This window comes from Centropristis striata, chromosome 16 (assembly GCF_030273125.1).
Source record: "Centropristis striata isolate RG_2023a ecotype Rhode Island chromosome 16, C.striata_1.0, whole genome shotgun sequence".
In the NCBI taxonomy this organism is placed as follows: domain Eukaryota; kingdom Metazoa; phylum Chordata; class Actinopteri; order Perciformes; family Serranidae; genus Centropristis; species Centropristis striata.
In genome coordinates, this window is record NC_081532.1 from 16,357,053 (window position 1) to 16,501,231 (window position 144,179).

Here is a 144,179-nt window from a genome sequence, read left to right on the forward strand (position 1 = left end):
AGATAACCCTGATTTTGCTGTGCAGTTTTTTTTGTTTTGTTGGGGTTGTATTCGAAAATAAATGTAAGACACATTTTAAAACATAGTCCTCACATTTAAACTCAAAGAGTACTTTCCTTCAGAGGATTGCTGAAATTTTCAGTGTAATCCTGTAAAATCTGAGGTAATTCTACCATCTCACTCCTGACCAAATTGAAAAGTTGGCAGATAGAGCCAGATGTTTCCCTCAGAAGTTGGAAAGCGAGTGCACATTAGACTTCCATTTGAGTTTGAAACTTAATGGGGGCAACACCACCACAAGTTTGCCTCCCATGTCCCTTCCTTTCACAGCTTGTTCTCTCCACTGACCTCAAACAACCAAATATCTGTCAGGTCAATTTCCTCAGCCCAGTTCTCCGTGTCTCAGTCCATCCCTCTCTCCTTAACCCAGACGAGTTGGCCTCAGCAGCCTGATTAGAGGGGGCAGGTAGAGGAGATTCCTTAAAGAAACTGGGACAAATCCTAAAATTGCTGCGAGCCCGGCCCCAGACGTCTGCATGAGGGAAGACTGCGAGGCCGCAGACTTCACCGTGATTTAGCTCGTGGAAGTGAGACATGCTCCCCGGTGAAGCCAAGGGTGAGAAACAAGAACTCAGTACCTGCACATATTGATCAAAACTAGTGCTTGAAATTGATTTCTGTCAGTCAGGGAGGGATCATGTGAACCTCTCGATGTGCTGACAAGGTTCTAGGAGCAGGTACTCTGCTTTTAGTGTTCTCTCAAAAAGCGCCACTGAGTGCACTCAGACATTCTTCAACACAAACTCATTGTCTTCACTATTCTTGTTGTTGTCACTGAGTTGTTGTGCGTTTTAGTTATGGCAGGCTCATACCCACAGTCTACCTCTGGTGGGTCAGATTATGGAAGAAAATACAACTAAGAGTTGGAGAGGATTATTGTACTGGCTTATTCTGTCTTAATCTGGACAGGACTAGACTGTCTTGTTACAAGATTTCTCTCCTTTGTTAAGGGTCAATTGTAATGCAACAAAGCCACATATCTTCTTTTATACAAGTATTGTTATTTAGCCTCAAAACCTACATTAACCACACTGTATGATCATTCAAAAGTTTGGTCAGAAAAGCAGGTGTGTTTTACTTGTAGCAGCTAATGTGTCATGGTTTCTAGCTGCAAAACGTATATTCCCATACAAGGAAACAGCATTGTAAATTGTGTTTCAAGGGAAACATATTTTCTCCTGGATTAGTTTTTTTTTTTTTTTTTTTCAATTATCACAAATATTTTTCTAATCAAAGTCCATGTAGGGAGGAAGTAGGCATTAATTAACAATTGGACTTTGATCTTAGCCATGTTTCCACTAAAGTTGAAGCAATTTGATGCAAAGTTTTGAAATCTCAAATTTAAGAAAAAGTGAATTAGGGACATTAACATTTACTGGTTTAGAGTGAATAAACAAAGCTGCATTAACTTACTTTTATCAGAAAATGGTAGTGTAATGTATTGCTGTAAGCTAAGCCATCAGTAAACAGTAGAAGAAGAAGATTGTGCACAAGAGAAACAACAACAAAAAAGAGGTTACGTATCGGACAACTTTGACAACTCATGAGAGAAGTTTCAGAGAAGTCTTCAGGAACTGAATTCAATTGGAGTTACTGTAAATGTTTGCTATGTCAGAACTTATTCGGAAAAAAACCTTTCCACCTCCCATTTAGGGCGATATTTTGCGTTGCAATATTATATCAATTCATGGCGGCTAAGTATTGATATTTACCTTTCCAACGGCCGTCAGCCACCAGATTTTCTTTCAATCGACACTGACTCAAGTGACATCACTAGAGGCAATTTATCAGACTTCACACAGCCAAAAAAGACTTTACAGACTGTAAACTATAATGTCTAAAATTGTTGGCGTTTCCCTTTAAGAACAACACTGCACATTAAAAACATTCATGAACTCTTACTGTTTTGGAAGGGAGTCCATTCACAGAGTGAGTTGATTGGATTTTGCAACAACTTCCTGTATACATTATGTATTAATGACTGTAATTTGCGCCTGTTCATTTTCCCCAATGCGGTTATGACAACTAAGTAAGTGAACATATTTTCCCATTACAGCACTTCTTTGCTTATTTGACAGTCTAATTAGCAGTTTGTTGATGTATGTAGATAATTAAGACCCAGACATTAGGGAGTGAGGGAGTTTTGTCTTTATAGTATGAAATTCAGTAGTATATCCTGTGGAGGCCATCCCCAAGATATTTAAAAGAGGGGAGAGAGAATGCTTGTGGTGTGATATGAGCAACCAGCACAGTGTACCGTATTCAAGAGCACTTGCAAGAAAATGTTATTTTTGACAAGTATGGTGTGTGGAGAGTGAAAGAGCACCGGGAGCTTCCTCCCACACACAGCTGCTGTATCGATCTGCTGGACAGCAGCAACAACTCGGCTTTCGGCTCCTAGTTGTGCAGGAAAGATTTTCAGACAGTCTTGTCATGTAGCGGCTCAGCTCCCTTTAATCGCTGTGTTTACATGAGTTAACATGGCTATCAGCCACACACTGTTTTATGTACTTAAGGTACATGAACCTTTGATAACACTTTTTCTGTGGCGACGAATAAACAAGTTGAGATTATTTACTGAGGTGTATGAGCAACTGTAGGTTACTTACCCTATATATTATGATGTTAGTACTCTATGCTTACTGTAAACATTAGCTCATTTGTATGTTACTGTATCAGTAGTGGCAATAATTGTGAGTAAATAGAGAAGATGTTAACAGGCAATGAAACCTGTTTATTATGTCATTAAGAACAACACACCTTAAAGTAATCTTTTTACTATCAAATAAAGATGCTGATGTAGCCTCTCAGTCTGAAAAGTGAAGCCAATGCGTAAGTCCCTTAAACCTGCATTCTTTTTAATGGCCAGCAGGGTGCGACTCCATTGGTTGCAGAAAGAAGTCTGATTGTATAGAAGTCTATAAGAAAATGACCCTACTTCTTACTTAATATGTCACCTCAACATTTTCCCTCATGAGTTTATGGTCTCAAACTTTAGTTTCTTAAGGGTGTGACTACCATGTGATTGACAAGTCGCTAATGTAGCTTCTTTGAATTTTTCAGAGGTCATATTAAGCCAATGTTATAATTGCCAACCGACAACCCAAACAAATTACTATCACCAAAATAGCAGGTGAAGATTTACATTGAGAAGCTAGAATTGATTAAATTTGAGGCTTTCTTTTTTTTTTAAGATTCTTTTTTTGGCATTTTAATGCTTTATTAGATAGTGACAGATAGAAAGGGGGAGACAGAGGGGAAGACATGTGGCAAAGGGACCTCAGGCTCTACCAGTGTGAGCCACCGGGACGCCCCAAATTTGATTAGCCACTTGTTAGCGGTAGTTCTCATGAATGAATTATTTAATGGCTTAGTTGTGTTTGCTCCTGGCCATATACAAAATCATTTTTTATTTCAGGTACTACTACTTACTACTGTATAGATATGGATGTTGTTCTTCTACAGGTAGTAAAACATTTTTTATAATTTTTGATTTTCCGATTTTTTTGTGTTTGCAGTTCTGTTGATTAACTTTGTGTGAGTTAAATTTCCTCAAGTTCTACACGACTCTTTTATAGATACGTCATTCTGTAGTTTAAATGTTAGCTTGGTAAGAAAAATAACATGAAAAAAAAATCTTGAGGCAAAGGCAATGTGTCTCTACAACCATTACACCACCATAACACCATTACTCTCAGTGCTTTCAGTGTCACAGTTGAAAACAGCCAGAGCTATTTGAAACCCCAACCTGTAGACACATCCCAGAGGCAGAGCTCAGAGACCGGGAGGCCCTCACAAGAGTGAGTAATAGTACTGAATTACAGGCACTGTCTGGAAGCCCTGCTGAGGAAAACCACAGTGAGATCTTTGTTGAAGTCCAGCCTGAATAATAGTATCTAATTATCTTTGTATCATACTATTATAATGCTGTAATGGGCACTCATACACCTGCAGCTGTCATCCATTGGGTCCAGGCCACTGGGATGACATCATGCTTGATAAGATTTCAATGAGGAAACACTGGTAGAAATGCAGTCTCATCACCAGACATTAGTCGTGTTTCCATCAACTAATTTCTATGCACATTTTGACGATTTGCATGAGAAACGCTTAATGGAAACACCAATGTTTGATAAAACTTTCAGAAATGTGCATAAAAGCTTTTACGCTCGCTTAAGGTGGTATTCGTCTTCTCAGAAAAATAGTTAATACGCTAAACGACGGAAACGATTTTTCTGTTGTTCTGACATAGCGAACATTTAACTCACATGACTGATCAGCTGTTTCCGAGCTGACATGAAAGAACGATTATAAGTTGCCCAGTTGAATCAAATTCCTGAAGACTTGTCTCAGTTTTCTATTGTGGGTGGCCTAAATTTTTGTCTTTTCTCTCTGGTGTAATCTCGACTTCTTCTACTGTTTACTGACGGATTAGCCTACAGCAGTATGTTACACTGCCATCTTCTGACCAAAGTAGGTTGATGCAGCTTTGTTTATTCGCTCTAAACCAGCTGATGAAAACGTCCCTAATTCGCAATTTTTTTAATGCGTCATTTTAAGATTTTGCTTCAAATTCGCTTTGACTTTAATGGAAACATGGCTATTCATTGTCCCCAGAGGATGAGTCCTCATGACTTTTTGTGATCTGCTGACTTTTTCTCTAGTGCCACCATGAGGTTGACATTTGTGGTTTTGGAGGAAATACTTGGAAATACTATTGGATTGATTTTGACTTTTCATAAAGTGCCATCATCAGGTCAAAATGTTATTTGCCCTTTATGAACAAATGCTTCCACAATCAGCTGTACTTTGTGTGTAGCGTTACATAGCAAGCATAAGAATGCTGATACACGCTGAACATGATAAGTGTTATCCCTGCTACACATCAGCATGTTAGTGTGGTCATTGTCAACATGTTGGCACATTTAGCTCAAGGCAGTGGTGTGAACCAGTGGACTCACAGAATCACTATCATGACTGAAGACTTGGTGGGTTGCAAGGCTACCTTGTGATTGACAAGTCGCTATTGTAGCTGCTTTGAATTTTTCAGGGCTCATATTAAGCCAATATGAAAATTGTTTGTTTTTTCTAAACAACCTACAACCCAAACATATTCTTACTACTATCATAGAAAACAGTTAAAGATTCACATTTGAGAAGGTAGAATTCATCAAATTTGTGGCATTTTGGCAGTGGGTTGAATAAAAGCTAGTAAGATCACAACACATTCAGCTTCACAAGTGTTCAATATGGGCAAAAGTCCTAGCTATCAGCTCCCACAGTCCATGTTGTGTCAGTTTAGAAAAGACTCTAAGCTCTGACCAGTAAATGGACTGTGACAATAAACAGCTAAAGCCTTTGCATCCCAAATTCCCTTCAGACCAGACAGCACTGGGGTTACCTCACTGGCAGTTTTCTGGCAATTTACAGAAAGTCCACTTCAGACCTTAAATTCCCCTTAAGTGGTTTTCACATGTGCATCTAACTGCGTAGGTTTTGTTTCTAAGACTTGTGACACTAGATGACACTCAGAAATGTGTTTTTCTTATGTTTATATCCCCTAAATTGTCTGATCTTGACTATACTGACTTGTATCTGTGTAAAGTTTGTCACTAGAGATGTCTGTGCACTTCCCTACAATTTGAGATTCAAACGTTCACCAGGCAGGCTAGATTAGGTGTGTCACTATTTTTGAAAGCCAATCAAAGTCACAGGCAAAAAACTTATACGAAGCCAAGAACTTCGAGCTCAGAGCGAAAACATGTATGACTGAATCTGCAGATGGTGGCCCTGCCCTCCCAGCAGTCAACCTTTCGGCCCAATTTTATTATGGGAATTATTATGGGAAATTATAGGAAAATCATGTGAAAAAATATTAATTACCATAGGTATTTATTTATTTATTTATTTGTTTGTTTTACAGTATTTTAACATACTTAAAAAACATGTCTGTAAGGAGGCTTTATCGATAACTGAGCTTTTTGGAGTCACATCACACAGTAACTTTGCTTTCCCCACACACAATTTATTCAAGCAGTTTCACTATTAAGCCAGAGTGTTGCATGTAAAGAGCATCTGACAGTCTCAGAGCTTTATCTCTGCTGCCTGCTGACAGAAAGAGTGACACAAAGCTATACAATCAAGCACACAAGATTTGATCATGCTGTGGGCTTTGGAAATGTGGCAAAAGTTGCAGTGATAAGCTAAGCGTCATATTTAACGGGCAGATATGAGTGTTATCAAGATTCTTCTTACTTGCAACAAGTGAACAATATTTACCCAGATATTTATTCAATGGCTCCTATTTTCCCACTTTAGTTCCCTTTTTGACTGCCCTGCCTCTTAAAGGAGCCACTCCACTCTTATAGTGGACGCATTATAATGTAGACTTTTTGTGCTACCTTTTTGTGTTACCTTGTGAAAAACACTTATTGCTTTTTGCATGAAGTTAATAAATTGCTGGTTTACTGCATAGCATGCATGCTCTGTATTGTTTTTGTGCTTTGAATGAATGTTGTGTTTAAAATAAATGTAAAAGTGAGATAATGATTGGAGTTTTTACTATTTTTTCTGATTGAGTTAATCTACATTAACAAAGTCTTATCATAACATGTATTCTTTCCTGTAGCAGCTCAAAACCAGATTATTTACTGCACTTTATAAAGCGATTAAATTCATTTTGAGCAGAATTAAGTTCAGAGTATTGGTCCGGCCATCCGCAGTCCTCGCAGTGTCTCATGTGGCCCCTTGGAAAAATTAATTACCCACCCCTACTCTACATAAACACATAACACATGCTCTATTAGAGGAACCACTTATCACTTTATTGTGGATAAAAACCAAACTAGCCTTCAATCATGTAAATCTTCTCTACACAAGAAACTGAAGCTGTCAGCCTGCTGTCATCAGCTGCTGTTGAAATATTCATTTAGAGGTTCTTGTCCATTAGAAAAACAAAGACTCTGTGTCAGTACCATGTAAAGATTTAAACACACCATCATGTTCACGCTGTGTGATCAAGTCTTAAATGTCTGTAGTGTCTCTTAGTGTATTTTAAACTCGAGCAGCTTGTCCACCACCCACATCCGACTGTTCCCATCCAGTGTCTGTCAGCGTCTAATTTCTGTGTTGTTTGTGTCCTTTCCTGGGAATTTGTCTCAATGTTCCAGCGTATTTAAATGTGTTTCCATAATGTTTGTGCTGTCCCCCGTTCCCTCCATCACAGTGTGGCTCATTGAAACTGCATTGTCTTTCCAGGTGGCGAGCGTAACTGTGGAGTACATGAGCTGATCTGCGTCAGAAAAGGTAGGGGCAGATCAGAGCTCTGGGGGTTGACCTTTGACCCCTCACTCCACCTTTCTCATCAGCATTTATAACTGTTAACCTGTCACCGCTGACACTCCTTGTCCTTGTTTCCACTGTGTTCTGGCTGTGCTGCTTTCACCATGCCGTTTGTTTGAGTCTTGTTTTGTTGTTTGTGCTCACCGCTTGTCTCCATTGTTGTTGTTTTTCAAAACGGTCATACGAAAATATTCAAATTAATACCACATTCTCTCAGAGTAGACTAAGTTAAAGATAAAAGAAATTAAGTAGACACTACAAGTAAAAACATTGTTTTTTTTAATGCACTGGTCAATTTTTGTGGTTTTCTTTAAAAAAAACATCCAAAACAAACATTTAGGTGTATACTTTACTATACTAGTGCAGTGCCCGTAGGAAGTATGTATTCCCTACACTACATGTCACATTACAACGTCTGAAACTCCATAAAATACTTACTTTTCATAAGGTACGCACACCATCCAGCACATACACATTGAACACTGATATTCGCTGGAAACTATTTTAATATTACTGGAAAATCAAAACTTGTAGTGCACTTTAAAACTCAGAAAAATAGGTAGGCTACATAGACTTACAGATGAGATGAGTCAGGCGTGGAAATCAAGAGGGAATTGGGTTACTGACCAGGTGTAGGCCTAAAAAATGTCTTAATGTAAATAACAAACTGGAGAAGTTTCATGGTGATAGCTATAACTTAAAAATTACCCAATTGACCTGTAGTGTCTCTCCTTCAGGCATGAAAGATTTTTTTAGAATAAAGCTGCGAAAATAGAGGATACATATATAGTGAGGTGAAACACCAAGTGGATAAAAATGGATCCAAAACGAGACTAAATCTGGGGTTTGCTTCACTTTAATTGAGCCAAAGAGGCGGGGCCACGTTTGAATGTTGTGTTTACAAACCGATATTGACAATTCTTGCATAATATACCTTTAATCAGGGTATTGTCTTCTTGCCCAGTAAGTATTTATAATTAGCCTCTATATGCTAAATAATTACACTGTAATTTGCAGGCTGTAATGTGAAGTGTTTCTGTTGCATTATTGCGGATTTATATTAATTAGTTGAAAGAAGAATACCTAAATGGATAAACCACTCTCCACTATATTGGTTCTTCTAAAGTTATACTTTAGAACAACATTTACATACAATATATGTTGTACTTCTTGTCAGGACACAAAAGTGTGCTCTAATCTCTACATTCCTGCATGTATTGAAGGTTATGATGGTGCTGTAACGGTAAAGGTTTTTTAATCAGAAGCTTTTAACAAATCAGGCAGGTTAGAATAATCATAATTTTGCATGTTGAGTCAGAGCACTCAGTGCCGTGGCAGCATTCATATTCAGGATGGAGATGACTCTTTTAAAACCAAATAAATGTACAAGTGGATTCAGAGAGTGCTCATCAGCGTGGAGGAGCCCTCTGAATGGTCTGGTTGTGTAAGTGTGTGTGCAATCATTTGGGTTATCCCATTTGTTTTGTGATTGTTGAAGATTCCAGTGTGTGTGTGTCTGTGTGTGTGTGTGTGTGTGTGTGTGTGTGTGTGTGTGTGTGTGTTAGTAGGTACTGAGCCTGGGGCCATTGTATGAACATGTGTGGGCGTGTGTATGGGAGTGCTGGTGAGAGTGCTTATGGAGTGTGTGGGTGTCTTTGTGGTTTTGTGCTTTTTGACATTCAACATGGCAACTGTTTCCATGCGGACAGAACACAACAAAGACAATGATTTAGCACCACCAGCAGACCATCCATCTATTTATTTTACCTGAATCCGGTCGCCCAGATGTCCTTTTACCCAGCAACGTCCTCTTGCTCCTCCTTTGGGATCTCTTAGTGCTCCTAGGCACCGTGGGAGATGTAGTTTTTTGTCCTTGGTGCCTGTGTTGTTGATGGATGACAGCAGCTCTCATTGTCATTGTTGGCATGTCTTTCATTCAAACAAGCTCTTTATTGGCTCTCAGTTGAGCTGTGCAGTGTTTTTAGCCCCTGTGGTTTAATTTAACACGATGATTGTCAGTTCTGGTCGAGGTGACCCGGTCCAAAGAGATAAGACAACCTGCTCCTTCTGTTTGTTGGGGTCAAGATGTCACTTACATGGTGCGCAGTGCAGAAAGCTTTCTCCATTTGTTAAACACAGGGGAGGGTCATTGTGTCCTTGGGCTGTGGCCGGTGATTGGACAGTCTTGTAATTGCCCCATAAATGCACAGTGAGGTTGGTGTGGGGAGTCCACAGGACTTATTTTGCCATCGCCCTGAACCTGGAAAACAATTTTTACCATCTTGTAAAATGTTTTACCACCAAGTGGATGTAAATCAAACTGTTATTTCCTAATATTCTTATTATCATCTATTGTTGTTAGCAGCTTAATAAAAACACCATTATAATGCATTCTAAAGATATAAACTATATTGATTATGCTCCATGCTAAGAAACAAATTTAAAATAATTAGATAAATCTATAAAAAAGAAACAAGTGTACTTGGAAAATACTTCACAATAATTAGTATGACTTATTATTGTTGCTACCCTTTAAAAAGAAAAGGAGGATAAGAATTTTTAAATTATCCATATCACTGCTGTTTTTATACATTTATTTTGTAGTTTATGTAAAGCACTTTGTAATCAACAACAGTGCACAGTAAACAGCAGTGCACTTCAGCACAGAATAGATGTATAATATTGTTTTTTACTAAAACGATTATCCAAATAAATGCAGAATAATTTTCTGTTACAAATGAATTAAATAATCATTGCAGCTCTTGTTAATATCTAATCTAAGCTTAATTTCCCTGCAATAAAAACTGACATCTGTTGTCAAAGAAAAGAGTCGCCATTTTTCATTTTGTCAGGTTGTCCTTCCACCAAAATCTATGAGCAGTTCCTCTTAATATTAAATACAAAACGCACAACAGCTTCCTGCTAACAAAAAGAACAGCATCTGTTGATTTCAGGTCATCATTAAGCAAAACTGTCCAAGCAACAGACATAACATTGTTACAGTATTCATATATTTAAAATTATTCATCATATAATTAGGAGTTCCCCATGATGCCTTTACTCAGTTTACTGTGAGCATCATGATGAGGGAGCAATCTGTCAGTTATCTGGAGTTATTATGGTGGTTGGTTTGGTTCTCATTATAACTCCAAACACTAACTAACTTTAAAGAAACTGTCTTTTATGAAGGTGTGTGGTACGTTCTGTAACTGTTACAAAGTCGCTTTCCCACATTATTGTTCTCTGAGCTTCTTGTGTAACAAAGTCAGCTTTTGTTTAATCTTCCCGTGAGTCATCATTCAGTCCCCCACACATTATCTAAGGGCTATTCACACAGTTTTAATGGATAAAGTAGATTTGGTTAAATCTGTCGTATTAGCCAAAACGGCACAAAATGCACCTGTGTATGCATGTGTGTGTTTTTGGTTGAAGTAGTTGTGTCCAAAGGATGAGAAACTTTTTTTTTCTTATTAATTCATAGTAGAGCCTGACAGATATCTCGGTTTACTGATATTATCAGCCAATATTGGCCGACCAACGGCCTATTGGTATCAGTGTATATTCTGTCCGATATGTGATATATGATATATGATATGTACTTTTTTTAAACAATGTATAAGGCAGAAAATGCTGCTTGGGGTGATTTAAAAATGGTGTTTAATTTTTTTTTCTCAAATTGTCAGCAATTGAATGAAACTGAACATTAATGCCATTATTTAGCTCTTTATTTTATTCCTATTTATTATTTATTTTCTCAGTTGTCATTTATATAATTGGCTGACAGTGTTTGTAATGTTAAACATTGTTTAATAGAGTTTTATGTTTGAGAAAGTAGCTCTCTGGGTACATTTGCAGAGTGGTGAAAAATCGGTGCACAATCCATATAAAAAAAAGGTCTATTTTTATTCCAGCTCCAAAAATTACTATATTGGTTATGGATTAATTTTTCCACTCTAAAATCAGTATCCGCATCGGTCTCAAAAATTCCATATTGATCAGCCTCTAATTCATAGTAAAAAAAAGGTTTTTTATAGTGAGTGTTTAAAATGCTGTAATCATACATTGTACTTGTTATAAAGAGAATTTCCAGTTAGTTCCGCTTGTGTTTGATGTAGAAATATTAATATCTGGGAGGAAACATGTAGGCCTAACATGACGACACCACACAGTTTGTTACTCAGAAGCCTTCATTGGAAACTGCTTGTTAAAGGGCGTAAGATCATTTTAAAGTACTTGGGAATAAAGTCTGAACACAGAGTTTGTTTAGAGAGTAAAAGTCAGGGAGCCAAGAGTAAAGAGAGAAAGTGTCTGTAGATTTCTGCGACATTCTTTTCCCTGTTTCAGCCGGCCGGGGAATTATACAGAGCAGGATCCCGCTCCATCTGTGCTGTGAATAATTCAGTCAGCAGTGAGAAGCTGGTACAGTGTGAGCAGACAGGCAATCCCGCGGGATGTCGCCTCCTGTTCCCACCTCGCCATGTGACCAAACATTGTGAGCTACCAACAATATTCAGGGCTCATTACAGCCCAGGCACATTTACAGACAATTATTCAAACAGTGTGCTATGTTTGTCTTTTTTTTTTTAATATAAAAAGACAAAAAGGAGCTGGAAATAAGAGCACAGCAGATTATGTAACGTTCTTTTCTAGGTGTGAAAGACTGACGGCTGCTATTAATATGTAACAGTTGTATTGTTAAAGAACGTTTAACAGCTGATTTCATAATGGAGAAGTTTGTTTAATATAATTAAGCTTCTGTGTGTGTATGTAAAATAACAACCGGTCTTCCAACCCATAGAACCACATATGTCAAACTCCTCCTTGAGATTTAACCAGTTCAATCCCAAATTTGGTCAGTATCATCTTAAGACCTTTGTGTTTAAAAGTTGTTTACTTTTTCGTTCGTTATTAATGTATGTGGGTGTGGCATGATGGTGAAATATAAGACGTTGTTATAACTTGAGCACACGTTAACGTTGTGAAACGGTCAGCTTGGTTAGATTTGTGCACCAAAACTACTTGGTAAAATTGGTAAAAGATTGTTGCTTAGATGAGACTTTCGACATTTGTTACGTTACTTTTTTTACATTATTTTTTTATATATATATATATACTTTATTTCAGACATGACACAAAACCAAAACCAAAATAAAAAGCACACAAAATTTAAAAAGAAATTCCCCCCACAATGTAATGAAATTCCCAAAAACGAGTAGGATGAAGTTTAACTTATTAACCCCTACCAGTCACATATATTTATATATCTTATGTCTTATTGTTTCCCATTTGCTTCAAACATAGAAGCATTCACATTTAATATATACATTTCTAATCAACCATATATAAATCAGTCAATTTACATTATTCACACATCATTAATTAAACTGCAAAAAATAAATACTTAATATTTCACTTTTGTTTGTAGATAAACGACATAATTACACATTTTGCGAAGAATGTGAAACATTTATGTTTGCCATGTTCATTTAAAATAACTCAACATTGACTTTTAGTTTCAAACAGGACACAAACAGCTGTCTCCTGGGTTAAAGTCCTGTATTTGTTTTAACCACCACATCACTTTCTTGGTTATATTTATAAAGGATCTGTCTCGTGTAAATGTGACATCACGTTCTCATTGTAATCAAAGCGACTCAGGGCATGACCCACCCTACTCTGCCTCTGATTGGTTTACTCTGATTATTGCGTTAAGAACCCTAATTAGGTGAACTATCGTGATGCTTTCAAGAGTTTTAACACAAGACAGATCCTTTCTCACTAAAAACTTTCTCAGCCCTTGTACGATGTGACCCGATGACCTATGGTGCTGCTTTTTAAGGAGGAAAGTCTCAGCTTTTACTACACTTCAGACTAAAAACAAAAGTGCTGGCAGTGAAGTTGTTCACAGTGACACTGTTGGCTGCATCCAGCTAATTGTTGCAGCCTTTATAATGGGCATTATAAATAACAGAAAACATCATCACCATCATTGATCGGAAATTAAGACCTCATCTGAGTACACTTTCCTTCCAAATGAGCTCATTATCTTCCGTCTATACCGAGGCAGTCGTTTGGTTTAATTGAACAAAATGGACATTACATGTAGTGATTTCCGTGTTGTGTGGAGCTTAATTCATCACTGTAAATGAGCTCAGCAGTAATTTGAGGAGTGAACAGTGTCTTCTCTCTAATGGCACTAAAAATATATTGATGCCTTTTTCCTTTGCTTTCATAGTATTTGCTTTAACAGTTCTTATTTATGTGACCCTGTAGTGGTCTGAGGGTTCTCTCAGACCTGTTTGCACTTTTTACTATTGATTATGGTAATGTAAAGTATCTAGAACTCTATATAGGCATGTTATTTTGCTCTTTTAGCATTACAGTTAGCATTTATAAAAAAACATCAACCAGTAGTTTGCAGAAGACCATTTTGACGCTTCAATTTGGGCGTTTGGTCGCCTCCATCTTGGGTTTTTTCAGTCCAAATGACCATATTTAGAGGGTGGAGGTTGGGGAAAGCTTGGTAGGGATGCAGAGCAAACACAATTCCAGTTTCATTTTGTTGAAATATAAGAGGAAAAAGTTTTTACAGAGGAAAGTTTGGAAATCTCTTTTATTACTTAAAAAATACTATTAACAGCCATACATTTTCTTTAGGAATAAAAACTTACATATTTCAGACTATGAATGGTAATAAATAGTTTAACTTTATTTGATCATGTTTAGGCATTTATTCTACTTTTATAATATTATATAATAGTATAAGTGAGCCTTGAGTAGATGCAGTAAAAGTTAGAGCTGCCACTGATGATTGTTTTAATTGTCAAATAGTCTCTTGATTATTTTCTCTGTTAATCATTTGGTCTATAAAATCAGAAAATGGGGAAAAATGTCAATTCCAGCTTCTCAAAATCGAAATTCATGTATTTGAACAGTTTAACATGATCTACAACAGAGAAAAGCAAGAAATTCGCCCACTTTGCATGAAAAATTACTTAAACTATGAATCAATTATCAAAATATTTGCTGATTATTTTCAGTGGATAAATCATTGCAGCTCTACATACATCTTTTTTTCTTTCTACTGCATTCCACAGACCCAATCCCTCTCACCATCACCCTGTGGATGTGGAACAGAATACAGAGCGGTGTTTTCTTTCTCTTTCACAAACTTCTGTGTGATAGTTTGTATGCAGCGTCCAGGACTCATACATAAAATCCTCGGTGCAACCTGCACGTTACACTGTGAATACAAACTTTCTTTGTAACAAACGAAGAGACAGCATTCACCAGTTTGACCCATAATGCACCACACACTGTATTTCTGATCCCTGTTGTCCTTTGTGACCACATGACCACACTCGATGTGGCAATTTTATTTTGAAAAGACACAACCATTGTGGCTAAAGACTTTGTTATGAGTCACCCTCACTCTACAGAAATGACTGTAATAAGGCTGCGTTTACTGCCGCTGGTTATTACCTCAGAGCCTTTAGTGGTGTCTGAATAGCATAAGTGGACGTCACTCCCTAAATTATGGACCGCTATTAAGCTCTGCAAATGATGTGCCAATTTGTTGGACATTAAATTCTACTGAGAGCACAAGACGAGCTGCAGTCAGTTACATGACAGCTGTTTGCACTGATGTTACGCTGCTCTCACACACAGAGACACGTCTCTTTGCACCCCGCTCCAACATGTTCTCAATGTTTCTCACTTGTCATTACACTCGGGAAATAGAGCAAGAATTTCCCTTCAAATTGGCATTTTAGTATCAATAACGTCTTTTAATATGTAACAGCTTGTGAACAGTCAGCGTTCCACTCATCCTCTGTGAGCCTCCCTGATTGCAACATGTTATTCTGCCAGTGTAAAATGTCAAATTAATTCTCCTGAACTCCCCGCAGGAGGTGACAGTCAGTGTCTCAAATTGAAGGCTGATTGCTCCGAAACTTTTGTAGAGGTCTATAGAGTGAAAAATGTTCTCTGTAATTATTGTGGTTTAGCATTTAGGTTTGAAAGGGTGACATTAAATGGTCAGCGGAGGACAGAGATATCGAGCTCATTTGGTTGCTTTGTTGTCACAAAAAGACCGATATGGGATTTTTGAGACAGATGCCGATACTGAATTTAGAGCCGAAAAATGAATCAATAACCAACATTTCAAGCTACTGAAAGTGTTTTTTCACGATTCATAATATAAAGTTATTTAGCGTTGTGTTGCCGTTGCTCAGCAGAGTGTCTGTCACCCGTCAGTCAGTCAAACCCGACCCCCACCTCTTTGTCCGCCTCCGAAACATGTGCACGCATTCACACACTTACACTCCCACTGAATTTACTGAGCTGCCCATCCCACTTCCCTGCTTCAAAACATGATAGAGACATGTGCCTACCTGTCTGTATCAGTCCCGACCCCACATGATCGCTCCGTATGCGTGTGTGCGCCAAACTAAATACAACCGGTCTGGGCCGGTCAGAGGGTGGCATGCTCCAGACCCCCGTATTTTTCCACACCGGCTGACTATTCCATGTCCTAGTGGAAAGCATGTTTACGCCAATTAAAAATGACACAGTAGGATAACAAGCATTGTATAATACAGTATCTCCCGACTGTGAAAAATGTTATATGAGATGTTTGCGCTCATTTACCTCTCAAAATGCATGAGATTGATGCATTTTACTTATAAATGTAAATGTTCACCCCTCACCCCTATGCAAATGTACACAGTGAGCTACTTTAAACATAAATGTTATTTAACATTGTTAAACATTAGACTTACGGACGCAATCACATCAGCCTGATTTTAGCATCTTTGCACTAGCTCCCTGTTCATTTTAGGAATGATTTTAAGATTTTACTGATCACTTTTAAAGCTCATGTAGGTCTGGCTCTTATAACTATCAGAATAATACATTTTCTACGTGGCGCCCTTCTGACTGTCCCAAAGTTGAAACTAAAATCCAGCAATTGCCGTCAGAGCGCCCCGACTTCAGAAAGAGCTGCCCGAGGAGAGATAAGGCGCGCAGACTCATTAACTTCTTTTAAATCACTTTTTAAACCCACTTTTATAGTCTTGGTTTTATGCAATGTTTACCACCTTAGTCTTTTTTTATTCTATTCTGTTCTCTATATAGTCGTCCTTTTACCTTTCAATTCCGTTCTTATTACTTGATTACTTTTCCTTGGTATCTGAGATTGGCTTATAATTGATCCTATGCTGTTCTTTATCTGTATTCCTATACGACTTATATCTGCTCTGTTCTCCTTTCGGTTAACTGCTCTCTGTCAAAGCACTTTGTAAGCTGTTGTTTTTAAAAGGTGCTATAGAAATAAATGTATTATATTTTTATTATAAAAACAATGTATTTCATCGTCAGTCATTTTTTAAATATGAAAATAAAGAGTAATTAGAATAAAATAAATAGCTAAATAAACATAATTACCGTTACAGTTTCAGTCAATTACTGACTATTTAAAATTAAAAATTAAAAAAGAGAATAGCTAACATTTATCTTAATCATGCCAAGCAACGTTTTATGCATTATATATTGTGTAGAGAGAAAAAAGGGGCACATATAGGACAACATATACACAGCTATCGATATGCCAATATCCACGGACAATATCAGTCAACCAATATATATATTATCTGTCAGGCTCTACACGAAAGCATCTCCCACAAGCTGAGACAGGAAGTCTCCCCTGTGATGACAACACAACACCTTCATGAAGGTCAAATATGAGGTGGAAGATCATACAGCTGGAAATAATCTGGTAAAAAAACAACCTCAGATTGTTTCATCAACATCAGTTTTATGAATCCCTTCTGCATATATAAAGATGTTTTTCCAAACCACTCAGTATCTACTCATGTGTGGCGTTTAATGAGATGTGACTTGCTTGTGTGTCTGGAGTCTGGAGTGACGCTGCACCTGAACCTGTTGCTATGGCAACAAACCGGTTGTGTCTCATCAGCGACACTACCTCTCTCTCACTACCTGCTCTGGTTTTCTGTCTCTCCTACCTGCCTCTGCCTCGCTCGTCTGTCTTGAACTGTTGTTTGTGGAAAGTGGGTGACGTGAATTTTTCATAATGTGCATTAAAAACATTTGTCATGCTGTATTTAAACATGAACCAACCACATTAATCTAAATATTAAAAACACTTATTCACATCTCGTATTGACAGAAATATATTCAGTACTTATTATGCAGAATATCCCCACTCAGATTGTTAAATATATACCAAATATTATTGGATTATTATTATTATTGATGCATTTATGTAAGCAGTGTTTTGATTTTGTAAAGATAGGACTCCTTTAACTACTTAAATACTGTTATGAGGTTTAATTAAAAACACAACTTTAGATTGATCATGTTTTCCATGTTAAATCTTGACCTGAAAAAGTAACTAAAGCTGGTAGCTAAATGTAGTGGAGTAAAAAGTACAGTATTTGCCTCAAAATGTAGTGGAGTAGAAGTATAAAGTTACATAAAATGGAAATTCTCAGGTAAAGTACAAATACCTCCGAATTGTACTTAACTAATGTAATTCCAACACTGATTACCACGGAATCTAGATCTTCAGCTCCAGTTTTGCTGTTGCCACTTAATCTTACATGTAGCTTATTTGCTAACTTTTTTTTTGTGTGTGTGTTATCATTAATTAGCAGCAACTTTAACTTGCCTTCCTGTGTCTCAGTATCTCCAGAGGTGCTGGGGTTTCTGACAGCCATCGGCCTCTTCATCATCCTCATGACCCTCCTGTTCTGGTACCTCAACAACAAGTTGGCACTAGAGAACCCAGGGAGCCTTCAGTGCCTTGATGACTTCAGGAAAAAAAAAGAGCTGCAAGGTGAGTTTACACATTTACACCTCTGTAAACGTTTCAGACACATTTCATCATAATTATTTCTACCTGTCAGATAATTTGTCTCTGACATAAACGGCATTTTTACACTTCTAGTAAAGTCTGGAACTGGTTTCAACCAACGCTGCAGTACCCAGTTGGGAACAACACCGACTGGCCACTTTATTAGGTCCACTTAAGAACCTAATGTGATCCAATACAACATCTCCATCCATGCATTCTGCCTTTACAATAATAACAATGCTCAGTTTTGATTTGCACTATCAAAAGAGCTATTAACTCAACTATATCTTCTTTATAGAGGTTGTAGTTTGCACTAGTATTTTTTTTTCCCATGACTGTATATTCTATAGAAAACTGTACAAAGACAACATATACAAACTTTTGTTTTTATTTATGTTTTACACAGCCTCCCAACTGTTTTGGATTCGGGTTGTATATGGGTTGTTTACTTACAGTTTATGGTTGAGGCCAGTTTAATAAAATACTGTTTTTTTTCCTTCTTTAATTGGAATCATTTTAGCATCCTAAAGACATTAAATGAATCAGTCATTTATAAGAATAACTCTAAAATATTAAGCATAATGTTGCATGGTCTTTAGGTTGGGAATTGTACCAGGCATTATAATTAACAAGGAATTGAAGAAAACAATGGTCTAATATTTTTTTCCATGACTGTACATGGCAGTGCCAGAATATTAGAAACACCTGTCAATATAATTCAATCTTTGTGGCAGAGCTGTTGTGTTACATCACATTGTACTGGTGTACCTAATGTAGTGGCCAGTGTTTATGTCAATGTTCGTTGCCATTTGGACTATTTATCCCAGTTTACTCTGTGACCAGAAATGTCCAAAGAAAATGTTGAGATGTCTGTTCCGTTATGAGGACAGGACTGGTATCATGTACTATCTCCACTATTAACCAAAAGTAGTTACATTGCAGAAAAAAAAGAGAAAAACAGATTTTTGTGTAATATATGAAGCTAGAAACGTGTGAAGGGAGTACAGATATCCATCAGGTGCTGAGAATCTCCTGCTTCGCTCTGATTGATCCGATCTCGCCTCAGAAAACAAACATTTTTAAAGTTGTTTGCTTGTCCTTCAGACAGACCTGACAAAGAGTTCAGAGTTTTTACAAATCAGTATCATGATGTCGTTCTTTCGGCATCTCTTCGATCCGTCTATTGTAATTAAATCACAGCAAAATCTGTTTTATTTTGTGGTCATACCACTGCTGGCACTCATCTCAATGCAGTTTCTGGAGAAGTTGATGAAAACAGAAGAGCTCTGTGCACCTCCAGATGATATTACTAATTCAGATATGATGGCATTTTGTTTTTTTTCACATATCTGGGACTTCCACAATAGGCACAGAGTAGAAATAGTGGTTATTTCAGCAATGTTTGGTGACAGAAAGTATAGCGTTGTTGTTTATTTGCAAAAACAGAAAAAAAACATTCTTAAATTGAATAAACTGGCAGTTTGAGTTTGCCTTGGGAAATAAAATACATTTTTTAGAAAAATTTAAAAGACAGAGATATGGTATAAAAAGTTCAATTGATTTTCCCTGGACTGCACCCAAAAAAAAAGAAAGAAAAGGCAAATAAATCAAAACAGAGATATCTAAAGATCTTTTTTTTTTTTTTTTTTTACATTTGCCGTTTAAGGCACTGATTGATAACTGTGTCATGGCCCCTTTCAAGAGTCTCCCCTCATCGTTCAGATATCCAAACCTGACCTCAGCCCAGGCACTGGTCAAGCTCGACATTTGTTTCGTCCAGCCTTTCCTTTATATCACGGACCATGCCCCGGACAGCAGCACGCGGCCTGACCTCTGCATGGGGACATTTTCCACTGGCACTGGCCTTTCTCAACCCATGAGGGGATTACTGTTGCTGACAGATGTAGGCCTGTTTACTTGTCATCCGTCCGCAGGGCTTCAGAACTTAAAAAGGTTGGAGGCCCCGGGGAGCCCACACAGGGAGTTGTCTCTACCCTGAGAAGCCACCTGGTAAACATTCAGTTAAAAACAAAGAGAGGCAGCGGCAAGTCGTGAGGTGTTTGTTCTTGTTTCCTGTTTATCTTATTGCATGGACTTTTTTATGGAAACATGAGACAGTTGTGTTTATTTTTAATAGATTGTGTTACATTATAATACGTTCTAGTGAAAGAAAATGTATCTACTGTCCTTTCTGTGCTGAAACTGGTACTTTTTTTAGACTTACAATGTTTTTGGTAAATGCAGAATCTTTTTATTCTTGAAGTTTTATGATCTGTTTGCAAATACAGTTAGTTTGGAGAGATTTGTTAGACTGCATGGGAAATGCAAAATAATTCTAAAGCTCTGCTGCCCCCTGCTGGAACAAGTGTGAACCTACAGCTGTGGTTTCAGTGGCTGGTCCATGAAAAAGCAAGGATATTGTTGTAACTGTTTGACTGAAATACATGCAAATAATATTCTTCAACTCAGTCCTTAAGAATATTTTGGTTGTACATCACCTACTTTACACATTTCTACGGAAGCATATTGCATTCACTTAAAAAAAAAAAAGTTTTTTCTGAGTGATTTATTTTTTGGTTTATTTTTCGGGGTAATTATTTTCTGGTTTTCGGGGTAATTTTTCCCCCCTAAATGATCAAGGTACTTCGAAATCCCACTAGCCACTACATTGACACCATTGACGAGTGTTTTGAGTTGCTGAGGTTGCTGTGGTTTGCTCATGGGCTCCCTCTCCTTAGCTATACCCATATATTTATAGTATTTATAGTCAGAAAAAGGAAAAAAAAATAGTAAGAAAAATAGAAAAAAAATAGTCAGAAAAACTGAAAAATTATTAGTCCGGAAAACAGAAAAAAATTTTGTCAGAAAAACAGAGAAAAAAAAACGACATTAAAACAGAAATAATTACCCCGAAAAACAAACCAAAAAATAAACTACTAAGAAAAAAATGAGTTGTTTTTTTTTTTCAAGTGAATGCAATACGCTTCTGTACATTTCTTCCTTTTTATATTTTTGTATGTGCATGCGGGTGACCCAATACAATTACAAAAACCTCTCCACATGTTATGGAGCTATTACAAAGAATATAACAACCAAACACTACAGTGCAATGAATGGATGAATGTATTTTATCCTTTTAAGATAAGATAATCTTTATCTTTCTCACTTGAGTGATGAATATAAATGAAACAAGATTAAAAATGAGACAAAAATAAAGATTTAATACAAATAAAATTAGATACCTTTATACACTATATACAAGATTAAATATGACAAAATAAAAATATCATACCAATAAAAATATGTTTATGGTAGTATAAAATGAAAATAAAATAAGACTTTAATAAATTAAATACAGGATAAAACAAGGAAAAAATATAAGTAAAATAAATAGCTATGTACTGCACAGTATATAACAGATAAAATAAAATAAAGTAAAAATAAAATGTCATACAAATAAATTACTTTTAGACCCTTGTATTCAACATAAAATAAGATAAAAAATGAAAATGAAATACAAGATAAAAAAAACAAGTCAAAAATACAAATTAAAAAAATAATTTTCTTCTATTTATTTCTGTTTATAAATGTATACTGTACTTTTTTTCCTATCAAATGTACATGCCAAATCCATAGCCAGTAATAATGAATAAAATAAATAAATAAAAATATAAAACATAATTTATTCAAACCGCTAGGTAAGACAAGTTCATTTGTTTGTCACCTTCAATACACAGAGGCACAACTCATTAGTGACAATGAGATATTACTTATATATCTGTTGCATAACAAGGCACTTTGTTGCATAATGTGTCTGAGCAGAGCTCCATGGAAACATGAGCTTTTCAAAAAATCTTCATGGTATTTATTTCATTATGTTGGAGAATCTGTTACATGACTATATGTTGCTATTGGGGAGCTATTTTCCCATCTTGCATCATCGGTGTTGGGTTGTAACCGTAAAGGTATCTGTTGTAATAAGTCATCCAAAGCAGCTCTCTGTATCTCTGCAGCTTCTGAACCTCACATGACAAATACTGTTTACAGAGCAATGAATCACTTTCTCAGTAAGCCCTGGGATAAAAACACAGCCAGATCTAATTCTCACAGACACTGTGACACCAGCAGACTGATTCAGTCCGTAAACAATATCAAAGGCACTCTGACAACATGTTTTTCTATTGGATTTGGGTGGAGAAATTATACCAATTCTACTAAACAGCTCAAAAATCCAGAGATGATGAACTCAGGATCGTCTTTATCTGCTGTGTGCATGTACGTTTCCAGGACTCATATTTATTCAGCATCCACGAGTCACTTGACAAGGACAAAATAAAAACATCAGACACTTTAGACAATGGATGACATAAAACAAAAAACCATCATGACATGTTGTAATTTCCTCAGTGGATTCAACACTAGAAGGATTATCTAGATAATTTGACGTGTGAGAAATCAAGTCAAATATTTAAATATTTAAATATGAAAACATAGCATGGCAGGGTGAGTGTGCAGATGTCTCTCTAACTGCAGCACATGCACAAAGCTGAACCGTTTACAATGATCCAATCAGCAGCAGCTGCTACAACCAAACCGTCAGTGCAATGAACGGATGAACGGATGTTATCCATTTAAGATAAGATCAATTTTATCTATCCCACTATAGTGATAAATATAAATTAAACAAGATAAAAATGAGACCAAAATATGAATAAAATAAATAGCTATTTACTGCACAATATATACAAGACAGAAATATGGCAAAAATAAAGATTTAAAATATTTAAAATACCTTTCTGCATGATATACAAGATATAAACTAGACATAATAAAAAATAAAATAAAAATGAAATAGCTTCATACACTATATATATAAGATAAAAAATAATAAAATTAAATTAAAATACCTTTATGCACTATATATAAGATAAAATAGGAAAAACAAATTAAATACAAATAAAATAGCTTTATGCACTAAATACAAGATAAAAAACAAGACAGAACATTTTTTTAAACAAATAAAATAGCTTCATACATTATATATAAGATAAAAACAAGACAAAAATTTAAATCAAAAACAAAGACAACACCTTTATGCATTATATACAATATAAAATAACACAAAATTTAAAATGTGAAACGAATAAAATAAAATAGCTTTATGCGATATATACAGGATACAGACAAGACAAAAATGTATGAATAAATGCAAGATAAAAAACAAGGCAAAAATGCAAATGAAAGAAAAGTATTTTTGTTATATTTATTTCTGTTGATAAATATATACTGTCAAATGTATACGTCACAACCATAACCATCGAAATGATAAATATTATAATATTATGTGAGCAAGAAAGCATTTAAACATAATTAGTTTAAACCTCTAGGCAAGGCAAGTTTATTTGTCTGGCACCTTCAATACACAGAGGCAATGTAAAGTGCTTTATGTAAGATGTAGAAATTGCATTGGAAGATTTAAGATCACAGCAAAGCAACAATAAAAAGGAAAATAAAAAACAACAACAAATAAAATAATAAAAAATAATAGAACACATAATGAACTCATAAATGCTCATTACACAGGAGTTCCATTTTCTGTGGTGATCTCTCGTCCTTTTTCCTTTCGAGCACTTTTTAATTGTCAACTTGAGTTTTGCTCTGATTAAATGAATTTCGGATGTTGTACCTGAAATGTTTGTCTCTAACAAAGCTTTTTCTTTGAAGCGTTTCCTGTGAAGTTCAGGCTTGGAGCCAGCAGAGGCTGCCAGTCGACCTGATCTTTCACAGTCTGTCCCACAGTAACCAGGCCAACTCTCTGTACCCCCAAAACAGATAAGGCCTACGCTGACGCCGACCTACAGGGCTCGTCGTCAGACAGCGAGGATGAAGTGATGGGTCAGTATCAGGAAGCGGTCAGCCGCTCCCAGGGCCTCCGGGGAGGAGCCAAGGCGGCGGCGGCGGCGGCTAACACCAAACACGCGGGTGGCTTCAGCTGGGAGAGCCGGCAGAAGTACAGCCCTCTGACTAATGATTATGACGGCTACAGCAGTGAAGCCTCAGCTGACGACGGTAGGCTCTCAATCTGTGAATTGAATTAGAAAAACTAGTATTTTTCCCTGCTTATATAGACAAACTACAGTTTTAAGGTTATTGCTATTCATAAGCACTTTGACTTTTTGTTTATTTTTGCAAAAACCTCCAGAAAGGATCCCTCAACGATGAGATTAACAGATATTTCCCCCTTATCACTGCAGTAAGCTTGAGCCAAATGCACAGACTCTTCTGCACCTTTGAACCAACACACACACACACACACACACACACACTGATACACACTGTCAGTTAATCCAGAGAGGTGATCAAAGCGAAGCTCCCTTCAGCACACTCTCCGTGGGAGGGTTGTGAAACAGTCAACTGTCTGCATAATCTGCACAGCCGCAGCCTCACACTCTTCTTTCTTTCTTTCTTTCTTTTTTTTGATGCATCTCTGTTTCCCATCTGCCCGACTCACCATCACAAGGCGTTTACTGCTGGATGGAAGGCAGGTTTTCTTTTATTTCAGCATAGACCAAGTCACAGGAGAACACCAGCACTGACCTATTTGGATCAGTCTTTTATTTGACGCACACACACACACACACACACACACACACACACACACACTCACACACACACACACTCCATTTGAACTCTGAATGTGAATCTCTCATTCAGTCCGTGTAAGATATTTGACATCATTTAATATGCCGCAGTTATTTCATATATTGGATTCATGTATTCAGGTGGAGTGGTGCCAATGCTTTAGAGGCTGAGTGTATTTTTAAATCTGTTAGTATTTAAAGGAATAATTCCACATTTTGGAAAATATGATTGCTGTGAGTCAGATAAGACAATCAATAACACTTTCATGTCTTCATGCTAAATATTTCAGGGTTGTTTTTTTTAAATTATTAAACAAACAAGAAATAACGTGTTGGATAGAATGAATGTAAGAGCATCGAATTACTTTTGCCAAGTCTAATTGTTGTGGACTTTGTTTTTAAGTATTGTCCTTTAGATTTTTGGGCGTTGTTTATGTATTATCTGCTCTAGCTTTTCCAAATTTTTATACACACATATGGTAAAAAAAATAATGCTCCAAAATTTTGTGAAATTGCATATTTGTGATTGAAACTAGAGCCTGACCGATATGGGATTTTTGAGACCGATGACTACTTTTAGCTGGGATGAAAATAGACCTTTTTTATGTGGATTATGTATCAATTTTTCACCACTCTGCAAAGGTACTCAGAAGGCTACTTTTTCCCAAACAGAAAAACTTTATTAAATAATACTTAACATTGTTAAAAGTTCATACATTATTATATAAACAATGTCAAACATTGTCAGTCAGTTGCTGACTATTAAAAAAAAAAAATCAGCCAACATTTAGCTGCATTGTATAATTTTTAAAAAAGTATATATCGGATTATCAGATATATTGGACAGCATACTGCTACCTATATGCCTTTAATAGGCTGATATCGGCTGATAACATCTGTCAATTTATGTATCTGTCAGGTTCTAGTTAAAGGGTGATTTATCTCGAGGAAGATCCAGGAATCCAGAAGCTTCTACAGAACAGAACAAAACACACAAGAATATTCAGGAAAATATAATACAGTAAGGCACCGAAGTAACTATACAAATATGAAATGGAAAAAAGTAGAATAATAATTAAGACTAAATATTTAAGTAATTTAGTGGATTCAGAACAGGTGAAAAAAGGCTATAATAATAATAATGCCATTAAACTGTGGCCTCAGAAGCTAAACAGAATAAGTAATCTGTCTCAGTTTAATAGAATGACGTGTATTTGTTGACTAACCGGAAGGCTTTCTTGCTCAAGGAATGGCAATTCAGTGTGCCTTCAACCCTTTGTTGACCAGAGAGCGCCATCTAGTGGTCTAGGAAAATAAGGAAAATGACTCTTGAAGCTTCATTTGGCCATCACTAGTAAATGATGCAATATGAAACGGTTATTCTAATGGTGATTAGCATAAATTATGTGCTCTTGCCCTAATTATTAACCACCAAATGAAACATTTGAGCTTCATAGGTTTGTACATATTTCTCCTAGTGTTGCTTGAAATATGATGTGTTAATCAAGACATTTTCCCAGGAATCCTGGGATTGTGTGCTTCTTCTCACAGAACAGTACATTTTCAAGAAAAACAGTAATTCCTATGTTGAACTATTTGTTTTAAAGGAAATAAGGTCCCAAATGTTAAACAAAAAGAGGAAAATAGGTAAATAAAAATAATGATAAGAACTTTGAATGTAAACCTGACTGAACACCTGATCCTTTAAAAAACAAAAACAAATCGCTAATGATATCCTGCAGAACTGTAGCAGACTGTAACACTGTTGTTTTGTTTGGACATGTACAAAGATCTGACATGCTTGTGTTCGACATCCTCAGACAGAAATGAGCCGTGTTTCTGTCTGACAGTGTTTTTCAAAGACAAAAACAATCTAATCTTTGCCAGGGTCCTCGATTGGTGAGTCACGTCTGAACCAGCTTTGTGTTATATAAGACAGTGGGTTCCAAAGCAGAGTGTCTGGCACGATCTATTTAAAGCAATGTTTGAATGTGTAGCTGAGGGATAAACAGCGCATGACATGCTTCTGACTCCATTAGCAAAGATGCAACGCACTGAACAAGGTTGTCGTTATGCAAGTGCTGCAAAGGCTGAATGTCTCCTCATTGCCACTAGATGGTCCCTGTCACCCTCAGTGTGGGCTCGGAGATGCTGTGTACAGACATTTGTGAGGATGATGATGATGATTTTCTGTTAATCCTCTTTTTTTGCTATTTTTACATTTGATTCACTGTGGTCTTGTATTTCACTGTAATATACAAGTCCTGCAGCTCTATGGAAACAGCACAATCATGCCTAGAAGTGTGAACAACTCAAAAATGTCTTTTGTGCAGAATGACACAACTATAATGACATGCATCATTAAAAAGAAAAAATGTGAGGAACAAGTGTGTCAAGCATTTTTACAACCTCTACTTTCAACCTCTCCTGTCCTCTCCTCTCTGCTCTGTGTAAAACAGCCTGCAGTTCTGTATGATGATATTTGTCATGTGAGCTGTCGTCTGAGCATCAATCATGGCTTCACAGTGTCGATGAGGAGTGAAAGATGTTATGTTTTTAACAGGATCTAGTTATTCAAATTGGTTATTTTTTGGTGATTTCGACAGAAATATCACAATTTTAAGCTTTGTTTTGATTTAATTTCTAAAACAAACTTTTGTGACACATTATCCGTTTAAGACTGCCAGAAAGTTCAAATTTCGATAATAATGCCTGTTTTTTCAGTTTGTTTCTGCGATAAACAATGTATATTTGGTGATATTTTAAATGAAACATAAATTTCAATCGTGCGGGATGGTGGGGTTCAGAATGGTTAGAGCAGATGTGATCAAAACTGGAACACAATAGCTTAAATAATCTATTATATTAATTAAATTAAACTGAATCTACACTGTGGTATAGTTCCTCAAAGGCAAAAGTGTTGCAGGTTTGAATCCGGCTTGCAGCTCTTCAGTGTGGGTCCTCTCCTGTGGGAGCACTTCCTACCACAGTCCAGTTCAGATAAGCAGTTAAGTGTATATGCATAATGAGAAATATTACATATTCATAGAGGGAACATTAATATTACACAATAATTCAGATTATTTCCTACTAGATTTGTGCATGTTGCCTGCAAGTTTTTCATAACACCATTTATGTAAATCAACAGTCAGTCAGATTAATTTTTGAACAGCAAAGTTGTTCAGAATGTGATCCTTTTCCAATCCTTTGTGACATACAGTCATAAAAAAAAATGATTAGACCACTCTTGATTTCTCCTTGCTTTCTTCTTCATTTAATGCCTGGTACAACTATTTTCCATGGTTTTCTTGATAATGATTTTGGTTACTATCAAGAAAACCATGGAAAATGTCTAGACATCAGCTCTTGAATTAACTCTTATGAGCTATTTTTGTTTTTATCATGATATTTGTCCAAACAAATGTACCTTTAGTTGTACCAAGCATTAAAATGAACAAGAAATTGATGAAAATAATGGTCTAATATTTTTTCCATTACTGTATATTCTATTGAAAATTGTACAAAGACAACATATACAGACTTTATGTTTTACACAGCCTCCCAACTGTTTTGGATTCGGGTTGTATATGGGTTGTTTACTTACAGTTTATGGTTGAGGCCAGTTTAATGAAACACAGTTTTTTTTCCTTTTTTAATAGGAATCATTTTAGCATCCCAAAGACATTCAATGAATCAGTCATTTACAAGAATAACTCTAAAATATTAAGCAGAATGTTGCCTAGTCTTTAGGTTGGGAACTACTGGTTTAGAAGATTAACCTTCTGAATTTCTGGATTCTGGAGGTGGATCACTGGATTTGAGACATTTTTGCACAAAGTCACCCCGGCTTGTTTTCTGTAGCAGTAACATTATGTAGTCAGTGTTTGTTGTTGGAGAGGCAGGGATTTGAGTCATGTTTGCCCGACAGCAATAATTTAAAATGTACTTGGTTTATTTATATACCAACATTTAAACTATAAAAGGTCTTGTGCTTGTTTTTGTGTGAGTCAAATAGCCCTTAAAGGTTTGAAGGATTATATGGAATATTCAATATTGGAAGCAGATTATTTCTTTCTGTAAAATAAAAAGGAAAGCACTAAGAGACCACATTTATGAAGGGAATTTGAGATACTTGGAGTTTCTCTAAACTTTTTTGGATCATCAGATTATTGTAATCAGTCTACTTGTAACACTAATCCGCCACACTTTGGTGGAAAGAATAGAGGTTTGTTATTTTCTCCCCCATGGCAACACTTTGATGGCTGCAGCTTTCTCTCCCACTAAGCCACCATAAGTCAGCAATGACCATGCAGTCCTGACATCAGGTCGCTCTTTAACTCCAAAACACAAAAACATAATTAGATATGTAGACATAGGTGGATTCCACGTTATAGCTGAGACAGTAGCTACTGTTGTTGAGGCGCCTCTTTATTGTCTCGCGACTCCCACTGCTGCGTGTGTTTGTCTGTGAGTATTCAGAGCTTTATCCTCAGGACATATGTATTATACATGAGGAGGATTGTGCAGAGGCTGCAGAATCAGGCAGGGCGGGTGCCCCGGTGGCACCTCACAGCCTCCCAAAATAGGAAGTGAGCAGTAAGAAAGAAATAATCGGAGGTTTGTCTGGACCAGCCTTCGCTTTCTTCTCTGAGGTTAGCGTGCTGTCATGGCTGCTCCATGAGGACGCTGCAACACCTCACAATACAAATAATTAATGGAATACTCAAATTGCATGCAATATGTCAGTGTTGGTGAAATGATTTAACCAAACAACTTCATAAAGGTATAATCCAAGATGTCACTGCGTTATTATTATTTTTATTGTTATTATCAGGGCCGTGCCTTATTTTAATTTTTTCATTTTTTCATTTTGTTCCTTTCATGAAAATGGACAACAAAATGTGTACAGAGACACACTCTACACTTTCATGATTAGAAAGGAGCAGCAAAAAGAAAACATTTCTTATGTTTGTCTGCCCCCTACTTGAACAATTAAAAAAAAAAAAAAGATGGTCTGACATCACATACAATGGATTACATACATCCTTGTTGCTCAACATTAATGTTAGAAAGCGTATGGAGGGACATTTTCTCAATTAGCTGGTTAACTCTGGTTGGAAGTCATGGGGGGGCTATCAAACCCAGGACCGTGGCTTCGACACCCCGCACTGCCATGGAGAAACTTAAGTTTTGTTAAATTTAGTGTGGATTGGTGGTTGATCGGTTGGCTGGTTAACAAAACTGACGTCTAACGGGTAACGATAACTTTTGGGTTAGGCTTAACTTATAATTACACCATGTCTCATGTAGATTAATGGCGGTTAATAACCAACTTCTTCAAATGTTGCGGTTTTGTTTTGCAAGCTTCTTCTGAAACTGTATTGGGATCCATAATAACACGTCAGTGGGATTTAAAAGCACCATGAACAAGTCCTATGCCGTGTTCCCACTGCAGAGTACGTACAGATCTGCTCGACTCACTTCTGGTACCCGGCCCTTTTCTCCAACTGCCATGACATCATCTTCAACACGGCACTCGTCAAATTCTGCAATCAAATGAAACAAAAAGTAAGCACTTCACCATAGTGCACATAGTGTCTGGTGTCATAAACAGCATACTTTTTGTGGGCTGTCATATTTTAAAATCTGTGTCAAGTGAACGCAAAACAACCCCAGTCACTATTGACAGTAGCTTGGTTATATTCACAATCAGTGTACCAGATAAGGTACCAGGTACAATCCACAACCATTGCTAATGGGAAAACCAAAAAAAGTGAGTCAAATAGAGTCGAATTGAGTTTTAGACAATCACAAGTAGACCAATTTCTTGGAATCAGGGTTGTAATCAAGTCCTGACTCCAACTCTATAATTTACACACAGACATGAGATCGATATCAACCTTCTCATCTTATTCTCTGTCAGAAAGCAAGCACATTTCCCGAGGTTGAGGAAGTTTAGAAATGAAGCCAGATGAGCGAGGGAGCCACATAGCTGAGATCATTTTCAAACAAGTGTGTTTGTGTTTTTCTGTCGTCATACACAGAGGCGTATGTAGCAAATCTACATCTATTTTCACAGCATGTATTTACCGTGTAGCCATGGACAGATCTATAGAAAATACTATTATATTTACTTGTTTGTGTTACAAATATTCATTTGACAGGACATACTACACAAACTGATACTGGTCATTTGTTTAAATCGGTTAAACCCTTTATTCTTTCTTTATCGACAGCTACTGATTGATACTTATGATGTTTCACAGTTGCTTTGTGATTTACTGTCTTGTAAAAACTAGAAGTTGCCAGCAGGGTGAGGGGGGGGGGGGGGGGGGGGGGTCCTTGTAGTCATGGGAAAAGGACAATGAAGTTCTGCTGGGTTCATTTGTCACCTTAGATATTTATACCTGAGTTTCACAGTCAAGATTTCTCAAAGCACAAACTGTTTCTTCACTTAGAGAGGTACAAGAAGGCAAAAACAAGGCGACTGGCAGTACAGAGGGGATGAAACTCTGTGAAGGAAGGGTGGGTTAGACGAGAGGAGGAATGGTAACCATCCCAATTAGCGGGCTGGAGAAAAGAGTAGTGCTTTTACACAGCAGCTTCCATCAAATCAACCGCCCCCGGCACAGCAGGAAAAAAGCTGCTCAAAATGGATTTGCTCCTTTTATCAAGCCCTCCATGACACTTAGTTAAGACTCCTCTGCCTCCATCTTGCCACAGTTATGTGCCACTTTGAGGTGGTGCCTAACTGACATTATTAAGAGTGAAAGTTTCAAGAACTTGGGAGAAAGCTGGAACAATGAGTTGGAGAGGGTTACGTCATCACATCGTTGGCTTTTTCCAAAAGTTATGGAGACAGAAAAAGAAGAGGACTTTTTTCCCCAAGTTATTTTCTTCTTTATCTTTTGTTTTCTTTTTCTTTTTTTTCTTTCCAAGAGACCGGGGTTTAGCGCACTCTTCACCAGTGTCCCAATGGGAGTATTAGCATCGGCTGCTCAATTTTTGTGAATCCAAATTGGACAAGGGAGGCAGATTTGAGAATGCAGCTGACAACACTATTCAAGGTTCTTTACAAGTGCCACAGAGACTCTCAGTATAGCCTCATTCTCTGCCTTCCAGGCAAACTGAATCATTTAGAAAGGTGAGAGGCATGAAATCTGTGGCAGATTAAGAAGTATTCAGTTCAGCCCCTTTAATGGTGCATATCTGATGTTTTATTTAGGTTGTGCATTCAAAAGATTCCTCTCAGAGCACATTATGCTCACAAGGACTGGCAGAATGAGCTCCATTTGTCAGAGTGACATTGAAATATATGATAAAGTGAGCATAACATTGTATGTCTCAATGCTAAAGAATTACATGAATGACCAGAAATAAATGAGCAGTTATATTCCCTCAGTTGATAAAATATAGAATAAAATGTCAGATATGCAGACGTACATACACATTAATGACTGTTTAAGCCTTTAGCAATGGCTGCTTCACCGTAGTAAACTCCACCTTGTCTCCTGTTATCTGACGTTATCGTTATGAATAAATAAAGATATTTGAGAGGGCAACTCAGTAGTCAGCTGCTAAACAAAAATAAAATTAATGCTTATTAGCATATGTTGTTAAATAATGCTTTTCAATACATTTTAAATCAAATCAGGATTGGCTGAAATGCTCCAACATGTCTCACCATTAAATTAAAGCTAATGTGCCTGTTATTGGGTTTACTTAAAATGTATCTTTAAATCTTCAGAACATATATTTTTTTTAGTCTTTTCTCAGCGTGTTCTTGTTTTGTTCATTTCTTAGAAAAGCCCTTTGAATTTGTATAAACTATGCCACACTAATCAAATTGTCTTGCCTTGACGACAGTAACAACTGTGGTTTAGGCGTCCATAGCCGTGCACGCAGCTCTATGATTCTTTTCCTGGGCACAGTGAATGCTTTGAACTAAATAATATGCCTGTGTGACATACCAATGATAAAAGAGAATGGGAAAGTTGTACACTCATATCAATGTTTTGGCAAATTAACTTCTTTAATATGAATAAGAATCCCGCAGATTGCTGAAATGTTGTGTGCAGCTTTACAATTCTGTTTTATTTAATGTCAGCCAGCAGCAAACAAGAAGTTTAGTTTTTTAGTATGACAATCAATCCACTAATTGTTGAGACATTATATTCTCAACCAAAATGGCCCTAGATATTACCAAAGCTGTCTGGGAACTATGAGTGTTAACTAATGGGACATAATAGATATTTCACAAGATAACGGAAAACTTTGACTTGCAGTGGCAAGGGCTCACCAAAGTAAATAGGCTTAATTATCTTGGGAACATGAATGTCTTTACCAAATATTTTGGCTGTCCATCTAAAGAGAAATTTTACTTTTGAGCTAATTAGTTATCCTGACCAACCAACCAATTAACCAAGCTAAAAAAGAGCAAAAAAAACATATAGACATTTTACAGTTTGTACACAATCATAATAAGTATGAAAGGGAGCACACAGAGTTTGGTAACGAAAGTGTGATGGAGTACAATAGCTTGTCAAGCTATGCAAAGGCATTAACTACTTTGAGAAATGGAGACCACATCCATGCAGGTATTAGTGAGTGGGTAGAATGCATCAAAAAGGGGCCCAATATTTAGTAGCTAGGTACACATATTTGATGGAGAAACCTACTGGTGTAACGTTACACTCGTGAAAATTAACTAAATAAATAAACTAGATGTTTACAACTTCATAATCTGTGGTCGCATACCAAGTCAAATTCCATTGGCACAGACTCAGAGTTTTTAGTTTATTGTTTTTTATAATGGGCAACAAATACAAGCATTTTTTATCATGTCAGTAGTGGTAGTCTACACATTAAAGAGCTTGCAGCTACAGAACCTGAGTTTAACAAGTGACCCAGTGAGCCACCAGTTAACACTATCACTCCTTAACCTGAAACACCTCTTTCTCCTAAATGATCACCAACTTCATAATTCTGAAAAGCATATAGCTATTTGAATATCGATTCTGACAAATGAAGATGCAACAAACAGATGATGCTGGTAACAGTTGAACTATAAGTCAGTGTTTGAAGCTTCCTCACTCATTTTGACGGCGCAGCAAAACTACACGTCTACATGCATATTTTTGCTCTAAAAGATTATCTGTGATATGTAAAAATATGCACATCTTTGATCCAACTCTTAACTTCCTTCCAACCAGCCAACTGCATCCAGAGGATGAGACGAACGCCACCGCTGGATGAGCTTCAACCACCTCCTTATCAGGATGAAAATGGCTCTCCAAGGATGTCCTGCACGCTCTCTGACCTGGGAGACGCCAAGTGTGATCTGTCATATACCAGCGGCAGTCCCCACCTGTCCTTTGGCAAATGCCCAAGTGAGTGCAGCGACGGCCACGAGACTGAGAGTTACCTCAACAAGGGCTACGAGGAGGATGTACCCAGTGACAGCACAGCTGTCCTCAGCCCAGAGGTAAGCAACTGTGATGCAAGATATGACTGGAAATGTATATTGAGGTTTTTGTTGCACATTGAACTTCTCTTTCTTTCAAAATTATTTTTATTGGATTTTCCTTGGATGCATAATTATATCAGCTGTCAGAGCACACATCAGTTTATCCAATACATCCATAGATTAGGCAAGTACAAAATAAATGAAAACACCAAAGTTATAGTCAAAAAATACAAAAACGCACATTGAACTTCTCATTGGTGTCTTTAGGACATGTCAGCGCGTGGATCAGCAGCTCGGCTCCCTAAAGGTTATGAACCAGATCCAGTTGCGAAATTTGGCACTCTGGATGTGGTGTTTGACTACGACTCAGAGGACCAGCAGCTGGCGATCACCATCACGGCAGTGTCGGATCTCCCTGCTCTCAAACGCACAGGCAACATCTCCTGGCAGGTCCACCTGGTGCTGCTGCCCACCAAGAAGCAGCGAGCCAAGACCGGCATCCAGAGGGGTCCGTGCCCAATCTTCACCGAGACCTTCAGATTTAGTCACGTGGAGTCAGAGATGATCAGCAATTATGCCATCCGATTCCGCCTTTATAGTATGAGGCGGATGAAGAAGGAGAAGGTGCTGGGGGAAAAGGTGTTCTACCTCACCAAGCTCAACCTTCAGGGCAAAATGTCTGTGCCGGTCATATTAGACCCATGCTGCGCTCTCCCGGTAAGCAGGATCAAAGCAAGAGTTAATTGCTCCTCTACGTTGATTGATCTTTCATGTGTTAGAAGTAGCTGGTAAGGTCTTTATATTCTCTAAAGCTGGGAGATATAACCTTTTTTTCTGAAATGGTATTCAGTTTAACTTGTTGGTTTAATGCGTCTGAGGGATAGATGGTGGAGTAACACTGCCTCCAATTCACATGAGGGAATAGAACATTTAGATTTAGATGTGGTGGTTTGTTTTCCTTTTCCTAGAATTTAAAATGTTACATCAATTTAAATACATTTCAGACTACAAAGAGGAAAAATGATCTAAAAAAAAGCAAATCACAAGGTTCTATTAACATATTCAACAAGGGATTTTTCATATATTAGTTTAGTTTCCTTTTGTTGTTTCTCACAATACAGTTTTTTAAAGAGTAACATATAGTGTTGATGAAGTAAAGGTAAACATTGACAGGGATTAGCATCTTTTTCAACACTTAGTATTGCCAGGGTTTAGCTATGAATGGATTACTCAACAGGTCTACCCGGCACAGGCCCAGAGTCCAAAAGTGTCAGGGGCCCCTCTGGCCTTTACCTACAAAATGTCACTCAAAGAGACATGTCCCAACCAGGAAGAGACTCAGACGGACCACAAAGAAACATAAAACCACTACTGTAAAGACTATATAGAGACAAAAAACATGACAAAGCAACGACAAAGAATCTTAAAATAACTACAGAGAGACACAAAATATCTACAAAGAGAAAAAACTGACAATCATGGACAGAAAAATATCTACAAAGGGACCATAATAATTACAACATGACACAAAACAACTACAAAGACACAAAAGATGATGGCAAAAGGTGGCAAAACAACCAGACAAAAAAATACCTACAAAAAGACCAAAACAATTTCAAAGTGGCATGAAACAACTACAAAGAGACACAAAACAAAAGCACATTACTACTACAACTAATATAAAGACTATAAATTGACAAAAGACAATCAACTACAAAGAAAATCTACAGAGACACAAAATGTCAACAAATACGACAACAAACATGGACAAAAAAAGATCTACAAAAGAACCATAATAATTACTACATTACACAAAACAACTACAAAGAGACACAGAACTAGGAAACTTAGATACTATAAAGACTATAAGACTCTAAAACACCGCAATCAACTACGAAGAAGCTCAAAATAATACAAAAAGGACCACAGTAATTGCAACATGACACAAAACAACTGCAAAGAGACACAAAACCACAGATAAATGAGTACTGACGACAAAGAGACACTAAACAACAACACAAATAGGTTAAATAATTATAAAGTCTTTGTGTCTTTAATGTAGTAGAGGTGGTGGGGCCTTTTGCATCTTTGTGCCCAGGGGCCCTCAGTCTCATAATCCGGGATCAGTGATCATTCGATTGCTAGACATAGAAATATTACAATGCATTTGTACATTTGTTTTTCGCAAACACATTTATGATATTGCACTAGAAAGGAGAGCACTGAGTGTGATTTCTGTCAGACAGACACCAGTGAACAATTCTCTGAATGTCTGCAAACATTTTCAGGGTGGTGAATCCCAGGTCAGCCTCTCAGATATGACATGCAGTGAAAGCGCCTCATCATTCCAGTCTGTCAGTCAGACTTCCACACCAGAGATCCTCGTGGGCCTGGTGTACAACGCTACGACAGGACGCCTCTCTGTGGAGATCATCAAAGGCATCCACTTTAAAAACCTGGCTGCCAACAAGCCACCCAGTAAGTACTCTAAAACGTTCTGTTTGAGTGATTGCCAAAAGAGCAGTAAGGAGTGTAAACAATTTTTTTCGACCTACATATTTCAGATGAGAAAAAAAAGGACAAGTTGAGCCTGTGCATAGGGATATGTATCATGTGATAATTTCTATAATTATGATTCCTAAAAATCTACAGTAATCTGCTTCTTCAGCAACTTTAAAGAGTATGAATCATTAATGGCACTTGCACACTTCTAGAAAATGAGAATCTTGAATCAGAGGAATAAGTGCTATTCTCTTTCATTTCTCCAAATAACACTGAGCCCAAGAAAAACTATGCACAGCTTGAAACTTCTCCAAATAGATAGAGATAGTAAGATCTATCTCAGCTCCACCAGCTTCTCCTCGGTTTGATCCCTGGTTCTCCCTCATTTACTGGTCAGTCTCAAGGGGTCCGAGCAGCAAGTTCAAACAAAAACTGCCTCTTGTTGAACTTTGTGCGATGTTGTTGGCCTTCTGCCCCTGTTTTATCTTTCCTCGCATCTTCTGTTATGTCTGCACCTGAAATTCTCTCACCCTACTACCTTTTTGACATCTTGGTCCGTTGTTTTTTCTTACTGCTGTCCAACCCTTGTTGTCAGATGGGCTGTTCTGTTGTCTAAAACACTTGATAGGTGGACAGGTTTATATTATCAGAGGTAAGTTTCTGTCCCTGGTACAATCGATGTTAAATGCTTGACTTTTTTATACTATCTTCATGGATACAGGCATTCAAACACAAAGCATTTTCTATTGTTTAACATTGGTAATTTAGTCTTTTTTTGCCATGATAAGATTTGTAAAACATTTTTCCCAAGAAATAGTTTGAAAAACTAATGATATGAAGACATAATTGTGGCAACCAAGAAATTTAAAAGCACAAAACCCATCGCTAAAAAGTGATTCTTCTGCTTGATTATGAATCCCACTGCATTTCTGGTAAGACCCACCTTGTGTAGCAGCTTGAATGGTTAGACATTGACTCCAAGGCTAGGGTCGCCCATTGGTTAGGGGATATGACTGAAACAAATCAGGTACGATTACCTCATACGAGCATGGACACCTGGCCAATCAAGTGCTGGAATGCTATGCAAGGAAAATCCTTGCCAAGAAATCCTGTGGGATTCATACCACTTGCAACACCAAGTGAAGGGTAAATGGACTACACTTGTATAGAACTTTTCTAGTCTTAGCGACCACTCAAAGCACTTGTAACACTACAGACGGCGCTCATACACACATCCACTCACTGGTAGTCGAGGCTACCCTACATGGTGCCACCTGCCACCATCAGGAATTTACAGGTGCATCACAATAAATTAGAATATCATAGAAAAGTTTAGTTATGTCAGTAATTCAATTAAAAAAGAAGTGGAAATAACACATTTTATAGATCCATTACACACAGAATTAATCATTTAATGTCTTAATTTATTTAATTTCTTCTAATTATAATGATTATGGCTAAAACTATGTATAAAATAATTTTGTAGGAAAAAGAACAACAGAATCCACACTAGAAGACCTAAAATTAATTGTCTCAAAAAACTTGAGTATTACAAAAGACCTATTTTAAAAAGTATGTTTAATATGGAAATGTTGGCCTCATCAGAATTTGGGGTTCAGTATCTTGCCCAAGGATACTTTGACATGCAGGATCAGGGATCAAACCACCGATCATCAGATCAGTGAGCTCTACCAACTGAGCCACAGCCAATGTGAGCAACACTGAAAAATAATTTGTGATTTGCCCTGTGATTTGGTTCTTCTCTTTTTAATTGTGTCATGAAAATTGTCGGACAGATAAACCAAAAAACACTCAAACTGAGCCAAAAACATGACCTCCTCCACGGAAATAACTATTGCAATAACTTCATATTTACATTTATATTGTTACTCCTTCACACCCTTTTTAAAATTCCAACATGTATCCATGAAGATAGCTGCTTGTTGTAAACCCTGTTCCCTTCGTTTTTGAATGACTATGTGTTGTGCATGCAGCCGTGCTACAGCTCTCACTACCTGTGTCGTGTCTTGTGTCGGTACCAGTGATGCCTGCAAGTCTTTCATGTTTTCACTCAGAAGTAACACTTTTCATGCTAACTCAATCCGGTTTGCTTGTTGGCTGGTGGCCAGCTCGAAGGAAACGCTGTGCGTCATCCACTGCTGCCTTTATTCAGACAGTACACTTTGGCATGCTTTGGGTGTAATTTTACATTTTTTCAGTTCTGCTTACAGCATATAAAACAGAAACAGGACTTCTGTGACCGAGCCGAGCATAAATATTCATCTAATAGACACACTGTACTGTCCTCCCATTAACTGCTGTGTTCCTCGTATTTATGAATGTCTGTAACTAATGACTAGCTGCCAGATTGTGATATTGTTTGTGCTTTCCTGAATAGCATATCCACATAGTGTATACAAATTGCATTTAGAAAATAGTCACATCTGGTAACACTGAAAAAAGTCTTTGTGCAAAATCCTTATGAAGGCCTTGATTGACTTTGTGCGTCTCACAAAGTGGAAAGAGCGCGGTGAATGATGCAGAGCAATTTCAGAGCTCCTTTTCTATAATTTCAAAACAGTACCAAGCCGACAAGTCAAGTTAATCATCAGTCGCAGCCCCTCTCATTCAGCAACAATACCAAAGAGCCATGCATCACCGCTACTGACCACTTAAGACATCCACAGCTCTACAGAGCCCATTCAGCAGCAGTCAAAAAAGAAATCAAGGCTATTTTTTTCACTCTGCTTTTATGTCAAAGAGAGCAACTGAATGTGTGATTCAAGGCGGTGAGCTAGGCGTTGGAAGGCAGCTGGCACTCGACAGCATGAAAGCCTCGGCAATTCATTCCTTATACTCCCTCTTAGACAGGAACATAATACACAGCATTATTACGGAGTATGGTTGTAGACGAGGGGCGAAACACTCTCAAAGACCCATTGTGATTGCCAGTCTTGCCTCGTTTACTTTCCGCTGGATTTGTGGCTTCAGTTTATATCATGATTCCTGCATGGAAATGAGGACTGAAAAAGGAAACGGTGAAAGCTGAATCACTTGATAATGCCAGTGTTTTTCCTTTTCTCCTCTTTGCGGCGTAATGAATGAGATTTATTGGGAATGTTTTTTTGGAATATGCACTGATTTACAATAAAATAGAAAGGAATCAGCTGTGGAGAGATTATCAGTAACATAACTGCTCTGTACTAGAGGAAAATTTCTTGAATATTTTTTTATGTTTAACATAGATTAGTATTATACACAAGATTATCTCTGTTTCACTATAAAGGTCTTGAGCTACGCTAAAAAAAATCCCATTGGACCACGATAAGTGATCATTATTCCAAAATTTTTTTGACTGAAAATACACACAGGAGTTGTCGGAGTCCATTGATGGCCAGTCTTTAGATTAGATTCAGTCTTACTACTTTCTCGCCTTTATTAACATTTTACTCAGTTAAACCAATGATAATCCTACATCATAATGTATGACTTCGTTTAACATTAGCTTCTAATTCAGCTGATATTTTATTTTATCTTAACAGCTCTTCTGTGAACTAAATTAAATAAACTAAAGTAAGATGTGTAACGTTACTGTTGGACATCCAGTTCTGTTCTATTTAACATGAAAATGTATCAGAAGAACTGAGTGAATTGTGAAGAGTCTGTTTGATAAGTTAATTTACATTTCTTTAATGACTGACGAGTCAAAGTGTTTCGTACTGTCAGAGAACAACCTCTGTTAAGATATGAGCTCCTTCTAAAAGATCATTTATGGTTTCTTACAACTCAAAAACAGACAGCGCTCATTCGGCAAGCTTGATTTAACATAATTTTAGCCCTATGTCAAGTGAATAAGTTTGAAGTGTAGATGCTCATCCACCTTAACAACGTAGTTTACACATTTTTATAATTGCTGATTTATTGAATCAAATTTCTTAAAGCATAACTCAGTAATATAGAAAAAGTAGTTTATGCCACTTTTTTTGAAAATTCATTAATATCTTGTGTATTTTGACTTGCTTTTTGAAATACCTTATGTGTTGTGCTGTGAAAATGCTGTGGCTAGGGAATGCTTAGGTTTAAGCACAGAAATCACTTGGTTAGGGTTATGGAAAGATTGTGGTTTGGGCTAAAATGATCACTTTCAGAGAATAGGCCATTGGAGTTATAGGTTTTTGTTTTCAGTATCAAGGGGCCCTCTGACAAATGGGCTTTCGGTCAAATAGGAAATACTTAGGCTATCAGAACAATGGCATGGCAACATTTATTTTCCTGCATCATCTTAAAGGTTAATACCATTATTAACAGTTATGCACCAGTCACTTAATACATACTTTTTTGCAGCAGGCAGTGTTGGAAAAAGTATATACATCCCTTACTTAAGTAAAAGTATTAATACACTGTGAAATTGCTCCACTACAGGTAAAAATTCTCCATTCAAAACTTACTTAAGTAAAAGTACAAAAGTATCAGCATCAAAATGTACTTGAAGTATCAAAAGTAAAAGTACTTGTTATGCAGAATGTCACCCACTCAGATTGTATATATTCCAAATATATTATTGATTCATTTATGTAAGCAGCCTTTTAATTTTCTCAACTACTTAATATATTGTTATGAGGTTTAATTTTAAAAAATGTCTAATCACTTTAAATGTATTATGTTTTTCATTTTAATAGACCTGAAAAGTAACTAAAGCTGGCAGCTAAATGTAGTGGAGTAAAAGGTCTAGTGTAGTATAAAGTTACATAAAACGGAAATACTCAAGTAAAGTATGCATATCTCCAAATTGCACTGAAGCACAGTACTTGAGTAAATGTACTTAGTTACATTCCACCACTGGCAGCAGGCATGCATCACGTTTTGGGACACTGCCGTGGGCTCTAAAAGTCTGTGCACATGTTATGTCATGACACTGTCAATGTCAGAGAAAATAATAATAGCAGCTCCTGGAGGGCTTTCCTGATGAGGAACATTAATTTTAGCTCCATCATCTGTTTTAGAAAAGGATCCTCATCCTCTAAGCAGTGGCAGACATACTGCTAACTCTTTCTAGTCCATTTTTATCTTCAACATTATTCCCTACTTCAGGTTAGACATACAGTAGTTGCATAGCAACAAGACAGAAGTAACACTCCTTGCACCCTTTGAGTTCTCGCTCTCTGTTATCAGGAACACTCACAGCTGTGTTTCGTGTTTGATCAAGAGAAAAAAAATGTATCCTATGTGGTCATGAGCTTATACATCAACTGCAGTGACATTACAAGAACAAATGCTTTGTGCAGAAAATGGGTCACACTTTGCTGCAGAGGAAGCAGCTGCAGCAGGTAGTAATGCTTTAATTCAAAGAGAATACACTGGAGAAACATAAGGAGTTTGCACAAATGATCCAGGGCTCAAGTCAGGTGCTGTGCATTTAAAAATACTTCTAAAGAGTGGCATTATTTCCCCTTTAATCTTCTCCTTCACCTGTTTCCTGCTCAGATACATATGTTAAGCTGACCTTACTGAACTCCATGGGCCACGAGATGTCCAAGTGTAAGACATCCATCTGTCGAGGTCAGCCCAACCCGACCTACAAAGAGACGTTTATCTTCCAGGTAGCTCTTTTCCAGCTGTCGGACGTCACGCTCATCCTCTCCGTCTACAACAAGCGCAGCATGAAGCGTAAGGAGATGATTGGCTGGATTTCACTCGGCCTCAACAGCTCCGGAGAGGAGGAGCTCACCCACTGGACTCAGATGAAAGAGTCTAAAGGACAGCAGGTTTGCCGCTGGCACAGTTTGTTGGAGTCTTAACAGTAAGTGAAGAGAGAAAAACTGCACGGAGAATCCCAGACGGGCGAGGAATGGATTCAGTTGGGATAGAGCAATGTGACAGAAGTCCAGGGAACCAGGGAGATGAAGGAAAACACACAGTCTAACTGGGCACAGAATAAGCATTTACATGTAAAATCACTGACAGCCGTTGATTAGTTGAGTGGCTGTAATGGGTTTAAATGGATGGCCTTGTAATGACCATTAAGTTTCTGTAGATGGCACTCTGTTTTTGGATGTAGAACTAGTTGAGCTGGGACCTGTTCCAAGAAGCAGTGTCTGGATCAAGTTGTTGAGTAAATTATTATCAGATAATTTAGTGCATCCACACATCCAGCTCAAACAACTGATGTCAAGATTATCTTAATTTTCGTGTTGTATCTCTGTGTACAACATAAATCATTTTTAATTTAGAAGACAGAACATGGATTTACAAATTAGTAGTAAATTCATTTCAGTTTCATTTATATTGCCCCAAATCCCAAACTTGCCTCAGAAGGCTTTACAGCTTAGGACACCTCTTGTCCTGTGACCTTCACTTTAGGTAATGAAAAACTCCTGAAAAGGGTGGAAGTAGTTAGTTATTTACTGTTTTGTCATGATCTTTGCTCCACTATTGTTAAAGGCCTTAAATACTTATATTCCCAGTCAGTTACCTACAGTGTGATTCCACTGAGAGAAACCTATGTTTGGGTTCTTGCTGAGTTGGAAAAGGTGACGTCAGATTTAACATGCACCAGTCAGGCAACATTTGAATCAAAATCTGATGACAGTTGTGGGATTGTTGGCTTATGCTACCACTATGTCAAACAAACCACACCCACAGCTTTTGAGAGGCTAACTGTTAACAAATACTAACTAAAAAGTTATTATTTTTCTAAACTTTAACTTTGACTGTTGCTTTGTCATTCATTAAAGGAACACATCACCCTTAAAATAACCATTTATATATCAGCTACTCACCCTTTGTTACATTGAATTTGTGAAAAAAAACTTGTTTTTCTCACATCCCCCCACAGTGGACCACAGTAAAACTATATGAAAACATACATTTTTAAACTTTCATACAGATTGTGCAATATAATACAGCTCAGTACACCCCCCCCCCTTTTTTTTCTTTTTTTTCCCTAAAAATTGGTATTTAAATGCAAGAAAAGATTTCTTCAACAATTAAAGTTAACATGAGGTGAGTAGGCTAACTGATATACACTGTTGCCAATAAAGTTGGAAAAAGTTTGATTTCAGACACAATCTTCTGTTAAATGTGGTTTCACTTTCATTCTGATATGTTTGGAAGACATAGATTAATAAAGTTTTGAGAAAATATACTGTTTATCTGTCAAGAACAAATCACATTGTCACATTAATTTTAATGGAAAGCGGTCAAAAATATTTTATTCCAACTTTATGAGCAACAGTGTACAAATGATAATTTAACAGGGCAGCACCAGCAGCAACACCAGTACACTTTTCTATTTAGCACTTGAGTTTAAATTTCTCTAGACATCTGTTGTTTAAGCTGGAGGTGAGGCAACCTGAAGCTACCATCACACTTGTGCTAGCTTTTAAATCTTTGTTTGTGGGCTAGAAACAAACTATTTCTCCCACTCAGGGAATTTTCATAAATTGAAAACATTCAATAATAACATTCAATCAATTAGCAAATTAATGGGTTGCATTCAAACGTGCAGGACTCTCCGAGGATGGAGCAATATTGAAAGACATTGAAGGCTATGGAAGCGGAGGCCATACTGTTCAAGAGAATGTATGAAAAACTAATTTAGAGACTTAAACTGAATGACTAAACGCTCATGAATCCCTCTCAGTCGACACTGCCGAAGCAAAACAACTCACCATTGTCTGAGCCTCAACTTAAGCAAACAAAATGAATCAATGGCAACAATAATTTTAGACATATTTTTCAGGCAAATAAAGTTCACAACACATAACCTGACAGTGGAAGTTGATGTTGAGCTGAAGCTCAGCAGTGATCTCTGAGAAGAAATAAGCATTTCACATTGTTAGATATTTTTAGAAAAAAACACCAGTTTGTGGAGGCAGTGACAGACTGAGATACGTTATATATAGAAACATGTAGTAGTTACTGTGGCGGTTATGTGATCTTGAGTTTCCATCTACTATTCAAAAGTCACACAGAATGTCAAAGGCATTTTCTTTTTTTTTTTAAATGGGTATCTCTTGAATTAAAAAATAACTTGGTCCCACATCACAGCAGTGAAGCTAACAGGTGAGAAGCAAATGTACCTGTTGACTTTCTTTTACCTGCTCGGGTGCTAATAAGCCTTGCCTTATGGGTTAGTCACTTCATAAATTTCTGGACCGAGTACACAAACAGACACAGACACACCCTCAGAGCACACAGACCTGCATCCATAATTACAGAAAGCACACACTCAACCTCACTGAAGGGAATCCAAACACAGGAGCCACAGTGTGCTTTGACAAACTTTCCAGAATGTCGACATGCGAATGGGATTTTATTTTTAGCTGTGGCCACTTTCTCACTTCATTTCATTTACAGACAACAGAAAATACATATACTCTTTACTGTGCCTGTGGTTGTGGTGAAAACTAGCTTTGTGCAGTGTTTTCCAAGTGGATGTGTGTGTGTGTGCGTGTGTGTGTGTGCTGACTGGAAAGGTACAGTAAAGGGGGCGTGGGGGGGCTGTGATGTAGGTAGTTGTTGCATTTTCTTGTTGGGTGTGACAATTTCTGAATTTAATTACCGATATTTAGAACAAAGTGACCCACTTCTTGATTGTCTGCCATATACTTTATATACAGTAAATGTTTTCTTATCTATTTTTGTATCAATACCGGGGAGGAAATTGTGTTAAGAAGGTTGAACAGTGAATCACATATTAAGCCACCCTTTGTACAATACTATTCTGGATTGTTTATTCTGTTACTTTATTTTATGTTTTAGAGGAGTTATGTGTTGTAGCTCTGGTCCTTTTTACATTCCCTTCTCTAAAACCAGAAAGGGATGTGATGGAAACCAGCAGAGCTCATCTCAACACAATCTGTCAAGACTTTTCAGCTTTGATGCTTTTTAACAGTGTGAAAGAGAAGCACAGCCCTTACAGCACAACAGTGAAACACATTGTGTAAAAGATAACTTGGCAGCTGCTCACGTGTACATATAGAGATACATCATAGTGTTGGGATTACAAAAAATGCCAAAAGTAAAAGTCCACTGTTGCATTATTTTATTCATGATCATTTGATTTGACTTTTGGAAATGTCTCGCCAGTCAAAAGCCTGCAGAAAATGGGCAGAGATCTTGTTGAATCAACAGAAGGTGTGCAGGATTATAAATAGTGTGATCTTTCACACTGTCACTGTGAAGAAGCTGATTTTTCTGCAGCCAGGAATGATGAACACTGGGGACAAAAGGCTCTTCACAGAAATACATTATGGCAGAAAAAATTAGCAACCAATGATTGATTTAAAATACAGACTCGCACCAAATAAATGTCTGTATATGATATTTATGTTTGTTTTTAATGAGGTGACCTCTATTGGGCTGTAGTAATTATGACAGGAGCAAAGTGGGAGTCAGGTACTGAAGTATAAAGAGCAACAAAGTCCACATAGGGATGCAGTTAGGGTGGATAGATGGGTCACACAAAGACAGGACTTTGAACCCAAAATGCAAGTATGTAGCGTGGTTATGTACTAATGTAGTCCCATATGTAACCACATCACATACTCAGCCTCTTTAACAAACATACATATTTAACTACACGTCCTAAACCACCAAACTCACCGAAAATAATATCTGTGTAGGATATTGATGAATATTCAGATTCTTTGCCTGTAGTGGGCATAGTAATTATGACAAGAGCAAATGAGGAACTCAGGCAACAAAGTATGAAGAGCGACAAAGTCCACATAGGGATGCAGTGGGGGTGGATAGATGGTTACTAATTTAGGTACGTATGTAACCACATCACATACTTTACCTCTGTAACAAACATACTTATTTTGACCCAAACTATCAACCCAAAAAACATAGGACTTTGACCCAAGAGACAGGTGTTCATGTCCCATCTTTTAATTTATGTGCATAACTACACCCATAACAAACCATGACCTAACCAAGTAGTTTTGTTTCACAACGTTTAATAGAACTGTCATGTATGGGGTTTTTAGGTATGAGGATGTGTTGCTCTTTTTTGAACAATAGAACAAGATATACTACCAATCTAAAGAAGCAAAAATAGGCCTAAAGGATTTTACTCTTTCATCTAAATGTGAAATTTAGTCACTTCTTTATTTGAATACCGCTAAATTTATAGGTTTAAATGACACATTAAAACTACATTCAGGTCATTTTCAGATCTAAGAAAGAGAAGAAAAAAAAATCAACAAACAAAATAAAAACTTAAACCTGATAAGACCTCCATCTGGAAACCCTTGACATTGGAGTTTTCTATTTGAAGTTTTGAAATTGAAACCACATAAATTGAGTTTGAGATTTTCAAAGTCAAATACTGCATTTCACGTTATCAATTAATTATAGTAGCTAAATTTACCTATTTAGTGGTTGTTATTTTTCACAATTAGGTTCTCAGCTGCATTTAAAATTAATTTATAAACCAACACAAAGACGGGATAAAACCATCTTCTAGCTCTTTGTTCTGCTAAAGTCATCTTTTACAACATGTGTTCCACTCATAAGGTTTTTAAAACGAAAAGTAGTGCTTTTCAATATTGTTTTTTTGCTTTCATTTTCTTGACACATTTTTTTAAATGTGTCTTAAGAATTTTAATTATTTTCTTTTCTTTTAGTTTGGACACTACCTATGCCACAGAGGGCATTGGTGCCTTACTGTTTTTCACTCAGCAAACTTGTGTCACAGTGTCTTAATGTACTTGTAAATGTACTTTTTCTTCTGTACTTCAGGCTGAGTTTGATTTGTAAAAATGTCTTACAAATTGATTTACGATAGAGAGAATTTATATGTGATATTATTGTTTTAAAGAAAAAGAAAAAAACACTTGTGTGGGTACAATTTGTTCTGCCACATCTCATCACAACTCGGTTTGTGTGTTAACATCATTTACCCTAAAACATCCACTTTGTACACAGTGTTGAACCCTTTCACTCTGTAAGGTTTCAGACTTTTGGCCTATTTTAAATTAGATGTTCAGCTCTTTCCTGATACAGTTATTAAAGTCTATAAAATGTTTGCCACAAAACAACCAACAGGTGGAGCAAGTATTGCATTTGGCTGCTTATTTCGCAGTGCTTGGCAAATGTGACCTTCAATAATTTCATAAACTTTGAATTATTCTTGTTTGAAAGCCTTCAGCTTTTATGGGGAGTGGCTGACTAGAACCATTTATAAACAATTTTGCATTGTGGGTAGAAGTAGCTTTCTTAACTGGTAAAAGAATAGAAAAAAAACATATTTAAGAGAGAAAGATATGAGCTCTTTGTTTCTCCTGGATTTTCATGCATAGGTACAGAAACTGACAATACAAAGACATGTATGCCATCAGGTGGGTATTTATTATATCCATCATTCCTTATTTAAGTTTAGATCTTGTTTGTTTTCGTAAAAAAAAAAAAAAGAAAAGAAATCAAAAGTCGTGTTAATAGGGAGCACTTAGAAGCAGTGTTTCCTCTGAGCTGATCATTTAGTGAGCAGCATTTTCACACAGACAGATAATATCTTTCATCATGCCAGAGGTTTTTGTTCCACTGTGCAGAGACTTTGCTGTGATGTAGGTCTGACTGAATTGCCGCCCCTGCTTTGTGTGATGTTGGCACAAACCTGAATCTTTCAGTGGTAGTTTTAGCTATTGGAAAACAAAGGTAAAGAGAGAAAAAACAAGATCAGAGATAGACGTTTTTTTGTTGTTGTTTTTTTCACAATTAACTGTGTTCTCCAGCACATTCCACAGCTGAACACAGAACAAAGCGCCCAGGGGGGAGAAATGCTGGAAAATAAGATTCAGTGGCTGCTGCTGAATCAAAGGGGAAATGCATGACAGATGAGAGGGGCTTGCTCCCTCCCCTCTCTTTGTCGGTCACATCCCTGCAGAGCAGATCTCCAACACACAACCCATCTAAAAAAAAAGTGTTAGGTTGCCTTCAAGGGCTGTCAGAATAATGACAATTACATATTCCGTGCACAGGCCCAAGCAAATTGGTATAATTGCATTTGGTATTGTAAATGAAAAGATTGCTAAGCAACTGTACGTATGTATGTATGTATGGCTATGTTGATGGCTGAGTAACAGTAAGTGGGCCTAAATCAGAACTAAAGTGATCAAGGAGTCAATTTTGATTTGAGCTATGAGTAGTCAACCTATCTATAATTTAGTTGATAGAGAGAAAATTGTTTTGATAATCACTTAGGTTAATTGTTTTTTCAAACAAACATTTGATGGTTCCAGGTTTATATATATAAGAAATTACCACCTTTCTTGGACTATTTTGGGGTATTGGACTAGACATTCTGATATCTTAGAGACCAAATTATGAATAATTTAACTGATTATTCTAGAAAACGAGGCAAATAATGCCATTGTTTAAAATGATGTTATAGTTGCAGCCCTAATGTTGTTCTTTTCCAATTGGTCAATAATTTTTATGAAAGTAGGGAGCATGTTGTTAACTTTCATTGTGACGTTATGTTTTAGCCTTCTGACCTTTAAAATTAACAGTCAATTGTTTAAATAATATGTCAATCAAAAATGTCCTTATTCCAGCTTTTTAAAATTTGATTTACTGCTAATGTAATATCTTATAACATTAGGCAAAGGTGGCATCATAGGAACATATGTCTTTCAATTGTAATGAAAGGACTGAAAAATATATGACTAAGTGGGAAGACTACTCAACGTAAATTGCAGATGTGGATGGATCTTGATATAGAGTGCATAGCATGTATAAAATTCATACACAGTCCATTTGCACCTTCTGTATGTGTCGAAGATTCGCCTTAAATAAAATTATGGGTTACTTTACTACAAGTGAAGGTCCTTTATTCAAAACTTACTCAAGTAAAAGTACAAAAGGACCAGCATCAAAATTTACTAAAAGTATCAAAAGTATGGCCCCATTCAGATAGTTATATATACTATATTCCAAATACATTATTATTTTTTATGCATTTATATTTATCTTTAACTAGCATTTTACTGTTGTCCAGGTAGTGCTAATTTTAACTACTTAATATACTGTTATGAGGGTCAAGTTATAAACATATGTAATCATTTGAAATTAATTACATTATTTTATGTTAAATCTTGACCTAAAAATAACTAAAGATGGCAGGTAAATAAAGTGGAGTAAAAAGTACAATATTTGCCCCTAAAATGTAGTGGCGTAAAAGTATAAAGTTACAAATGTGGAAATACTCAAGTAAAGTATGAGTACCTCAGAATTGTAAAAAAGAAAAAAGTACAGTACAGTACTTGAGTAAATGTACTTAGTTACATTCTAACACTAATGTAGGCATATGTGTTTATTTTTTTAACATTATTACAAAAGTTGTAATATTTTTTTTTTTTTTACGTCTTTCCATGAAATTATTGTGACAATGCGATTTATTCTTGACAGATAAAGTGTGTTTCTTCTTAAAACTGTATTAATCAATCTCTTCTAAACAAATTACAATGAAAATGAAACCAGAATCCACAGAGGACTGTGTCGGAAAAATTATTCCAACTTCATGGGCAACCTTGTATTATTATATTAGTAATTACCAATGTGACAAAGTTAATGCAAAAAACACATACAAAAAACAATAAAATGTTAATTACACACAGATAATGATCATTAGATACCACCCTAAAAAATAAAAAAATCTAAATCTGCTACAATAGGTCACTGACAATTCACTTGAGAACCAGGGGCCGGATACACAAAGGTGTTCTTAGGATAAAACTTAAGACAATTCTTAAGAAAAATAAAAAAAGATGTTCCCTAAGAATGTTCTTAAATGCTATTCACCATATTTTTCTTAAGAATTATCGTATGTCTTAGGAACTTCTTTGTTTTCTCACTTAGGACGTTCTTAGATGTTTAACTTAAGATCACTCGCATGATTCCTAGTGATTATTTAAGTTACAGGCTATCAAATACAACAACTGCCTCCATGATTAACTAAGAGCACATTGTAGTGTAATCTAGGAACAGGGCTACATGTCACACAGACTGAAAGGACATGTCAATTATATGTCAACTGCCAAAATAAGCTTCATGTGATACATTCACAAAAAAACTACTCTGACCAACTTCAATTTGTTAACACATTGTCTAGAGCTAAACTAAATATTAAAGAAATCAAATGAATGTCATGCCTATTTTTTCCAAGTAAATACATATCAAGACCAATCAAGACTGGTGAGGGCTTCTCTTAAAGTTGTGACAAAATATAAAAAGAAATCTAAGAACTTTGTTTTCAAGAATCTCATTTGTTCTCAAGTTCTATCTTAGGAAAAAAAAATTAAAAGAAAGTTGAGAAAAAAATAAAGAAAAAATAAGAATTTCTTCATGAATACAAAATCTTCTTAAACTTTGTCTTAAGAGCAAGTTAAGAAAAAAGTGGCACTTAAGAAGCATTTTTTTTTCTTAAGAATGCTTTGTGAATCCGGCCCCAGGAGAGTGGGGGGAATTCCGAGCTGTCCCTGAACTGCTCAGCAGTAGTTGACTGGAAGGGATGGAGCTGCGACGCTGGTGTTGTTTTCTCCGCCACATATTCATGTGAACTGTCGACCCACACAGCCGCAACGACGTGAGCTGCTCGGATCCTTCTGAACGGGAAAACCACCCTGAATGGACTACCACAGCATCGACACAACACAAGCCCACCTTCTTCTTCTTTATTATTGTTATTATTTCATTGAGGAAAAAAGAAAAACAACAGCTGTCTGCAGGAAAAGCGCGTGGGGATGTTTCGCGCGGGTATAGTGAGAGAAACGCGCGCGCTTAATGACAAGTATTTAGACAAGTAGCTAATTAACTAGTAATTACATAAGTGGTATTTAAACCACCAGTGTGGTTGGCGTGTCTGCTCGGAGGCTAAATTTAGAACAACGCGCTGCCAGCAGAGGATACGGTAGTATTTATTCAGTAGGACTTTTTCATTTTTCATCAGCGCACCTTGGATTCCAGCCTCTATCACAAAGCAAGTGTGGAGCCGAGGACGACGTCAAAACAATTCAAGACAGGTAAGAAGAAATGATTTTAGCTGTCAAAATATTTAGTGCTGAAAAGAAAAAGTAGGCTATGTGATATTTGTTTGCCACCATAAGTTAAACGCTCTGTCACATAGGTTGTTTATCGCAGGAATGTTTGTCTTTGTCTCCACAACGTTAGAATTAGCAAACATTACAGCATCCCAATTGGACTTTAACTACATTTTTTTGCACCTTGTTAACATCCATAGCATCCAGTGAGGTAACACTAACTAAACAATAACTTATATCTAAGTTAAGGTTTTTTTTTTCTCAAATTAATTCCATACCATTTTTTTAGTGTTTACCTATTGAAAAACACTGACAACAAACAGACAAGCAAACAACAAACCCTACCTAAAATTAAAAAATGTGTTCATGCTATTTATGTAGTCAGTGCAAAGTGTTTAATTTACTTAATTTTCACTCATTTTTGATGGACCTGTAGTAGACTGACTGGATGTGGAGCTGCAGGATTAATGAGAATCAAGACTGTCAATAGCTCACTTGTATGACATGACAGAGACCCTGGTCTAACATATTATGCAGGCTGACATAACCAGCCACCCTCCTGGCACCCATCCAGCCTCACTTCATTATTTTGTGGGGACTGCTCTTGGCTGCAAATCCTGAAGTGGCGGTTGCCTGTTATTACTGCTGCCTTCTGAAAGGAAGCGGGGTTAGACGATTTAGCTGAAATCTGAGCTTCTGTTGTAATTCTCTCCTTGATGTCATTTCTGTGCTGTCTTAGACTTAGTGTCACGAGCAGCGACTAAGTCGGAGTGGACCATTAACACCCTGTTAGCCCCTCAGAGGATTAAAAGAATCAAACATACCAAGTCAGTTATAACTATACCCCATCTCCCCTCTGCCTTTCTTTATCTGCCGTTTTGGTGAAAGAAAGGCTTCGAGTGCAGCGGGTTGGTAACAGGGTTGGATGCGCTTCACCTCCACTCACTGCCAACAACATCCGGAGTCACTTGCCAGGAATTCCACCTTAGCTATTTGTTTCCCTTGGAGGGAAAAGTGTGTTATGTGGAATATAGAGAGGCACGCAACAGGGAGGAACATCCAGTTCAGATTAAACTAACAGACCAGAGAAAAGGGGCTGTAACAAGAGGAAGTGCTCCGGTTTTGCATCATGGTGAACGAGTCCCTGGCATCTAGCTTGGGCAAATCCGATGCCAGATTCCTTCTCTTTGGTGCCTGCCAAAGCCCTCCACCACGTCGTCTTTATCAAAAGCCCTCGCTGCGATTCCCTTCTTCCAGTTCTGTCGCGGCGCTATCAATCATATCTTGCTCTCAGCAGACTCTTCTGCTCATTAAGGATGTGAACCTGTAGGTAGCCTGCAGCCCCCTAGCCATTCATCTCTCTCAGCGGGGCGCAGAGACTCACATCTGGAGCAGCATTTCAAAACATGGCTCTTAGCAGACATGTAGTGTACGCTGAAGGAGCTTCAATGCATTTTTAAAGGCTACCTTTCAGCAGACGTGGTGCCAAGCATAAAATTAACAGCACTTGAAGTGTGTAGATCGTATACAAGCCAGTAATGGTTTGTAATTTGCTGAAAAAACAGGTGAAGTGGATAATATGCATAACAGTGCAACGGGAAGTTGAGATTACCACTGAAAGACAAAAATGCTAACGGTATGTCATTGATGATGATAGTTGGCAAGAAATAGGCGGGCTTCACATCTCATTCTCTTTGTCCCTCTCTTTCTCTGCTCTGTTTTGTGTAAAAGGTCTCAGCCAAGACAAGTTGAACTGCTTTAGTGTGTGTGTGTGTGTGTGTGTGTGTGTGTGAGACTGACTGCAGGGTGTAGCCTCAGACTTCTTTTTTCCCCTCAGGCACTGCTTCCCCATCATGAATACGCCTTTGTGCTCCAGAGAGACACACAACTAAGGTGGACAACTTGAGAGGAAAGGAGAACATGCATTTGTTTTCGCACAAGTACAAAAAATAGAGGAAGGTGTGACATGACATTTATTTATAGCTGAAACCTTATGACTTCACCTCCGGCAAAACTGCATTTACAACCTACGATCGTACTCCTTAAATTCCTGTTTTCAGGAAGAATCCTTTACTCTGTGTGTCTGCCATGAATTTAGACCTGCACAAGAACATAAATGTATTTAGACGGGACTGAATTAATGCAACATGTATAAACGTTGCTTCACATTGCAAGAGTTTGTCACTTGTCATAAGTGGAAACATTTGCGACTGATTTCAGACCCCTTTCATTAGCTTTAAAAACGTCCCCCACTTTTATACTCTCGGATAAAAAACATGCCCTTGTCTGCTTTTAATGTGCGGCATCCACCTCTGGCAGTGACGTACCCACAGACCCCTGCCCGTTAACCCTCACAGCCACAACAAGCCGTCCCCAGATTGTCCATAATGCAGCCCCGTACAGCTGCCCTGCCACAACACATGTGTCACCACTCAGCAAGGAGAGCGCTGGGCGAAAAACCCCGGGGGGCCCTGAGCCCAGCTTAGTCACGCCACCGCGGCCAAGACGGCCCTCCACCAACTGCAAGCTGCTCTGATGACTCCTGACAGGCTGCAAGCTGGCACAAACACAATCTAAGATGCAACCAAAAGAAAATACCAACATAAGAAAGGATGAGAGTGGAAGGGCAGATGAGGATGCCTCTTGGTTGGCTGTTATTTTAGTCCAGGGTGTCCTCGGAAAACCTTTAGATTATTTATTTCGGTAAAGCCTGAAATATTTACATACAATACATTTGTTTAATTTCTGCACGTGTGTTGAAATTAATTATCAGTCTCATTAGCAAATTGAGATTCACATACAGTATTCCCAAGCTAAATTGAAAAATCGGGTTTGAATTAAGTCAAGTCAAGTCAATTTTATTTATATAGCCCAAAATCACAAATCACAGATTTGCCTCAAAGGGCTTTAATTAAGGTATAATAAGATATAATATGCTTCTAAGTACCAGCTTCGTACATGCTTTCATTGATTAACTTTATTATCACATAGTATATATGAGGATTCAACGTATTTCATGAACAAGTTGGTATAATTTATTTCCAAAATGAAGATTTGTTCTTTCTACGCTGCTGTAGTCGCTGCTTTAAACATGTTGGTAACACTGTCACACAGAACTAGTTTAGGTTTAGGCACCAAAACTACTTGGTTAACGTTAGGTAACAAAGGGACGATGGAGTTTTGCACACAATGACCGAACCCTACTTTAATAATTTTTTTTAATGTTCTGTATTTTGATTGCTAAGGACGGCGGTTACGTTCTTGTTAACATGGAATGTAAGATGTTAATGTTCGCCTTTGTTGTAAGCTAGTTAACTAGCTACCTAGCACAGACTACCTGGTATTAATCACATGGCAGTTAAACAAAAAAATAAAATGAATAATGCACATTTTAATTGGTCTCATTGGACACGATAATCCTGAACCCAGCCTTGGACATAATTAGTTTGTGGTTTGAGACCAACAACGAGTTGGTGCCACTCTGGAACCAGTTTCCTGGCCAAGAGCCAGTTCTTTGGCTGTCAAAACGCGAGAAACTGGATCAAGATTAGGCACCGGGTCCAAACCGGCCCTCAAACTGCCTCGGTTGAAAAAGGGGTATATGTACATCAAAAAATTAAATCCTCAAAGCATCAACAGCTAGAAAGGCATTAACAGATGGTTCAAAACATCATTGATTGTCAATTCAATCGACCATTGGCCCAAGCCTAATATGAAGTGATAAAAGATTATTTAGCTGAGATATAACTGCATAGTACCTTAATTACTCCAAATTTAACTTATATTTACGATTTTGGCAAGCAAAAGCTGATTCCTTGTTGCCAACCTGGTGACCACTTCTAAAAGTCTATGTGAGTCAGTAAGTGTTAGCCAAAGTATTGTAACACCACCTACTTCTTATTACAATCAAGTTGGATTTTGGAGTGGCTTTCATTATGAAAACCTTGAATTGTGGCACAAGTGTTGTTATTGTACCATCCTTATTGTTCTTGGCTCAAATACACGCACATATTAACAGAGGTAGAAAAAAGTGAAGTGGCTCTTTGTCAAGCCTGAAATGGGTTTTGCAAATGTGCATGGCCATCATGTGCACGAGGAGGAAAGTGTGGCATTTACTGAACCAGCCTCAGACTGCAGCTTTGTTGACGTCCCATTGAAGCTGCTTCAGTCTCTGTTTTCCCACACTGAATATGTGTTGGGAGCCAGGCTGTTTACATTTTTTTAGTGTCTCCAATCCAACACAATTTCCTATTGTATGTCAGGGGCTAACAACAGATAAAGGAGGCGAACTCTAGTGATTGTTAGTGATTGATCCAGTCGTTGTCAAAAAGACTGTCAGTGCATCAAGGCTTTCAGAAAAGATTTTTGTCTTTTTGAATTGATTGATTTTTCTGTGCATGCCTCTGCAAAGCGTCTTTAGGCTCTTCTGTCTCATTTTCCCAGCGTGGCTGTTCCAAATGTTTCCATGTAACTGTGGTCCACTCTACTAGCAGGGGACTAATTGCTTGCTATTTGAGTGTCTCAATTTTGATTCATGGCGTACAGTGCCTTGTTGCTACTCTGAGGGAGAACTCCATGTCATGACACCTATTATCTATTCTCTATCTGTTCTCGCTCGCTGCGTGCTTCACCCTCTTATGCCAGCACTTGCACACTCTCCACCCCCACGCCACCAGGCATATTGATGGGATGTAGCTTCTCCATATTGACAAGAAGTGGGCTGCATCTTGGCTCTGAGTTCTCAGTTACAGTACGGTGATCAACATCGTATGATGTTCTGTCATCCACTTTATTTGCCATTGCTTTCAGATTGGTATTTTACCTACAGATTTCTCTTTAAAGCTGTATTGTGTCCAGCTTAATATGATTAGGTTTATGGTAATATGATTTGGATTACAAGTAGAATATAAATGCTTTTAACTGTATTTTTTATGATTAAACTACCTTGATATGAGCCTTATGAACAACGATAATAACCTGCAGCAATGCCAGTAGTATTTGCATAAGGACATACTGTACATGCATGCTGCAAGCGTGGGAGTGTTGGTGTCGTACACATTACTGCCAACTGTGGGCATTAATGAATATTTGCAGTTTTTCACTGCAAAGCATCACTACAGGTAGCAGTGGAAGAGAAGACAGAGAGTCGAAGTTAATTATGCAGATTTTAAAATAGGCTTTGCAAATATTTTATAACATAGGAAACAGTTACTAAGTTGTAAGCCTTAAGGATACATACTGAGGATGCACAATATGATTTTTTTTCCTTTTCTTTTCTTTTTTTTTAACCAAAATCTGATAATTGCATGCTTCTCATGGCCGTTTCTCGAAATATAGGTCTTGCATTTTTAAGAGAAGTTCCTAACGAGTAGTTAATGCACACCTGTAGTGAACAAAAAACAGATCTAACTGACATCATTATTGTTAACAGATATAAAACTTCAAATCTTCTTTAATGTATTCTAGTAAATTATATAAAATAAAAAAATTACAAATATACTTTAGCCTTTTGTCAAAGAATTCAAATCAAATCAGACATTGATGTATACTGTAAATATGTTTTTTGACAAACTAAAGGTGCATACTTCCACCTACAGTATCCAAGTGTGTAGATGGTTAAGTTATTTGAGTACTGGCATTAAATTATCAGAGAGTGCCTGTTTTCTTTGATATTAAACAACCACCATTGCTGCTCTGACATGACTGTCAGAAATTACTTCATAGACAAGTTCATGTAGTTTAATCACAATTGATGACTGGCCTTTATTTATAAAGGTGATAAAATAAATGATGTGATTTCTGAACCAACACGGCATCAAATTTAAAGCTTGACTCATAAAGTTTTTACCTTTAACGAAGAAGAAGCCAAGACAAGTTGAAGAAGCCAGAGACATAGGCTGCAGAGGAAACTTATATTATATTTCATATTACTTTCAGTCAAGTTCAACGTTCACGGCCAGTCTAATGAAATAGCCACAAGTAGCGTTAGCTAGCTATTGTTGCCTTGCTTACTAGCTAACTTACCATTAGATGAGTAGAGAACTCACACAGTTACTGTAGCTAACATTATTAGGAGAATTCAATCGAGGGGAAGCCCAGTGGTGTTATCTGTTGTCAGAATAGTTATACTAAAAATAAGTTGCAATATGTGCAATGTTGTTGTTTTTTATTTTACTTCCGTATGCATTAGCTAGGTGGCTGGCATGAACCTCTTGTCATAGTAGCACATCATAGTAAGATATTGACTTTATTAGAAATCTAAAAAAACAAATGTGAATGCTCTATACGTTGAACGAATACTGTTGTCCTCATGCACAGTCCTAGTAGATGGTGCACCTGTTTTTGCTCCAAATTATCAGCGGATAATTCATCAGGTATTATTTAGTTTTAGTTTTTAGTTTAATTTTAGTAAGTACCAAATCACTGTCAGCTAGCAGCTGTGCTCTTTTGATAACAGACACTTAAACAACCAGTATTACTTGAAAGATTGCTAATGAAATGTTATTTTTTCTTGCAAAAATGGTTGAAAAATACTCATCAATTTAATTAATAATGATAATAATTGTTAGTTGAATCTTATGCAATTACACCTCACTTTACCCTAAATATTGAATTCAGTCACTGGTGGTAGATGGGGTGAAAGACAGAAGGGAGTATTTAAAAGGCGATAAGCATAAAAGTGATGCAGGTGACCAGGAAGCACTATAAAAATACAACAGGTACTCCACATGTGACAGCTTTCAGTGGCTCCGTCCCTGTCAAATCACATCATCGCCGTTCAGCCTCAGTGTGAGCAAAGGCAGCAGGCATCAAGCTAAAAAAGAAATGCAAGGAAGCAGGGAAGGCACTGCCGGTACTCAAGTTTTCTCTCTTCCAGCCGGATTCAAAGTGCCTGCCGTGAGATCACAGAGCTCCGAGGAAGCTCGCTGTTGAAGCTTCTGTCAAGGCAACCACAGGCAGCTCTTTCAGGGCTGCGCCCACTTATCTTCTCACTGTGGAGATGTATTGCTTAGATTTGGTCCACCACACAAACGACACACACACACACACACACACACACACACACACCTGTCTGTATCTGTACAGGGATGAGTACTGACACACAGGGGCTGACAGTTTCAAGAGCTGACATTGTCAAGAGTGACTTAGAAAAAGGATTTGTCTCACTTTGTACATATGCACATGGTTACTGTCAACGCCCTCCCCAGAGCTTTATACATCTCGAGGTATTGAAGTGTCTTGACATTGTCACCAAGTCACATATAAGGTTTCCTATAGGATGACAGAACCTCTTCAGAAGTTCAAATGAGCTGAGAAACCATCTGATTTTCTGCAAAGATTGCTTACATTGGTGATGTGGGTTCCTTTGTTCAGTGAGTCGCATTCCAAGTCGGAGCTGCTCATTTTTATTTGGTCTCTTAAATAGAAAATACTGTATTTGTTTTATTAGGACGTGATAATTAATCACATGAAATCACTGTTAATCCCTCTGCATGGGTGTAATTCTCGGGTTTCATCATGATATTAGATTGATTAATTGGACAACGATACGATATAAGTCAAAATCAGTCTGTTGCTGTACGACTTCGATTTGGTTCGATTCAGCACCCATCGATAGATAGACGATATCGTATGCCCATTTTACACAAAAACTACTAAGATATGATTTAAACATTTTATTTCTGAGCTCTTCCAGATATTTAAATAAAAACAATACAAATAGACCTTCTGTTCACTATAAAGTGCCACATTGCATTTAAGTGCAAATGTTTTTTATGGGTTAACTTAAAGAGCCTGTGATGATCAATTATGAACATAGATGAATGATAGGTTCTGCCTGTGTGCTCATTTACTCATAACAAAACATCTCTTGTGAAAACAAAACTGGGAGATTATCAAAATAAAAGCGTATATTAAAGACAGCGATATGCGTCGTTAAACCCCTACTGTATATTACATTATCCATATGTATGTCTACCTTTAATCATCACAAGCTGTTTCTTGTGCGTTAGGATAGAGAATCAGGCAGAGGATTGTTAGATATGTGCATTTTGGGAAAAATGAGCAAAGTGGAAAAGAATGGATTGGCTCAACAAAAGTGAGGAAATTGCAGTCCAGTCATTTAAAAATGTCCTAGTGTAAACCAGATGACGAGCACATATTCTAATGCTAATTTTACTGCAAGAAAAAGTAATAAAACTTTTTTGCTCAGAGACACATAATTGATTAAATATGTTAAGCCATATTGAGTTTAATAATACAATAGTTGTTGCCTCAACAGCAAAGTTCTTGGACTGTTAACATAAATACATATTCATTGTGGGTATGCACCATGTTAGTCTTTATTTCATTTTTGTTCCTGATGCACTGGGTGTGCTCTCATGTCATTTGTGGTAATGCAATATGGCAGAGCAAAATCTTACCAACACGCTCATGTCCTCTGCAGAATTCCCTGTTCCACAATTTATCTGGCTGATGCTGTGCAGTTGTTAAGTCGTGACACATTGCATGCTTGTGTGAGCTGTGAAGACCCTCTCAGGCGGTCTGGGTCCTATTTTGATGTGAAAACCACAGACATGAACTCTTTCACTGCTATCTGTTCCCCTAAGGCTCGGAAACACTTAGTAAAAACCTGGCCAAAAGAACAGGGAGTAAACACTTAAAACACACACACACACACACACACACACACAGAGGGATACAGCACACACTCTGTCAAACACATGCTGGATCGATTAGCATTTTTGAGGCCGCAGAGAAAAGCGAGAGAGCACCAAGTTTATTAGAGGCATGTTTCATACTCTCCCAGAATCATTGAACAAATAAAATCTTCCCCCCACTTTTGGCTGAAGTATCAGCTTTTCTTTGAATGTTTTTTATTAAACGTAGGGCGAGGGCAAGTAATTGGAACCTTTAAACACTAAAAAGCCACAACTGACGGAATCAAGATAATGAGCAAATAAACTAAAAGCTCCCCTATATAACCGCACATTATTTTTAGATAATAGATTTTTAACACAGGTGGTGGTTTGCAGAGCAAAGGGACATATTTTACCCACCTTGATACTGTTACATAAATATGTGGTGCAACCAGAACAGCACCACTTTCATCATAAAATCTGCTGTGGATATTGTGAGGTAATTTGGGCTCAAAATTATGGAAAAAAGTATGTCAGTCCAATCTAAGACATGCAGTCAGGAGAGGTATGAGAATAAAATGAAAATGTCTTTGCTTTGTAAAAGTTCACAGCCCGATTTATTTCATGTATGTATCGCAGAGAAAGTAATTTTGTTATTTTTTTACTCTTAGCCCTGATAAATATCCTTGTTTGGTTTTTTGATTGATGGGTCAAACAAACAGGGAAAACCTCAATGGTTTCCTAAACCTAGCCAAGTCATTCTGTTGCCTAAACATAACCAAGTAGTTTTGTGTGATTTTTTAAATTTTATTTTATTTGTTTTTTCGCAAAAATATTGCACATTGATAGAGCCACACATTGGTGCCATCTTGCCATCTTCTCACTTTAAGGAGATTTAATGTATTTAGTCATATTTTTTCTCAACAAAATAAACAGTGTTGCAGAGCACACTATATATGATATGATATATGCGACATAACAATACTTTATTGGTGTCAGTGTATATGGCGGCCGATAAGTGGCAAGCAATAATAGTTCACAAATGCCAAATCAGGTTTAAGGAAATTTAGAAACAGTGTCACTTTTACATAGTTGGTCCACCATAGAGCAGTGAAAAAAAGATACAAATATAAAAAATATAAATTGCGTTTTAATCCCATTGTAGACCATAAAGTGGGTTCATTTAGTGTCACCTGTCAGGCTTTCAGTTTTCGCACTCCACAGCACAGTTTGATAACGGTGACAGATTCAACAACAAAATTCTCATTAATATTTGAATCACTAGGTCCCTCATTTCAAACAGAAGTAGACAAAAGGCTTTTCCGCTCTAGGTGGTGACCTAGATTTTGCAGGTTGAAATGACAACTGTCATCTGTTGACAGATCTTATCAGCTGTAGCTACTAAATTAAGCTAACATTAGCTCCACGATTTGGTTGAAAACACTGTCTGTGGCTGATTTCTGACCTCTACCAATGTCAATTTTCATCTAGTACAGAAAAACTGAAATAGAGTTCTTTATGAGTTAGTCTATGTCCAAAGTTGTGGCTCAGAGCTTGTTTCTATTCTGAGTTTTGCAACAGATCCCATCATCCAGTGAGGTCACACCTTTTAGATTTCCTCTTTAAAGACGATGGAGTTGGGCAGATGTGGATGATGCACTTTTTGTAAATAGAATATACCACCACTCTGAAAACATCTTGAAAGTAGGCGGAAGTTTTGTTACATTTAATTGCTCACCTGGTCTATTTCCTTTGCTCTTTGTCGTCAACAAAATACTGGAAATATCCATCAACCTGTTGTTTAGTCGCTCTGAGCATTAAAAAACAACACATATTCTTAGTGGCTTATTCTTACGACTTAAGTCTGAAGAATCCGAGTGCCATTCTAGTTGTATGGCTGTCAAAAATAACCTACCTTGACGAATATAAATGTACACCTACTGCATGTGTGAAAATACAGAATCTGACAGTAGTAGTGTGGTGCTGGGGCACCTCAGATGACTGTTGTAGCCTTAGTTGACTTTCCTGCTAAAATATTTCAGGACACTACAAGCTGTGCGTGTCTGAATGTGTGTGCGCGTGTTTATCTCAGCGCTGGAGGGAGTGAGTCAATCACAGCAGCAGAAATCATCCCTGCGGGCGATCTGTCTCCACTCATGACAAGGCTCCTAAGGCATTTATCTTTCCTTCCTTGACTCATTCCATCCATCCATCCCTCAGCCCTCCCTCTATCTCCACCTCTTCCCATTCTCCATCACTCTGTGTCTCCCTCCCACGGTTTGTCTCGTGCCCTGGCACCGCAATTAACTTCTCATCATCAAAGGGTGTAATGAAAGAGAAGGCGAGATAGAGAGTCAGACAGAGGAAGGGAAGCTGTGAGAGAGGGAGGACGCCAGAGGAGAGTGAACAGAGGTGAAGCGGTGTCTAACACACACGCTTAACACATGCACACTCACAGGTTCTCTTTTTTCTCCCTCAAATACACACTCTGTCAAACACAATCACACACACGCAGCCTACACTCGCTCTCAATCACATTCCTGCGAGATGCAGACAGGAAAAGAGAAAGGGAGAAAGAGAGGTATGATATTCCCCCAGGAGATTTTTCTCTCCTCGTTCCTTGTTTTTATTTCTCAACCCTCCATTTCTCCCTTCCTTTTTCACAGACGCACACACACACTTGTTCACACTCCTCCTCCTCCTCCTCCTCCTGCTTGTCTTTGAAGAACAAGAAGTATTGCTGTACATGTAGGGAAGCTGCTCTGTCGGTATTCTCATTGTTTTTTTCTTTCACGCCCCTGGTTCAGAGAGCTGTCGACTGTGACCGCTGTTGAAAGGATGTCAGTGAGAAAGAGAGAGGGAGAGAGAGATCGAGGCTGGGATGTAAGAGGCAGTAAAGGAGGGAGGGAGGGAGCGGGGAGCGGGGGGGGGGGGGGGTGTTGTTGAGATGGAGGTCCCTAAAGAGGGCAGAGGGAGTGATGGCATGCTTGTTTCTTTGTGCCCAAGCAAACGTTGCAACAGCAGCAGTGAGGGGAGGTGATGGAGAGGAAAATAGCTAAGGGTAAGAAAGCAGCTCAGGGGGGAAATGAGAAGGGCTAAAGCTGCTAATTAACCATGGCACTGGCGCTCAATAACAGTGACATAATTGGCCCTAGTCGGTGGTCCTCGGTGGGGGAGGCCTCAGCAGTGGAATCCAGCTCACATAAGTATGGTTTGACTCTGACAACGCATTATAAAATGTGAGTAATCCATAATGTAACACAATGGATTATGGCCAAAACTGTAATAGCTGAGGTGCAGGCTCCAATGGTCAGAGAGATGAAAACCTCATGTCTTTCAGCTGGATTCTCTCCCTCCAGCTCTTCCATATACATTAACATGAGAATATGTTAGTGGATTGTGAAATTGTGAAAAAAAAAAAAAAGTTTTTTTACGTAACTAACTTATTTTACATAACTTTCGTGGCTCACTTCACACTTGTAAGTAATTCACTTCCAGCATTTACGTACATTTATTTAATTTTTAAACTGTCTTTTATAACGCCTTACCAGGACGTTTTTTTGCCCTGAACCTAGGTCAGTGGTTTTGTAGCCTAAATTCACTGAAACTGCAGCCTTTTTACAACTGTCAACTGTTCCTGTATGTGTTATAACGTGTGTGCTTTTTTTATAACGCTGTGGTACTGTGAGTCGCGAAACGCTTATACGTGTCATTGTGGGTGGTATTGACGAATGGTCTATCCTGACGTTTAGGTTGGAGATATTGATGTAATCTTTTTTTATATACATTTTACACACTTTGGAATCAGGTTTGTAAAGTGTACTCTGTTGCACATGGAACCACCAGCTCCTTCCTTTTTACCCATCACTCTGCCCAGGCCACCCACCAACCAGTAGAAGTCTGTTGCAGCGTTAAAAATGTGATCCCTCACCAGCTTCCCACATGCCTGAGAAATTTCAACATGGTATCATTGACATTGTAAGCATGTTAACATGCTGATGTCAGCATTTAGTTCAAATCATAGCTGTGCCTCATTGAGTCACTAACAAAGCTTTAGACTGGGCATCACCAAATGACCCAATTCTGTGTCCATATTTCTGGGAATTTGTGACAGTTGCACAATGTTATCGGCATGTTATTGGTATCAGAAGAGACTGATGATCCCTGTAATTAGGAGGGGATATTGTTATTGGTAATCAGCCAAAATGAGTTGTAAGATATTGTCATGTCGGATATCGGCAAAAATTCCAATATCCTGCATTCTTAATGACAATAAGTATTAGAATTTATATTTAAATATAAATATAAAATCTCAATAAGAGATGAGAGTCACATGACAGCATGGAGAGCTGCTGTTATTTTGGGTTCAAACAGCTGCACACTGCAAAAAAGGTGTGTCTAAAAACAAGATAAAAACACTAAATGTGAGGGAAATTAACTTGCTGCATGGACAGATAATTTCACTTGACAAGATTTCTTGAATTAAGATTGTTAAGTCTAGTAATTAGCATGTTGAACACTTAAAAAAAAAGAAATTAACTCTTAAAACAAGATAAAATATCTAACACTTCTAAATCTATGTTTGTTTGTTTTTATCTTGGTAAGAACCAAATCATTTGCAGTGCAGTAGCAGCAGCAGCAATGAAACTCACCAAGCTGTGTGCACCTCCAGGTGATATTAAGAACCCAGATACTGTAGGACTATGTTTGTTTTTTTCAACATATGTAGAACTTCACAACAGGTACAAAGCACCAATAGTTGTTATTTCAGAAAGAGTTAATGACATGAAGAAATAGCTGTGTTGTTTTCACCTGGACAACTTGCACGAGTAACGCAAATGTGAACATCTGCATCTTCATAACCCGCTGTCTGAATAACTGTGCATGCAAGGAAATTTGCAATTATAATGTTATATATAAATATATCTGCAAAGCATCACACATACAAAGATAGCACATGTTTTTGTTTAACTTACTTCTTAAAGCACCTCTTGTCTGTCCCTTGGGCAGTTTGTCTTGGTTAAACTTACCATCTATTGGACCCAACAGACACAAGGATGTGCAAACAACCCCACAATAAAGGGGCAATTCACAGGGGAGGTCTCGTGTGTGAGTAAGGATAAGATGAAGCATAAAATTGACGGATAGATTGGTGCAGCATTTGCAATGATACAGGCATTGTACTGCACTGCTGGAGTTAATATTAAAGCATGCTCGCTGAACCCTTAAAAAAATATACAATGTAATGTTTTTCAATGTAATCCATTACTCCCTGGGGCTGGCGAGATAGGGTGGTAGGAGCAGCACTGTCTGAGGTGATGTTTCAGTGGCTTTAGGTGTGTCTGATTAGTCAGTTAAAAGCAAACACTAGAAAAGCAGCACACTGAAATAAAACTGTTCATCCAGGCAAAGCGGGGAGCTTATTGAAGCGGACATTTTAATCAGCTACCCAACGGGTGAGGCTGAGATGGCGTCGCCTCAGTTTGGTCTGTCAAGCTGGGTTGTGGGCGATGATATCTGTTCCTGTGGGCAGGTAGAGGAGGGGCAGGAGGAGCTCTGAGGAGGAAAGGCGGTGACAAGGAGGTCCGACCGCTGATGCCTCAAACAGCTGGCTTTGCATTCTGCATGAAGGGGAGGAATCAACAGCGAACCAAATGACAGCCATTCACTGTGATCAAAAGGACGATAGAGTTTCTCTCTCGCATTCAAAGAATCACGACAGACTTTAGCTCTCAGGCCCCTCTGTGTCTTCACAGTAGGGCTCTGTTTTCAGTTTGAAAAAGCTCAGTTGGCTGGCTAGTGCTGCAGTAATGTGCCCTTCTCATGTTTCTTCTTATCTGCATCACTTTAATTTAAAACACAAGGTGTTACGGCTCCATATTATTATTTCTATCATCTGAAAACTGCACTCTGTTTGGTACCTTTTCTCAAGATGTTTGCCTTCTGCACTGGACCTACTCCTTTGCTTTATAGATTTCCTTGTGTTGACACAGCTTCCCAGTGCGATTTGATGTGTGGGATCCATTTCAGCGAACAAGCGCGTGTCAAACATCTCGCTAACTTTCCTACCAGCTAATCAATAAGGAATTCATGGTGCAAGTGGGTGTCATCTCTCCATCTGTGTCCCACTTGTAACAGTACCACGCATATCACAGAGTTGAGAGCCATCTGCCAATTTTTTGTGCTCACCATTATTGTCGTTCAGATTTGTCATGCAGCTTGCACAGAAGCTGGTAACTCCTCCACGCAACACCAACGTATCTGCCAGTATCATAGACAAACATCTTGTTAACATTTACCACATCATTAGGGAAGCATATGCAGAATGCTTTTTAGATTTATTGAGATGGCATGTTAATGTGCAAGAATGGTTTGCTAACTGGCACGGAGATAACTAATATTAGAATTGTTTTACAGAATAGAAAGCGATGCATTGAATAAACGAATGTCAACTCCGTTCTTAAACGCCTTCATGTCAAAGTGGCCTCTTACAGTCATGCAGTATTTTTTTCAGGGGTTGACTAGTGGGGATGTAACAATGATCAACTGTCAAACATCATTGATACAAAGTAAAATTATCAATGCATATCATCTTTAAGGTATGCCTTTACTTTGAAATTCCCACTTCAGTTTTTTCAAAAAAGACTATATTTCTTTTTCATTTAAAGGTTTAAAAGAGCTCTGTTATAAAATTGTCATATCATATTTTAGTTGCTTTTTGAGAGTTGATATAAAAGTAACTGATTGTGTTAAATGAGGTATAATATCAACTCATGTCAATCACAGGCTCCTGTATTGAATCAAATCAGAAATCATGTAGTAGCAGACTTGGTGATTACAGCAAATATATTTATTTATTTCCAAATAATTGATATACTGTATACTAGTTGTGTTTCCATCAACAAATTTCTTTTTTCACCCCTATTCATTAGCTCTCTTGTTTGATTAATTGTACTGTTTTCTGTTTTGTTTTTTCCAGACCTCAATCAGAGAGAGAGATGACCCTAGTTTTGTCCATGAACCCTTTCCTGGACCCAGAAGGAGACCCTCCGCTCTCCACATACCAGCCCATATGGGAGTCGGAGCGTTGCACGAAGACCTGCCTGTCGAACCCCGCCCCGCCATGCAGCTCTGAAGAGCAGTTTACACAAGGTACAGACACAGAGCAGAGATTTCTCTTTATTCATTCAGTCATTAATGCGAGTTGGATTTAATCTGATGCTGCTCCACAAAGTCATTCGATAAGATTTATCAAGGATTTTGTACCACATCTGATAGTTGTGCAACCACTCATCCATCAGTATTACCTACATGAGTAGAAATGTAAGCTCGGAGTGCAGCATGACTGCATTAAGGTTGCAGCTGATGCTAATGATGTGGAGCAATCAACTAATTAACATGTTAGCAGGTCAACAGTCGGTGCACTTCCTTTCATTACATAGTCAGTGTAATTTAAGGATTAATTTAATTACATTGCCGGTTAAGCAGTCATTCCAGTGTTGATGAGTTACCATTACCATAGAAACCTGCTCTTCCAGAATAGCCTGCCGCTGTTTAAAGCTGATTTGAAAATGATTAGACTCAAACTTCAGAAATATATCCCTAACTTAAAGGTCTTCTGCTTTTTTATTCAATTTTTTGTTAATGCATCATGAATGTGTTATGGCTGATGTGAATCTCAGTTCTGTATTAATGTTGTTTTTACAGCATTTTTTGACAAATGATGTGATTTTCACGTACATTATGGTGTGCTCTGTCTGCAGAACCCCCCTGCAGGCGAGTTCCTGATCATGTTTCAGTTTCAAGGATTGCATACTTCAAGAGGAAGTTTGTTGATGATGATGATGAGCCTCCATTCAGCTTCAGGACGTACTGCCAGACTGTAAATATTAACATACTTACATTCTCACATTCAGAGTAAACAGTGTGTCATAAGTGATCTCATTTCAGTGCCATACTCTGAACTCTTTAAGGTAAAAGACCATACTACAAGGTTACCAAAAAAGTCCTTTTATGGTTTAATTATAGGTAATGATCTCTATAAGTTGTTTATGTAGTTGTCAAGTGTGGTCATGCAAATTAAAAAAGACTATTTCTGTGTCCAAAATCACTATTCAACCAATTTTTCCTTTTTGATATGGTGTGATGACAAAGTCTACTCTATAGTCCTTTTTTACAGAAACTGATAAATCATCATAAGTCTGCGTCACCACTGACAGATGTAGTTTTGCATGACTTTTTAAGGGCACTATATAGTGGCTAAGGCAGCTAAATAAAATTAATTAGTAGTCATTAAATATAGTGCACTGTAGTAAATAGGGATTGGTTATACGCCAGACCGATTAGCACAACAATTCGTTGTTGTTTGCTGTCAATAAAGAACAGACAGGCTCAGATGTTTACATAGTAAATAGTTGTTAAATGCTCTATTAATTTCTGAATGTTGAGTACAGCCCCTTTAGGATTAAAGCTGAAGCATTATAGTTGAAAAAGAAAAAGAAAAACCTTCACAAATGATTCATACTTTTTGGGTAATGCAATCTAATTTAATCTGGATCGCTTGCTTTTTTTAACTGTTGCATTGATCTAATTTATTTTAATTTTATTTTTACTTCAGCTTTGTGTAACCAGGAGTAAGAGACCTATTCAAAATATACATTTCTTATTCAAGAGTGTCATGGCAAAAAAGGCTGCAGCACAAATAACCTTGTTGCAGACATAAAACAAACCTAAAACAATTTAATAGAAAAACAAAGAACAAAATTCAGAGTTATACATTTGATAAGATTGATTGATAAGACATTCTGTTACATTCAAAACGTCTACAGCCAGATGTGATTGCTTCCAAGTGAATCTAATGGGACAATGTCCTTCAGGTTGCACCAGTCTTGGAGGAGCGTGCCCATGTGCTGCGCCTCTCCCTGGAGAAGATGCGCTTCATTGATGACCCTGAGGCCTTCCTCCGACGCTCTGTCCTCGTGAACAACCTCCTTCGGCGCCTGCGAGCTGAGATTCTGCTCCAGAGCACCGACTGGTGCTTCCCCCCCAACCCAGCATTTACCACCGGCCCCTGCGTCCCCGCACCCAGCACTAACCCCGCCCACCAGGCACTCCACGGAGCAGTTCCCACCAGGATCTGCTTAGCACCCCAAGCCGGACCGCCCTTCCGCAAGCGATTTCGAATGGTACGTGGCGGACAGGGAGAACTCCGGGGCCCTGACTGTGCTCAGACATGCTGCTGCATCTATGCGGCGGCGGCCGCTGCAGGACACTACCTCCACCTCCCGTTCTCCATGTACGATGCAGCACTCTCAACCTGCCCGTCTACACCACACTCCTCCTCGTTTTTTCAGCTAGCTAGCCATAGCAAGTTAGGGCTGTCAGTGGCCGTGGAAGAACATGATGATGAGGATGAAGATGTTGAGGAGGAGGAGGAAAATGAAGAGGAAGAAGACAGGGAAGAGGAGGAGGAGGAAGAAGAGGATGATAGAAGAGAAGCTGGGCCTTCCATTAAGGACAAGTCAAGCCAGAAAAGTAGGACTAGGACCTTGCTGGGTCACGCACACACAAGGACAGAGGAGGACAGCTGCATGACAGATAGAGTAGAAGAGGAGGAGGAGGGAGAGCAGGAGGAGGAAGAGGAGGAGGAGGAGGAAGAGGGGCAGGTTGTGAGACCTTGTCAGTGGGACTCTGCTGCAACTGAAAGGATCCACAAGGTCAGCTTTTGGCACCGCAGGGCTCATAGACAATGATTGTGCTTTCTGAGAAATTAAATTCTAAGTTTGTTAGAATGAAAATGTAATGATGACGACAACTGTCATCAGTTGAAGATTATTTCTCCTCATAGCAGTGTGAACTACATACAGTACACTATAGTAATGCCAAGTCAGCTTTATTTTAATGGTCATATATACTCCGGAATCGCACAAAGACAAACTCCATACAACTCTACAGCTAGTGTCAAGGTCTAATGAAAAAAATACACAGTTCAAGTCAGTTCTTGGCCACTGTTGGCACTGCAACATTTTCTCAACAATTATGTAGGCTAAGGTCACATGCGGTGGGATCATAAATCCCAAATGTGAAGTGAAGGGTCTCCAAGACCATTTTCAAGCCCCACAGCACAAAAGTAAAAGGTCTCAAGTGGGGCTTTATATTGGTGCACCGGTCTCGTTTCAGGACCCTAAACAAGCCTATGAAAGGAAGGGTTGTGCATTTGGGAGTGTGTGCTTCTGTGCGTGTATGTGCGTGTGTTTGCAAGATATGATGTAGCATTTTAAAAACTTGATTTTAAAAACATGGGTTACGCATAATTATGTGTTGATTTTGACGCTGTCTCAGGCAATGGCGAGCGACTGTGCTGCAGTGTGCGGCACCACGTGTGTTCTTCAAATTATTTTAAGAGACAACAATCATAAACATTGGAAATGTTAAATCACAAGTTCAAGTGCCTTAGTGTTTTTATAGATACATGTATATTGTGTGTTAATGTAATTGTTCTTGTTTCTAAGTATCTTGCATTCCAAGTGACTGCGTTTGACTAAAACAGGACGCAGGCATGTAGTTAAATGCAGGGACTTTTTTCAAATATCTATGAAAGTTCAAAACAAACTCAATTTCACACCCCAAAATGTGTTCTGTTTGTTTTACTTCAAACTGCATGTTTTCTAGCACTACCTGTCTTGACAATGCACAAACTTAAAGCCAACTTTCAAGAACAGTTGCTAAAGTTTTGGAAAGCTAATTGTGTTCAGAACATCCTCTACATTAGTTAGATTCATCAGAAAAGGCTTGTTATGGTTTGGTTGGTCTGTCCATTGATGAGGTTTTACCAAGAAGAGAGTTGAAGTCTGTCTGCACTGTTAGAAAATCAAATTACAGATTTATAAGTGTAGCAAAAATAACAAGGCAGGTTAAACTTATCAATCAGCTCTATTTGGAAGTGAAAGGAATAGTTCACCAGAACATCAGTATGGAAGTTGACACCTCCAAAGCTCACTAATTATCACATATCTCTCTGGTTGTACTGTTGTGTTAGGTGTCTCTACTTAACAAACAGGTAGTTTGTGTACCCGGCCAAGGAACAGTCCAGCACATAATCCTCTGTAACATCAAAATGTGTCATTTTTACACTTTTGGTGTTGTACGGATTAAAATAACATGATGAAATGTGTTTATCAGTGAGCTTTGGATGGAGTTTCTACTTGTTTTCAGCCTTTATGCCAAGCTAAGCAAACCAGGTAGCTTTATATTTACTTTACAGGCATGAGAGTTATTTTGATCTAATCTAATCTATTTTGATCTAATCTAACAAAAAAAGGTATTTTCTCTCTGCATGAAAGAATGAAGTCATGGTTGTTGACCTAGTAAGGTATAAAATAAATAAGTAAAATGGAGATACATGTTTCTAAGCATACATATAAAAGACTGTCCTTGCAAAATGACTTGTTTTACTTTCAGAATTTGATCCATTCAGTCCAATAATAGAAGAGCTGTACGATTTAATGATTGTGTCCCCATTCAAGTTAGCGGAGGGCTGAATTGGAAGAATGGTGGAAGTCTCTAGTCTCTCTTTTTTTCTTTTAATATGTATTGCTCTCGCTTTACAGGCCTCACAGTGCAAAAAATCTCCAGAAGACAAAAACATTTTTGGCAACGCTTAGGAACTTTCATAGGAATGAACTGTGCCCCGCTTCAATTTATGATAAAGAGCGACAAAGTAGGGAGGAGATCAGGATGGATGGCTCGGTAAAATAAATAACCTATCCGGTCATGGAGGACTTGTTGACATGTATACGACACCTTGCAGGAGCTGACAGACCATACATTTTCTTCTTGACTAAAACAAACCAATCAAGGACAGATCCAATTCAAAACCAGTCCGTTGTTTTATGATGGCATGATCAATGGTTTCTTGTTTGTTGGTGTGTCTCGTTTGGTGCCTCTGAAGATTAGAGTCCTCACACTGATGACAAACCCAAACCAAAGTTGTTTAAAAATGTAAAGATTATATGATTCAGTAGTGTTTCTTTTTTGTGATGTACCTTAAGGTACAAGAATTGAAAGATCTCAGTTGGCTTGTGAGGTGGAATTGTTCCTGCCTTGCCATTTGTTTTATATCTTTTTGTTTTTTCTTTTTTTTTGGATGTACAAAATAACAGTTTGCATCGCTAAGACTGTTTTGGCATTGGTGACACATCTACAACTAGACAAGTCGAGTACCAGCCTATTTCATTTAATTTCTCTAAACCCTAAATGATAAAACCCAGTGATTATCGGTGGTATTTTTTAAAGATGAAAAACGTTGACAAAGCAGTATTTGTTTGAGACGAGAACATGTAACTGCATTGTCTGTTATTAAAAAACAAAAGAGCGTGTCTGCTCTGATAATTTTATGTGATGTTCTGTGACAAGTGTAAAGATCAGTAAAAGAAAAGTAAAAAAAATAATCCTGCTTCCTCCTTCATTCCTTACAGTACAGCAGTTGACAGTATAATGACATATGTGTGTGTGAATTCCTGCTTATTGTATTGCTTCCCCTCCTGTCTGCTGCTCAGTGGAGTGCAGTACCACAGCTTATTGCACTCGCCAAATGTCTCTCAGGTGTCACTTTGCCGCTCAATTCTTGTTAATCTTTTTGACATTATGCTCAGAGCAGTCACCTCCACACTGCTCCCCGCTCTCCCTGTCATATCTATTGTACCTGCAATACTCTCTTGTTGTAGCATAAAACACACACACATCTACCTATATCATACAACCTTGAAATAAGCCAGCTACATTTTGAAAAACACCCTTTTTCACTTATGATTACTTACTTATTATGGCTTTTAAAGATACTCTATATGCTGGTATAATGCTGTGTGTGCTTGCGCAGTACTGTCATCCACTGGCATTACTGGGCTTTAAGTTAAATGTTGCTTTGATCCAGTAATAGTCTTCACCATGTGAATCCTAATTACTGGATTATTTCTAATACTGTGCAGGTTTTGTGTGACATTGCTCCGGATTGTATGAAAGCAGCTAAGCCATTGTAGTGCGTACTGTACTGTGTGTGTGTGTGTGTGTGTGTGTGTGTGTGTTGGTAGGAAAGCATCAGTGCGGAGTGGGGAGGTTAAATCACGGGTCTGAACATCTTGACAGCTCTGTTGCGAGGTGAGGATGGAAGATCATCTTTTCACGACACTTCTGCCACAGGGGTGTGTGTGTGTCTGTGTGTCTTTGTGTGTGTGTCTGTGTGTTTCCCGCCACTCAGCCTGCCCCCACCTCTCAGCTCCTACTTCACATTCCTCACTATCACTGTCTCACATTTCACTGCGCTCACTATCTCCGGACTGAAAGAAATGCAAAGGAAACATACAAAATTGTATTTCTCCTTTAGTCGACTTATATGTTTATATAATATCGTATTGAGATGCAAATTTAAAGTGACTCATTCAAATGGATATCTGAAATTGCTATTAATTTCAGGTCTTATTATGCATACAATACCAGTAATTCCCAAACTTTTTTGTCAGAGTGGATATTGTTACAATCATTTTTCATACAAGTATGTTCTGCAACCGCTTATCCCGTGTTCACACCAAACGCAAATTACATTTCTTCCTAACCGCTGGAACATATTGGGATCATTTGTGTCTTTGTTTTTTGCAAGATAGATGGTATAAATGCCAACAACTTTTCTCTTCGCCATTTCATTTCTTTCCATCATCAACCTTGGCAAAAAATAACCACTTTTGCTGCTTTGTACCTGTTGTGGAAGTGAACAATACATTGAAAAAAACAACACTGTCATGTGATGGTTCATATTCATAACTTATCCAGAGGTGAATTTCACCACCTTCCCCAAAAAAATGTTACCACAGATGCAGATTTTGCTGTCATTTTATTGCAATAAATGAGCCGAAAGGATGCTAAAAAAAACTACATAATGATGCCCATTTGTAACAGAAAAAAAGTCTGAATTTGATGCTTTGCCAGGTCTCTTCACAAAACAACAAGCAAAAGACTTTTAAAAAGCTTGTTATCTGAGTGGTCATCTATTCTATGCGGGAGAATCTCACCACTGAAAGGCTATTGTGACAATGATGCAAATTTGGCATATTTGCATCAATTGAGTCACTGCATTGGGTTGCAAACACAAATCCAGAATTTTTTTTTAAACATTGCTGGATATTCACCCCCTGTTCACTTCCATGTTATGTGAGCAAAGGGGCTAAAGGGTATATTACAGTGCATACATCTCTGTGAATTCCACCACCTTCCCCCAAAAAGTTGAAACAGAAGCAGTTTTTACTGTGATTAATTGCAATAAATGGACCAAAAGGATGCTAAACTAACTACCCATTTGTAAAAAGTCTGAATTTGATTTCTGAGTGGTCCCCGGATCGATCTGAATTCTATTATCTACTCTGCAGGAGAATCTCAAGCTGATAGGCTACTGTAAATTTGGCATTTTCATAATTTGCATCACTGCATTGTGGTGCAATCATGGATCTGCAAAAAAATGAATGCTGCTGGATATCGACCTCCCGTGCACTTTCATGCAATATGACTTTCCTGCTCACTAGTTTTCACGCTTACTGTGGACTTTCTTTTCTTTTAACTCAATCATTATTTTAATTTTTCAAATTAGTTAATCTGTTCTGTAGTCTTTTCACGAACCCCCTGAAACTGCAGACGGACTCCTGGGGTACCAGTACACCTGGTTGGGAATCACACATAATCAGCCTAATCTAAAATACCATAAACATATACAGTTGTACATCATTAATACTTACAAAACCAACATTTATTGAAGGCAATTTATTCAGAATCCAAGGAACGTGTTGGCCATTGTAGCCTCTACTGTGTGTGTGTGTGTGTGTGTGTGTGTGTGTTTGAATACTGTATGCATGTCTGCATACATAATACAATGCTTTCTCTCTCTGTCCCTTCACCCCTTCTTCCCCCCTCTGTGCCCGAGGCAAAGATGGGGACTTGCCAAATAACACACTCACTCACACACACACACAGACACACACACGCACGCACACGCACACACACACACACACACATTGCCGGGCAAGTGCTGAGGAGAGGGGAGCTGTCATTTGTCAACAAGGAACTTTGGCAGCTCACCGTTGCCATGGGAACTGTCTGTTGCTGAGGACTGGTTTTGCATCACAAGGTCCTCGAATTGGCTCCAAAGCCTCGGAGGTCCCACCCCTCCTCCACCCGCCTCACCTCCGTCTCTCACAGCTTCAAACATATTGTCAGGGTTTTCTTTGCTTTTTTTCTTCTTTTTTCTCCCTGTTCTGCTGTCTTCCACCTCACACACAGAAATCCTCTGTTTCATTCCCCAGTCAGGTCCTCTCGTTAGCAGGAAGATCTGTATCTGCTCTTTGATTTACAACAGTTACATGATAGATAGATAGATAGATAGATAGATAGATAGATAGATAGATAGATAGATAGATAGATAGATAGATAGATAGATAGATAGATAGATAGATAGATAGATAGATAGATAGATAGATAGATAGATAGATAGATAGATAGATAGATATGTTTATACATTGAAAACATAGATAAAAAAATGAAGAAAAAAGAACTCACAATATAAGCTACATTTACAAAAAGTCTATCAATTTGAACATAAAATATACTGTCTCTGAACAGGTTTTTTTACTTGAATATATGTGTCACAAAGGATAACAAAATGATTGTATTCTTTGTTTTGTTTTTTGCATTTACACACCATTTCTGTCTTTAATTGCTTAAATTGAACTAAGGCTCAATTGGGCAGCTGTGACAACCCCTACATTTGTCACTACAAGGTCATAATTTGATACTTTTGCCAATTCTGTTTGATCCCTTAATTGACACAGGCTAGGTGATTTTGGTATCGTCATACCCAAACCCTTCCCTCTAAATATGACTATTGGATTTAAAACATTCACTTTATTAAAACAACTATTTTAAACTGACTTGGTTAGGTTTAGGTGACAAACGACTTTGTTAAGTTTAGGGGGAAAAATCATGGGTGTGTTTAAAAAAACCTACATAACTAGATGACTTACACTTTAACTGATCCATCAATATTGGTTGCAATATGCTGTGCCTTCTGTCTCACAACTATGTGGGTTATATAAGGATAAAGTGCATTACTTTTCAAAGGTATAAGTATAAACAGTTAATGAGAACAGCTTGACTCTGCTTTGTGCTGCACTCTTTGCATCTATGCAGCTGCTGTACGAGCGAACAGAGATCACATCTTACTTCAGAGAATTTACACAATGAAGAGTGGAAATCCCTAATGTTTGCTAAGTCATTGTGCGGTAATGAAAATGTATTCAGTTGCCTAATAATGATGTAGCTCATAAATAATTACAAATGGCTCTCCAGTATTGTACATAACAATACATTAACATGCTGTGATCCTGGCTAGATGTCAGATCTGAGCCATATTTTGTGGTGTTGCCCACCCATAGTTCATTAAGATTTGGTTCTTTTATGCAGTATCTTTAGAATATGATATAAATATTGCAGATCTTCAGGCACAAGCTCTTTTATTGGTGTCTTCTGGTGAGTGACTGTTATTAGAACTAAAAGCCTGCGGTTATTAGAAAACTGAAGATCCTGGGCAATAACATAGAGATCAGATTAAATATCAGAGAGGATTTGATACATACAACCACAACACAGTTCTATCAAACAACAAGGACCACAGCAATGCTTTGCCCTCTGCAAGTGCTTACAGATTATTATGCCTGAATTTTCATCCATGTCACTGCAGCTCATGCCCAACAAGTCGATCCCCATAGGATCAATTTGATTCAGCTTACATAACAACCACAGCTCTCTGGCTGTTGTTGATGTTTCTGGGTCTCTCCCTCCAGCATAATGCGCCTGTATTTTCAGTGCAGAAAGAAGCTGTTGGTATTTGATAAACACTTGCAATGTGGAGGATGTCCTCAATCCTTGACTGTGAAGCACACTCCCTTTCCCCAGCAGTGAATCTTTCATGGTACCAAGACAAAGTTGTGAAATTGTGGCTGCAGATGAAAGAGATGAATTTTATTAGCTATGACACCTGGATTTGAAGATTTGTGGTGTTTGTGTGTTGGATTGTACAATAAATTGTCTAACTGGTCTAACTATGCATGTTGCTGTCCCATATAGAAGAGACTGGGCATAACAGAATGCAACCCACACATTTTCTGTCTTAGATAGCTGGTGATCATAGTGGAGCATTTAACGCCTGAAGCGTTTTTTCTCATGAGTTGGTGGGGACCAAAATAGAGACAAAAGTGAAATTAGACACTTGACCAGAAACATGACTCAACAAATAAATGCTAATATTGTGTCTATTGGATGTGTAAATAAACAGCTGTTTGTTTCAACTAATTAAAGGAGGATTTCTGTAGTCCACAACCTGGACCCCATGCCATCATTGCAGCTTATTTTACAGGAGCCAGTTGCTGCACTCTTGCTGCTCTCACCAATTTAAAAAGAAAAGTTATCCCCCTGTTATTCGCTTGGACAGAGAAACAGGTAAAACATAAAAATAAAAAAAGGTTTGGGTGTAGGTTGAAAAATACCAAAATTTCCCTTTGAGGTGACATATAACATTTTGTCAAAGACAATTCATTTCCACACAATTGCATAATTTTGACAAAATTGTTTTACAACCTAATTTTTTTTACTTGTCAGCTTGTAAAAATGTATTATTAAACCTTCAATCTGCTCCGATTTTGATGTTCCAAACTAACATTTTCTCATTGGTTCCAGATAGTGTGTATATTTCTAATAAACACATAATTTACACACATTTAAATTACTTTTAGATCACAAAAACAGCTGCAATCAAGCTTCATGCTCAAGGTCGCAGTTATCAGAATGTAACATTAATTAATCTTTGACAAAGGTTCATTAGCAGTCTTTGTGCTGCCATGATAATACTTTCAGAAAATGAAGAGACAAACCTAATTCAGCATTCAGACCCTGTGACATTTATTTTCTCCTCTCGTCGGTGTTTAATTGCTGTTAAAGCTGCTTGTGTCAATGTTGGTGTAACACTGCAGCCAGGTTTTGGAGTGAGGGAGCAGTAAAGGATCCAGTTGGGAGGTTGTTAAATTACAGTAGTAGCATGAAGGAGAAGCAGGCAAAAGTGAAAGGCCACACCCTGTCTGAAGACTGATATCTTTGGCAACAATTTACAAGTTTCCTGTCGAGGCCCTGAATCACTCTCCTTGTTTCAGCATGTAGCGGCAGCAAGGTCTGATGGACTGGAGAGAAAGAATGAGGTTAAACGTTGGAGGAGGGGAGAGAACAGCCTGAGAGCATCCACAACATGTCCTCTTTTAACCTTGTTTCTATATCTGTCCTGCCGCATCCCCATTTTTTCCTCCACACCAACTGTACCACCCCTGGGATCAGCTGATAAGCTACACATCTTTCCGCCCCTGGCTCACTGTCCTATTACCTCAAGTCATGTCCTTTCCTGCTCTGCACCATGGTCTGTTTGACTGTGAAATAGATAGGGAATCAGGAAGGATGGGATGGAGTGACAGAAATGTGAAAATCTGGTGATAGAAGCAGACCTGGCAACCCTTGATGTAAGAATGTTACCTTTGATCTAACCCTTTAAGTCTTTCCCTGCTTTCACGAACAGTTTTCACTCTTAACTTCAGACTTTTAAATGTCAACCCTTTTTTTCCTTTTTGGATGCAGTTATCGTATGAGGCAAGCCAGGTCATCTGTGTCTGATTAATGCCACTCTCCCGGTCTCTCAGCTTGTTGTCTCCGACCAACCCAAAGCACAGTTTGACTAGAAACGCAGCAATTGTGTTTTGAAGCGAATGTGAGGGGTGCAACCAAGCTGAAAGATGGTGCAGACAGCGGCACTTCAACAACATACAGCAGTCATTGGATTGTAAACATCATTCGCCTGTGATACACATACTGTCCAGTGATCAAATCACAGCAGAACATATCCTCGTACCCCCTTTACTTTCACTTTAACAAGGCGAAACCATGAATGATTTCTATATACAGTCTACAGATGAATGAGTTTGACTTGTGTATCCACTTTTCACTAGATAAGAAGATGAATACTAACCTCACGTCTCAAGGCTGAAAGAGAGGGTTCTATGTTTCTCGGGTCCTACGTCACCAGAGTCCTATTTTTCCCAGGGTTCTATGTTTCCTGGGTTCAGTGTTGTCAGGGTCCTATGTTTCCATGATTCTATGCTCCCAGGGTCATATGTTCCTATGTATCCAGAGTCCAATGTTTTCAGGATCCTATGTTTCAAGGGTTCCATGTATCCAGAGGCCTATGTTCCCAGGATCCTGTGTTTCTAGGGTCTATGTATCCAGCGGCCTATGTTTCTGTGGCCCTATGTTTCCAGGGTTCTGTGTTTCCATGAGTCTATGCTCCCAGGGTCCTATGTTCCTATGTATCCAGGGGCCTATGTTTCCAGGGTTCTATGTTTCCCAGGTTCTGTGTATCCAGGGTTCTATGTATCCAGAGTCCTATGTTCCCAGGGTTCTGTGTTACCAGGGTTCTATGCTCTCAGGGTCCTATGTTCCCAGGGTGGCTAAAATCTTAATCCCCCTCCCATCAGTGACACACTGTGAGAGAGAGCTGCCCTGTACATTGGATTCTGTATTCTTAGGACTTGCAGGACCTCCCAAGCCAGCACATCTTGATCTCAGCTTGTTTTTCAGTTTTATTTACATCTGAAATGCCCACAAAGAATTTTTTCACATGCAATTTTAAAATTTCACACACAATTCATCCAAATGTTCCTGGCTGTATCCAGATAAGTGTAAATAAAGCCTCAGTCGGATCTCTCAGCCTGCCAACATTCATCATATTAAAGCGATGACTCAGACGGCCCTCTGAGTCATTTCTACTGCTCAAATAAACTGAAACTCCAAACTCTAATTGGCACGCAAGCCAAATTCTTATTAGGTTGCTTCTTTGTCTCCTGTGTCTTTGCGGTTTAGTAAAGAGTTATGGTTCCCAGTGTAACCAATTACAGTCCCGACAACAAGGAGCTCTTTTATCAGGATAGGTTAAAAGTACATTGTTGAGCCATAGCACGATAGCATTTTAGTGAATCTGCAGAAAAACCTAATGATGAAGATTTGTAGATTCAGACTTGAACACTTTGATTTACCAGAGAGACTATTAAATTATGGAGATTCTTGTGTGGGCAGTCTTTTTCTCCTTATTCATACCAAAAATGTAATTAATAAGCAGAACCAACGAGAATACTAATGTCCAATGTCCTTTTCACAGCAATTTGCACCAGTTTTTATTTGCTTTCATCTCATTTCATTTGTCATTTCTACCCAAACCCCTACCTTTGCATTCATTTGAAGTAAAGGGCAGGAAACATGTGCCATTTAGTCTTATCGCTGTTATCACTCCCACTCATAACCACAGTTGAATTAGAGCCACAGAGAAAATACCACCTACGTATTAATTTACGAGTGAAAAAGCATTTAAAAAGCAATGTTACCTAAAGAAAAGAGGAAAGAGATTAAAAACAGCTCTAATGTGATTTTCCAGTGGCTTTTTACAAAATGCATCAACAAACTGTTGAACAGCAAAAAGGAGGCTTTGTTGACAACACCCTGTCCACATTTAACGCAAACACAGTTTGGTTTCTGGCCTTCCTAGGAACACAAATCATGCTTTTAATTTCCAATAAAAGGAAAACTGCTCATCTTGGCAAGGAGAGTCAAACAGAATAACTTCCCACAGTCCAAACAAACAGAAATTATGACAAAAGAAGTCCAAGTTCTGACCACAATTCTAAATTTATGGAGGTTGGTTGTTAAAACAATACCAAAGATCCCACTACAGAACTTTCCTCTGGTATATAACTACATAGCAACCACACAGTTAGATGAAAACATTTGGGCTGTTCAGTGTATGTTAAAGACAAGATGACACAACACACTGAACATTGCTAACAAACATAAGTAATGCATTATACTGATAGAAAATACTGAAGCAAGGATGCTTTCCAGGCCAATAAGACAGCTCTGAGGAAGTCTTTGTTTGAGATAACACTACAGGCAAATCTGCTAGTTGATTTATGTGTTGTGCTCTCCAGCGACACTCAATCAGTCAGTCAGTCAATCTGAAAGCCTTTTCACTGACAGTGAAAGAACAGATTCATTACTGTCGGCAGTCGCCCCCTCCAACAGATGAAGGTAGCCTTTGTTAATGTGGAAGTTATTCAGTCTCAAAACACTGGCCTTCAATCGGAAAAGAATAACCTCATCCAACCTCCACAGTCTGGATGTTAAAGTGCTGTAAACATAGCCAGCATTACTTGCTTGCCTCTGATTGTGAATAAAAAACTTGCAGATTTACATTATTACATGACATATTTCTTGTTTTTCTCAGCAAAAGCTATTTTAAAAAGTTTATTTGAAGGTGAAAGTGAATGTCTGAAAAGTGAAGCCAATACAGAATCGCTTTCAACCTGCATTCTGTCTAATGGCCAGCAGGGGCAGCTTCATTGGTTGCAAAATAATATGTCAGATTGTATAGAAGTCTATGAGAAAAATATCCTATTTCTTACTTGATTTATTACCTCAGTAAACATTGGTCAATCACTAGTTTCAAGTCTTCTTCAATACAGCATGATGTTCACTTTGTAAATGATGGTCCCATTTAGAATAAAATAGATGATAAAGCAGGGTATGCTATGCAGGGTCAAGCTCAAGACACTTTCATGCAGCATTTTCTGAACCTCTCTCCTCCTGTGTCTTTCTCCTCCAACACATCTGATTCAAATGCTCATCTTGTAACCAAGCAGCTTCAGGAATTCATAACAAGTTGTTCATTTGAATCAGCTGTGTTGGAGCAGGAACACATCTAAAACTTGCAGGACAAGTGGTGCTCCAGGAGGGGTTCGGAAACGCTATTTTTTCCCCATTTTGTTTTCATTTTGGCCCGATTAATATGAGAGTTAATGTGAATTACAGCTGCAACTTGCTAGCCAAGCTAACTATCTTAGCTCTAATTACTTAGCTCCATCCTCTTGTCTGTGTATGTGTGTAACTTCTGGTTCCAAAACACAAGATGGCGACTACAAAATTGCCAAACTCGATTCTTCAAAACGGTAGTCCAAAAAAAACCAGTGATGTCATGGTGGCTATGTCCACTCAGTGTATGGGTTAATTAGTCTTTATAAAACGCTTAGTATGACTTTGCTTTACTTCATGGTGAGTCCACCACTTGACTCACTCTAATGTTTAATGGCTTAGACTGTAAGCTTTACCTAAATCCTTCCTTAACATTTAAAACCTGTGGAAATCTTGAGCTTCTGCAGGAGTGACCTGCCAGGAGGAAAAACTTCTCTTTCTGAAAATGTATTTGATGATGTCCACATATGTGTGTGTGTGTGTGTGTGTGTGTGTGTGTGTGCTGCACTGTATGCCATTAAGAGAGCTCACCATGTGGCAGCAGTTAGGAGAATAAGTGTAGTTTCACTGGTGTGTAGAAATGGATATCCACCCTGCCCCTCCTCCCTATCTCCCCCTCTTCGGGCAAACACTTCACTGCTCTCTTTGGGACCCACAAAGCCTCCGAACAATAGAAGCAGTGTGCTCAGGACCGTCCCTGAAATCACCACAGTGAGGGCTCACCAGTGTGTGTGTCCTTTGTGCATATAACCTTCCACGTGTGTGTTTGTGTGTGAAAATGACATCTATATGTTCATTTCTGCGTGCATGCAGGTTTGTTTGGTTGTGTGTGCAGACTGTGCCATTTCTCAGAACTGAAGACACATTCTTTGAGAGGTGGGCGGCCCAGAGGAAGCAGAGAGGCTTTCAGATGCTATGACAAGGTTGCTGTTTAACTTGGAGAGCCCGACTGTTATTTCTGTCTAACCTGTGGCAAGCTGGCAACACTCTCTGAAAGGAACCTGGAAGACCACTGGGAGGAAAACCAAGCAGAGGGCATGAATGGGAAGTTGAGGCGGAGGGATAGACACAGACAGAAAGAGAGGGAGACCTCACACACCAAACATTTTTAGAGGCTAACTGAAGAAAAACAAACCACACAGGGTGTTGTAATGAGGCTGGAGAGTCCTAACTGTCATGAGTCTATGACTGAGCTTTGCCGAAGAACAGTCTGACAACTACTGGATTACACACTCACTGAACTTTGGGTTTGTGTCTGTGTATGTGTGTTCGCATGTTTTCCTTGATGTGTATGAGAACTGTATGTGTGCAAATACATGCAAATAAAAGTGTGTGTGTCTACCATGCGGTTTTGTGTAGAGTTCATTGAGCTATAACTGCAGATGTAGTCAGACAAGCTGCAGTAGAGATACACATACACACTCACATAGATAATATAGTGAGATGGATAGGCTGGATACTTAAATCCATCCATCCATTCTCGTCCACTTATCCAGGGCCGGGTCGTGGGGGCAGCAGGCTAAGCTGGGCATTCCAGACGTCCCTCTCCCCAGCCACAACGTCCAGCTCCTCCTGGGGGACCCCGAGGCGTTCCCAGGCGAGGCGAGAGATATAATCCCCCCACCGTGTTCTGGGTCTTCCCCGGGGCCTCCTACGAGTAGGACATGCCCAGAACACCTCTAACGGGAGGCGCCCGGGAGGCATCCTTACCAGATGCCCAAACCACCTCAGGTGACTCCTTTTGACGCAAAGGAGCAGCGGCTCTACTCCGAGCTCCCTCCGGATGTCTGAGCTCCTCACCCTATCTCTAAGGCTGAGCCCAGCCACCCTACGGAGGAAGCTCATTTCTGCCACTTGTATCCGCGATCTTGCTCTTTCGGTCACTACCCAAAGTTCATGACCATAGGTGAGGGTTGGAATGTAGATGGACCGGTAATTCGAGAGCTTTGCCTTCCGGCTCAGCTCCTTCTTCACCACGATGGTCCGGTACAACGCCCGCATCACTGCCGACGCTGCACCAAACTGCCTGTCCATCTCACGCTCCGTTCTACCCTCACTCGTGAACAAGACCCCGAGATACTTGAACTCCTTCGCCTGAGGCAGTAATTCTCTCCCCACCCAGAGGGGGCAGTCCACAGTTTTCCAGCAGAGAACCATGGCCTCAGACTTGGAGGTGCTGACTCTCATCCCAACCGCTTCACACTCGGCATTTTGACGCCATAGAATGAATATGTGCATACTGGATATGACAATGTTATGCTATGCTAGGCCTATTTTTAGCATTTAAAAATGTTTTTTTGGACATGTCATAAAATAGTGTTTTTCTGTCATTTTTTGACTGAACATATCAACAGACTATAATTAGTCCATTTTTAGAATTGTAAGGCATTTTAAAATTTGACATTTTTTGACAAAAATTGACATACTATAGTATGACTTTTTATTTCATTTTTGGACGTGTCATAATATGGTGTTTTTTTTGTCATTTCAAGATATACTATACTACTGTAATTAGTATTGTTATCAACAGACAATAATAAATTAATTTTTTGCAATTTTAGTCATTTTAAAATTTGACCTTTTTTGGCAAAAATCGACATACTATAGTATGACTTTTTATTTTATTTTTGTGCATGTAAAAATCTGGTGTTTTTCTGTCACTTTTGGATGAACTATACAACTGAATGTATCAACAGAAAACGAAAGGCCCATTTTTAGCATTTTGAGGCATTTTAGAATTTGACCTTTTTTGACAAAAATCGACATACTATAGTATGACTTTTTACTTCATTTTTGGACGTGTCACAATGTGGTGTTTTTTGTCATTTCAAGACATACTATACTACTGAATATATCAACAGACAATAATAAGTTAATTTTTTGCAATTTTAGTCATTTTAAAAATTTACCTATTTTGGCAAAAATCGAGATACTATAGTATGACTTTTTTTTGGACATGTCATAATTTTTTCCCCCTTTAATTATAAGACATACTATACTACTTAATGTATCAACAGACAATAACAAGTAAATTTTTTGCAATTTTAGTCATTTTAAAATTTGACCTTTTTTTGCAAAAAAAAAAATCGACTGTTCTGTTTCTTACTGTGACCAAAAAAACTCATTAATGTATCAACAGACTATAAGTAGTACATTTTTTGCATTTTGAGGCATTTTAAAATTTGACCTTTTTTGACAAAAATCGCATTTTGAGGCATTTTAAAATTTGACCTTTTTTGACAAAATTCGACATATTATAATATGACTTTTTTTTGGACATGTCATAATTTTTCCCCCTTTAATTATAAGACATGCTATACTGCTTAATGTATCAACAGACCATAAGTAGTACATTTTTAGCATTTTGAGGCATTTTAAAATATGACCTTTTTTGGCAAAAATCGACATAATGTAGTATGACTTTTTATTTCATTTTTGTGCATGTAATAATCTGGTGTTTTTTTGTCATTTGAAGACAAACTATACTACTGAATATATCAACAGACAATAATAAGTTCATTTTTTGCAATTTTAGTCATTTTAAAATTTGACCTTATTTGGCAAAAATTGACATACTATAGTATGACTTTTTATTTTATTTTTGTGCATGTAATAATCTGGTGTTTTTCTCTCACTTTTGGACAAACTATACAACTGAATGTATCAACAGAAAACAATAGGCCCATTTTTAGCATTTTGAGGCATTTTAAAATTTGACCTTTTTTGACAAAAATCGACATACTATAGTATGACTTTTTTTTGGACATGTCATAATTTTCCCCCCCCTTTAATTATAAGACTTACTATACTACTTAATGTATCAACAGACTATAAGTAGTACATTTTTAGCATTTTGAGGCATTTTAAAATTTGACCTTATATGGCAAAAATCGACATACTATAGTATGACTTTTTATTTTATTTTTGGACGTGTCAAAATATGTTTGTTTTTTTTTTGTCATTTTAAGACATACTATACTACTGAATATATCAACAGACAATAATAAGTTATTTTTTTGCAATTTTAGTCATTTTAAAAACTGACCTTTTTTGGCAAAAATCGACTTTATTTTTGTGCATTTAATAATCTGGTGTTTTTCTCTCACTTTTGGATGAACTATACAACTGAATGTATCAACAGAAAACAATAGGCCCATTTTTAGCATTTTGAGGCATTTTAAAATTTGACCTTTTTTGACAAAAATCGACATACTATAGTATGACTTTTTTTTGAACATGTCATAATTTTTTCTCCCTTTAATTATAAGACATACTATACTACTTAATGTATCAACAGACAATAATAAGTCAATTTTTTGAAATTTTAGTCATTTTAAAATTTGACCTTTTTTTGAAAAAAAAAATCGACTGTTCTGTTTCTTACTGTGACCAAAAAAAACCTCATTAATGTATCAACAGACTATAAGTAGTACATTTTTAGCATTTTGAGGCATTTTAAAATATGACCTTTTTTGACAAAAATTGACATACTATAGTATAACATTTTTCATTTTTGGACACCTCATAATATGAGGGTTTTCTGTCATTTGTGGACAATGACAATATTAAAAAGACAAATAAATCTGATTGACAAAGAGCTGTGACACTGTTTACGTAAAAAAAAGTTGGTAAACTTTTTGAGTAAAGGCGTGGATTGGCCGTCCACCTCAAGGTGTTGTTGTCAGTCTTTACAGCTTGAGCACTTGGTGTGGAAGCTAGTATGCACACGGATTGTCTTAGGTGTACTACTGAATAGTATCAACAGAATCCAGTCAGCTAAATGTAGAGGAATAAAAAGTACAATATATGTCTCAAAATGTAGTGGAGTATAAGTATAAAGTTACTTAAAATGTACATAAAAGTACCTCAAAATTGTACTTTAAGTCCAGTACTTGAGTAAATGTACATAGTTACTTTCCACCATTGCTACCTGCCTCTTCTAACTTATACATATCAGTTAAGAGTCCTCCTTCAGACACTGTATGAGGATTAAAGGGATAGTTTGTGCATTATTATACAAAACTTGGTACAATTATTGTCAATGCCCTCCTGAGGATCACCCTTTAAGGTTTTATTGATCGGCCCCTAGGTGGCACTGTGGTGGCAGTCTAATTTCATATTTGGTACCGTGGCCACACTATAACACTTAAGGCAATGAAATTCATAGGGGTGGTATAGACCGGCCCCTGTAACGCAGACACCCCGACGGCAGCATGCCCCGACATGCGTGTACTGCGAGGGCCGGTTCAGTACTGCTTGCAGTCCTAGTTATATTGTGTTTTTCCGTCATTTTATTTTACCACCTTTAAGAGTAGGTCTACATTGGCTTTAAAACAGTAATATAAGTATTCACCACCTTCACCTTTAACATAAAACTTGCCTGAGATAAACATGTAAATATTGAGTAACATTAATAATTTTCTCATTCATTTGCCAAACAGAAAATTAGAAATTGAAAAAGGATCTCATGAATCTTTTCTCATCTTGATTAATGTTGTTTAATATATTTGATTGTCTGACAGCAAAGCTCATTTGCTGTTGCAGAGTATAACATGGAAGGATGGGTTCACATTTCATGAAAAAAAGGATTCTAAAGTGAAGCAGAAGTTAAAATGAGGCCTCAGCAATCAGTTCTCATCCAAAGGTCCAGTAATTTTAATCTAAAAGTCTTACCTTGAGCAACTATTCCACTCCTGCACCTCAGAAAGGAAACATGACAACACAAAGAAGGAATTAGTCACATAGCTTTAGTAGCCTTTAGAGTACATTTCTGCACAAATAAGGACTGTGAAATTTGTTGCTCACATTGGAATTGCTTTGGGACAAGAGGAAAGAATGCTCTGACCAACAACTCATACACATTGGCATGTGAGTATTATTTTAAGATAAACCTGAAGGCCCATCTCCTTTGTATTTATTAAATACCCATGTGATATAACCTGGAAGTGAAGAGTCATCCTGTGAGAGCCTAAACATCTGATAAGTTCCTTAAACATTATATGAAGGCATGTTCTTTTATTTTATAAAAGTTGTTTAGACTGCGGCCTCATTACAGAAACTTCCTACTTCTCACTCTCTTCTCACAGAAACAATTTTCCTAACTAGACCTGCAACACTGAAATATTAGATTGAAAGGCAAATTTTAAGATGACACTTTATCTTTGCCAGAATTATTAATAGGTGATAGCAAAGATGATTAATTTTAATCAAATACACTTTTAATTCAAATTTAATTTAATTATTTAATTCAAATTAAATTAATTAATTAAATTATTGTAAAATTAAATTAAATTAATTATTAAATACATTTTAATTAAAGTTCCTGAAAACATAAGGGTTTCTCTCCTCCAACGACACAGTTAGTGCCTTCAAGTCCTCTTAACTAAAATGAAACACCTGTCTTTTTTGTCAGGTGCTAAAACAGGGTGAAAAGTGAAAAGAGGGGCTGCAGAGTTTATATATATAAGTATATGTATATTAAAGCATGTAATATGCTATGTTATTACTTTTTCCCCTTTTTTCATATTTGGACAACCCATTTTTGACAAAAAAACAATATCCTATAGTGTGAATTTTTTATTTTTGGACGTGTCTTAATATGTTTTTTATTATTCTGTCATTTTTGGACAAACTATACAACTGAATGTATCAACAAACTATATTAGGTACATTTTTAGCATTTTTAGGAATTTTAAAATTTGACCTTTTTTGACCAAAACTGACTTTTTGTTCATTTTCGGACATCCCATGACATGGTGCTCCATGAAACCCACAATACTAGTATAATCCTGAAAATAAGCATATTAGGTCCTCTTTAAGATAAAACACAAGGTCTGGAATATGACCATGACTTTCAGAATTGATTAAGATGATTTCTTCCATGTTTAAAACTTTAAAAGGACAGGACAAGCAGTTAGGATATTTTTCTGTAACGGGGCCCCAAGAGAAAAACATCATGAATGCAGTGTGCAAAACAAATGGAGCTCAAAACTTTTACTGCATATACAAATCAGTCTCTGCATGCTCTCAGATCTCGCAGATTGATTACAGCTTGAATTTGTTTTGTCCTCATTCAATCCTCTTGTTATAAGGAAACCATATTGAGTTCCGTATGTTTTCATCTGCATGTGTTTGTGAAACTGAGAGGAACTCTGTCATTTATTTGTTTCGGGACCCAGCACAAGCTAAGCGTTGTCCAGTTGCGGGCCTCCCGCCAGAGTGCTTCCTTCACTCGCCAGGCTTTATTGTTCTTCAGGCCCTCTCTGCGCAGCAGGAGGATGTTGTCTGTTTCTTGATTCTCGTACCGGCCCCTCCAATAAACACACACACACACACACACACACACACACACACACACACACACACACACACACAGACACACATCCACCGAGTACAGACAAACGCACACCATTCATGTGGGAAAGAATGGGCCCAGTCTGGATTAGGCTATTCCCCTGCGTAACACTAGACAAGGCATTCAATATCTCCAGCCTTCTCTGTCCAAACAGTGTCTTGGCACAGGCTGAGTGGAGGGCTGGAAAATCCCAGAGCTGCTGTTGAGTTTTTGGTGTGACCCACTCTTTTATTATAACGACTCTATAAATGCTTACAGACCCTCAACTTGGCCCGTAGCGAGGAGGGGATTCAAGAAAGCCCCCGTTACACAAACACACCACAGAAAGTGCACAGGACTCAACAAACAGAGGTGAAGATACAACAAAACACACAAACTATCTATTCTTTCACTGTGTCCACTTTTCTCATCAGGAGTCAAGCAGTGGCAGCTGGGAAAGAGACAGCTGGGACTCCTTAGTCTTGCTCCTCTGCCTCTGTACACACACAAACACTCACACACACACACACACACACACACACACACACGCACAAACACACAAGGGGATTGAAAAATGAGAGCCAGGCTTTTAGTACTAAGGAATCACATGACACACATAAAAACATCATTTCTCATGCGCCCTGGAAAGAAAACGATCAGTGATGTGGGAGGAAGAAGTAAAAAGAAGGGAGAGGTGGAGGGGGAAAGAAAGCAGTTCAGTGAGTTTATAGCAAGCCATCAAGCTCGACATTTTTTTTCAACATCTATTGTTTCTGCGAGTACTGTGAGGCTAATAGATGCTATCAAAGCACTCAGAGGCCCTCACCTTGCTGAAGTGTTTGCAGCCACTTACCTCGTGCTCTGACCAGCCTTGGAAACTTACAGGAAGACAAATAAAAAGAGAGGTTTTTCCCCCTCCACTTCCCCTCCCTATTCTTCCCCTACCTCCAACATCTGGAAAATCCTCATCTGGCAGCACACAGTGGAAGCAACTGAAGCCAGTTAGATAACTGTCTGACTTTTCTTTCCCCTCCCTTCTCAGCTTTTTTTCTCTTTCAGCACCTCTGGATTCCTCCCGTAACTTTTTTCTTTTCCACTCTCACTTCAACAGTTTCACTGCTTTGCTGAAGTTTTTGTTAGGTGATTTTGTTGGCAAGGATTCATAAGTTTTATTACTTCTTGTTTCGCACCTTCTATTCTTTTCCTCCCATGCCCTTTTCTATTTAAAGAAAGTCATCAAAGACATTTCTCTTTCTTTTCCTAGAACTCCTACTCAAAACTACAGTAGCTTGGTGAATTTAACTGGAACATGATAGTGATATAAACACACATTCTTAAAAGAAGAGTTTGACATTTTGGGAAATGCTCTCATTCGCTTTCTTGCTGAGAGTTAAATGAGAAGATTGATACCACTCTTGTACCTTCAGCCGCCTGTAAGCTTAGAATCAAGACTGGAAACTGGGGAAAACAGCTTGCATGGCTCTGTCCAAATCTGACAAAATCCACCTACTACTTCACTAATTAACACATTGTATCTTGTTCTGTAAGCTGTTAAAAAAAAGTGATAGCCTAATGAAGCTTCATGAACCATTTTTTTGTGTTTTCTCAGCCCACTAGATGGCGCTCTCCATTCAACAAAGGGTTGAAGTGACAGAGAATTTAAACCGTGTCATCTAGTGGAGTCAGCACATACAACAACTAATAGTGATGTACAAATGAAGCTTCATGAACCAACAAAAATGGACGCGTAAAAAAACACATTGTCGATTACGAGACATGTTGATCTACTCATACTTCATAAAGACATCAAACCAGGTTATATTTTTCTCATAACCAGTGCCTGAGTTGTACCAGTTAAGGGGTCCCCTCTCAATACACTGTATATATATGATGCACTACAAATACCTGATATGTCCCCGTAGGTCTCAAGAGCTCACAGTTTAATCTGCACTCCATGGGGTCTTCAGCAGTACACCCATCAAGTTAAGTGTGAAGTCGATCAGAAGAGTTGTCGAGAAAACAGAAGGACAAACACACTTACAGATAGAAAGACTGAGACTCCTTCCATATTAGTAAAATAGTTTTTTAAAGTTGGAAAACAAAATGTATTAAAAGTGGAATTAGGTGTAAAGACAACACTGTTGAATTATCACCAAACAAAGTGATAATAAATTATCCTAAAAGACAGCCATCCATTGCCTATTTACACATCCAACAGACACACTATAACATTTATTTAGAGTTGTGTTTGTGGCAATTCGATGAATGTTGGTCCAATATTCATTCTTTGAGCTCAGTTTTGGCCTTAACCAACTCCTAAGAAATAATGTCTCGCTCTTTAGCTGCCAAAAGCTCCACTAAGCTCTCCAGCTATCTACTTACTTTGTCTGTCCATTTTTTTGGGCAGGTAGTGTACACTGACCTTATCTGAGCTTTTTTTCCTGAAATAAGCCACCGGCTTTGTCTGCAAGTGAGAAAAGTTCCACCTCCGTGAGTGAGACTGAACCAAAAAAGTAAAGCTGAAGGCTGTTAAGCCAAAACTGAGGGTCTGGTGATCATTTGTTGTCAGTTTGTCACCGATTTCACTTTAGGCATAGCCTTTAATCCACTGTTTGAAATGGACATTTACACATTGCAGGTGTAAATAGTTACTTAATACGTCTGTACAATCTTTCTCATTGACTAACGAAACAGAATCCAGCAAATGCATAAAGAAACAGGCCTTTTGGCCAGTTATGTTCCAGGTCAGTTGAAACACAAGCCTGGTGGACCCAAGCAAAACAAACACAGACTAATAATAATAAGCTATAACTGATAACTAAGGAAGCATGTATTTGTCTTATTAAGACAGCACACGAAGAAGAAATCTGGGTGACCTTGAAAATCCTGAGGCAGGAATTCAATTGGCTGTAGTTTGACAATACTCGCCACTAATTTCAATGGTTTGAAGTATAACAACAGCCCATTGTGTCCTTTTAGCCAAAAAAATGTGTTTGAATTTGTCCAGGCCTGCTCACAGAGGTCTGGTTACAGAAAATTAACTCAAACAAACTGCTTTTGCTTCACTTTCTATTTGCTGTGAAAGACTGACGATACACAGAGATACACAACATATGCAACAGCTGGATGACCAGGTGTCAGTATCTAAACAACAACAGGAGACCGGATCTCACCACCATGTCAAATGCAAGGGCCAGAAAATCCAAATTTCACCAGTGAATTTAATGTGCCAAGAACTTTTACAACTGTTTTGTAACAAGAACACAATGTTATGGTATAAATACTTAATTTAGCTTTTCTTCCCATCTCCTTAAAAGGCTCTTCGGCATAACCATTATTAATCATAATTACTCATCTCCGTCTTTCCAGCCAATCTGTCTCTCTCAGCGCTCTCTGTTTTTGTTTGATTTGGCCAATGACGTGCTGTGAAAGCGATCCTCCCCAGTAGAGCCAGTCATGGTTGACCACTTTGACTCCCCTAACTGGAGCAAAGCAAAGCAGAGCAGCCACATCTGGCAAACGGTTCTCACATCTGGTTTGTGTATCAGCTCCTTGCACGGCCGTCAACCACAGAGTCTGATCACATACCTCGGAGACATGAGATGAGATGAGCTGCAGACGCTCCGCTCCGGGGAAGAGGAGCTGGATGATGGTGAGCAAGTTCATGTTCAGAGGTCAGACAGACAAGGCAGGAAATGTCACTCACTGACAAAATGTCAGACAGTGAAGAAGCCGAATGTTTTATTGGGGCTAAGGACTTTTTACTCTTCTTTGTTGTGTTTTTATTTGTTGCAGCAGTGTCTAGAAAGAGAGCTTGAAGGTAAAATCATTTATTCTTATAGGTTTCAATCTTCCACAAAGACAAAGTCAACAACTTTAAAGGCCTTGGGTCTTTAAAATAAGATATCAAACAGTTTAGCAATCACAATAAACATAATTGAGACCAGACCAGTGTCATTAAAATTAAATGAGACATTTTAAACTTGCTTGGATTAAGTTAAAGAATGGCATTGGTATAATGATAAAAATTTATCATGCAGAAAGATAAAAAGCAGAAGTTAACTAATGTGGTTTTGTGCTCGTTTGTGCCACTTTGGCTGCTTTTTAATAGTAACATGTAATGTAATACCGCCCTCTTGTGGCCAACCTGTAGCCTGCACAGAGGACATTGACTAATGCCTTTATTAGGATATCATTTTCATGGGAAAAACAGCAATCGGCCATTTCCATGAAGACAGTACAAAAAGCACAGGTGAAAAAAAAAAATATTAATTTAATTTAGCTGTTTTGAATTCAGGCTCGTGGTCAGGGTTGGATAGTAACAGATTACATCAAAGTGGAATTTAGGTAATTACATTACAGAAAATGTGCAACTGCAATAAGCTAAATTACATTTAAAAGTGCAGTTAATATTATATTTACCTTGTCAAGGACTCATTGATTATATTTTTGATATACTTCTGACATTTAAAAAGGTAATAAGGTAAAATATGGTTCATGCATAATTAAGTTTTAATTCCTCTTTATTTACACTGAAAATGGAAGATAAACATGATTTTGCGTTTCAAGAGCAAAGTCCTCAATGTGGTGTAAACAGCAGTAAACCAGCTTACATAAAGATAAAACAGCATCACAAATGTTGTACAGCCTACAGAACTGTAGTTTGTCAGTTTTTGTAACCACTGGATCATTTTAAATGCTGTCTTTGCAAAAAGCATTTCTTTTTGCACTTAAAAAGACATGTTTAAGGAGGAAAAAGAATATTTGTGGTGCATTTGTATAAGGTGCATCATTTTGTAATGTTTGGTTTTAAAATAATCCAAAATTCACAAATAAAAGCTGATTTAAATTCTGATTTAATAAGAAAGAGCAGTGGGAGCTCTCATCAACATGTCCATTGTATAAACTCTCATGCAAAATATATGAGCCAGCTGCTGAAACCTTTCAAACAGAAATGTTTGGTCGCATCATTAAAAGTTGCTAATAATGGATGAATCTTTAATTTCATATAGTAGCAAACCTGTGACAGAAAGATGACAAAAATAAAGATATAGCAATCAGGTTACTTATTTCAAATACTTTATTACATGCAAAGGAATTCCAATAATCCTCACTCATTATAAAATGTTTACACTTGGCAACATAATAAGACTGTTGTGAAATAGATTTATCTCTACATAAACTTTTAAAGCCACTCAAACATCCAGCCATTCTTACCACATTCTGAACCGACTGCTGATCTCAGTCACTAACTGCTGCGTAGCGACACTGACTTCTACAAGAGGCGCTGGCACAGCATTTGAATGCACCGTGTGATCTTGTTTAGGCAAACAGCAGGGAAAGTTATAATATTTGATTTCTCTCTGGTAGAGCTTCTTTCTCATTCCAGTAAAGAACATTTTTAATTTGGTGTTGAAGCAAAATGTGTGTGAACCCGAACAATACAGCAAATTAAATTATTCTCCTATCATGTTCTGCTCATTATTTGGGTAAACTCAATTATTTCAGACGTGCACAATTCAATAACATTCAAGTTTCTTTCACTTTTGAAGCAAGATTGAGCAGAAAAAAACACTTTTAAAATATCTTTGGTTGATCGCACAATGTGTATAATTATTACTGCAACTATTTGCATTTCGAACACTCAGTTTGACTCACTGGCTTTCCAGAATAGACCTAAAATTATTCTAGTTAGTAGATTTGGATGATTCCTCAATAGGACTTATAGTGGCTGACTCTCACTCCTGCTGATGTATGATTATTAGTTCAGGAACATGTAGAGACTCACGGTTTTTGGCTCAAAAGAAGTAAACTTAAATGTACCATACAATTAGAAACCACTGATAAAAAATAAACTAAATTGCTACAAGAAAAAAAGTCAAATTCCAGTCAAATATAAGCTGTTCTCTCGTGAACAGACTTTAGCGGAAAATCTCTTAATTTTTTTTCCAGGAGGTCAGGTGTCTTTTAGCTCTGGAGCAGGAGGGGTTTGGTGAGGTAGCCAAGGACACTTCAGGGTGGAGGATTGTTGATTGGACTGACAGTCACGTTCTAGTTAACCAGGCCTCTTTAAGGTGTCAGGGTGACTCACAATCTTGAAGTAAAGTTATGTCCACCAAGGTGTGCTACAAGGGCACTGCCCCAAAACTAAAGCTAATGAAATGTAACTGGCATCATGATGTGGTACCAGATCTACCTGAACCTAAAGGCAGTAGACCAGAATGACTTCAGCTTTTCCAGTTCAAAGATATAAGCTAAAGAACGGCTACCGAATTCACACGACACAGATGCTTTATCTGCGTCTTTAAGACCTTTGCGGTACACTTACAAAATACGATTGTCTAAGAATATATCTTAGCACTTTGTACATTACTGGCTGAAAAAAATCAAGTTTTCCATCACAAGGAACATCACTGATGTACAACACCATTTTGAAAATTGTGGTTATCAAAGTTCAGAAAGGCGAGAAGCAGGGAGGAACTGAGGTAAATCCAAAAGCAGCACATTGGGGGGAAAAACAAACAGATATGGGCGAAACAGTGGTCCAATATATTTAAAATATATTTTTCAAAGCAGCTTTGACCTTCTTACTTGGGTGCATCAATATATCGATTCAATGATCAAATATAATTCACCGAAAGTGAAAATTTTGATACATATCGTCATCTTTAAGACTTTATTTTGAAAATCCACTTTTATATTCTTGTCATTGAATAAGAAGAAGAGCTCAGTGAAATAGACTTTTTGTGAGTTTTTGTGTGTTAAGACATATCACAATTATATGATATCTGCAAATATCGTGTAATTGACCAAAGAATCGATATAATGTCGTACAGTGATGAAACTTTTTACACTGTTACTATGTAAGACTTTCAGGAACTCAGTGGGTTTTAAGACAAGAAGAGAGTTGTTCCTCGTAAAGCCAAAGAGGTTTTTCTGCTTTAACATTACAGCATTTTACAGTCAGAGAAAATGAAAATTTGTAGCAAATTGTACAAATTACAACTTTCCAAACCATTTAAAAAAAAACACAAATAAATGATTTTCTTATATTATGATAATACTGGTACTGCAATGCGTATGTATTAACGCTGGACACAAATTATCTGGGAGAAAAAAAAAGATTCAAAATGCAATCTTTTTGAAAACATTCAAGTTGAATGTTGTCCAAATCTGGGGGACAGAGAGCTACTGTTGTGTGTGCATGTGTTGGTGGGTAGGCTCTTAGGCTGTCTTCTTACAGACATGGATGAAGTAGCACGGGGCCTTGGTCTCGCCAGGGACGTATGTCTGGAAATCTCCATAGACGTTGTGCTCCATTTTGCCGTAGAAGGCCTCTTGGAGTAAAGCTTTGAAGCTTTCCAGGCGATGAGGGTAGTAGGACAGACGGAATTTACTGGGGAGGACAAACAGAGCATGCACACGTTAAAATTCCTCCAAACGCTCTTTAAAAGGTTACTTTTTTCTAACATGGCAGGTGAGGGGGTGCATCAACCTTGACTGTAAGGGACAGGGGGCGACTCCACTGGGTGCAAAAAGAAGTCAGATTGTATAGCAGTCTATGATGAAATTACCATACTTTTCACTAGATTTTAGCCTCAGTAAACATTTTTCTAATTAATCTATGATCTCAATCACTAGTTCAAGTCTTCTTCAATACAGCATGATGTACATCTTGTTAGTTATTGTTCCATTTTGAGTAAAATAGAAGATAAAGCAGGGTAGGGTTTAGAATGGGATGACCTTGTGATTGATGATATTGTCTGCGTTTTACGTCTTCGAATTTTGACCTTCTTACAATGCATTTTTTAAGTTCAGAGCTAAAATAAAGCTATGAAGTAGCGTGGTATAATGGGAGTTGCTGACTTCATTGTAAAAAAAACAAAAAACACCATTACAGATGAAAACCTGACCTTTGTTTTAAGGTCAGTTTTTCAAGTTTTAATTATGTTACATTTAGTTACATTTATTCACATTATGTTACAGAAAGTTACCATTAGATGAGATGACTACCCATATAGCTACTGAACCTGATGTTAGTGGTCAAAACAGTCGTCTAAACGTCTTTCTAAAAAATACTAAATAAGCGCATTGTTTTTACGTTATGTTACCCTAGCATATTATAAAACATTTCTCTGGGTTTGAATATGATTTTTTTGATAATGTAAATACACAACTCAACAAAATATATTTCTTAGGTCTGATGGTTTTTGGACATTCAATGTGGAAAACTGACATATTAATATCAATACTGGATCATTATTAATTTTGCATCAACTTGACAATAAACTTACTGAATTTGCCAAAAACAGACTTCAAATTCTGGTTATCAATTATTCAACACTCCATTGATTCTCATTGATATTACTGTGGCCAGAGTGCTGACCTACCTGACTTCAGGAAGATTATGGAGGGTGGCTTTGGGCACTTGGATGGTGTAGTCCAGAGTAATCATATGAGGCTTATTGTTGACCCACAACACTGAAGTGGAGATGTCCTGAGTTAGATCGCTCTGCAGAAACAACAAAAAACAAAAACACACACATGAAACATGTTAAAGAATATTAGCCACCAAAATACTTGTTCAGCAGTGAGCGAGAGTGAGCAGTGATTGATCAGAACCAGGAGTAGCTCTTCCTGTTGTCGAGTGCAGAGTTGGACCATGAGAACAGACTCTGGGATTACAGAGGTATCAGAAGTGGATTTTGCTCTCACACACGCCTGTTGACTTAGTATTTCTTTTTAGGCCTTCCAGATGGTTAGTTCTTACTTTGGCTGGATTAAAGAATATGGAACTTGTTTTGAGGAGAATAAATCAAATATGGCTCATTGCTGTTGGCACCTGCTGTTATGTCTTTATATATCTAAATTATATCTTTCAGCTTTTGACAATAAATTAGATAATAACTAGACAGATAGGTTGTTTAAATCAACTTTAGATGTCTGAACCTCAACATATGATGTCATGGTACATATCCATGCAAATCAATGTGCATTTTAGCTACAAAGAAGATGATTTACAGCATTCCGAGCCTCATATAAACACACTTATTTTTCTAGTTCTGTCTTCCCCAATAAGATTTGTTTTCATCAGTACTCCTAAAATGAGTTGTTTTTTCTCCCCATTGCCAAAAAAAAAGAGTTAAAACCCAGAAATTTCATCCACATTTCCTTCTGTTTCTCTGAGGCCACTTTCATTGAAAATCTCACAATATCCGGCAGGCTCTGGGTAGAGATTTAGGTCTTAAACTCAGCTGCTGCTAGGGATGGTGTAAATAAACCATTCATAAACAATTCTGTCTGTCCAACTCCTTTCTCAGAGCAACGAAAAGTCAGATAGTGCAGAATTTTTAATTCAAAAACAGCCTTTTTTATACCATTCAGCCTGATGGCTTTGTTCTTCTTCGACAGCTTTAAGTCGACTCTTACGAGTTTGTAATGCATTTCACGTTTCTTGGAGAATCATTCCCAAAACTACCCTGTTCTTTCGACGTCTGTTTGATGGAGAAAACTAAGCTACAGTGTCAAAATGGCTGAGAGAAAATGATGTGAAAATTAAAATGATTACACTTTTGGGAACACTGAACAAGTAGATTTTAGGGATTTTACCGCAGACTTTTTAAAACTCTTACCATTAATCAAGTCTTTACATAATGTGCACTATATTAAAGTAAATAAATGCTCTTGCACTTTTGGGGGGGTTTAGTGCATTTTTTACACTTTGTTTACACATTTTGACAATCTTCCTTTTCACACAACACAGGTTACCTAGACTCAATATTGTGTCTGAATGTGTAAATCAAGCTGCAAACTCAAGGCCTGAAAAATTAAAGCCAACTTGGAAAAGCCAAAAACTGCAGTTCCTCAAAGAGAACCTTGTGGCTGGAAACCTGTTATCACTGGGACTATGTCCATATTTAATACAGTTTATAGTTTGGGTTGTAATGATACTTCGTCAGACAGTTAGCCCACAATACAAATACGTGAGATGGTGAGATGAAAAATGAATTGTGCTAATCTTTTTATGCTGCAACTACGTCAGCTTCTGTGTGAAAATGTAGAAATGGTAATATAACTTAAAAAACAACAACAATTTAATTACAAACTTCATTACAACACAGGTTAAGGCTTAGTTTATTTAATTGAAGGTATTTCTTTCTATTTTTTTATTTATTTAAAAAGTTCACTTTTTGCAGGAAATATGTCATTGATTACGGAGATTATACCCTACATGAGATTTGAAAGAGATTTTTTTTTATTTGCTAAAGAAAAAAAGGGACAATATACAGTCATGGAAAAAAATATTAGACCATCTAGGCATTTTTCATGATTTTCTCAATAACAACCAAAATCATTATCAAGAAAACCATGAAAAATGGCTAGATATCAGCTCTTAAATTAAACTCTTATGTGCTATTTTTGTTGTTATCATTATATTTGTCCAAACAAATATGTAGATTCAGTTGTACCAGGCATTAAATGAACAAGAAAGCAAAGAGAAAACAAGGGTGGTCTAATGATTTTTTCCATGACTGTATTTTGTAGATTGTTTCTCAGGAAAAAAAGTCTATCATGAATTAATTTACATCCCTTTCCATGTTGTAGACACAGATGGAAAACTAAGCTGCTGCTGGAGAAATTCCTGAAATTTGTGTGCAGGGAATAAATTGGAAAGGTTACAGAAGGGCCCATCTACATGTCAATACGCTGCTCTAAAAAACAAACAAAAAATTCCTAACTCCATTCATTTTAATACCTTATAGTAGATATTTTTGCCTTGTGGCGCCCGGCCGGTCTCCAGGATGTAGTCGTAGTTACGGTGGTCAATGATGAGGACCCCTCCTGGTCTGACCATACTGGCAATGTTCTGAAGGGCCAACTTTTGGTCACTCTGGTCCCCTGAGTGTATCAGAAAGAGAAGGACCTTCAATTTAATCAAAATGTTGGAATCAGAGATTATGTTAGCGGCTTGAAACTGGTTGATCATTGGAGACAATTCAAAGACAGATTTATTTAAGCAAACAATGTTAGAGAAATCATTGGTCAAACTGATTGCTTTATGTCCCTTTATCTCTCACATACCTTTAAAGTCTGGTAAGTGGGCAAACGAGTTGCCGAGGCAGATAACAGCATCAAAGCCGGCCCCTGGTTTCTGAATATCCTCTTGTAACGTCAGCCAGTTTGCCTCTTCAATCACTGAGAATACAAACAAACAGTCAAAGCCCCAGAACATTTAACACAACAATTCAATTTTAACTAAATGAAAAACTGTCTTACCCCACTGGTCAAAAGCCGGTTCTTTTCTCCTCTCCCATCTTGACTTCAGTGCATACTTGAGCATTTTGTCGCTGGCATCCACACTCACCATATTGAAGCCCTCCTCCACCAACATGATGGAGTCAACTCTACAAAAGAAAACACAAATATTCTGTAAATACAAGTTCTGAATAATATAGATACAGCATTGTATCGCGATATTTTGCGTGGCAATATTATATTGATTCATGGCAGCCAAGTATCCATATTTAGTGTTTTGACAGCCAGCGGGCCATCAGTATTTTGTTCATAGCAGCTCACTTATAGGAATATACTGGATATACTGGTATCATATGAAACTAGAAGATCTAAGGAATCTATAGACATCAGAATATCATGTTGGAAAGTAGTTGAAATAACGCTAGGCTTTTTTTTATGTTTCATTCAAAAACATTCAGAGCAGTGAAGCTTAAAGTTGAGGAAAGTTTGAGAAAATGCTGAAATTGTTGTTGTCCATACATGTTTGATATCAGTTCAGTTCAATTTGATTGAATACTTTGTTGGTCACTCTGTGGGTTTGACCCTCATTGTGGAGAAATAAAAAGACTGAAGTGAGATGAATGAATGAATAGATTGAGAATTTTCTCTTATTGGACAAAACCATTCTTGATTGAATTTAATGTTGTGGATACAAAATGCAGTTAAACAGTTAAATTGCAATATATTGTATTGCAATACTCACCTTATCGCAAAATGCTTAAAATAGCAATAATATGGTAACGTGACTCAAGTATCTGGTATTGTGACGCCTCTGCTGATTCACACCTCTACTATCCTTACAGACTCTGCTTATAAAACACTCTTGACACGCTTTTCTGAAATGTTTAAAAATGCTGACTTAATCTTGCATCTCAATGACTGAGTAAATATTCTGTGACACTGATGCCTTCAACTTTATATCTAACCAGTTTGACTGTGCCTTAATGCTTTACAGGTATAAACAGCTGGTTTATGTTTGATAGACAGCAGCTCCTAATGTTGGCAGAAACAAAGACGGGAACTCAGGCCAAACAATCTGGATTGAGGCTGCTGAATTTTGTTTGGGCTCCACATGCTCTGAAGTCTCTTGTGTGTTTACAACTTTCCAAATAGTAACTAGTAGTGAGTTAATGTTAAACGATTTGCTGGACCTCTGGAAAAATTCAAAGAACAGGATCAAATTGAAGCGATGATCCGTGTTAAAGATTCACTGCATACTGACCTAACAAAAAACAAAAATAACTGGGTAATGACAAGATAATATACAACAGCATATAATTCCATTTAAAAAACACCAAAGCAACAGTCTGTATGCAGTGAAAACAAGTTAACCAACAGTAAGAATACAGAGTACAACTATATAATTGTAGCCCATTATAGCACTAGGAAATATATTGATATAATCAATATTGTACTGTGATGCTGAACAATGTCGGATGTTTAGAAATCTTAGTATATCCAAAATGTTTTTCCTGGTTTTAAAGGCTGAATTACAGTGAATTGATGTAATTTCCTGAACTTAAGACACTGTTCAGCTGTTCTATTAGTTGCCTTTATGTATTTAGTCATTATATCCACATTACTGATGATTATTTATCAAAAAGAGCATTGTGTAAATGGTGTGAAAGCTTATTTAGTCAAATCTACGGTATTGTTGCAATATCAATAGTGAGGTATTTGGTAAAAAAATATTGTGTAATTTGACTTTCTCCAAATGGCCAAGCTCTAGCTCATTATAGCTTGTTCTTGGGGTTAGAGCAACAATTTTTACAAGCTTTGGCTCAGCTGCAATTGTTGCAACATAAACCCCAGGCAAAGAAAAGCAAAAAAGAATAATCTATGGTCCAATCAAGGTAATTCATTGGCAAATTGTGGGGATTATAGTCTTATTTGAAAGCGTGATCGGCAGAGTCTGTTCTTGCATAAGTCCAGGCTTAATCTGAAGCCACAACAACTGGAGAGCCAGGCACATTCAGACAGCCAAAAATAGTGAGGCCATTTGTAGCCTCGTTCCCCTGTGAGCGTGTTTGCATCGCCCCAGATGGTCTCCTACTATGGAATGGGGTCAAAGTTGCATCCTGATTTTGTCCATACTGGACTCCAGCAGTCATATGTGAGATATGAAGTTTTACAATGTTTACTTTGAGAGGGAAATGATTGTGGTGTTGACACAGAGTGGAGGCCAGAAAAGATTATTAGCTCGGTTATATAATTTTTAGTGGCTGTGATGATGGTTTAAGGTGATTAAAAAAATAAATCAGTAGACTATTTTGCAGATAGATCAACAAAACTGATAGGTCACTGAATTGGTTAATGTTTTATATAGAATCATGTTAAACATTAAATGACACTCCTTCTCCAGACCAACTGAGGTGAATTGAGGGGTGACACTGAGAGGTTAAAGTATGTTGTCTTCTTGTCTGAGTTCAGCCAATGGCCTTGCTGGTGTTCCAGGGCACAGATACACTATCGGCAGAGGTAAACAGACCGCATGGAACCAGTCAAAACTCCCTGCAGCGACCCAGAACATGTTCAGCAACCAGTAAACCTCCATCTGCTATCCCAAACATGTGAGGGAACAAATGTATATGGATCTGCACAACAATACTTTTATCTTGTGGCATTTGTTCAGGCCATACATGTCTTCTTAGTTGAAACATAAAACCCTTTTAATCAACATGTCTCAGCTCATGGTCCCAGGCAGCTCCAGACTGCTGCCAGAGTCAGGAGCTGGGACTGTGGCTGGTGCAACTCAGCACTTTCATTCATTACTCTCAGACCTAATCCGGATTTTGTTAAAAAGGTCAGTGGGTTGAAATTCCTGGAAAGTCAAACTAACTCGATTATCTATGAAGAAACTCTAACGTGTCATTTTAAAAATTAGTTTTACTTAATGAATAATCTAAACCTGACCTTAACAATTTTGTGCTGGTTCGAATCCTGTTATATTTGTCTGTATAACATCTAAATAACAACATATATATAAAAAAAATGAAGAATCAAATTGTACAAAAAATGTGCTATGGAGCTGTTTGCATTTTTATATTTATACTTTCAGTATGGTCACACCCACTGACAAACATAAACTGTAATTATGGGAGCCCAACTTTGACGAGGCATGTTGCAGAACTCAATATATGCATACTTAGTGCACAACTAGGTGCGGCCTTCAATTCGCTAAGCAGAAAATGCTGTACATCTTCTAGCATTGCAACAGATCACTAATTTTATCATAAATGGTCCACAACAAAATATGCTGTACCCAGAGGAAGTTAACACATTTAGCACTTAATTTATATATACTGATCCAATAATCCACTACTTATATATACTATGTATATATTGTTTATTTTGTCACTATTTGTAGATATGTACATTTTTGTTTGCTGTTTATTTGTGCACTTTTTCTTTTAACTTATTGCTTAGTTTATTCTGTTTAACTGTTTGTATTTTAATATGTAAGCACCTCTGAGAACATTGTAAAACCGAAGTCAAAGTCGTTGTATGTTGCACTCACACTTTGCCAATTAAGCTGATTCTGATTCTGACATACTGACTTAATGTACACTACAGGCCAAAAGTTTGGAAGCCACAATTTTCTGTTCACAATGGCTTTCTTAAAAACCAGTATGGATTTTGGGGATTTTTGGATTTGTTTACTGCATGATCATAGTTTACCTTTATTGAATTGAACCATTTTCCTCAATTTACCTTTAGGTATACGTTGATGCTACCAGACCATTGCTGAATAAATGTTAACAAAAGAAAAGAAGGGCTTAGTTTTAGGGTTGAGAAGATTTTGGAGAGTCATAACTTCAGTGCAAAAGTTAAAAAAACAAATCACAGCTTGCATTGTTCGCTTTAGCTCTTTGGCTTTTAAGAATTTGGATACAAAAATCCCAATAAATCTAAAATGTGTTCATATGTCTGACAAACTACCACAGAAATGGCTCAAATTGAAGCAGCTGAGTAAAGAAACAAGAGTACAGATTTATACATTAAGGAATGAAGGATACACAAAGTCTAAGCAATAAAAACCCAAAGACCTGGTTATTATAGGTAAAATGTGTTCTAATAACTGACTCTTTATATAATAATCACGTTTATTTTGTTGCAAAGTATACCAAAGAAACTATGATCTTTTTTTGTACAAATTTGATGTTGCTTCCAAACTTTTGGCCTGTAGTGTATATAACTAGCCTACTGCGGAATCAAATACTAAGATGTGAAAACAAAGAAAATGTTTGGATTGGGTGTGTTACTTTTGCTGATATACACGGCTATACTTTAAATTAAGCAAATTATTAAACCTCTGAAGTCCTGAGATTTTGGTTCAAATGTGTCAACTTCCTATGCATTCATTTCTGTCCGTGTTTAGCATCTTTCAGTCCTTACATCACATACATGGCTCCTTTTTCTCAACACAAACTTGGCTATCAGTCAGATTTTTCATTTTATTTTAATTAACAAAGTATAAAGCTGCCAGGAACCGAAAATACAAACAAAAGACACAAGTGTCTGTGGAACAGACGAAAAAATAATGAATAATAAAACTACAAAACAGTCTATTTGCATGTAAATTAAAAATGGTAATAGTTTTCATTGTAGAAAGAAAATTCACAATTTAAAAATGGTCTAGAACAGGGATGGGCAACTGGAGGCCCGGGGGCCACATACGGCCCACACAATCACTTGAAATGGCCCTCAGTACAACATTCATTTTAGCATGAAATCTTAAAAGTGCAGTGTAAAAATGCAAAAAATTACTTCTTGCAATTAATGTTGGTCTGCTGTTCTTACACTGGAAAAAAAAAAGAATCACAGTAAATGGTTATTTTTTATTTGCTTCAAACCTTTTGTATTCCTATTTATACGGTTATACATGCATTTGAGCATGAAATATGTTAAGTTACTGCACTGTAAACATATTTAAAATTGCAGTTTCATCATATCTGGTGAAGTGCACGGTCCTATATGTGGTCCTGTGGTAGTGTCGATGAAAAATTGTGGCCCCGTCCAGCATTTAAGTTGCCCATCCCTGGTCTAGAAACATAAATGGCACACTGTAAAAGCTCATGATTGCACTTTCAACTGGCTTTCTCAGCTTGTCTACATATCATATATAAATAAAGTTATTACTGTAAATAGCCATGTGTATTTTCAATAAATAGATGGACTCCAGAGGGTTAATGGAGTTTGGTGAGGCGTTCACTGCCTAAACTTGAAGCCCTCTCAACCGTGCCAGTAAGAACTGCTGGGTCGACCTGACATTACCCTGTTCCGCAGGCTACGTCCAGCACACTCCGCACCCCTTGCTCTCTCAGCAAGGACAGCACCCAGCTCTTGTACTCCTGCGTCCTGCTCTGCGTGTCACCGATGTACAGCTCCCATACTTTCGCTGCTTTGCCGTCGGCATACTGGTCAGGAAGACCCTCGGCGGCCACACCGAGGGAGCGGGTCCTAAACACGCTGTCGACCGACATGCTGCTCATGTTGACGGGGTTTCTATCAGCTAACTCAGCAAACGAATGAGCTATTCAGCAACCGGGCTGCTTTAAATGTGTGTTAAAACCGGCTGCTAATCTAACAGGTACTCTCTCCACATGCTAAGACTGATTCCGGTTGTTATTATTTATATGAGCAATACAGGGGGGTCAAACTTTAACCCAATGACACGGTGCTATGAACTGACGCCTACTTTCTGATAGGACGGAGCGCAGATGGCCCCCACTTCCGTGTTTACGTTAGCAGACGTCCCTGACGTGGAAGTTAGTACATTTAGTACCCTAAAATAGTCTCAAAGGATCACTTACACACTTTGCTGCAGTATAAAGCAGCGCACAATTGTAAATGAGATATTTTAGGTAATCGAAGTTTAGGTTATGAATATGTTTCGGGTTTGCCAGAGTGTTGAAAAAGGCAGAATGTGTACACAGCCTGGAAGGTGTTGCCTGTGAGGCTGAACACAGGGCATAAAACACTCTGCTCCTCCCACTTAAATATTTCATCATTCATCATTTCATCATGCAGCTACATCTCTTATTAAACATATTTTATATTATGTAACAGTTTTGCAAAATTCCAACAATAAAGTTAGCATAAATATATGGTTTACTTGCAATTTTACGCTACAACAATAATTATTAGCTTTAATGCAAAGCCCTTATCTAAATGCAGATATGTTGGTGCAAGTACATGAACTTACAAGATACAGTCATAGAAAAAAATATTAGACCATTGTTTTCTTCAATTTCTTGTTCATTTTAATGTGTGGTACAACTAAAGGTAAATTTGTTTGGACAAAAATAATGATAACAACAAAAATAGCTCATAGAAGTTTAATTTAAGAGCTGATACGTAGCCATTTTCCATGGTTTTCTTGATAATCACCAAAATCATTATCAAGAAAACCATGGAAAATGGCTACGTATCAGCTCTTAAATTAAACTTCTATGAGCTATTTTTGTTGTTATCATTATTTTTATCTAAACAAATGTACCTTTAGTTGTACCAGGCATAAAATGAACAAGAAAGCAAGGAGAAAACAAGGGTGGTCTAATATACTTTTCCATGACTGTATATGACAGAAAACAAAACAAAAAAGCAGAAAAGAAATAAAGAACAAGAACAAAGCATTAAAAAATGTCTCAGACTGTGTCTGCCACATATGCAAAGCAACAAAAGCTTTTTTTTTCTTTTTTGTTTGTTCCCTCCCAAAAAGTGAACTCCTCCTGTTGTGATTGGCTGATTTAGCTCCCGAAGGACCATGTACAGGATTTACTGGTAGTGGTGAGGTTGCATCAGCCACAACCGGTGCCATCCAGGTTAGGTTTGTACCACCCAGTCTTATCAACACTGTACCGCACTCCTGCTTTAGAATATGCTCTCTGTTAGTCCCTCTCTCTGTCTCTCTGTCTCTCTCTCTCTCGCACACACACACACACACACACACACACACACACACACACACACACACACACTTATTTTACAAAGAGCACAATCCGAGGCAAATTGAGGTGACACAGTGGCCTGCAACATGCACGCTGACGTTTTTTTTTATCAAAACCAGAAGTGGTTCTAGACAGTTCCAAACTGGGGGGGTTTGGACAGGCTGGGGCCACATGCCATTTAATGGGTACCAAATGTACCCCCCACCCCGTCCAGTTCCACCGATTCATTTGTTGAAAGTTTAGTGTGTATAAGGGTTTAAAACATTTTGATGGATGAATTTGATGGCCATTTCCATACTCACTTAAATCTCATTCACACAGTCTTTGGGTTGATACCATGTGTTACAAAGCTTTAATGTTAAATTTTTACCATTTTTGATCACTTGATAATTGATAAAAGAATTCATTAAAAAAAAGTGAGGTTTAAAAAAAATGTTTTAAAAAATGCTCTCCCTGCAGTGAAATGGCTACTATGGGGACTAACATCATCACACATGGATAACATTGGGCTTTTTGAATCCACAAGACTCTAATACATTTATACTGCATTAGAAAAAGTGCATGATTTTGAGCCCAAACTCCATGGGATTATCATAGATTATCTGTAAATAGGAGACTCGTGATCCCACTTTCATTCAAATATCTTGATGTCAAAAGCCCCCTTTGAAAGTTTTTCCTCCTTAAAAATTAGCCTAACTCATGACACGGTTGGCACCAATGAATTCCCTCGGTCCTTGGGACAGTCTCTTTAGACTCTTAAAACCGTCATTGCTCAAACAGGTTTTTACTGGTAACCCATTCTTAAAAATTAATACTTGTGTGCAGGGACATGTTTTTTGGGACTTATAAAAGACTTAGTCACGCAATTGAGCTTTGTGTGTTTTGAGGGCTTGGCAACCAAACAAACAATTGTAGCATTTTATTTGCTGAAGGCTAGACTGGAAGCAAAAGGCCTGTACAGTAGACCAGACAGATTAATATCAAGGGAGATTTCATGATGAATTTATAGTTCAATATATTTTGGTCCTTAAAAACTTGTGGGACTGTAATTCCTTTACCATTCACCTGACCCTTTCTACACTGACCCCTTGTTGACCTACTGACCCGAAGCCTAAACAAGTCCTGAAACTATAGCGGAATCAGTACTTTAACCTCAGTCAATAAACTTGATAAGTGGTGTCAGAGTGTTGTTTGTTCATGCACAGCCTTGGGGTTTTCTAGCCGATAACACGCAGGAATACCTGTTTAACCACAGTCTTATCTTGTGCGCTTCTTTTCTAGGAGAGAATAGGAAAAACACTTATGTAGGCCCAATGAGATAAAGGCAGCACTCAGTGGGAGTTTAGTGTCTTGGGAGCTTGTGTAACTCAGGTTAACACCCCGTTATGTCCCAGTTTCAATAAGGTGCCATATTATTATGCAGACTATCAGTACTCGTTTCTGGAACAAAAGGGAGTGGCTATTTTGCTGTAGGTGGTTTTGAACGAGTAGCAACTGGTTATTGGTGAAGCACCATCAGTAAAATGTCTCACTAGTCACATCTAGTGGCCGCTGTATGGAACTGCAACAATATATACCTTTTGTTAAGAAGAGGGAAATGAGCTAACCAGTTTTTAATGCAAGTCCAGAAAGATGTTAACTGAAAAAAAAGCCTAAGGGAGGAGTAGAGAGGCAAGACTGATTAACAGGAAGTAAAATTAACAGACAAAAAGCAAGAGGTGTTGAGCAACTATCAGCAACTATTTTTTTTAACAATCCCTCCCTGGTTTGAGCTGTTTTAAGCTTTTCTTTCTTTCATTTTTTCCCCAAATTGTGTACATCCAGTAGTACTGGCATTTACCCAACTGAAGCAAGGCATTACTTAAAGCAACACCACTGTATTTGCATACAACTGGTGGAATGCTTTAGGGCAAAACAGGAAGTGGGTACTTCTATTTTGTACACGTGTTAGGACTTGGGCAAATGATGCAACAGGCAAGAGACTGGGCAAAAGAGTCACTTTTACCACTCTGTTCTCAGTAAAACTAAAGCTGTTACTGAAGCTGTGACTGTTACCACCCTGAGCTTTGTTAGAGATAACCAACATATTAAAATCTGCATAAAACATAACAACAAAATGGACTCAGTTTACTCTGTTAGATAATGAACTTATTCTTCATAGTAACCATGTGCATTAAATGCTAATTGTACTTTGAGACAAATAGCAGACAGTAGGAACATGCTTTTAACACATATTTTGCATCTGACGGTGCAGTTTAAATAGTCATCTGACGTTATGGTAAGAATTATTCTTTGATTAAAACTTAAATTTAGAAATAATCCTGATGAAAGGGAAATCATAAATTTAAAACAGGTGACATCATTTAACAATGCAGATATTATGCAATAGGCCGTTACATAAATCAAATGGTTTTTATGAACTTTAAAGCAACAGCTAGAAATTACACATTGTGCAGCTGGCTTTTAGTGATTTGCACAAAAGAACAGTAGATGGCGCCCAAAGAACAAGAATAATGGCAGCAATGATTTATGGATTAATTCAGAAATTAATATCATGTTATGATACATAAATGAACACAAAATGACACAAGAACTCTCCCTCTATTGTTCCCAGAACTCATATTTTTGCAAACACACAAAAGCATATGCAGACGTATTATTGTTTTCTCTGTACGAAAAATAAATCAGTGTTACTGCTTTACAGAATAGCATTTTTCTATCAATTTATGACTATTTACATTTTAAATTTGGAAATAATCCTGATGAAAAGGGAATTATAAATTAAAAACAGGTGACGTTTAACAATACATAAATTATGCAATAGGCCTTTATATAAATCAAACAGTTTATGTGAACTTTAAAGCAACAGCTGGAAATGACAATGTTGTGTCGAAGGCTTTTAGTAATTTGTACAAAAGAACAATAGATGGCACTCAAGAACAAGAATAATGGCAGCAATGATTTATTATGGATTAATTCAGAATATAATATCATGTTATGATACATAAATGAACACAAAATGACACAAGAATTCTCCCTCTATTGTTATCAGAACTCATATTTTTGCAAACACTCAAAAGCATATGGAGAAGTATTATTATTTTCTCTGTACGGAAAATAAATCAGTGTTAAGAACACAGTATATTAATTTTTACATTTTATGGAGACGTTCCCTGAGGATTTCCATTTTTGTTGCTCAACCCACATTTTTCTTAATACCTTCTGTTTCTGCTTTATAGAATAGCATTTTTCTATCAATGTCTGACTTTTTACACTTAAAAAATGGAAATAATCCTGATGAAAAGGAAATTATAAATTAAAAACAGGTGACAACATTTAACAATACAGAAATTATGCAATAGGCCTTTATATAAATCAAACCGTTTATATAAACTTTAAAGCAACAGCTGGAAATGACAATGTTGTGTCGAAGGCTTTTAGTAATTTGTACAAAAGAACAATAGATGGCACTCAAGAACAAGAATAATGGCAGCAATGATTTATTATGGATTAATTCAGAATATAATATCATGTTATGATACATAAATGAACACAAAATGACACAAGAGATCTCCCTCTAGTGTTCCTAAAAACTATTTTGCAAACACTCAAATACATATACACACATTAATATTTCCTCTGTACAGAAAAAAAGAGTAGAGTGAAGAACACAGTATATTTGAGACGTTCCCTGAGGATTTCCATTTCTTTGCTCAACACAGTTTTCTTAATAACTTAAATGACAGATAACACACCATAAAAACATCATCAATAACTGGTAAACTGCTAAACTTAAATTAGTAAACTTAACAGTAAAATAGACATTAAGTAAAGTTTGATAATTAAGCTTTAAGGGTTTAAGAAACAATACAAATGACAATTAATAATGTTTACTAATTATTAGTATTGCTACAAGTTTATTGTGACACACAAAATAACATTTTATAAACACTATTAAGAATTTGTTAATGATTACTATAAGTTGGAGGCTATTATAAAGTTGCAACTGATTTTTATAATTGTTAAATAGTTATGACATGCATCTATAAATTAACTAGATGGTTATTATTTGTGCACAAATAACCACTTTTTCATAGATCACCAATAAAATATTTAATGGGGCCAAATAATGTGATTTGATGATTTAAAAAACACTTTTTAATAATGAACTAATAATTACAACATTATAATATAAACAGATGGTTCACAAGTTATTTCTGTAAGGCTTACAAAACTTTTGTTCATCACTTACAAATACTTAATAAAGTATATAAAATGTTATAACTGCAATTATTTTCTTATTTATTTCTTCTTATTTTTTATTTACCTTTTCTGTGTAAAGCGTCTCTGTTGGGAAAAGTGCTATACAAAACGAATGTATTATTATTATTATATTACTAACTCCTAAAGCATCACTTTTAACTAGAAAAAGTTGTAAACTATCTTTTTTTAACAGTAAAATACATTTTTAAAGTTTAATTATCTGTTTACCATTATCATTATTATGTATAATGATATACTAATATAATGATATACTAATAGTATTAAGTGCAACCATCCAGAATAAAATTTGAAACTACTTATTTTATTAATAAGGTATTTTTCCTGCAATGCATTTTTAAATCGTGCAAATAGGGAACTGTCTTCATATTTAATCATATCATTCATATTTTTTAATGTCTTACCTAGAAATCAATACCCTGAAAGAGTTTATTCTGAGAAGTTACCTACTGCAGCTGTCTCATAGATGTGATGGAGTCTCACAAGGTTTAAATGCTAAAGCAGGCAGGGAGTTGATCTAACATCAGGATTTAACACTCGATATTCTCCACAGGAGCAGCACACTGCTGGGTGGAGTTTTGTTCTCTGCGTTTCTGACGCTTAACAACATAAAACCTTATCCCAACTATAATCACCACCACAGCCACAACAAGGAGAATCCAAATCCAGAGAAAACCATCAGCAGGCAAAGAAGAACCCTTCAGTGTGTCATTATTGGTGGCTGGTTTAACAAGACCTGTGACCACAGGAGTTGTGGGAACAAAACCTTGACTGTCCTCCGCTTTGATACAATTCACTTGATTTTTCAGTGCATATCCTTTTCGACAGGAGCACACAAAACTACCCAAAGTGTTTTCACACTCGTGATCGCATGCATCGCTCGAACATTCATTAATGTCCTCACAGAACGCATCACTCATTACAAAGCCTTCAGGACAGTAGCATCCGTCGTCTGTGTTTCTCTCACATATCACGGGGCATTTCTGTTGTGCACAGTGCAGTTTACACCACCCGGGTTTCTTGCTGTCGAGGATAAATCCTTTGCGACAGGAACAAATATAACCTCCTTTTACATCCGTGCATGTATGCTGACAAGGAGCCACTGAGCAGCCTGCAGAGCTTTTGACAACATTTGGAACAGATAACTTTTGTGTCTGGCATGCATCTTTGTGCTTTGTTTTGCATAGAAAGCCATCTGTTTTGTCTGAGCACAGCCTCTCTGTCCACTTTTTATCACTTGCAATTGACACACAGCGTGGAGAACAGACTTTAACGTTGTCTTTCCAGATGCTGGAGGATGGAGTATAGCTCCTGTGCACTGTAACGGAGGTCCACTCATAGCCTCTCTGTGGAGCTGAAAGGTTGCTGCAGGCAGCAGCTGGCAAACACAGTCCAATCCAGAAGTTTCCAGAAAGTTCTCGACTCAAAATGTCAAAGGTGTTCTCATCTGTCTCAGACTGAAAGGTCATTAATTCCCCGTTGCTGTCCCGGCACGCCTCCTCAGCTGTATGAAAATCAACTCTGTCCTGGTTTACAGTTATGCAGTCACTCCCTGTACAAAAAGGCCTACAGACTCCAGTCTGCTTCATGCTAAATCCTGTCTTAACGGACAAGAAAAACATGAATGATATTAAAAAGGTCATTGTCATTACCTTCATTGGCACAGTCAGTTGCAAGAAGGCCATGATGGCGTGCAGTAGATCATCTTGTAATGTTGGCTGACTGAAGTTCTGGAGAGTTGAGAGTCTGGGGCTACCTACTCCGGAAGCAACACCCATCAGGACAATGAAGTTAAAGACAGGAAGGAAGTCAGATAGTTGGACTCCTGGCTTTTTCCAAGGCAAAGATCCTCATAATGCAAATACAGGAAGAAAACCTACTCATACTTCAGAACAATGTATTTATTTTGTTTTTGTTTCGTAGCATGACTTTATCATCACATAATATACAGTATATTGATTCAATACTCTGATGTACATGTGTTTAGCATTTCATTATATTTACACCAAAATCAGATGTGCAAACTCCACTCAGCAAATAAAATGAAAATGATTGAATCAAAGTTAATGCAGGTTAAAGTATAAACAATCTGAATACTTCTTTCCAGGGCCGGCCCTGAGCACAGGCTGTATAGATGATTGCCTAAGAAGAAGAAGAAAAAGGAAAAGGAAAAAAAAAATCGAGATTTGAACTAAAGTCTTGATTAAATATATATTTTTTGTATGATTTAATAGAAGTTTGATTTTCATTTGTGCTGAGTGTGTTTTGCATGCTGCATGTCGTTTCCTGGCCGTGCGTCTGCCATCCCACTGAGCATCAGTAAACACTTAATCTACTATCAGCAGCAGCATTCAAGGGTGAACAAAACCCTGGCATGTCTTGACCGTACAGCAAAATAGGTGATAAAACTGACAATTCTGGTGGTCTTGTTTTCTTCTTTAATGATCAAAAGGGTTTAAGCCATCGGGTGTCCAGGGTTGAAAGCAGAAGAAGGAAAAAAGAAAGCTGAATAAAGTGGAATGTATGATGTCATTATTATCATTATCAAGCCAAGATGAAGATCTGAACAGATTTAGCCAAAGGGGGGGGCAATCACACAGAGACGCATCAAAAGTGCCCTGGCAAAGAGCGCCGGGGAAAAAAGCATGGTGAGCCTGGTGAGCTCTCTTAAGTCAAATTTATCAGCAAAGTTAATGGCATTATACTCACCAGAGATTCACCTGACTGCTCATGCAACTCCATACATGTATGTGCTGATTAGTGAATAATGTGGCAACCTTGAAATATACACTTGATCGTAACTAAATAATGCTAAAATAAACCCAATTCCAAAAAAGTTGGTACACTTTGTAAAGCATAAATACAAATAAAAGGGATCAAAATGGAGGGAATGCATATAATTCCAAACAAGTTGATCAGTTTTAGCATTAGATATCATGTCTTTTATTGTATTCAAGGGAATGTAGGTCACAAGGGATTTGTAAATGACTGTATTCTGTTAAGTTTCCCAACTTTTTTGGAATCAAGGCTGTATCAACCGTTCCTGTGCATTCATACCAGCATCAAAACAGGAAGTGGTTAATTAGTAAAGCCCGCCTCTTGCTTGATTTGATTGGCTAAAGCGGTGTGACTTCACAGCTTGTGCTGAAAAGTTGAGAATATTGTATTGTAACTTTATGCACGTCTAAAAACCAATAGAAAAACACAACATGTGGTGCCAGAGAGGAGCGCACGCCAGGCATGAAGTACCAGAGGAAAACAATGGTTTTGCTGTTGATCAGGGCCCAAGGCTCTAAAACTGTTAGGACCGGCCCTGCTTCTTCCATCACTGCCTTGTGGTATTAACATACTGTACATTACTTAACCACGTATATTGGTACAAAAGCAGAAAATCTGTCCAGTTATGATAAATTGCAAAACTAGCTCACTGATTTTAACATTCAAATGCTCACCTTCAAAATAACATCCTGGTACAGCTTTCTCCTTGTCATAATGTTATTATTACTCAGTCAAACTTTCTGATATCAACTTGCACTAAGTCCACTTCACCAATTCTCTACACCCACCCAATATACAAAGCCTCACATCCCCTCCATACTGTGACAGCCCTTTAGAACCAACCAAAACATACATTTCTTTGCAGTTTCTTGCCAAAATCACCATATTTTTTACCCATTGTTTATACTCTCTATACAAATACTATGCTTTCTTACTTGTGAGACACATCAAAGACAATAGTTTTTTTTTCTGATATGTGATTTGATATGTAATAACACCTAGCCTAACCTAGAAAGGTTGCAAGAACATAAATTACATAAATAAACATGATAATTCATGCAGACAGTCTTCTCCGTCACTATCAGGTCATAGGTCATCAGTCAAGATGGACTCGTAAAGTTTCTCTAAACGAGGATCCAAACCAGACGACACCCAACAGTAGCCATCAGTAGTTGCATTTTTCTTGGCCTCTTTTTTGGAGCGACTGCATCGAAATAGAGCAATCGCAAGAGTCACTGCAACCAAAAGCAGCAGAGGAATGACAGAACCCAGGACGCAGACAATCACCCGGAAATTAACTGTGTCAGCAAAACCTGTTACCAAGGATGCGTTACTCTGTTGATCCCTTTGTGTGACGTTCACCAGGTCTGGAAGCGGTGTGTCAGTGTGAGGGGACTGGTGTTGGAGCTCCACTGTGGTCCTGGTTAAAGACTCTGTGAAGTTTTCTTGTGTTTCCTCCTCCGGTTGGTCATCTGATGAAAGAACTGTGACATTTTCTTGTGTTTCCTCCTCAGGTTGGCCATCCAGTGAAAGAAATGATGTTTCTGTCACATCTGGAGCGCAGGTCCATCCATCTGTCTCCATGTGAAAGCCTTTTGGACAGGTGCATAAGAAGCTGCCTACAATATTGATGCATTGGAACTGACATGGCTTTCTGACACATTCATCATTGTCTACACACGAGTGGCCATCCTCAGATAGAATGAAGCCTTCATTGCAGTAACAAGAGAAGGATCCGATACTGTTGGAGCAGCGGTGCTCGCATCTTGTTTGTGTGCACTCATCTATATCACTGCATTTACCATCAACAATTTGGTAGCCGCTTTTACACGCACACGTGTAACTGCCGTGTGTATTTACACACAAATCATGCTCACAAGCTTGTGACTGGCACTCATCAATGTCCGAGCAGTTGCGCTGGTTTGCGTCTAGTTCAAAGCCATCTGGGCATTTACAGTAATAGCCAGACTCTGTCATAACACATTGATGCTCACACGTATCAACGCCACACAAGTCTTTTATCCTGCAAGTGAGTCCATCCTCATCCAGGCTGTAACCTTCTTTGCAAGAGCATTGAACCTCATCTGCATCCTGGTGGCACAAATGCTCGCATCCGCCATTGCCAGTTGCACAACTTTGCTTTCCTGTTCTGCAAAACGGACCAGGTTCAGACCATCGATAGATGTTGCCATTTAAATTGCACACAGAGTATTGAGACTGTTGGTCGCTACATGAAATATCAGCGTATGTTCCAACTGGAAATGATTGCAGTTCATTTCTTTCCGGCTCTTCTGAGAAAGGTGCTGTGTAGGTGATCTGTCCTGGCCCCAACAGAGCCAAAGGTTTGCACATTCCCTTGAAATAAAACTTACATGTATAAAAATCAGTTCTTCTGCAAGGTTCAGCAGTCCATTTCAGTTGGTTCTGACTTGATACATTGTAATGAACCTTAACACATCTATCCTCTGTGCATGTGGTGACAGGTTCTTTTTTCCAGTTGGAGTAGTGGGAATCTTCCTCTCCGGATACCCACTTAAATCCCCTGAGAGTCTTGCCAGCCAACACACAATTCCCTCTGTGCAGTTTTAATCCAATCCAAGATCTAAGCTCTCTGTCCTTGCGCTGTCCTTGGATCTGTGAGAGAAGCGAGTGCAGCACATTCTCTTCCTCTCTGTCTCTCACAGTCATTAGATAACCTCCGTTGGTCACACAGTTCTGACGGGCCTTCTCAAAAGTTACCCTGCTCATATGCAGAGTGAAGCAGGCATTGGAGGTGCACAGCGTTTCACGTCCAGCCCCATATAAACCCTCAAAGCTGTTGATGAGCTGCAGCAGTAAAATCCACAACATAATTGCAATAGAGATCAAAAAATTTGTCGATATCCAGAAGGTCCCTGGGCGTTTTGGGGGTGAAATGTGAGCAATATGTGGTTGTCCATTCGTAGACAAAAACAAATGGTGTGGGTCTGAGACTAACATTCATGCTCATGCATCCTGTTTGGGACACAAACTAAAGACGGAAACCATGTTTAGCAGCAGTTATGGGTTCTTTTTTTCTCCCCCGCTGACCAGTTCCGTTTTGAAATAAGAAACAATGGCAGGCTCTGCAGTGTTTTGACTGCTTCTCCAGATGTCTCCGGCCCCAGTAGGCTTTAGGCATTTAAGCTGACTCCCTTGATTGTGGTGCCTTACAATACAAGAACACGCAGGGGTCAAAGTCTCAGAGACATTTTGACATTATAAATGGAAGCTGTGGATGGACGCACAATAGCTGCTGCAGGAAATTAACCTGTGACCTTTATCACCCTGCTGCCATGGAGACTACAGTTTGCTTACACTTCATTATTTATAGTAGTAATATTAACATCAGTCAGTTTCATACATTTTTATTAGTTTTGTTAATTTTTCATCATATCTGCATTCAGTTGTTTGAAGATCAATAACTAATTGTATTTATTGTGCTTCTAACTGTGTGTTATCCAGAATAGATAAAACTCTATAGCTTTCATCTTTGGTAACAGTGCCCAGATTAAGCACAACAGAGGCCACCCCGGCCTTCACATTTAAAATGTAACTCAGGTTGACATGTACCGACCAAGAACAGACTCAATGTGACCACAAAAAAAACCCTGCAACAACTACAAAGAGACACTAAAAAGACTGAAAATGTTAAAAAAATAAATAAAAAAAACCCCAAGGAGACAACAAATTTCTAGAGACCCAAACAACTACAAAGAAACACAAAAATGGCTACAGACACAGAACCACAATGACATGCAAAACAACTACAAAGAGATAAAAAAAGATTCACAATGACTATGAAAAGGGTTAAAACAGTGACCAGGAGATAAAAACAATTACAAAAATATCAAAACAACTACAGAGACAAAAATGTCCACAGAGATACAATACAACCTCAAAGAAAGGCAAAACAACTACAAAGAAACAAAAAAAAAGATTCACAACGACTATGAAAAGGATCAACAGAGACACAAAATAACTGTACAAATATCAAAACAACTACAAAGAGACACAAAATGACAACACAGAAACACAGAGAGATGCAAAACAACTACAATGAGACAAAAAGAAGATTCACAACAACCCCCAGGAGACAAAAATGATGACAAAGAAAGTCTCAACTCTAAACAACTACAAAAAGCAAAAATCAACTACAAAGAGACACCAAACAACACAAAAACAAAACCACAACAAAAAGAGGTTAAACAACTATGAAGTCGATGTCTTACTCTGAGATAAGCTGCATGTCTGTGCCCAGGGGACCCATTGTCTCACAATCTGCCCAGGCTTGCCTTGTGGGAATTATTGTAGATTCTGGGAATATATGACTAACCAAAGTAGAAAAAAGAAAGGAAGAATGTATCATTGTTCTTCCAAACTACCCATTCAAGCTAAATATTTAATAAACAGACAATGCAATGTAGATTTTCAATAGTTTACTATGGCCATTACTTTGTGTTCCTATATTAAATATGAGGTTCCCCTCAGGTTAATGAACATCCATGAACTCAACTAAAATAACACTTGTTTATCACCTATGTGTGTTTATTAGGTAGCCTGAATGTACTGATTTGGATGACAAGTGCCAAATACATTCCTGTGAATCCAGAGAACACTTCCTGTGTTTGTTTAAACACAGGAAGTGCCCCAACTACAATCACAGGAAACAGGGTAAGACACTTCTCCACCCACTAAGCTCACACAGGCAGCTACTTCAAAGAAAGCCCTATAGAGATATTCTTCTATTTCTATCTAGAGTTCTAGAGTCCGTACCCAAACTGTTTATTAAGTAAAGGTTTGTTTGTATTGCCACAAAAGTTTTGTAACTGGCTTTCAAACCTGATTTTGGGTCCAGTGTCTAAAAATACTTTTATAAACATGTATGCTAAAAACACTACAAGCACACCCGACTTGCCAGCTGCCATCTTGCCCCTCGAGTATACCGTATGTGCTTGACTCTAGATAGACTGTAGTACCACCTTTTTTATATCAAGAATGGTCAAATAAAATCAATCAATCAATCAATATCTATGACACTGTAATCAGGTAAAAAAAAACAAACCCCATCATACGCTGTATGGGTTTTTTTTAGGAATTAAATTAAATTAGTTTTTTGGAATACAAAGTCAAATCATTCAAAAAGAAGGCAGGAAATGACTTTTGGACAAACAAACAAACAGTATGAAGGAATGACAGGAGCTCCAAACGAACCTCACATGATGATATGTTGTGGTGATGTCAAAGTATGGAATAAAATATATTAGATAATATTACCTTCTACTAATGTATGTAGGTTCTTGTATTATTTAGGAATATTCATATAATTCTGGTTTGTTGTTGCACTTAAATTATTCTCGTTGTACAGATCATCCATGTTTTTTCTTTGCACAAAGCTGTTATACAAAATATGTAAGTAAGGTTGCAGAGGACAACAAGGAGTTAAATGGTCTTTACTTTTGATGGCTGGCTACCATTACCAGATCCTAATTTTCGAGGTAAAATGTAGAGGTTCTGAGGTCCACAGCACCCCCTTCCAGAATAGTTCCAACGTCCCTGTACACACGGGTGATCGGTACCTTTCATACTCAAATTGGAAATGCTTAAAATTGAATGGGGGTGTCTGTAAACATGCAAAATAAAGAACATACATATATTAACACATACATAAGTGAGTAATTGCTTTTAAAAATCATCTGTACCAAATTTATAGATGATACAAATCATCTACCATCTGACAAAAAATGTACAAAAAAGATTACAGTTTTTACTGATTCACGGCACAATATAATAATATAATATAATGAGATGACCAATTACTTTGTAAAAGTCTGTAAAAGTGTGAGTGAGTATTGTATTTGGTTCTCAGGGTTATAGGATCTAGATTATGTCCTTTATTGCATGCGGGTCCGATGGGAAAGGAAAGGTTAACCTACTGCTGGTAGCCATTTTGAAAAAATGGCTGCCATAGCAACCAGGGTCTGAATTTGTGATGGCCCAATATCCAGTTTTGTTCCCGATATTTATTGATAAACATATCTGCCAAATTAGGTGCTTTTATCACAAAATGAACAATTGGTATGATATATCAAGCTATGTTGCCCCACTAGAAGGATTTCTGGTCATATCATTCTGGGTTGTTGTTGAACTTAAATTATTCTTGTTGTACAGATCATCCATGTTTTTTCTTTGCATAAAGCTGCTACACAAAACATGTAAATAAGGCTGCAGAGGACAACAAGGAGTTAAATGGTCTTAACTTTTGATAGCTGGATCCTAATTTTCGAGGTAAAATAAATAAATAGGACAAAATAAAAAAATAGATAAGAATTTCCAACTGATGACATATGTTGGGATTCTTGCATCAGTAGTAAGTAGTTCCAGCAAAAACTCTTCACTCTGAGCAACGTAGATGAAGCAGATTAAACGGGACATATCATTTTTGTTTTTTTTTAATCCCTAAAAAGACGATCTCATTCATCTCATATGTAGTACGACAGAAATCTTATAAGCTGGAAAATTAAACCAAAGCCGTCTCTACCAGCGACAAGTGAGAAAATTGCAGTTCAACATCTCAACCTGTGTCCAACATGCCTCAAACACTGTTAATTACTGTGTCTCATGAGATCAGGAGACCAAGGGGTTGCTTTAACCGCCCATTTAGGCTAGTTGTTTCCTCCTCCTATTTCCATTTGTGCAAAGCTCAGCCAAACAGTTGCTGGCTTTATGTCAATGTCATGTCAATCATCTGTCGTTCAGATAACTAATAAGCTCTCTTCGTTTGAAGAGATTTAATCAGGTGGGCGCATCCTTGTTAGGGCCATCGGTAATTAGATTGTGGGAGCAACTGGCAGGCAAACACAAACAAATGTTACATAAAGTGCTTTATTTGGCACAAGCATGACAACTACCAACTAATTCTGGCAAGGGTAAGTCATTGTGCAGCTGGCCTGCAACGTGCTCACTTTAATTGGCAGCTTACATGGCAGATAATTACATCATACTACAAAGTTCTTCTAGAGAAATTAGGCTTGGCACTTGGCATAGCAGTTATTGACCTTTGTGCACAGGGCTTCATCAAAATATTGCCAAAATAAAATGCAATTGTTTGTATTTATGTTTTGATTCTAAATTGATCATTTAATGAAAACGACAGCTCCTAAATGGAGATTTGTTTTCTACTCATAAAGCTGAGTGGCTGTTCAAACATGATGAAATCACATCCAGCAGTTTATTATTGGACAGGGCAGATCGACAGAGTAGAATAGAGTAGATAGAGGTTGAAGGGGGAGAGGGAGAGAGGATATAAAGGCAGGGTTGATAGGGGAAGGGAGGGCAGTTCATGTAATTTTAGCATCTCTGTTGACTTCTAAAATTGAAATGAAGCCTACGGCCCTCCGTCTTCTAGAGAAATTGGGCTTGTCACTGCAGCGCCACTTCTTGACATGTGTGAAGGGAAAATCAACTTATTACTTATTAAATTATTAAAGGAAGTGAATGTCTCCTGACTCAAATAAGCAGCAGTCTACATTTGACCCAGTGGCACAACATTACTTAACCATATTACAACAAATTATATTATTGTTTATTGTTTACTGCACTCAAGTGTTTCCTATCTTCGCAATGAATTAGCATTACGTGGGAAGACTTCTGTCAAGAGAGAAAAAACATGATACTAAGTAGGGCTGTGAATCTCTATGCACCTCGCAATTCAGTTATGATTCGGAGGGCTACGCTGCAATTTCTATGCATCTTGATGCATCAAAATTGTATTATTTTAATACATGATCTAGCATTAAAACAGAGCCCACTACAGAACAAGTAGGGGTGGTCACAGGGGGGCCAAGGCACCAGCCCCCCTCACCCCTCATTGGAACCGCCATTGCAGAGCAGACTGCTGCTAGAACATGTTGTTAAGTAGGCACAAATGCTCACTGGAGCGGGACATACATTTTAACAGTATGTTTTAATTTAGTATTTTCTTCGATGTTCAGTATAAGTGAGTGTAGCTGCATGTACGAAGTGGTGAGCACTCTTTATTACTTTGGCATTGTTTGAATCTGCTGTGGGAAGCAGCCGCTGCAATGTGGGAAGACGGACTGGCCTTACAGTCTTGTTGTATATGTTAATGTTGTGAAACGGTTGCAATTTACACCTTTACTCACAGTCATGCACCCAAATGTGGTATCTCAAAGTGGCTCTCTTTTATGACACCATAGGAATGAGTTCCTAAACCTGGAAGTTAGCATTTTAGGGTCCTGGGGTCTATCCTCTCAAACTCAGTGAGGATTTTGATACTTGGTTAGATGCAAAAAGGTATACAATTAACACAAGCTTAAGAGAGGCAGGTTTTGTTGTATAACATAAAATACGTGTGCCTTTTAAAGGATTTACGTGCCCTCAAGAGGGCGGTTGCTAACAAATGGATAAATGGATAAATCTCACTAGTCCCTACAGCCTCTTGTGTTTTTCAGAGATCAGGTTAACAAACAATTTATTAGGCTACAGTTTCACTAACTTGTTAAAACAGCTGGTTAGCTTGTCAAGACAGTTGGAAGCATAACCGAAGTGATGTTGAAGTCATGGACCGTGCAGTAGTAGAAACGCCACAGAGCTTATTTTTTGCAATTATCCAAAATCCAATGCAAAAATCCCATAAGCAAATTTTGAATAAATCCTATGGTGATGCAACATCTGAGTTGGCCTACACAATGAGTTTGCTCTCTATTGCCTGTGTCCTCACATTGGAAAAAAAGTGAAAGCTGCTAGATTGTGTGGCATCTGTAACAATGAGTCAAGCCATACATGTAACAACAACCCTCCTCCTTCCAGAGAAATTGGGCTTGACACTGCAGCCCCACTTCTTGGGAAGTGTGCAGGGAAAATAAACATTGCATTGGTTTGTTTGTTCGTTACATAAATCATTCCCATGGGACACAAACACCTGTCTACTGGGTGAAAGTGCTTAGTGTTATGCCCACCTCTGGATGATAGATGAAAATGGCTTGGGAAAATGATCTTGGTTACAAACTACCTAATGACCAATGGGAATTAATTTTTGCATCAATACATAGATCCTCACTCTGTGCAAGACACTGCCTGGTAAAATTTAAAATAGTCCATAGGGCCCATATGTCTCAGGTTAAACTGTCTATCATGTACCCTGATATCACCCCCACCTATAAAAAAATGCAAAAGTAATGATGCTACCCTAATCCACATGTACTGGTTATGCTCTCACCTACAAAAATTCTGAGGAGATGTCTTCTATACCCTATCCAATCATATCATATCTTAATTTATTTATTTAAACTTCTAATGATAATGATTATGGCTTACATTAAATGAATACCTAAAATTCAGTGTGTAAAAAAGTATCTTTAATATGGAAATGATGGCCTCCGAAAAAGTATGTCCATCTATATGCACTCAATACTTGGTTGGGGCTATTTGACTTGAACTACTAGAAATGGACTTTTCCATGATATTCTAATGTATTGGGATGTACCTGTATATCCAACACGCAGCTTAGTAGATTTCAAACAAAGCGACAGGCAAAACAACGACATATAGCCTATCGTATTTCCTCAAATAGTAGCCGGGGCTTCTATTAATAAAAAAAACAAACAGTTTGGGACCCGGCTAATAATAGGGGCAGGCTATTATTTGAAGGAGGCTTTTATTAAAAAAAAGAAAATCAGAGGAGCTCTGACCAGCACTTTTTAGAGTGTTTTACACAGCGCATTGTAGCCAGTTACCCGGACGTCCGCCATATTGAAAGTTCTTGGATGTAAACAAACAATGAAAAGCACGCTGAATGTTCATTTTAAGCAGGATTTAAAATGTTTAAACTACTAAAAAGCCCAGAAGAACGTGCGTAAACGGCTCGACTTTACAGAGAATGACTAGGACAGCGGGAGAGACAACGATATTTACCTACAGTACTAACTCGTGTGGCGAAACTTCAAAATACAGGTGTTGTGTCGAAATCTGTTACCCCGTCAAATTATGTTTCCTGAATGGTGTTCTCCGTAGCATTACCTCCGCGGTTGGAGTTAGGATTTACGTTTAAGGTTAGGCCTTGTAGAGAGAACTGTTTGGGGTTAAGGTAAACTTGGGGTCATGTTAACAACTTAAAGGAGGAATGGTTGGGGTCAGGGGTCAGGTTGGTGCAGGTTAAGGTAAGGGGTGCACATATCGACGGGGGAACAGATTTTGACATAACACCGGTAAGACCGGTTTTTATTTACTAAAGATTATTTTTACACCCAGTTACTAAATGAGGCCGGTCATTAATAGGGGCCCGGCTTTAAATTGAGGAAATACAGTATATAGTTTGTGACAATGAAGCGCTCACACCCAAGTGGTGCTCAGAAAAGGAAGAGAATCAAACAAAATAAATATTGTGTCAACCACTTAGGGATGGGGGGCCTCATAAAGTTCTGTAGCCCAGGGGCCTCCAGTGATGTTAATGCACCCCTGGCCGTATGGTCACGTTTGCCTCACTCTTGGCCAGATGAGCAGTTCTGTTTAAATGGAGGGGTGTTGCCTCGCCCACACTTAGTTAGTGGCTCCGAGAGGTAATGTCCTGCCTTAAGTTGGAGATGGTCCGTCTCTCAATCACTGGCTGTGAGAAGAAATTCTATAAGAACTGGGGATCCTTCATGACACACTTCCATTAACACCCAAACAACGTAACATAACCCACATTCTCACTCTACCCTAGACATGAAACATAGCACATGAAATGTAGGAAATAGCTACAATTTAATTTCTAGCTCTTACCAGTGTCTCATTTTCTTTATTATAATTATTTTCTTATTTTATTACTTCTGCCATGGCTGCAGCTGCCATCACCATGTACAACTACCTGTGTGTATTTCTGAAAAGATGTGGATGAAACTTCCATGATACTTTTTCACTTTTGAATGAAAAAGTCCAATAAAGAGATATTGAAAAGAAAGAAAGTCCTCTGTTCATTTAACCCATCCAACCACCCACTCTTCTCCTGCTTATGAGGACTTTCACAGACTTTGATTTGAAAATAGTTTTGTGATACATTGAAAAGAAATATAATCTGGGAGAAAATATGGTTCCCACAGAACATAACGGACAATGCAGTTTTGTTGTATGGGAACATAATTATGTGTTGGGTACTGGTATTCCCTCATGCTTGACTGAAAACAAAAGATGAGCATGACTCCAACACCGTGGAGGCCTCCTCCTATAGACATATGATCTGTGGTCTTTGTGTACACCTTTAAAAAGCAGACTCTTTACTAAAAAAATCTCTTTGATTGTTTATTTTTATGATTTATGGACAGCACATTTCGATCTTGCTCTGTGAAAGGTGCTGTAAAAAATAAACTTTACTTCTTTACTGTTAATCATTAAGCTGTGGTGACCTCACTGCTTTCAGTTTTGGTTTAGCTGACACACAAACAAAAATCATAAAACTTTCCATCACTTCTTTTCATGTAATCAATAATTGTTAAATCAAAGAGAAGAGTTACAGGCTACATATTAACTGTTAATTTTGTTTTTTTTAATGGCAACACTGATATTCAATCATAATGTATCAAAGGTTCCTGTGGAGATAAATTAACCTGACCTTAATTTCGCTATCAAACCTTCAAACCTTCGGTAAACACTGGCAGCCAGTAATGTGACAGCTTTCTGTATTGACTAATCATTGACAACTATTATAAAGATCAGCCCTGAAAGGAGCATATAAAAAACACATAATAAACACACAAGTTCAAGGCCATAAATATGAACTTCAGCAGACTGCAGGATCTCCTTCAATGTCTGTAGCTCAGAACAGGACAAGATTGCACTGCAGGTGAGAACAGGCTGTGTTTAAAAAAAACAAAAAACCTGACATATGCTGTTGAGTAACACAAGTACAGCCTACCAGCCACTATAGCCTTCGGCATTTACAGTCATTATAGCGTGTGAGGCCACTCCGGCTCTTAGCTGCTGATCCACTCTTCCTTTCGCCCTTGAGACGTAGAGGTAAGATTTTTAAAAATCCAATATTTTGAAATGCTTAATTCAGATTTCACATATTACCAGATTTCTGCATATAGACATATACCCTAGCCTAGTGCAATGTGCAACATGTTTCTGTTTACATTTTGACTGGAGTACACGTGTGATCTCTGGTCTTGTCTTAAGAATAAATGTGGTACTTTTATACTTTACACTATCATATGTTATGAAGATCTTTTTAAACCTTCTTAATATACTTTTACTATTTCTATCACTTATAAAGTTAATGTTAGCATGTTTTATGACATACAGCGGAATATTTTTTTCTTCTAGTGGACTGCAGTACCTTTTGTACAGTTGATAGTCTATAGTAAAAGTTATATATATATATATATATATATATATATATACAGACAGATGACAAATTAAAGAAAGATCCTAAAAACAGGAGTGGAGAAGGAAAACAAATGTAGATGCTTTTCTGTAGACAAGGTCACTGAATGATCTGATGAGTACCAAAATGAAAATAATCACCAGGGCCTGAATTTATCAAACTGTTAATAGAAAAATCTTGGACCTAAGTGAAATATAACAGAAAACAACTAACAATAACCCTTTAGTCCTCCTCAAAACCTTCATTTTAATGTAAAGGTTTATGACTTAAGAAGAGGTGAGCTCAAACAAACAAAAATTATATTATGACGATTAATATTATTGCTCGTAATATATTACTGATACTATACTTATTTTAAAAAATACTATTTTCAACTTAGGTTAGTTTGAGTCTATTTTTAGTTGATTTGTAGATTTAATGGATGTTTGACATTTTTAGTATAAACAACATTTCTGTAATTTAATAGAGATTATAGAAATTTTGTTTGAATAAAACAAAATGCTCTTTGGTTTTGTAAAACAACAGAACTTGTTATTCCTGGTCTAAGCATACATATAATTAGTCATGTGACCACATTTTTACATCTTACCTAAGTGTCATTCTTAGAAGGTTTGGTAAATACTGGCCCTAATCTCAAACTGACTGAACAGGGTGGTAGATTTTTGACCACCATGTTGGACAGCAAATGAGGGAATATGATTCATAAGTAGTTTTCCCTCAGATTTAGTATTTTTATCTTGTTTTTAGACACCCCTTTTTTGCAGTGTATAAATATGACGGTATGAACAGATTTATGGTATATGGCGAATAGTATCATGGGACGGCTGTGGCTCAGTTGGTAGAGTGTTCGCATGGTTTGATCCCTGACCATGGGCCATTGGGCAAGATACTGAACCCTAAATGGCTCCTAATGCTGCGTTTATTGGTGTGTGAATGAATTCCCAATGGTGGCAGGTGGCAGCAGTGTGCCCTGGTACCATTTAGTATCAGTAGGGCAATATGGCACAGTATGAACAGAATTTATCAGTATAAATATAAATATAGCAGTATAAACAGATAATATAATAATAATAAACATGTTCAGAGTAAATTGAAGCTGTTCCTGCTGCTTTTGGTCGACCAAAACTTTTACTGTATGAAAGCTGTTTCTTTAGTATGTCACAATTTTTTGCATCTCTCAAATTTATATGTACTGTTTGAAAATTATAAATAGTCCTTATGTCCTTAACAGAGCCCAAGCACTGCAGCAATGCCTGCTCCTGGTGTGTGTATGAACATATTGGAGGCCCGTCACAAGCAAGATGGTTCTGGGAGCTTCGACAACCCTTTAAAGTTCTTCAATCAAGACTACCAGCAGATCAAACAGTACTGTATCAGCCATAACGTAAGATGGGTTGACAACGCATTCACCCACGACCAATACTCCATTGGTGAAGGGTTACTGGAGCCTCAGGACCTGGCCCATGTGGTGTGGCTGAGACCACAGGTGAGCTTTTTAGAGGGGTTACACAGAAGCAGAAGAGAACCACTAAATGTCGATGTGTAATCAAGCATGAATGGTTGTAGTAGAGTAAAACCGTTTAACCGAGATTACTTTTTTTTTTTTTTTTAAACAACTCATTTTTCAGTGAATAGCTCTCTAGCATTTCCACACACTTCACAATAAGGTTCTTTGCTCACACTAAACCTGATTGGCAGGTTACAGAAATTTGCATGTTGTCCCCATACCCAAATACAGGTATGTTAAATGTCTGGCGTCTGTGTGTGTGAGCACACAAGCAGGAAAAGTTTTTGTATGTTTTACTCTATGGCCATGATTTAAGAGAAAAACCAGAAGTCAAAAACAAACCTGTCGACTCAACACGTAATTATGATTAGTTAGAGTATGTTAAGGGATTGTACAAAAAATTTAAAAATGGGAGTTGGGGGGTGGGGTGGGACTTAAAAAGTCATGGCCCTCTCCAGGATTATTACTAGGGATGCACCGATCCAAATTTTTCAGTCCTGATGCCACCATTTCTGAATCACCTCAAGCATTGTTTTTCAATTATATGTTTGTTAAAAAGTTTTCATATTGGTACATATCAGACAACATAGATGCTGATACCAGTAACTATGATAGGCTAATATGGGGTGATAATATGAGCTGTGATATGTCAGTCTGGCTCTATATTACACGATGGGTTCAGATATCCTTTAATGTCTAGGTAAATATAATTCTTACTTGTACATTTGTGCAAAAAAGTAATTAATAATTGTTGTGTTAAGATAAAATTGGACTTTTTTAAAATAAGAATAATAACACCCTGTTTTCCAGTTAATTGCTCCTAGGCCAGCCTTTATACTTGACGGAATCTCCAGGTTTGACTTTGGTCAAGGAAAAGTTGGTAAGGAAACTTCTTGATTTTTTTCCCTGTTACAGCTTCTTGTCTCTCTAAAAACTCAATGACCATCTTTTACTCAGGTGACTGCTGGTTTCTTGCTTCTATTGGAGCTCTGACATTCTGTAACGACATCCTCAAGCAAGTTGTCCCTCAAGAACAAGCATTTGATGAAAAATACTGCGGGGTGTTCCACTTCAGGGTAAATAATACACAACAGGCTATTATTTTTTTAAAAGATGAAAGATGATTTCATTATCAAAGGATGACTGAATACTGAATACTCAGAATCACACTCACTGTTGAGTAAGTGATTATCACAAATTCTTGTTGATTGCACTTTACATTTTTGGAAATATAATCTGCTGGAATCCATCATATACTTTATGTGCGCACCTAAAAAAATATTAAACCACCGACTGGTCACACAGTGTGTGGCAAACTAAGGAATCATGAACTTTAGTTGTTGTTGTTTTTAAATTAATTCAAGAAAGCTTAAATTTCTCATTCTTCTTTACACCATTTAGTTCTGGAGATTTGGAAAGTGGATCGATGTTACCATTGATGACAAGCTACCAACCCTTCATGGGAGGCTAATCTTTGTTCGCTCCAAAGACCAAAATGAGTTCTGGCCTGCTTTGCTGGAGAAAGCCTATGCCAAGTATGAAAATAATTTCACAACATTTTAAGACATAAATGTGCTTTGTCTGGATGAGTATTTTGTTATTTCTGGAGTGTCTCTAACAGTATTATTACATTCACTTGTATCAGAGTGTGTGGTTCCTATGCCGATATGAATGCTGGAACTCCTGTCGAGGCGATGATGGACTTCACGGGTGGTGTTCACATGCGTATAAAGCTGGAGCCCACTGCAAAGCTGTGGGACCTGATGAACAGGGCTGGCCAATGCACATCACTGATGGGCTGCAGTACACATCAAGGGGTGAATACAAAGATACTACACAAAATCAACACTGGCTGGTTCTTTTACATCCATTTTCTAAACTGCAAACAGACTATTTAGAGAGATGCTGAAGAATAAACTAAAATGTATATTTACCAATCAAAGATTTGCACTGGAGAAAGACAGAGATGATTATTATATATCCTTTCTGCACAAATTGTTAAAGAAAAATTATTCACTTAAATACTATAGTTACTTATACTACCAGGTCTGAGTTTGAAATCATATGGCAGACAGAAAAAATGTTTAACTTTTCCCCAGAAAAGCCTACTCCTAATGAACCATGGCCATACCTTAACCTCTTCATACCCAATCTGTTTTACTTTACTTACTGTGCAGGGACAATTCAACTGACATGATATGTGGTTAACATTGTGGATTAATACAAAAATACTGTGTTATGTTTAGGCAACAGAACTACTTGGTTAGGGTAGCGAGAAGATTATGGTTGGGTAAATATAAGCATGTCTGTGATGTTTTCACCCTGGACATGAACAGCAGTTTCCAGGGTGAAAGTCCTGTATTTGTCAGACTAATCTATCCACTCTGACCACGTCCCTTTACACCCTTCAGACTCTAACACTATGTCATTGGACGTCTTTAGTTGGCCCTTCACGTAAAAAAAATGACACTTGGGGCGTCCCGGTGGCTCACACCAGTAGAGCGCTTACCATGTAGGCTGAGTCCTTGCTGCGGCGGAGCCAGGGTCGAATCCGGCCTGAGCTCCCTTTGCCGCGTGTCTTCCCCTCGATCACCCCCCTTTCTATCTATCACTATCAATAAAGCAAAAAAAAAAAAAATGACACTAAAGGGGTTCCCTGTGCATAAAAAAGTGGTACAAAGGGGTCCTGAACAAAGGTTTACATAATTTGTGTCTCAGACACAAATAGGTGAATCAACTTTTACCAATGATAAATTGTTTTGGCTTGTAGGAGACATCTGCCAACAATACACTACCAAATGGATTGGTCCAAGGCCATGCCTACACTGTCACAGGTTTGATCCAAGTGATGAGCCAAGGGAAAGTAGTGAGCCTGGTGCGTTTGTGGAACCCCTGGGGCAGCGTAGAGTGGAAGGGAGACTGGAGTGATCGGTGAGAAAGACCCCTACTCAGAAGTTGTGAACTTTAACTGTTTTTAATGAAAATTGTAGAAAAAGTCGAAAATCTAAATGGAAACAGCAATATTCTACAAAACTGCTATTTAACTGAGCAATAGAAGTTAATTTATAACTGTAATCTATGTTAATTTTTTTTTTGTAATTTTTTTTTTACGCTTGATTGAGGTGGTTTTTACCTGTCTAAAAGAGTTGATGGTTCAAATGGTATACGGAAACACCAGATAACTTCTGATGTATTAAAAAATGTAACTAATCACTAATCAGCTCTTTCTACTGCCTGCATTTTCCCAGGTTATATTTTGTTTTTTGTCTCCACACAGCATTTTAGCTGACATTAAAAGAATAATTACAGCTCACCCAATACTTACTGAAGACCTCTCTTCATCATATATGGGCCAGAATGGCTTGTTTTGTTTCTGGTTTCCAAACTCTTTTTCGGTTTACTGGTGGATTACCTATAGCACCAACTTCTGACCAAACTATACAAGACAAGTGACATATTTACTTACTTAAACATGAACAAATATTTCTTAAAGATGCATTTCACAACTAATTACATATACTTTGAGCTGAAAGCAAGAAAGGTTGAGAATCCCCAGGCGTCTTTTGCTTTTTTGAAGTGGTCTTTACAGTTTTTTCCCTATCAGCAACACACAATAAGCTTAAAATGTCATTTGGATGAGAAGTGTGAGAAACCAGTGAAAGCTAAACTGGTTTTTCTAGTTACAGTGAAGTAATCCATAGTGTTCTTCCTTGAAGGCAGCTTAAAACATAGGCTTTTCATTTACAGAAAATACCACCTGCTCTCTATTTCATGTGTTGAGTAGAAAATTGCCTTTCTAAGCCTCAGGACATGTGTTATTACTTGCTTCAGAATTCCTCGAAACAACTGACAACAATGCCTTCTTCTTTGACAAACTGTCCTCAAGGTCACCTTTGTGGCAAACCGTGAGTGCTAAAGATCGTGAAATGTGCCTTTCAGTGGCTGACGATGGAGAGTTTTGGTAAGCAAATCTTCTAGATGTTTTCTGTCACACTCATGCCTACACAGTAGCAACTACAGAAACGCTAGATATTTTATGTATTCAAAAATTAAGATATTTAAGTCAGATACATTGTGTTTGTGAAAAGAATATATTTCATCAGCAAATCTTAAAAATATAATTTCCTTAAGAGGGTATAACAAAGTACTTCTCACCCCAACTGATAAACATTGAGTAGGCTACATATTTCTTTGTGTTCCTGTGCTATATCTCAAGGTTTGGATTTTACAGTTTTAGCATCACAGTGAGAGGGAAAATCCATACACCTAAATTAATCTCTGTCAACAGGATGAACTTTGAGGACTTTTGTCAGTTCTACACAGATATTGACATCTGCTCCACAACCCCCAAATTCATTGATGGAGGCTCCTCCAAACACTGGAAGACCTCCAGGTTTGAGGGCAGATGGGTTGCAGGAACAACTGCTGGAGGACACACAGCACACAAAGGTACTGCCAAGATATCTGGACATTTAATGGAAATTTAATAAGACTTGATATTGTTTGTCATACTATGTGATTCTTAACACTAGAGGTGACCCGAATAGTTGAATATTTGTTCAAAGGAGCCTGATTCGCCTGCCAATCTGACAGTTGAATAGACGTGTTGGGGAAAAATGTGAGATTATTATATTCTAAATTTCGCAACTAACTTGTCTGCTCACACTACATTCTTGGACACAGTAACTCTCCCTTCCTCCCTTTACCAGTCACTTCCCACACACTCACAATGCACTATGTGAATTATTAGTCGACCACAAACTACTAGCAAGCAGCCCATTTTATCAGCATAAAACACAATTTAGAAAATTCCCAGTGCACCGGAACATCCTTTTCCCTCATAAGTTTTTCATTTCAATTTTGTCTTGGAGTTGAATCATCAGTTTAGCAACCCTTAACCTTTAGGGTTTTTTGCCTGAACATAACCATGTAGTTTCTTTTCCCCTAAATCTAACCACGTTACTGCACCTCAACCTGACGAAACTGCAAATGGCCATTTCATGGTGTGATTAAAACCTTCTGGAAGTGTCATTTAGACACTCTGACAACCCAATGTCAAACTGACACTTGCATGGAGAGGAAGTTAAAAGTCATACATGGTATTGCAGCGTTACTTGAAAACATAAGATGTATAACCACATGGGAACCACAAACAGTGTAAAGTGACTATAACATTGTTTTACACAGTACTTTATCTTGCTCACAACCATAATTTACGTCATGCCGTAAAACAGGACAGTTAACATTTGCAATAAAAAGAATTGTGTCATCCTTATATAATTTTACGCCACTCATACAGTTGCTTGACACTGCATGTTATATAGCACAACATAAGCAACAAGTCACAAATCCTTTTTAGCTAAGATGTGATGCTAGATTCAGTAATAAATAAGTTGACATTTTGAGAACTGTTCCAACTTGATGAAACTTATGAGTGAAACTGTTCAACTCTCCTTGCTTTCAATTTCATTTTTTAGTCAGTAATACTCAAAAACATATACAATGCAAATAAATCTTTACCATCTTTTTGTCTTCCAGGCAGCTTCTGGACTAATCCACAGTATCGGGTCAAGATTTCTGATGATCTTTCAGATTCAGATGGAAAGAAACATGTGCTTGTGTCTCTCATGCAAAAGTCTGACAAAAGGAACAGACACCTGGTCCATAAGTTCAACATTGGACTCTTTGTGTTTGAGGTAAGTATTACCCTTCATAATGTCTTCATAGCATGAGGACTTTAATGGATATGTCATACATACATTAGACTTGGAAAGTAGCTGAAGTCAGATTAGGAGTGGAAACAACAATACAATCTTGTGTAGACGACAGGTCATTTACTACTACTGCTGCAGCAAAAAAATGTTCTACACAAAAATCATAAATATTATGATTAAACTGCCTGTAACCTGAAATACTGGGAAAATAGTTTCATTCTCACTTGACCACACATGCCCCTTTTCCCATATAAGGACAGTCCTCAGCAGGAAAAAACAGTCGTATAGGTTCAACTATGAAAGCAGTTTATTATGAACCAAAGCAACAGTTAAGTTTGTTGTGAGGCAGTGACCTCTAGTGGCTGTAGTATATATGACAGGAGCAAATGATAAGTCACCAATTCGTTTTGTTCCCTTAACCTAAACATGTATTTCCACTTCATACTGTTAACCAACAATAAGAACAGTAATTTAGGATGTTTTAGGAGTCATTGGCAAACAACCTATACTGCTGTTTAGTCATAGGATGGCTAAATGGCAATCCTACCAGTGGCAGGAGACCAACAAACCTTATGCCTAGACGTAGCAATCACAGTTTTAAACACAGTTATTGTCATCAAATGGTCGCAATGGTTTAAGCAAAAAACAACAGAGTTAAAAGGTCGTCACCTAATAAAAAAAGGAAATATGGTTCATAAGCTGCTTTCCAAAGGCATATGGGGTCGGCTTTAAATTGAAGAGATATAAAACATATAGCAATATTACATAGCAAAGTCAGGACACAATATAAATGCAGTAAATGGATACTGCTGAAAAATACTGATCACATAGTGTCATTAAAATCTTATGATTACTCTTCCATCAGCATTGCATTAGAAAAGTCGAAGGGATCTGCATTATGTGCTTAAAATGTTTTTCTCAATTACACAAAAAAAGTTTTGATGTGCTAAATAAGACATAAAAATCAAAAGCTAAACAGCTGTGTCCACGGTGTGAGTCTTCCCAAATTACTCATTAATTTGTCTTTAATTCTAGACGGTATTAAACAATTTAGCTGACATCAATAAACAATTAAACATTCCTAGTTCAATCCATTGTTTTTATGGCGTACATGGGTAAGATGGCCAAGGAGAGCTGCTTTTTGTTTCCTGTTTGCAAACTTGACTTCTTCTAAGCATCCAAGACAGTGTACAGCCATATGTAGTCCACCTTCTGACTAGGCTGTGCCATAACACACCAGACCATATAACTTCACCATACATTGTCCAATCTGTCCCAAATTCCTAACACGTGATGAGGGTCCAGCCCTGAAAACACCCATATGTCAATATTGACAAACAGTCATAGCGCCCCCTGCTGGCAACAGGAAGTCACATGTTATACGCCTAGCCCGAGCAGTAGGTTTCACGTAGAGTCATGCCATTTGGTACAAATATGAAACATGTGGAGACGCACCAAAAACTCTCAAGAACCCATACCCTAAAACGTACAGGAAGTCGGCCAGTTTCAATCAAAGATGGCGTTTCCGGCAGTTTTTGCCCATTTCCACGTCGCATACTTTAACAAACTCCTCCTACAGATTTCACCCGATTGCCTTCAAACTTGCTCCGTACCATCACAAGGCCTTTGGGATCAAAAGTTATTGAAAGCTTTACCGGCATGGCGGCAAAATATGCCGTCTCGCCATAAAACTACAGATCTTTATAACTTTTACATACTTTGTCCCATCTCCTCCAAACTTCTCATGCTTCATCAGAGTCCAGCCCTTAACACTTCTAAATAACAATCTTTCATTAAGCCCCGCCCCTTATAGTTGGGTCATCTATAGCAGTTCCGTGACCGTGGAGAGCGAAGGTTGGTTTCTCACTGGATTTGTCATCTATAAGGGTTAAATAAGAAATTGAGCCGGGGTGCCCCTCTCAAAAATGCGGGGAAAATTTTTGAGTGCCCTTAATCCAAAATGGCTACCGTCAGCCAAGCTGGAAATTATCTTTTTAAGGGTTTGGACCACAGTACTGCATAATACATGGTTTCTGAGACTATTTGGGTCAAGAAATTCATAAATGATGTAAATTTATTGATTTGACCTATTTTTGACCCAAATTCAAGATGGCCGCCAATTTTTGGCTCTGTAAATGTCCATTTTTCAAAATCGTCATAGAGCCTTAATATTAGGCTCAAATGAAAGCTCTGCTCATACTGAGTTCAGTTATGGATAGTAAAATTACAAGTAGGCTACACAGAAGTCATCAAAGGTCAAAAAGAGGTTGATGAGAAACTAATTTTTGCTGATGTCCTATAGTCTAGCCATAATCCCCATAGGCCCAATAGTAAACCCAGAAATGTTGAGTACCTTAAAGTTTTATTGCAGAAATGTCATCTATAGGCCTAATGGATGGAATTTAACTTGGTTGCTAAAAGTTGCACTTTGGGCAATTTGCATAATTAGCATAATAAGCCAATAAAGTCAAGACACCACAGGTGAATAGGGTAAAAAAAAAAAAAAAATAGATATCACCATGAAACTTTCTCAGTTGATTACTTATGTTAAGATGAGAAAAAAAATGTATTGCATGTTTTTTGTACTTTAATGTTTACATATGCAAATGTTCAAATATGCGCTCATTTGCATACAGACAAAATCAGATCGTTTGATAAAGTCATGCTCAAAATATTTTTTCCAAGAGTAAACATGTATACCGGTACTTTGGGGTCTGAGTTGAGTCTGAGGTGGACTCAGACTCAAGAACTATATACAAGAACTGCAAACAGCATGCGCACACACACACGCATGCTGTAAAACAGCTATATATAGTATGCATCAGCTGTAGCTGCAGCACATTGAAGGCCTGCAGCAAAGGGAACTACAGCTGCCATGCTGCAAGTCTCAGTTGCACTGACTACTGCAAGTGTGAAGGGATGAGTTCTGCTTCTGCAACCCATTCACAATACATACAAATAACGAGCAAGAAGATGATGAGACTGAAGGGAATGAGGACAGAAATGATGAAGATGGTGAAGGCTATTGAGTGGGAATCTGTGGTTGTTGTTAAATATATGTGTGTGTGCGTTTGCATACTATATAGTTATTTTACAGCATGTGTGTGTGTGTGTGCATGCGCATGTGTGTGTGCGCGCATGCTGTTTGCAGTTCTTGTATATAGTTATTGTGTGTGTCTGTGTGCATGCTGTATAAAGTTCTGTCTTTTGTTGTATATAGTTCTTGTGGGTTTGTGTGTGTGCGCATGCTGTTATATAGTTATTTTGCATATTGTATATAGTTCTTGTATATAGTTTTTGTGTGTGTGTGTGTGTGTGTGTGCTGTTATATAGTTATTTTGCATGGGACACTTCATCTCTTAAGGTTGGTTTTCACCAACTCATACTCAACTCAGACCCCCAAGTATACATGTTTACTCTTTATCAAACGATATGATTTTGTCTGCATGCAAATGAGCGCATATTTGATGAGATATAGCCTCATTTGCATATGTAAACATTAAAATACAAAAAACATGCAATACATTTTTTTCTCATCTTAACATAAGTAATCAACTGAGAAAGTTTCATGGTGATATCTATTATTTAATTTTTTTTACCCTATTCACCTGTGGTGTCTTGACTTTATTGGCTTATTATGCTAATTATGCAAATTGCCCAAAGTGCAACTTTTAGCAACCAAGTTAAATTCCATCCATTAGGCCTATAGATGACATTTCTGCAATAAACTTTAGGGTACTCAACATTTCTGGGTTTACTATTGGGCCTATGGGGATTATGGCTAGACTATAGGACATCAGCAAAAATTAGTTTCTCATCAACCTCTTTTTGACCTTTGATGACTGCTGTGTAGCCTACTTGTAATTTTACTATCCATAACTGAGCTCAGGATGAGCAGAGCTTTCATTTGAGCCTAATATTAAGGCTCTATGACGATTTTTCAAAAATGGACATTTAAAGAGCCAAAAATTGGCGGCCATTTTGAATTTGGGTCAAAAATAGGTCAAATCAATAAATTTACATCACTTATGAATTTCTTGACCCAAATAGTCTCAGAAACCATGTATTATGCAGTACTGTGGTCCAAACCATTAAAAAGATAATTTCCAGCTTGGTTGACGGTAGCCATTTTGGATTAAGGGCTCTCAAAAATTTTCCCCGCATTTTTGAGAGGGGCACCCCGGCTCAATTTCTTATTTAACCCTTATAGATGACAAATCCAGTGAGAAACCAACCTTCGCTCTCCACGGTCACGGAACTGCTATAGATGACCCAACTATTATGCTTTATCCCCGCCCCCTTTCATAAAATGACCACGTTGCATACTTTACATAACTCCTCCAACAGATTTAACCCCATTGACTTCCAACTTGGTCAGTACCATCACAAGGCCTTGGGCAACACAACTTATCAACACCTTTACTGACCTTCACAATATGTGGGCGTGGCATGGTGGCAAAATATGGCGTCTCGCCATCTAACACCAGACTGGATAACTTGACCATACATTGTCCAATCTGTCCCAAATTTCTCACACGTGATGAGGCGCCAGCCCTGAACACACCCACGTGTCAATATTGAAACACAGTCATAGCGCCCCCCGCTGGCTACAGAAACTAACATGTTTTACACCTAGCCCGAGCAGTAGCTTTCACGTACAGACATGAAATTTGGTACACATATGAATCATGTGGAGACGCACCAAAAAGCCTCTTGGAGCCATACCTCAAACCCAACAGGAAGTCCGCCATCTTGGTTTGAATATCGCAATATTCAGCGGTTTTGGCCATTTCCAGGTCGCATACTTTAACGAACTCCTCCTACAGATGTTACCCAATCAACTTCAAACTTGGTCAGTACCATCATAAGGCCTTTGGGATCAAACGTTATTCAAATCTTTCCCGACGGTCACACTATGTGGGCGTGGCATGGTGACAAAATATGGCATCTCGCCATTTCACACCAGACTGGATAACTTGACTATACATTGTCCAATCTGTACCAAATTTTACACACGTGATGAGGGTCCAGCCCTGAACACATACCACGTGTCAATATTGACACCCAGTCATAGCGCCCCCTGCTGGCAACAGCAAATAACATATTTTACACCTACCCCGAGCACAGGAGACACGCCATTTGGTACGCATAGGGACTGAGCCCACAAGCGCCGCGCCCGACGTGGCCTGTCAGTCCTGTTTATAGGCCTAGTTCACATTTCTTTCTTTGAAACATTTTAAAAAGTTCACTTTCAGAAAACTGTAAACAGACAACTACAGTTCAAGTCCTGTTTGTAGGTTTGACAACAGTTGCCTAGACTCCCAGGTTTAAGTCTGTCATAGTGTGCTTTTTATTTCAAGTTAATGTATATATGCATGTTATAAATAATACAGCCTTTTAACTGATAATTTGACACTCATTTATTTAATTAATTGCTTTATGTCCTCAACATGAACTCATATTCAACTGACTTCTCTCAAGGTGAAAGAAAAAGTAAGAAACTATTTTATCCCTATCATTCTCTTTAATTCTTTTCAAACTACATTGTAAAGCTGAGATACATTTTCTCAAATGTTCATTATAATGTAATCTATTAATTTAATCTATTTAAATGTATTATTGCAGGACCAGGGGCAGAAGGGGAAGTTCCCCGCCTCTTTCTTCAGCAATCGGACACCTGTTGCCTACACTAAAACCTTCAATCCTGAACGTGAGGTGATGGAGCACCTGAAGCTGAAGCCTGCTGAATACCTGATTGTGCCAACCACCTTCAATCCCAATGAATCAGCTGCCTTCATCCTGACAATCCTCTCCAAGGGAGAGACCCACGGCTAGTATGACCACTCTCCACTACACACACTCACTGTTTTATATGAAGAAAGAATAAAACACACTGACTCGATGTGGTCTTTGGTCTTTCCCGACAGTGAAACTTCTGGTGACCATGGAGATGAGCCAGTAAAAATGGTATGCAAGATGTAATATTCCAAGGTTCTTGGTTTTCATATTATTAATGACATTGTGTCATGTGTTTTTCAGTTTGCGTTAAGTAAAAAATTTTACAAGTTTTATTTGAAAATGTTTTTTTAAATCTCCTAAACTTTCTCTTCTATTAATTTCCAGATCAAAAAGGACAGAAATGTAAAGGATGATGAGAACAGGAAAACTGTTTTCCGCCAATTCTCCGACCACGTAATATATTCATTCTTGTGGCATATTTGTATTGAGTTTGATTGCTTGGAACTTCCTATTAAACATGTATTATAAAGTTATCAGTTATCAATATATTTATATGAACAAAGGGTCAAATAATTGTATTACAGGGTTTCCGCTAAATTATACTACTTCAGAATAAGGTATTGTTTTATTTTTTAAATTCTGTAGCAGAGACCACAGCGCGAGGTTCTACTGTACAGTCATGTCATGGCAACCGTAAAAACGCACGCACTCTGTTAGCATTACTGGAGTTTCTGAGTAAGGTTAGACTGCCTGTTAGAGTGGATGGTTAGCTAACATTACATTAGCATTACCCACCTTCAAATAAAAGCAAATTAGAAAAAAAAAATTAGAGCACATGTATGTGTTAGCAGAGTCCACCACATCATTTACAAGAAGACTATCAAAATATGATGTCTTACATAAAACACAGCAGAACCCTTATTCTGCTTTACAATAATTCATTAAAATATGCAATGATTAAGATGGAATAGTGGCATTAGAATGAGTGAGAGGCTTTTAGGGCAAAATTTTATCCGAGGGAGCATGCCCCCAGACCCCCCTACTTTGTTCAGGTCCTTCCATCATACAGTACATTTACATGACACTTGAAAAAAAATGAATTATTGCCTTAATCTGACTGGACAACTGAAGTGCATGTAAACGTGTTAGTCCAACTAATGTCAGAGTTCTCCAACTCTGATTAGGACACCCAGATAATGCATTTGGAATAGAATTTCACCAGCATGTATGACAAGACAACGCATGTGCGCATGCTCCACCCCCGCGCTGGCGTATGACCCCGAACATCCAAGAAAGCCGGTCACATTAGCCGGTCGGAGTAGCCGGTCAGTAGCAACGGCACAAAGTGTCAAACTGAGGTCAACTGGAAAGGGGGCCGTATTAACCTGCTGAAAGACGCATATCGCCACCCAGTGCTGAGGAGGAGAACACGTTCCCGTCAGTTATTCGATTTTCTTAGTTGCATGTAAACTGGAACAAGGACAGAAGTCCAATAAGATGCCAAAATCGATTTTTAAGCATAGCTCGATTAAACTGTGCATGTAAACACACTGATAGTCTCAGAAAATCCTGTGGGAAACACTAGTTCTAAAGCTTTTTTGCGGTCGCGTGTCATATTTTATACTTTCTAAATTGCTGACTGATATTTACACGCGCACACCATCCAGGGGACTAAAAACCCCTTTACCTCCGCTGCTGAAGAAAAACCTAGAGGAAACACTGTATTATAATTGATCCTGGAAGTTGCATCCATTAAACTTTTAATTAGCTGTCTGAGCAGAAAAACCTTCACTAAAAGCAACAAAAATAGACATGGGGGATCTCTGTGTCTCATGCCCTCAGTGGGGATTTGACACATTTAATAGAATGGAATCCTATTTGACCTGTGAGAAGTGAGTGACAGATGTGTGGGGATTGGACTTTAGTCTTTGATGCCTATTACAGAGCCTCAAAAGTCCAACTGATGTTTATTTATGTAGCATTTCTCTAAGGCATCGTCTAATAATCTGCCTATGAATACCCAGCATTTTCTGGTTACCTGGGTGTGGGAACAGGGTTTTTTTTTCTGCTAGCACATGGCTGACAGAAAACTCACTAATGAAGCCTTTTAATTCATTTTCAGCATAAAGCAGTGGATGCTGAGCAGCTCCAGATGCTCCTAAATGAAAAAATCCTAAAAGGTTTGAACTGTTAAATAAAATTAACTGGCTTGATATGCACATTAAAATGCACTGCACTAATCTTAATGGATATGTGCTGCATTGTAGTGTTTAGGCAAAATAATGCATCATGATGATTTTTTAAAAATATGTTTATATATTTATTTAGGAGACCTGAAATCTGGAGGCTTCAGCATTGATGCCTGTCGCAGCATGGTTGCTCTGATGGATGTATCCTGTTGTGATGAATACATTTCATACTGATTGGTGTAATTTACACACAATAAACAATTCAGACTTTTTTCATTTTAGTCTATTTGAGGTGATTAAATGTTAAAAGGAAATCCCTCACAGTGATTGCAGTAAAACATATAATGCACATGAATATGGGCACAAAACCTGCCTGGCCTTTTGTATGTTTAACACGCATGAGTAGAATTTACAGCAGTGAACCTTAATGTTGAGACAGACATCGATCACCGGCAAACTGAACTGTGAGGAGTTTGTTCATCTGTGGAATAAGGTCACGCAATACAGGGTAAAAGTACCAAGTCTAGTTTTAACCCTTCAAATCTGCACTGATATTTTTGTAATATTTACAAACATTACTGTATAGCAGACTCTTAAGTCAAACATTACATATGCATCTAAATATGAATGTGAAAGACTGACCTGATCATTGTTGTTTTTCTTATTTCAAAAGGAAATTTTCTTCCGCACTGATGTTTCACAAACTGGAACGCTGTCATTGAGTGAGCTGAGGAACGCTTTCACGACTGCAGGTAGACCAACACATCCTCATATCTAGACAACAGAATAAGCTCTTACCAAAGACTGCAAAAACAACATACGACTGTTGCAAAGTACCAGTGACAGGCCCATGTTGTAAAACCGTTGCAGTAAATGCTACTTCAGTGGCCTCCACGTTTACATCTGTACACAGCAGGCACAGTTCACAGCCAAACAAAAAAATTTGAAACCAAGCAAAAAAAATGTGAATTGAGCATCAAGACCTCAGGGTTTCCCATTAATAACCCAGACTATGGCACCCACCAGAGTCTTGTGTGTTGTGCTAACGTCACATTTGTAGAACAAGCTACTGAAAGTATTTTTACACGATTCATAATATAAAGTTATTTAGCGTTGTGTTGCCGTTGTTCAGCAGAGTGTCTGTCACCCGTTAGTCAGTCAAATACTGACCCACCTGTCAACCCTCCTCCGAGTGTGTGCGCGCCAAACTAAATACTATCAACCTGTCCGGGCCGTCAGAGGTCCAAACACACTGCAGCATACGCCGTTAGCTAACAATTAAAGTTGTTTAAATCACACTAAACTGCAACTAACTGTTTTGAATAAGTTCCTGTTGCTAAACGTATGCAGCTTTCAAAATAATAGCAGAGTGTGTTAACAGAATCGACCACTGAATTTACAAGAAGACTGTCAAAATAAGATACCTTAAATAAAACATAAAAGAACCCTTATTCTCCTTTAAAATAATTCTTAAAATATGTAATCATTAAG

The 144,179-nt window shown here is 37.8% G+C and overlaps 6 protein-coding genes across 7 annotated transcripts in view; 3 read left to right on the forward strand and 3 right to left on the reverse strand.

The window, feature by feature from the left end:
- The first annotated feature begins 3,786 nt into the window (after positions 1 to 3,786).
- On the forward strand, positions 3,787 to 47,001 carry syt14a (synaptotagmin XIVa). Its single transcript, XM_059352775.1, has 9 exons — positions 3,787 to 3,860; positions 7,318 to 7,365; positions 18,107 to 18,259; positions 24,110 to 24,346; positions 34,131 to 34,402; positions 34,652 to 35,101; positions 36,673 to 36,862; positions 37,482 to 37,538; positions 42,371 to 47,001. The coding sequence occupies exons 3-9, from the start codon at positions 18,160 to 18,162 to the stop codon at positions 42,682 to 42,684; spliced, it is 1,620 nt and encodes a 539-aa protein (XP_059208758.1). The 5' UTR covers positions 3,787 to 3,860; positions 7,318 to 7,365; positions 18,107 to 18,159; the 3' UTR covers positions 42,685 to 47,001.
- Positions 47,002 to 51,332: 4,331 nt separating this feature from the next.
- On the forward strand, positions 51,333 to 71,854 carry sertad4 (SERTA domain containing 4). 2 transcript variants are annotated; one of them, XM_059354110.1, is made up of 4 exons: positions 51,333 to 51,912; positions 67,549 to 67,721; positions 68,369 to 68,451; positions 69,446 to 71,854. In XM_059354110.1, the coding sequence occupies exons 2-4, from the start codon at positions 67,568 to 67,570 to the stop codon at positions 70,319 to 70,321; spliced, it is 1,113 nt and encodes a 370-aa protein (XP_059210093.1). In that variant the 5' UTR covers positions 51,333 to 51,912; positions 67,549 to 67,567; the 3' UTR covers positions 70,322 to 71,854. The 2 variants fall into 2 exon arrangements, with proteins under 2 accessions (XP_059210093.1, XP_059210092.1); XM_059354109.1 differs by having other exon boundaries at positions 51,334 to 51,912; positions 68,333 to 68,451.
- Positions 71,855 to 94,894: 23,040 nt separating this feature from the next.
- Positions 94,895 to 106,749, reverse strand: gnmt (glycine N-methyltransferase). Its single transcript, XM_059353542.1, has 6 exons — positions 106,402 to 106,749; positions 101,110 to 101,237; positions 100,915 to 101,028; positions 100,589 to 100,731; positions 98,223 to 98,344; positions 94,895 to 97,228 (listed from the first exon to the last, which is right to left on the reverse strand). The coding sequence occupies exons 1-6, from the start codon at positions 106,617 to 106,619 to the stop codon at positions 97,057 to 97,059; spliced, it is 897 nt and encodes a 298-aa protein (XP_059209525.1). The 5' UTR covers positions 106,620 to 106,749; the 3' UTR covers positions 94,895 to 97,056.
- A 4,286-nt stretch (positions 106,750 to 111,035) lies between these two features.
- LOC131988800 (complement component C1q receptor) lies at positions 111,036 to 114,136 on the reverse strand. The gene has a single exon (XM_059354062.1). The coding sequence runs from the start codon at positions 114,134 to 114,136 to the stop codon at positions 112,889 to 112,891; it is 1,248 nt and encodes a 415-aa protein (XP_059210045.1). The 3' UTR covers positions 111,036 to 112,888.
- A 2,078-nt stretch (positions 114,137 to 116,214) lies between these two features.
- LOC131988799 (complement component C1q receptor) lies at positions 116,215 to 118,216 on the reverse strand. Its single transcript, XM_059354061.1, is given in 2 exon segments — positions 116,215 to 118,034; positions 118,036 to 118,216. Coding segments are annotated over 2 exon segments (1,902 nt in total). The 5' UTR covers positions 118,126 to 118,216; the 3' UTR covers positions 116,215 to 116,222.
- An 8,836-nt stretch (positions 118,217 to 127,052) lies between these two features.
- The window catches only part of LOC131988429 (calpain-1 catalytic subunit-like), a 20,435-nt gene continuing 3,308 nt past the window's right edge, over positions 127,053 to 144,179 (forward strand). Inside the window, exons 1-17 of the mRNA XM_059353541.1 lie at positions 127,053 to 127,169; positions 128,771 to 129,025; positions 129,857 to 129,926; positions 130,004 to 130,122; positions 130,448 to 130,581; positions 130,692 to 130,863; positions 131,817 to 131,977; positions 132,933 to 133,007; positions 133,335 to 133,495; positions 134,585 to 134,742; positions 140,386 to 140,594; positions 140,688 to 140,727; positions 140,884 to 140,952; positions 142,622 to 142,679; positions 142,828 to 142,889; positions 143,128 to 143,196; positions 143,362 to 143,440. Of these exons, the coding sequence (XP_059209524.1) occupies positions 128,789 to 129,025; positions 129,857 to 129,926; positions 130,004 to 130,122; positions 130,448 to 130,581; positions 130,692 to 130,863; positions 131,817 to 131,977; positions 132,933 to 133,007; positions 133,335 to 133,495; positions 134,585 to 134,742; positions 140,386 to 140,594; positions 140,688 to 140,727; positions 140,884 to 140,952; positions 142,622 to 142,679; positions 142,828 to 142,889; positions 143,128 to 143,196; positions 143,362 to 143,440 (1,873 nt within the window). The 5' untranslated portion in view covers positions 127,053 to 127,169; positions 128,771 to 128,788. The remainder of the gene's footprint in view (positions 127,170 to 128,770; positions 129,026 to 129,856; positions 129,927 to 130,003; positions 130,123 to 130,447; positions 130,582 to 130,691; positions 130,864 to 131,816; positions 131,978 to 132,932; positions 133,008 to 133,334; positions 133,496 to 134,584; positions 134,743 to 140,385; positions 140,595 to 140,687; positions 140,728 to 140,883; positions 140,953 to 142,621; positions 142,680 to 142,827; positions 142,890 to 143,127; positions 143,197 to 143,361; positions 143,441 to 144,179) is intronic.

Coding starts and splice junctions, on each gene's coding strand:
- sertad4 (XM_059354109.1), top strand. CDS start 67,568: ATGACCCTAGTTTTGTCCATGAACCCTTTCCTGGACCCAGAAGGAGAC. Junction 67,722..68,332: donor TGAAGAGCAGTTTACACAAG/GTACAGACACAG, acceptor CTCTGTCTGCAG/AACCCCCCTGCAGGCGAGTT. Junction 68,452..69,445: donor TCAGGACGTACTGCCAGACT/GTAAATATTAAC, acceptor AATGTCCTTCAG/GTTGCACCAGTCTTGGAGGA.
- syt14a (XM_059352775.1), top strand. CDS start 18,160: ATGACCCTCCTGTTCTGGTACCTCAACAACAAGTTGGCACTAGAGAAC. Junction 34,403..34,651: donor CAGCTGTCCTCAGCCCAGAG/GTAAGCAACTGT, acceptor TGGTGTCTTTAG/GACATGTCAGCGCGTGGATC. Junction 36,863..37,481: donor GGCTGCCAACAAGCCACCCA/GTAAGTACTCTA, acceptor CCTTGTTGTCAG/ATGGGCTGTTCTGTTGTCTA.
- LOC131988800 (XM_059354062.1), bottom strand. CDS start 114,136: ATGGGTGTTGCTTCCGGAGTAGGTAGCCCCAGACTCTCAACTCTCCAG.
- gnmt (XM_059353542.1), bottom strand. CDS start 106,619: ATGAGCAGCATGTCGGTCGACAGCGTGTTTAGGACCCGCTCCCTCGGT. Junction 101,238..106,401: donor GACGTAGCCTGCGGAACAGG/GTAATGTCAGGT, acceptor TTTCTTTTGTAG/AGTTGACTCCATCATGTTGG. Junction 100,732..100,914: donor CCACTTACCAGACTTTAAAG/GTATGTGAGAGA, acceptor TGATACACTCAG/GGGACCAGAGTGACCAAAAG.